The following is a 127,898-nucleotide window of genomic DNA, read 5'->3' as shown; positions in this document are numbered from 1 at the left end:
GATTAAAGCTGATGAGATGGCATGGTGTTACATTTTGGCATCTATGTTGATTGTTCTGCAACATCAGCATCAATTTATGCCTTCTGCCTATGATATAATACATAACCTCAAAGAAATGTTTAGGGATCAAAATCGTGCTGCTAAGAAGACTGCTATAAAGGAACTTATGAATACTACTATGATAGAAGGGACCTTGATAAGGGATCATGTTCTGGAGATGATTGGTCTTCTCAATAAGCTAGAGATCCTTGGAGCTGAAATCGATAGGGGAACCCAGGTCGATATCATTCTCCAGTCATTGTCTAACTCTTTTTAGCAGTTTTTCCTAAACTACAACATGAATAAGCTCTCTTACTTATTGACAGAATTACTTAAAGAGTTTTATGCAGCTGAAGGCCTCATTAGGAAGTCAACTATTGGTCGTGTGACTGAAAAGGGTTCTTTTTCTTAGCCGAAAGGCTAAAAGAAGTAGAAAATGGTTCAGAAACCATAAGAAGCTCCTCTAGTAGTACGCGGGCCACATGATGGAATGAAATAGCCTAAAGGCAAGTGTTTTCACTCCAAGTAGTCAGGACACTATAAATCACAAAGTCCAGTTTATCGCGCCAAATATAACAACAAAGGTATATCTCATTCACTAGTAATTGAATCGTGTTTAGCGGTGATATCTACTAGTACCTTGTTTGTAGATACAGGAGCCACTAATCATATCTGCAATTCTTTGTAAGGGTTCTAGAAAACCCACCAGCTAAGTGATGGAGAGATTTACGTATTTCTGGGAGATGGCACAAGAATGTTAGTAGTTGCAGTAGGAGATATTTGCAGTTCTTTTAATAGAGATAGGATTTTAATATTGAAAGACTCTCTTTATGTATTTTCCATTAAAAGGAATTTGATCTCAGTTTCCAAGTTGGTTGATCACGGATATTTCGTTTATTTTAATAACTCAGTTATTATTAAGTTAAATAAACGTTTTATCTGTTCTAGTACATTGGTGGATGGTCTTTATATTATTAATCATGTTTCTCCTAGAGTGCAACTAAATGAATTGAATATCACTAATAAACTACCATCAAAGAGAAAGAAACCTTCTAAATTGAACCAAACTTATCTTTGGCACTTAGCCTAGGCCATATTAATTTGAGATGGATTTCAAGGCTGGTTCAAAATAGACCATTAGGTTCATTAGAAGTGGAGGCACTACCAATCTGTGAATCCTGCTTAGAAGGTAAGATGACCAAGTCTCCCTTTTCGGCCAAGGTTTATAGAGCAAAAGAGGCATTAGAACTAGTTCACTCTAATTTGTGTGGCCCCATGAATATCCAGGTTAGAGGTGGCTTTGAGTATTTTGTTACTTCATTAATGATTATTCAAGGTATGAGAATATTTATTTGATGCGTCATAACTCTGAATGCTTTGAAAAATTCAAGGTATTTAAGGCAGAAACGGAGAAGCATTAGGGTAAATGTATCAAGACACTACAATCTGATCATAGTGACGAGTACCTCTTAGGAGAATTTGTGGATTACTTATCAAAGGAGGGGATTGAATCCTAGTTGTCTACACATAGTATGCCACAATGGAATGGTGTAGTAGAAAGAAGGAATACGACTCTTATGGACATGGTCAAATCTATGATGAGTTATTCATATTTTCCTGATTCTTTTTGGGGGCACGCATTAGAAACAACAGCCTATATTCTGAAGTTGGTCCCATCTAAGTCAGTACCTACTACACCCACAGAATTATGGATTGGGCGCAAACCTAGTCTACGACATTTTAGGATATGAGGTAGTCCAGCACATGTGCTAGAAAAGAAAACAGATATATTGGAATCAAGGGCGGATGTCTGTTTATTTTTTGGCTACCCTAGAGGAATGAAAGGTGATTTATTTTATTGTCCTAAGGATCAGAAGGTCATTGTTAGCACCAATGCTCGATTCTTAGAAAAAGACTATGTAATGAACCACAAACCCATAAGGAGGATTGTTATAGAAGAGTTGAGAGGAGATATACCAACTATATCAATAGTGCAATAAGAACCACCACAATACTGAGTTATTAACATCCCATTACCTCATCGTAGTGGGAGGAATGTTGTAAATCGAGCTGAGTTTAACCCATCACATGCAGCTACCATCAATACGTTAGTTGCACAACCAAGGCAGAATGATGGTGCACAAGGATCAGGATTAACACAGCAAAGCGTGCCTCATAGTAGTGGGAGGGTTGTACACCGACCTGATCGATATATATTCTTAGGAGAGTCTTATGATAGGTGTTGGCCTAAACAAGGTCTTTCAATTGGTTTTTGAAATTAGGAATAGCTTCCCAAGAGGGGGGGGGTGAATTGGCTTTTAAAAATTTCTTTCAATTTCTTTTAAGAATCCTTAACTTCTTTAAACACTTAACCAATTCTTTAACTTGTTTGTTTAATTTCATCAATCACACAAGAACTTAGTTCTTTTGTCCAATCAATAATACAATTAAACAACCAATCAATTAAACACAATCTTCAAACCAAACAATCAATTTAATTGCCAAATACAAGTTAAACATCAAACAACCAAACCAAGATATAAAATTTTTAGCACTTTGGTAATATAAAATCTTGAGATTGTTTGTTTGTTTATATAAGCCCCGTGATTATGAATTTAAAAACCTTGTGAAGAATGTAATTTAATATTCAACAATCCTTTCACAAACACAATAAAGCTTTTGTAGTAAGCCCTAGCTATAAATTTTAATCAAGCCCCGTATATATGGATTTGCTTAATATGATGTTCAATACAACATTCAATCACTCTTTCCAAATATTCAAAACTCAAATAAACTTTCAGTTAATTTATCTTTGAGTGTTTAACCAAGAAACGTACTCCCGTATGGTTTCCGCAAGATATGGTTTCACCAACGTACTCCCTTTCGGTTTTCGCAACCCAAATCAAAATTAATCTTTAAGTTTACTTGATTTCCAAATATGCGTATTATATTTGATTTTCAATTTAAATCATCCACGCAATTTTAAATATGTACTGAAAATAAAAAATAGGGAAAGAAAGAGTGAGACGGAGATTTTTACGAGATTCGGCTTATACCTAGCCTACATCCTCACCTTTGGCAAACCACCAAAGGATTCACTAAACCTGTTCCATTGACGGGTAGAACAAAACCAATTACAACATTCCTTGGTTAAGGCTAGAGCCTACCTTCTCCAAACGATATTTCCTTGTTCGGTCACTCCTTACATAGGCTAGAGTCCGCCTCTCTAAGCAATATCCCCTTGCTTAGCCAACGATCCAAACACCTTGGAACGTCAATGAACTACAAGAAACATAAGATAAAATCTGTGTACAAGTATACTCTCTCAAAGAGCAAGTTAGTACAATTTCAGCACTATATACTTAAATGTAAAATATCAATAGGAAATAGAATGAAGCTCAAGTGTAGAATTCGCCAATATCCTTCTTAGAAGAGGATTAGCAGTAGGAATTCAAAGTAAGAAGGATCAACACTTCAGAATTCTCAGCAAAAGAATTTTTCAATGAGTGAGCAAGAGAACTAAGGAAGAACAACAGTACTTTCAGCTCCTCAAAACAGATTTTTTAATTCTTGGATTTATTTTTTTTTTCAAAACCATATAAGGCTTTCAAACTTGCAAAAGTTTCCTTAAAGAGTTTCCCTATTTATTAGAATATTTAAGGTTCAAATGGCTATAATTTAAAACATTAGAATTTTAAAAATCTGCCCGTTGAACAATGTTTAAATGTCTGACAACAGTGACCCTGCTTCAGTGTTTTGGCTATAACTTTTTTTTATAACTCTAAATTAGGTGTTATTGGTGTCAAAAGAAAGCTAAGAAAAAATCCTACAACTTACATGTTTACTACTCTTTAAAATAATGAGTGTTTGATAGAGAAAAATTCACCTCAATGCGGCTATATAAAAACTAACAGCATTTGGGAAAAATTCTTTTTGGTGCTCTTTATTCCAAAAATGATTCTAACCTTTTTAAAATAATTTTTGACCTTATAAAAATATTATTCAGGTATTTTAAAAAATATCTAGGCCTAAGAAGTTAACCTAAGAGTTTCAAAATATTTCAAATGATATTTTAAACATTAAAGCATTTACATGAGACTTCTAAAATATTAACATTCTAAGTTCTTGAGTCTTCATGCTTTATCCTTGGATTGAATCCATCTTTTCTTCAAGCTTCCATATTCTTTAATATTTCTTACTTTGCCTTTCTTTGGATCTTTTGACTTTAATATGCCTTGACTTTCAACAACTTATTCATGTCCTCATGTTCTTCAACAAGTAATTCATGTCTTGGCTCATTTAAGCTTCATTTGATCCTTGTGAGCACTTTGACTTTGTTTCCATCATATTTGATCCTTGTGGGCACTTTGACCTTACTTTCACATATATGAACCCTGAAATATCATTACTCACGCAAATACATTAAATTTCACTTGTTTGTTAGCATCAAAACAAGATAACAAGATTTTAAGCCTTGTAAGGCCAACAGTTTTAGTGATAACAAACAAAGGACTATTTAATTTGAAAAGGTTGAGTTTTTGTTTCAGGAAATATGGATCAAGTATGGTTCAAGTAAAGTTCAAAGTATGGTTCAAGAGAAGATCAAGTATGAATCAAGTATGAGACAACTATTCAATGATCAAAAGAGAATCTAATATATTTGAAGTTGAAGCAAATTTTTTCAAAGAACCTTAAGAGGAAAGAATGAGAAAGAACTCAAGCATGTCTTATGAAGGCTTAGGAAACATATTTGTAAGTATTTCAAAAGCTAAAATATCATTTGAAATATGTTTTGAAGCTCTTTCAAGAGATTATAAGGACTTAAAATACCTATTGAAGTTTTATTAAATAAGTCTTGTAAAAATCATAAGAGAGCAAAACAGTTTGTAAAGAAATTTTTTTTTTTTTTAAAACAGGTTCTTGGAAGATCAGATGACTGAACTTTTTAGTACAGATATTTGAAGTGGCAACTTCAGACATCTGAAGATTAAGTGCAGACGTCTAAAGATTTTATGGAACAAAATAGAAAGAGGCAGTAGCAGTTCAGAAGTTTGAACTCGCAACTTCAGACATCTGAACCTGGCACCTCAGACGTCTGAACCCTCTCTTCAAATATCTGACCCTGTGTCCAGTTCAATTTTAAAAGGGTTTCAGGAACTTCAGACGTTTGACCTTGAAACCTCAGACATTTGAACACTGTTCAATGGGCTAATTTTTAAAAATCTTATTTTTTAAATTATAGCCATTGGAACCCCAAATTTTCTAACAACTTGGGAAACTCTTTAAGGAAACTCTTACAACAAGGAAACCTATTTTGAAAGTCTATAAATACATGTGTTTTGTGAATTGAAAAAGATACCAAGCACTGAAAATCTCTCAAGCTCTCTTGCTCTCAAAATCTCTCTTTGATCAATCTCTTGCAAGCAGAAAGTATTGTTGTTCTGATACTCTTGCTCATCAATTCCTGAAGAAAGATTACTAATTTCTCATCTGGAGAAAAGGAATTTGGTGAAATTCTTGTAAAGCTTCAAAAGTGTATTTCTTTCTTGATATTTATCTTTTGAAGTATATAATTTTAATTTGTACTAATCTACTCTTTGTGTGAGCCTCTCTTGTACACCAGCTTTTTGATATCTCTTTTTGTAGATTTTAGATGATTCCAGATTGTTGGATCATTGACCAAACAAGGATATATTGTTTGGAGAAGGCAGACTCTAGCCTTGACCAAGAAGTGGTTGTAAACATGCATTGTTCCACCCGGTAACGGAACTGCTATAGTGGAACACTTCGGTGTTTTGCCAAGGGCGAGGACATAGGTTGTGTTGAAGCCAAACTCGTAAAAATCTTGTGTCTTTCTTTCTACTTTACTTTATATTATGTACTTGCTATTGTTGTATGATTTAAAAGTGTAGGTTGCAGGTTTTAAAGTGAGAAAGAAACAATGACTCTTGATAATTAGAAAGTACGTTTTGATTAACTGTTTGTGGAAACCAAAAAAGGAGTACATTGGTTAATTTGCGGAAATCTTGATCAAGAGAAGTGCATACTAAGAGCTTATTCAAAGAAAGTGGTCAACATTTATAGGGAAATTAACAAAAGCATTAATATACTTGGTTGAATGATTGAATTGTTTTGATTTCATTAATTGGCTTGTAAATTTAAATTTCAGTATTTTCAAGTGTGATTATTAGTTATTAATTGTGTTCTCTTTGGTATCATAAGCAAAACCTTAAAAAATATTAAAATAAAAAAGAATCCAATTCACCCCCCCTCTTGGGAAGCTATTCCTAATTTCAATAAGATCCCTAATGAACTAGATATTGAACCCGGAAACTACTGTGAAGTACTTCAAGATAAAGATGCAAAACTCTAGCAGAAGACTATGAAATTAGATATGGAATCTATGTACTCTAATCAAGTTTGGGATCTTGTAGCCACCTGAAGGGATAAAACCCTTCGGATGCAAGAAGATATATAAGAAGAAGAGAGGAGCAGAAGGGAGGGTGTAAACCTTCAAGGTTAGGCTTGTTGTGAATGGGTTTACTCAGAAAGAGAAAATCAACTATGAGGAAACTTTCTTGCTGGTAGCCATGCTAACATCTATCCAGATTCTCTTATCTATTGCAGCTCATTTTGATTATGAAGTTTGGTAAATGGATGTCAAGACAACTTTCCTTAATGGAAGTCTTGAGGAATGCATCTATATGGTGCAACAAGATGATTTTGTAGCAGTAGGCCAACAGCACATGTCGTGCAAGCTTAAGAAGACCATTTATGGACTTAAGCAGGCATCTAGGTCTTGGAACATCTATTTTGATCAAGCCATTAAATCTTATGGTTTTGATCAATGTTATGATGATTCATATGTATACAAAAAGCATGAAAGAAATGTGGTGGTATTCTTGGTGCTATATGTGGATGATATCTTACTTATCGGAAATGATGTGGGGGTATTATCTTCGGTTAAGGTATGGTTATCTAGAAAGTTCGACATAAAGGACTTAGGAGAAGTCGACCACATCCTTGGGATCAAGCTTTTGCGAGATCGCAAGTAAAGGATGTTGGACTTATCACAAGCTACTTATGTCAATATGATTCTTACCCGTTTTAGCATGCAAGATTCCAAGAAAGGGTTACTCCTATTCAGACATGGAATCTCTCTATCCAAGGACTGTCCTAAAACATCGATTGAGGTAGAAAAAATGAAGGTAGTTCCTTATGCATCAGCAGTAAGAAGCCTCATGTATGCTATGCTTTACACTAGACCTAACATATGCTTTGTCATAGGCATGGTCAGTAGATATCAATATCAATCTAACCTAGGGCAGGAACACTGGAGTGCGGTACAACATATAATCAAGTACCTGAAAAGGACTAGGTATTATATGTTGGTTTATCAGGAAGATAGTCTAGTACCCATTGGGTACACAAACTTAGATTATTAGTCAAATAAGGATTCCAAAAAATCAACATTGGGAAATGTGTTTACCCTACGAGGTGGAGCCATTAATTGGAGGAGTATCAAGCAATCATGTGTTGCTAATTCCACTATGGAGGCTGAATACATGGCAGCCTCCGAGGCAGCCAAGGAGGTCATTTGGCTTAGGAACTTTCTTTTGGATCTAGGAATGGTTCCTTCGGTACAATTGCCTATTACACTTTACTGTGATAATAGTGCGGCGGTTGCTAACTCAAAGGAACCCAAGAGCCACAAGAGGGCAAAACACATCGAGCGCAAGTATCACCTGATACGAGATATCGTATAGAGAGTTGATATAATGGTGATCAAGATTGCATCGGCAAGCAACCTGGAAAACCCGTTTACAAATAGCATACTAGCTTGGACATTTGATAGTCATGTAGAGGGAATGGGAGTGAGATGTATGCAACATGGCTTTGAGTCTAAGTGGGAGATTTTTAGGGATTTATACTAAAAAACATGCTTTATGTAATTGGTTTTAGTATTTATTAACAACTTCAGTTATTCCATTTTAATAAGAATCTTTGTGAGCAATGTTTGCCTGATATTATTTATTTAATGATTATGCATATGTGTCTTTTATTCTATATAATAGGTGATCTAGTGTGTAGAGTACGACTTATACACAGAAGATTAGATCATCAGTTCTTATAGAATATCAGTTTATTATTCACAATCTTAAATGAAATTGGACACACCATTGGTAGGACTTAGGACAAGGTTTTAGTAGGTCTATCTTGACTATTAGGAATGGTATAGTTCCAACTCCTTGTGTTAGTACACTTTGTGTGTATTGAACAGAACCATTTTGGGGTAATTGTTTTTATACAGATTATATAAAACAATTAATACTTCATGATTATTATGAGTGCTTATGCTCTTAATCCTGATATGATTATTAGACACATGCATATAGTGTTTATTACTTTGATTCATAGAAGAGTGAGATTCTTTATGGGTCAAAATACTCAGTGAGTTGGGTGATGACATTATGTGCATGGTGAACATTAATTATTGATGGAATCCACGTCCTGGTGTCGGTATTGATGATACCCCCTTAAGGAAGCTTATAAGTTTTGATTGTGTCAAACCCTACAGGTGAATTTTGAATCCAGCACATCAAATAAGTTAAGTGGAAGGTCTCAGGGAATTAATATGTCAATTAATTAAATTTTCAGTAATTTAATTTAATAGAAGGGTATTTATAATCTTTACGTAGGGAGATAAATAAGCATTTAATAATAAGAGCTCAAAATTTAATTTCAAATATGACAGGGAGTGCAATTATAATTCTTTAGTGGTATGAATTATAATTAACGTAATTAAGGATGAATTTTGGTCGAATTAGGAATTCTTAATTACGTGGAAAGCCCTATTCATATTTGCCCAGAGGTCCCTGCTATAGCCATTATACACGCGCACCATTTAACAGCTAGAGGGACGAACAAACTCTCACAGAGGTAGAGGTTTTCGTGAGAGAAGAAAACCCTAGCAACCGCTTACGAACCCACTCTCTCAGGAGCAAGGCGTGTTCAAGGAATACAGTAGAAGATTCCTGGTCATCTTCAAAAGCTTGTTTTCATACTTGTAGATTTGGGATCAAACCAGACAGATCTCGCATGTATAATCCTAATCACGTAATTGGGGATTGCATTATCTAATAAATTTTTTTTTTGTCATCCATATGCACTACAACCGAATCTTAGGGTTATTCTGCAAGTCCCTTCAAAAGGAAACACTACAAAAGATTACCAAAATCGTTGTTAGAAAATAAATTTCGCGTAGCTAAAATTACTTCTACTTTTATAGTGGCTAATAAGATAGAATAAGAGAGAATGCTAAAGACATGTGTTTTCCCTTTTGAGGCCTTCATGAACTACCCACTAATAACCGTAGGAAGTCAAATTAGAATTGATGTTGATTGTGTTTAGTTCAAGCAGTAAGAAAACTATTTGAATTGGGAGACGTATCTATAAGAATATATAAATATATATATATATATATATATATATATTTAAGTAAATAGATCATATTAAATAAACATATAATTTTGTATCAAGTGTTGAAATCTTTTGTATCAAGTAGAATCAAAGTTTTAAAGTTTTCTATTCTTTCCCTACTTGTCTTCACTTATCTTGATTTCTTTCCAACAAAGTTGTATCAATGAAATTGTCTCTAGTTAGCATTTCAAATAATGGAAAGTCCATTTCAAACCTTTCTACTCACTTAAGATAGTTTTGATAATTGGACTATTCAAATGAAATCTTTGCTAGATCTCAAGATGTTTGGGAGATTACTAAACAAGATTTCCTAGAACGTCAAGAGGGTACTTTGAATCAAGCATAGAAGGATGTTTCAAAAGACCCAAGAAAGAAGGAAATAAAGGCTTTTATCCTCATATATCAAGGTTTGGATGAAGTTATGTTTAAATAAGTTGCAAGTGCTGTTTTTTCTTAACAAACATGCAACAACTTGCAAAACTCACATAAACGAGTAGATAAAGTGGTGGAAGTTCATCTCCAAACACTTAGAGGTGAGTTTTACACATAATAGATTTTGAATTAGTTTCTAATTATTTTTCAAGATTTTTGGGTATTGTAAACCAATTGAAAAAATACATTGGTGATTTAAAAGATGTTATAGTGATAAAAAAAATCCCTCCAAAAATTCAACTATGTTATTGTAGCAATTGAAGAATCCAAGGATTTGGAGTTCGTGATGATTGATCATCTTATGGGGTCTTTGCAAGCCTATGAAAAAAAAAAGGCGTATTAAGAAGAAGCAAGAATCATTGGAGTATGCTCTTTAGATCAAACTTTCTTTCATGGAAAAGAAAAATGTTATGAAAGAAGAGGTGGTTGTGGACATGGACATGGTCATAGTCGTGGCCAAGGTCAAGGAAAAGGAAGAGAAATTATCTAACTCATCCAATAATGATGAGAGAAACCAAAATTATCAATTTACTAGAGGAAAAGGAAGAGGATAAAATTCAAGAGGGCAAAGGTATGAAAAATCTCATATCAGATGTTACAATTGCAGTAAATATGGTCATTGTTCATATAAATATATAACTCCCAACAATGTTTAAGAAATGAACAATTCTATTGAAAAATATAAGGAAGAGTTGGCGCCTACTCTGTTACTAACATACAAAGGAGATGGAGGACAAGAAAAGAACACGACATCTTGACACCGAAGCCAACAACCATATATATGTGTGCAAACAAAAATTTGTTTATGGAGTTTGATGAATTGGTGAATGTTTGTAGGTTTGTGCAAGATTCTTCCAAAAGAGAAAGATAAATTCTTAATTCATCTAAAAAATGGAAGGCATCAATTCATCACTAATGTATATTATATACCAAAAGTAAGGAATTATATTTTATGTTTGGGACAACTCTTAGAGAATGAGTATGATATCCACATGAAAAATTGTAACCATTTAATAAAAGACCTTTTAAAAAATTGTTTGGTGGAAAAAGTGAAGATAAAAATAGAATGCTTAAATTGAACTTTCAACATGGTGTTGCCAAAAGTTTGTAGGGTTGCCTAAAAGATCAAGCTTTAGCATCTAAAAGATGGCCTTGTGAATTTTCATTGTTTGAAATTGATGAACAAGGAAAAGATGGTGAGAGACTTATCTTTGATTGAGAATCCCCAACAATTATGTAAAGGATGTGTATTTGGTAAAAAAAAAAATTCTAGGAAAAGTTTCCCAAAAGAAACAAGCAGAATCGTGAAGAAGCTAGTGGAGCTTATACAAACTGATGTATAGGCCAATTAATTCCCTAAGAATAAATGTTTTTTTTTATTGATGACATTAGTAGAAAAACTTGGGTCTATTTTCTTAAAAATAAAAGGTGTTTGAAACTTTCAAAAGTCTCAAGATCCTTGTTGAATTTTTTTTTTGAGTGGTTATGAAATCATAGTTATGCAGTTAAAAAGAGGTGGAGGATTCATGTCAAATGAATTCAAACAATATTGTGAAAAAAATCAAATTCATTGTCCTTTGACAGTTTCCAAAATCAACTTGACAAAATGTCATTGTAGAGTACAAAAATCACATACTCATTAATATGGAAATATGTTGAAGAGCAAGAAAATGCCTAAAGAATATGGACCAAAGCAATTGATTGAGTAGTTTATTTTTCAAACTAGTGTGTGACTAGAAGTGGGCAGCATCGAGCCACACAATAATATTGGAGTGGAAATAAGTCAAGAATCTCTCATTTTTGGGTCTTTAAGAGCATTGCATATGCATGTGTAGCAAATCAAAAGAATTCCAAGGTAGATGACAAAATCGAGAAGTGTGTTCATCAGTTATGACTTAACTATAAAATTATACAAACTTTATGATTAAACTAGAGGAAAAGTGATCATAAATCCAAATATTGAGTTTGATGAAGCAATCGTATGAGACAAGAACTCTCAAAAGGAGAAGTATAAATTCTTTCCTTCGTTTGAAGAAAATGAGTATCAAACAAGAAGATAAATCCATTGAAACTCCTATTACTCTACCATCATCATAATGTCACCTCTGAGTGAACATTCATCATCATCATCATCAAAAAGAAAGAAAGAAAACAAGAAAGAAGACCACTTTGGGTAAGAAGCCTTCAAGAAATCTATGAGGTAATAGAAAATATGGATGATCAAACCCTTTTGTCTTTTTTATGATTCTGATCCACTAGATTTTGATAAGGCATTGCAAAATGAGAAGGGGAGAATTTCAATGGGCAAATAAATTATAGAATTGAATGGTTAACCGCTTTACCAAATGGACATAAAGCAATTGGAATCAAGTGTTTTTACAAAGTGAAGAAAAATTAAAGTTTGAGGGAGTGTTGGAAATTAAATTAAATTTGACGTTCTTTGTGTTTGGTTCAAGTAGTTGGAGAGTTTTAAAGTAGGTGATATATCTTTATAAATTAATGTATCTAGGTAAATAGGCCACAATAAACACAACATTAATTCTACTTAATATTGATACATATATATATATATATATATATATATATATATATATATATATAGACACACACACACACACAAGGTTGTCTATAAAGCCTATAAGTAGCCATATATTGAAGCCATTTGCATCAAATGGAATAAAAGTTTCAAAATGCTCTATTATATATATATACGCGCACATACACACGCACGCAAGGCTATCTATAAAGCCTATAAGTAGCTATATATTGAAGCCGTTTACATCAAATGGAATCAACATGTTGTTCGCGAATGCGTGGCGGAAGCCTCACACAAACTCGAAGAATAAGCAATCACTCAATAATGAGAATCAATGAAAGTAATAATCAAAGACACAAGATTTACATGGTTCAGCAATTTGCCTACATCCACAAGGGCAGCAACTGAATTTTCACTATCAATGATGTCAAGTTTACAATTACAATTACAAAGTATGATTATATACGAACCCTATGCGTACAGGAACCTTAAATCCTATCTAAATCATCCATGTTGTTGGCTTTTTTATTCCAATCCTTGTTTTTATTCTGACAAACTACAGCATCTCATGCATCTGCTTAGTGAATGAATAGGTTAAATCTTAGATAGCACAGGTGATGATGCATTGTGGAAGCCAAGATAGAACTTAAAGATCACAGTAACTTGGGCATACAGCGAGCAAGGACCAAATATTTTACTATATTTAAGTTGTAATAGTAAAATAGGCTTACTTGTGCATGTATTTCATTTGAATTACATTAAAGCTCCACTAAGACCATAGATTAATCATAGGAATCCTAAACTAGGCTAAAATTGTGCTCACTTAAAGTTAAACACTTTCACAAAAGGGTTAAACTATTTTGGAATCAAAGATCTGACCAAAATTTCATTCTTGCTAAGCTTAGTCGACCAACGTGTCTTTAAAAGCAAAAATAACATTTTTCATATAAGGTTAGTTGACAGGCCTTTTTCCAGTTATACTTGGTCAGTCGACCGACGAGTGCTTAAGGCCAATTTAGTAAAATAACACAAAGACAGTCGACTGACCACTTTAAAATGTAAATGGCTTAGTAAATCAACACTATTCACTTGATCGACTGATGATTTTGCTCAGCTGACTAACTATCGCAAAGTTTGAAATCACCTGAAACTCAGCCGACCAACCTTTTTTGGTCAGTCGACCGAACCTCGCATAAGTTCAAATTTCTACGCATATAACGGTTGAAAGTTTTAAATTTTAATATTATTTTAATGCCCAATGGTCAGATAATGGCAATATTCTACAAAAGTCTATAAATACTTGGCTAAAACATCTTTTGAATGTTAGAAAAATATATTAAAAGTTATATTGCTCATTCTTTAATTATTTCTCATTTTCTACTCCATATCAAAAGATCAAATCTATTTCTTCCATATTATCTCCTTGAAAAATAATTTTTTTTTGGGAAGTCTTGAGGTTCTTACAAGTTGACTTTGAGCAATTATTCATTTAATATATTTTTACTTGAAAGGTCTCTTGTTCTTAAGATTTCAAAGAGCAAATCATTCCTCCAAACTTTCTTTGTTTTGAAAATACTCTCTTGGAGAAAATTTCCTTTGAGTTTCTAAAAAAAGACTTGAGCTCGTATTCAACTCCATATATTTAGCTTAAAAGTCTTTATTGCCTTTTGTGGTCAATCTCAAAGATCTAAATCTCCTATACGCTTCATCATTGAAAATTATTTGTGGAGATAATCTTTGAGAATATCAAGAGTGCTTGAGCAATATTTTAATTCATATATTCTTTGCTTGAAGAGCCTTTTGCATTTGAGTTTTACACAAGGTCAATCTTGAGAAAAAGATTTTTCCAAAACTCTAAATCTTTATTTGAAAAATATATTCAAAAGAAAAATTACATACTCTATAGAGCTTCTTTTGTAAATCATCTAAGAGTGTATATTAGTGCTTCATCTTGTACACACTAACTTATATTAAGAAGCATCTTGTTATACACAAAACTTTATTTTTATCTTTCTATTCTAGGCGTGGCTTGAAGAGGGAGACTTACCCTACAAGGAGTCCTGGTTTGCCTCAAACATGGTTAGGTGAGCTAGGATTTGCACCATCCTGTAAAGTGTGCACATTTTGTCTTAACTTGGTAATTGAGCTATGGTGTCTCTACCTTGTAAGGAGAATTGGTTGTGGCTCAGCCCCATAATTAAGCTGGGGATTGGAGTCTCCACCCCATAAGGAGAGTTTGTAAAGGGAATTTCTCCGCTCGGTTAAGTGAGCATTTAGTGGAATCCTCAAGTAGATTGGCTTGAGGTGGGGACGTAGGCAATATTGGTTGAACCTCGATAAAAACCTTGTGTCACTCTTTCCCTATTCTCTTTACATTCTTGTATTTGCATGCTTATATTTATCTATTGATATAACTTCTTGAGTACTTAATTGTGATTGATTAGAAAATATTGGAACTGTGATACTTGTATAAATTGTTTAAATATTCATATATCTGCTAGATTAATATTTGGATTAGAAAGAATCTAGGTTGGGTAATACTGATCTTGATTTTAGTTTGACATAGAAATTTTAAAATATCCAATTCACCCCCCTCCTTTGGGATTACACCTAAAATCACACCTATAGCAATCCTCAGAGGAAAATCCTTCGATCCACCCAATCTATTAATCTCCAAATTTAAAAATCATAACTTGCGCCGAACAAAACGATCGATGGTTTAGGGCAAACCATTGACGATTTGAAGCCGAGAAGAATCCTTCTGCACATTGCCTAAAACCATCAACGGTTACAGTGCAAACCGTTGACGGTTACCCCTCAACTTTGAAACCGTTGAGCACACCATCACTGGTTTTCATCCTGCAGACTTCTCTTTTGTCCCTTACTTCAGATGCTTTCCTGGTGCATGCGTTGCACACAAAATATAAGCCATAAACCCAAAAATCTCCACCTTGACAAATATTCACCACTTAGGAAATCTGAAAGCATAACCATTGCTCCACCTGGGACAATAGAGTGGGGTCGTCTCCAGTCTAACACTTAGAAACTTTGATTAAGTCCAAGCAATGCTTGAACTTGTCCATTATGACCATCTTTGTCAGCATTTTAGCCACATTGTTAGACGTATGAACTTTTTCAAGTAGAAGTTCTTGTGAAGCAATTAGTTCCTTGACCCTATGAAATCGCACGTCAATGTGCTTTGTCCTCGCATAGTACACGTGGTTCTTCACCAAGTAGATAGCACTTTGATTATCACACTGTAGCCAAACTCCACCATGCTAGATACCCACCTCCCTGACCAATCAAGTAAGCCACAATGCTTCCTTGGCAACCTTAGTCACTGCCATGCACTCCGACACAGTAGTAGATAAAGCTATGAGTGACTGCACCATATACCTCCAAAAAATAGGTCATCCCACAAGGGTAAATACATACCCTATGGTAGACCTTTTAGCATCCAATTATCCTATGTAGTCTTCATCCACGTACCCTACCACTGATGGATCACTCTGTTGTTCATTGAATATGATGTCATATCCAGCTGTACCCCTTAAGTACCTGAGAATCCACTTAACCGCATCCCAATGTTGTCAACCTAAATTTGAGAAGAACTTTCTCACCACATTGACAACATGTGCCAGGTCTAGCCTTCTATACACCATGGTGCACATCAGACACTCCACTACACAAGTTAGGGGCCCTTCGACATATCAAGAACCTCATTGTCCGTCTTTGAGCATTGGGCGGTAGACAGCCTAAAATGACTTGACAACGATGTGCTCACCAACTTAGCATTAGTCATGTTAAACCTTTCCAGCACCTTCTCTTTATAGTCGCCCTAAGATAACCATAGTCTCCCTATAGCTCTATCCTTGCGAATCTCCATGCCAAGTATCCTACTTGCTGCACCCAAATATTTAATTTTGAACTCTTTTCCCAACATAATCTTCAACTGATTCACCTCGGACATGTCTTTAGCAATATTCGGCATATCGTCAATATACAACAACAGAAATATGAGAGAGTTGTGCTCAAGACTCCTCACATAGACACATCAATCGTAGAACAGTGAGTAAGTCGGGTGTCGATCTTAAGGGACTAAAGTGCAATTATTCACCACTTACAATCTAGCTTACTATAGCCTTGTGTAAAAGAAAGTAGAAAGGAGAGATTTTTAAAAGATTTTTCTTACAATCTACTGAAAGCATGTAAATTCTATAATACCACTACCCCTATAAAGAAAATCTAAGATCATGAATCACACCTAGACTCTCATTTGATGCAAGTTATGCTCGGTCAACTATCCATCTTAGGCTAACGGCTAAGTGGACCATTCGAGGGCATAGAGTAGTGAAGGTGCACCAACCGTTCGGAGCACGGTTGGGAACCAACATATACTCTATCTCATCGATCACGAATCCACCCCGTACATGAATTGTAGCCTAATCCATATAGATGACTGAATCCCTAACTAGACTATCCTATCCCCTAGGGTATCATCAATTTCAAAGATTTAAACTTGCATGGAAATTAAACGAAAGCATGTAAAGAAAGCATTATATGAAAGCATGTAAAGGAAAGTAGTAAAGAAAAGCATGTAAAAGAGGTTTCAACTGCAAACTCAATAGTTTGTCACTAACAATCAAACATACAACTGAAAACCCTAATCTACTTGGCAACACAAGGAATGAGAAGGTTTTCATAGGCTTTCATGAAACCAAGCATTAACCAAAACAAGAATGTAAATCAAAAGCGGTAATTCTACTCTACTTTAGTTCTCAATGGCTTTCTAGGTCTATCACTGTAACGACCCAAAAATTTTACCCTTTTTTTTATAAAATATAATTTACTCTGATACCCCTATAATACCTACTATAACCTCTCAGGGCCCAGATGGTACTGAGGTATCCCTGTACACAAATCGACACTCCTATATAGCGGAAAACATAAAATCATACGTCCACAGTTACAATATCAGAATTCAGTGTTTCCAAACCATATATACATATTTTCACATCACCCCAGTTTCATCTACTCCAAAAATATATTCCCCATAACACACTTACCCTTTAAGATAGGGGAGTACAAAAGATCCCTCTATTTGCGCGCTTGATCTGCTCGCCTAGTTGGATCACCTGAAAAAAATATTAAATCACTAGGATGAAATAACGCTCAGTAAGAGGAAATATGCTAATACTAGTGTGTGGAGACTGAATTTTATAAACATTATATTGACAATATCTGAAACTGTAAAAGCTAGTAAATCGATATACAATAACATGCATTTATCATATTTTAAAATATAACTGTAATATTTGAGTTTTCTACTTTTCATACTTCTAGTATCATACTATATTGCTGATGTTCTGTAAATTTGTATACATATACATAATTAAAATGTTTACCCTGGAAAATTGTACGTCATGATTTAACCCCTCATGACAGGGTTGTGCGGCCCATAGGCGAGACTTAATCTTAGTTGGCCTACCAGGTAAGTCAACTGTACTCTATCAATCCTCAGTCCAGCCCAAAACTGCAAACTCTCCAAGGCTCAGAACTGGTAACTACCTCGTCAAACCGGTCCCCTCAACCCAGAATACTGGGGAGACTTCAAACTCTCCAAACACTGTTTGATGGAATCCACATACTATCTGAGATATGTGGTTGCACTCTGATATGAAAATAGCAATGGTACCGTGCTCTGCTGACTAAACATAACTTGATTCATTAGGGTTTGATACTATATATACTATTTCTATAAATATCCTACTGTTTTCATCATGATTCCAAAATAACCCTAACACTATAAATTTGATTTGAGAATACTATAATATCTAACTGAAATAACTGTAATATCTGACTGTATAATCTGTGATGTCTTAGTGTTATGATTTTGGAAAGCATGATATTCTGTAATTACTGTAAAATAATGGTCTATATAATATCTGTATAATATTTTTCTGATAAATATATGTCTGGTAAATATATTTGTTTATATATATACACTGTAAATCATGATATTTTGAAAACTATATAAATTTTGTACTAATCAAATATCTACTCAGGCTACACAATTAAATAATTGGATTCACATACTCTGAAATATGTATTTTCTGTTATATTAATATTTATAATATGAATAATAATAATCTGGTAAAACATATAATTTCTACTGATAATCATACTAAAATTCCTAACATAGCATATTTACCTTACTTAATTGACTGGGAGGCTCACCTCCAACTTAATCCTTGCACTCACGACATACTATCCCCAAAATCCTGAAATAATACATATGTATATATTTCTAATAAATCAACTATATTTCCCCAAACTCACATGCTCATGAATTCTCTAAATTATAATTTACCTGGCTCTTGAAAATATTTACTGGGTCTTCAGCCCATGCCTGTAGGGTCCCAAAACACCCTATTCTTGAAAATATTATACCCTATATTTACTTCACAAAACTCCAGTATATTCGCATATAATACTAAATCTGACCTCAAATGAATCGGGTAATACTAAAAATACTCAAATAATTCACTTACCCTGGTTTTGGGATGGTTCCCAAACTTCTCAAATCAACATTTTGCTCCATCTATGTTGTAGAGAATCTCCCCAGGATCACCGTGGTAATTTTTGATCGTCGAACCGGGGAGAGACAGAGCCGAAAACTTAGAGAGAAGTGGGAGAATCCCGTTTTTAGAGAGAGAAAATAAGAGAATTTTCTTTGTTGAAAACCCATTTTTGCATATTTATAGATGCCTTGACATGTGGCCTCATTGACGAGCCACGTCACCTCATCGACTAGTTTAAGAGGAGTTTCGTCGACGAACCCTTACTCCTCATTGATGAAATTCATGTTTAGGAAACCATCCCCTCGGTATCTTCTCGTCAACGAGACATATGTCCACGTCGATGATCCCAAGAAGCCTGTTCGTTGACAAATGCTGACCTTCTTAAAATTTTCCTTTACTTCCACCTTTCTTTCATTATTTAGCTACCATAATTCTATTGGTCTCTACATTCTCCCCTCCTTATAAAATTTCGTCCTCAAATTTTACTATTTATATTGAGCACCACTCTTAACATAAATAGTCTACTTATTTTATTACTAACCCTCACATATGGTGGAGGAATACCGTGATTACATTTAGGGTTCTGGAAGATTACAAATAGACTCATAAAAGAAAATTCTCCCAAGAAGCTTCTTCCACTGCGTGTTCCTCCATAGGACGTTTACTAGTGGTATTTTCTTACTACGCAATTTTTGTTCTTTTCTGTCTAAGATCTGTACTGGAGCTTCCTCATATGCTAGTGCATAACTGAATTCGAATTCTGCATAACTAATGACATGGGAAGGATCTGGGACGCATTTTCTTAACGTAGAAACATGAAATACGCCATGTATTCTGTACAAAACTGGTGGTAAAGTTAGCCGATAGGCAACTAACCCAACCTTCTTAAGTATTTCAAATGGGCTAATAAACCTAGGGCTCAACTTACCCTTCTCCCCAAATCTCATGATTCCTTTCAATGGTGTTATCTTCAGAAATATGTGATCACCCACTTCAAGTTTCAGTTCTTAGCGGCGAGTATCTGTGTAGCTTTTCTGCCGAATCTATGTTGCACTGATTCTATCTCGAATAAGTTAGACTTTATCATACGTCTGTTGCACTATTTTTGGCCCCAAAGTTTGCCTCTCACCTAGCTCATCCCAATATAGAGGAGAATGGAACCTCCTAACATAAAGCGCCTCGTAAGGTGTCATGCCTATCCTGGCCTAATAAATGTTGTTGTAGGCAAACTCAACCAGTGGCAAATACTGGGTCCAGCTACCCCCAAAATCCAATACACACGCTCGCAGCATATCTTCAAGTACCTGAATCATTCTCTCTGTCTGACCATCTATTTGAGGATGGAAAGCCGTGCTGAATGTTAACTGAGACCCCAAAGCCTCCTATTAGCTCTTCCAAAATCGTGATGTGAAGTGTGGATCACAGTCCGAGATTATAGACACTGGAACTCAATGGGGTCGAACAATCTCCTAAATGTAAATCTCTGTCAATCTATTCATAGGGTAGCTAACTTTAGTAGGTAGAAAATGAGTTGTCTTCATTAGTCGATCAACAACTACCCAGATGGAATTTTGACCATGTGGTGCTGGCGGTAGCCTAGTGACGAAGTCCATGTATATGTGGTCCCACTTCCACTTGATGATAAAAAGTGGTTGTAACTTCCCTATCGGTCTCTAGTGCTCAACCATAACCTGCTAGCACGTCAAACACTGCTGCACAAATTCAGCAATCTCCTTCTTCATGCCACTCCACTAGAAATACTCTCGCAGATCCTTATACATTTTAGTACTACCTAAATGTATGGTGTATAGTGATCTGTGAGCCTCCTCTAAGATCATCCTCCTGCTCTCGGCATTCGTAGGAACGCACAGTCTAGCACGGAGCCTCCAAGCCCCGTTATCTAAAATACTGAACTCCTCTCTCTAACCATTACCTCTACTAGTTATGCGTCACCTCCCTGAGCGGCTTTAATCTTTTCATAAAACATAGACTGCATAATTAGGCTGACAATAAATGTCTGAGGATTACTCTCTATCAACTTTACACCTAATCTCTTTAAATCCATCAGGATTGGATGCTGAACTTCCATAGCTGCCAGAGTTGGTCCCACTGATTTCCTACTCAGAGCATCTGCTACCATATTTGCTTTCCCTGGGTGGAAACTAATAGTGCAGTCATAATCTTTTAATGAGTTCTAGCCACCTTCTTTGCCTCATATTCAGCTTCTTCTAGGTAAAGAAATACTTTAAACTTTTGTTGTCCTTGAAGATTTCGCATTTCCCACCATATAAATAATGTCTTCAGATTTTTAAGGCATAAACCACTGCAACTAATTCTAAATCATGCACATGATAGTTTTTCTCATATTCTTTAAGTTGTCTAGATGCATAGGCAATAACTCTTCCATGCTGCATTAACATATATCCAAGACCCTTCAAAGATGTATCACTGTATATCACAAATCCATCCTCCCTTGATGGAAAAGTCAGTACCGGTGCTGAAACCAACCGCCGCTTTAACTCCTAGAAGCTCTACTCACAATCATCTGTCCAACTCGTAAGTCATGTTAATGGACCCGATAATCTGGAGAAACCATCTACGAAGCGTCGGTAGTAGCCTACCAAACCTAGAAAACTTCTGACCTCCTGGACATTTCCTGGCCTTACCCAACTCACCACTGCCTCTATCTTACTCGGGTTAACCAATATACCGTCATCGGAGATCACATGCCCAAGGAAAGTAACCTGACTTAACTAGAATTCACATTTCTTGAATTTTGCGTACAACTTTCTTTCCTTTAATATTTGCAACACCAGCCTCAAATGATGCTCATGCACCTTAAAACTTCTCGAGTAGACTAGTATATCATTAATGAAAACCACAACAAACTGGTCTACGTACTGATGGAACACCCGATTCATTAAATCCATAAATACTACTGCTGCATTAGTTAACCTAAACGGCATCACCAAAAATTCATAATGTTCATACTTGGTTCGGAATATTGTTTTCGAAATATCCTCAGCTCTAACTTTTACCTGATGATAACCCGACCATAGGTCAATCTTAGAGTAAACCTGGGTTCCCTGGAGCTAATCAAATAAGTCGTCAATCCTAGAAAGAGGATATTTATTCTTGACTTTCAATTTGTTTACTTCCCTATAATCTATGCACAACCTCATGGTCCCATCTTTCTTTTTCACGAACAGGACTGGGGCCCCCCACGGTGACACACTAGGCCTAATAAATCCTTTATCCAGTGACTCCTGCAATTGATCTTTCAATTCCTTCAATTCGAATGGAGCCATATGGTATAGCGCTTTAGATATTGGCGCCAACCCTAGTAGTAGATCCATGGTAAATTCAATCTCTCGGTCTGGTGGTAAGCCAGGTAATTCTTCCAAAAAAACATCTGGAAATTCTCTAACTACTGAAATATCAGCTTGTTTTAGTTCTTCTTTTGGTACTTTCTTTGTGTAGGAAAAATACCCCTGGCAGCCACCCTGTAATAGTCTCCTCACCTAAATAACTGATACTAGTTGTGGAGAGGCATGCACACGTAAACCCACAAATTTGTATTCTTGCTCACCCGAGGGTCTGAAAATAACTTCTTTTTTATGGCAATCTATGCTGGCGTGATTATCTGCCTGTCAATACACACCCAATATTACATCAAACCCTTGCATATTTTAGTATCACGAGATCAGCTAGTAGTACTTTCCCCTGAATGGTCACTGAAAAATTCCTAAGTACCTTTCTACACCTCACTGTAGATCCAGTCGGCATGGCAACAGAAACTCTACTTCTAATAGTTGAGCCTCAATCCCAGATAATTTAGTATAACCAAACAATACAAATGAATAGGTGGCACCTGTATCAAACAAAACAACAACTTTAGATGATAATGTAGTAAGTGTACCTACAACAACATCTCTAGCAGCCTCGGCGTCTCCCGGCATCAATGCATAAATCCTTGCTAGTGCCATATTCCTCTACTGGCCTCCACGGGGCCCCTGATGACCACCCTGGTTTAGTTTGGGAGCTGGTGTATAAATCGAAGATTCTTGACATGTCTAGGCCATATGGCCGGGCCTCCCACTATGATAGTAGACATTCTCCCCCAACCGAAACTCACCTGGATGTCTTCGTCCACATCTGGAGCAGGTGGTATAAGATTGCCCATTTTGAAATCCATTGTACTCTATCGTTTGCCTCTAACCCCCACTGGATCTACCTCCTCTCCAAGGGCCTCGACTAGAACCCACCTGTAAACTCGAAGGTGTGGCCCTCTTCTTCTAGCTCTGTATCTCAGTGTCTTTCGTCAAACCCTCCTCTGCTATTATGACCCTATCAACTAGCTCTGACAAATCATGTATCCTTAGTACCGCCACCTGTTTATAAATATCTTGCTTCAAATTCCTCTAGAACATCCTGGCCTTTTTAGCTTCATCTGGAACAATATAAGGACAGAAATGCAACAACTCGATGAATTTTTCCGCACACTGCTAGACTGTCCGATCCCTGGGATAAGCTTAGAAACTCCTGTACTCTAGCCTCTCTGACGGAGGCAAGATAGTATCTGTCAAAGAATATATCCCTGAATCGGGCCTAGGTCATCGACATTGGAATGGATCTCTTCTCCTCTAATAATATAGTGGTCATCCACCATCTCTCAGCCTCCCTTGTCATTTATATGTGGCATAGAGGACCCTTTGCTCATCAGTGCAGTGAAGCATCGTAAAAATTTTCTCTATCTCCTGCACCCAATTTTCCGCAACTGTAGGATTAACAACTCCTGAAAATGCTGGTGGGTTCATCTTTGTAAACTTTTTTATCGTACACCCCTAAGCCATAGATGGACCTCCTTACTCCCTAGAGCTCTGGGCAATTGTAGCCATGACCTACTGAGCCACACTGTGTAGCACAGCATTTGAATCCCCGCCTTCTGCACTAGAAGACCCTACTTCGTCGTCGCCACTAGCGTGACCGCTAGTACCTCTTGGGTCCATATTGTAATATTACCAAATTATTCTAAGAATCCGGACCTTACAATACTATACTAACTAAAATACCCATTACTTCTTATCACTAATTTAAGGTCTAACCCTACTATATGGAAATAGAAATCGTCAATAGTTTACAATGGTTTTCCTGAATCATCACCCCAGGAAAAATACAGAAACCACCCCAAAATTCTATCTCCAAATCGCAGAACAGAACCCTAAATATGTTACCATTTTTTTTATAAAATATAATTAACTCTGATACCCCTGTAATACCTACTATAACCTCTCAAGGCCTAGATGGTACTGAGGTATCCCTGTACACAAATCGACACTCCTATGTAGTGAAAAACATAAAATCATACATCCACAGTTACAATACCAGAATTTAGTATTTCCAAACCATATATACATATCTTCACATCACCCCAGTTTCATCTACTCCAAAAACATATTCCCCATAACACACTTACCCTTTAAGATAGGGTAGTACAAAAGATCCCTTTATCTGTGAGCCTAATCTACTCGCCTAGCTGGATCACCTGAAAAAAAAATGTTAAACCACTAGGATGAGACAACGCTCAGTAAAAGGAAATATGCTATTACTAGTGTGTGGCGACTGAGTTTTATAAACATTATACTAACAATATTCGAAATAGTTAAAGCTGATAAATCGATATACAGTATAACTTGCATTTATCATATTTTAAGATATAACTATAATATCTGAGTTTTCTACTTTTCATACTTCTAGTATCATACTATATCGCTGATGTTCCATAAATTTGTAAAATTTTTACCCTAGAAAACTGTACGTCATGATTTAACCCCTCATGACAGGGTTGTGCGTCCCGTAGGGAGGACTAAACCTTGGTTAGCCTACCAAGTAAGTCAACTATACTTTATCAATCCTCAGTCCGGACCAAAACTACAAACTCTCCAAGGCTCAAAACTGGTAACGATCTTGTCAAACCGGTCCCCTCAACCCAGAATACTAGGGAGGCTGCAAAATCTCCAGACATGGTTTGACAGAATCCACATACTGTCTGAGATATGTGGTTACACTCTAATCTAAAAATAGCAACGGTGCCGTGCTCTGTTGACTGAATATAACTTGATTCATTAAGGTCTGATACTGTATATACTATTTCTATAAATATCCTACTATTTTTATCATGATTCCAAAATAACTATTACACTATAAATCTGATCTGAGAATACTGTAACATCTAACTGAAATAACTGCAATATCTGACTGTATAATCTGTAATGTCTGAGTGTTATGATTATGGAAAGCATGATATTCTATAATTATTACAAAATACTAGTCTATATAATATCTGTATAATATCTATCTGATAAATATTAGTCTAGTAAATATATCTGTCTATATATATACACTGTAAATCATGATATTCTAAAAACTATGTAAATTTTGTACTAATCAAATATCTACTCAAGCCACACAATTAAATAATTGGATTCACATGCTCTGAAATATGTATTTTTCTGTTATACTAATATTTTAAAATCTAAATAATAATAATTTGGTAAAACATATAATTTCTTCTAATAATCATACTAAAATTCCTAGCATAGCATATTTCCCTTACCTAACTGACTGGGAGGCTCACCTCCAACTTAATCCTTATGCTCACGGCGTACTATCCCTAAAATCCTGAAATAATACATATGTACATATTTCCAATAAATCAACTATATTTCTCCAAACTCACATACTCATAAGTTCTCTAAATTGTAATTTACCTGGCTCCTAAAATTATTTACTAGGTCTTCAGCCCATGCCTGCAGAGTCCCAAAACACTCTATTCTTGAAAATATAATACCCTAATTTTACTTCACAAAACTCCAGTATAATCACATATAATACTAAATCTGACCTCAAATGAACTGGATAATACTAAAAATACTCAAATAATTCACTCACCCTAGTTTTGGGATGGTTCCCAAACTTCTCAAATCAACATCTCGCTCTGGCTATGTTGTAGAGAATCTCCCCAGGATCACCGTGGTAGCTTCTAATCATCGTACCAAGGAGAGATGGAGTTGAAAACTTAGAGAGAAGTAAGAGAATCCCATTTTTAGAGAGAGAAAATGAGAGAGAGAGAGAGAATTTTCTTCGCTGAAAACCCGTTTCTGCATATTTATAGATGTCTTGACATGTGGCTTCGTCCACGAGCCACGTCACCTCCTCGACGAGTCTAAGAGCAGTTTCGTCGACGAACCCTTACTCCTCGTTAACGAAATTCAAGTCCAAGAAACCATCCCCTAGGAATCTTCTCTTCAGCGTGACACGTGTCCACATAGACGATCCCAAGAAGCCTGTTCATTGACGAGACCCTGCTGACCTTCTTAAAATTTTCCTTTACTTCCACCTTTCTTTCATTATTTAATTACCATAATTCTATAAGGCTCTACAATCACTAACCCAAAAGAGGCCAAAGAGGAACCCTATGCACATATTCAGAACTATTATTTATACCACAAAGGGTTTACAAGGTTTGAATTTCAAAATAGGAAAGTTCTACCAAAATCTTTCATAGAAGATTCTTACTATCGATCAAGTCGCACCTATGCTTTCCCCTGGTCACGTCTTGGTCGAGGCTTGTGGGAAATTAGGAATTCAAAATTCAGCATCTTCGACCTAGTTGTGCCAATGAGTCTTGCTCGTCGAGCTGCTGGTCAAGACTTGCAGGATCTCAACTTCAGTTCAGCTTGAGGAACTCAACTTGGTCACCCCTGAGGGTAACTTGGTTGAACACTTGGTCGAACCTTGCAACATTTCTTCAGTCTAAACCCTAGAATTTGCATCTTGTGACCTTGTCGCCCCTTTCTATTGTTGGTCGCACTACATAGTTGAATAGGATCTTCTTCTCTTTTGATACTTTGAGGCTCTAGGGGCTTGGCTAAGCAACTAATTTGAGCTTTGTGTACTCCAATTTCTCTTTTGGCTTCTCGTAATACTTATCTCTTTGGTTTTAACCTATTTTTCTTGAAACACAAAAAAACCTTACATAACTCTGAACTATGAAAACAAAGGACATTTACAAGATAAAAGAAGACAAAAAAAAGGTAAATAAGGCCCTAAAATAGTGCATTTTAGGGACTAATCATGGCACAATCAAAGCTCATCCTTGGAAGACCCGCTGCTCCATTATCTGAATCATTGTTCCCTGAATCCCCAGAATCATCAGAAGCCACGCTATCAATGGCCATGTGATCTGTAGACTCACTATTGACAAGAACAGCGGATGACTCTACTGCTAGGTCGCTCATCATTTGCTCTACCATGCGCCTAATGGAAGGGGCAGGTGGCGCTATCGGCTATAGCAAGGGGCATCGGTGGATGCTATATGACATTGATCGGAAGGATAAGTATGGTCATCAGAGACATTGTTATAAGAGGATTAGGGAAGATACTCTCCTCCCCTGGATGCTTAGTAGCCTCAATCAGGGATGACGAAGGAGAAATCTCCGTTGTGGGCTGCGCAACATTGGGCATAGGAGGACACTCAGGTGACTCATCCCCTCTAGCAGAAGTGGCAACTAAAGAGGCAGCCGCCTCATGAAGGACGGTCGTATCTCTCGCGTTAGAGGTGGCGATATCGACTATAACAATATAGCTCCCCAGAGGGGAAGGCTGTGGAGCTGGAGATGGAAGGGCTAGAAAGGATGAAGTCCCAAGGGGTAGTGGCAATAGGGGGCTTAGTCCTCATAGGTGAGGACAGGGAATCTGCGAAACTCAGAAAGGCAAAGGACATTACTGCTTGTGGGGAACCGTAGGATGTAGTCTCTCCTCAGGCCCAGGGTAAAAGTGTGGTGCAAGTAAATCCATCCTCGGGTCACCCTAAAATGGTGCCCACTTGTTCACTCGCATTCACGTTGTGGGGACCAAATTAAGACTCAAACTCCAAGTCTTCTCATTGGTGACCTTGCCAATCAGAATGTGTACGTTGGGGCAACCTAGATTGATTCTCTTCAACTAAAAGATGGCCATGATAAGTTGGGCATAAGGGATGAGAGGCCGCTTGGGCTCCCTATATGGCTGGCCATGCATGGACTTCGGTTGTGGCTTATTTATCTTGAGATGCTGCACATTCTTCTCGTAAAAGGTGAGCATATCCTACAATATCATTCTAGGTATATTGTATGCCATATCCTAATGCATTGTATATAAAACCTGGAGATGGATGCCTCGTCTCTTCGAATGATGCCCAAATGCCCAAATGTTGTGCTGCAAAATCATATTAAGCAATAGAAAATAATCAAGCAGGCGGTTCCGGGCTATGCATGTCCCCCTCTAATAGCTGACACTGTCATAGTATATGCCATGAAACATCTTGCCGATGGTATGGTGCACATCGATGGAGTCGTTGGGCGGTCATGGAATGTCATCTATCTGGTCATGCAGCCAAGTCACATCAATAATAGCATTTGTTAGCTCAAAGCATGTAGTGATCCGAAATGAAAAATAAAAAAAATAATTAAAATTAAAATTAAAAGTAAAATTAATTAATTAGTTAATTAATAAAAGGTTATTAATTAAATAATATAATATAATAATATATTAATGTAATATAATATAATATTATAATATATTATATACATATATATATATAAACTCTCTCTCTCCCTCTCTCTCTCTCTCTCTCTCTCTCTTCAATTTCTCTCCATCTTTAAACCAAATCGAAAAACGAACATCATATCTGGGTCCCAGCTTCGCTCCTAAACATTTTAACCGGATTGGATTCGTCGTTGGGTCATTGTAGGCACCGCTCTAGGGATAAGGTATGGGGAATAGATTATGTCAGGATTTATTTTAAATATATTTCAAATTTAAATTATGTTAATTCAATTATTTCCATAAGCTTGAGTTTTTGAGTATTTTGGAATTAAATTAAATTACGGGGATTTGATCATATTTGGGTATTTAAATATATAGGGAATTAAATTTAAAAATGGGGAGTTGATCATACCTACGTTATAATTAAATTTACCAATTATATATTTTGAAAATTTAGCAAGCAATTTTATGAAATTATAATTATTGAATAAATTGTGTGGCATGAGTATGATTGTTTTCACTATATAGATAACCTTGTGGAATATTTTATATTGATACACGACAAGATATGATTTTATACAGATTTATGAAAAGATAGAATTTAGACAGATTTATGATTATGATAGAATTATACAAAATCATGATATGACAGTATTAGTCAAAACAGTATTATTCAGATTCATAATATGACAGTTTTAGACAAATCTATGATCTGATAGTATATAGACAGAATTATGATATGACAATACTCAAACGAATTTATGATATCGCAGTTTTTAGACAGGTTTTATGAAAGGAAATCATGTATCAGTTTTATTATATACATGTGCAGACAGTATTATATGGTAATAGAACCCTAATGGACTAATTATATTCAGAGCACGGTACCATAGCTAGCCAGATCAGTCAGTGCCACCACACTACTCAGATAGAGTGTTGGTGTATGGATAGTCGTTTGTGCCCAAAGAAGAATAGAGTACCCCCTTGCCAGTTTGGACCAGGCTGGGTAGGCCAATCATACTTACAAATGTGTTATGTTTGGCTTAAAGTGGTAGGTCATCCATTGCTAAGTCTCGCCCACAAGTCGCACAACCCGATCATGTGGGGTTATTACATGATACTATATGATTGTCCATCCAGAGAAAAATCCTTTATGTATATAGATATCAGATAATTTATGTACACAGAAAAACTTATTACAATAAAGTATGTTTATGTTTAAAAGTATTTATTTTCAATATATATATCTATGTGTGTGTGTGTGTGGGTGAGAGTTCAGATTTACATGATGTTAGTAGTTAAAGTTAATTATTTGAACTATATAATCATGCTACACCAAGACCCATGTTGCCACACACTGATGATAATCTATTCTGTCTTACTGAGAGGTGTCTTACTCCAATAACTTTAATATTTTAGGAAATCCAGGAAGTCGTGCTTAGCGAGCTTTGAGGTAGAGGAGACCTAGATACTGTAGTCAGGGTAAGTAATTGTGAGATATGGATATATTTTGTATACCTTTGGATGTATTATGGATATATTGGAAAAATATGTATGTATTTATGGTGATGCCAGAACTCTGGTGTTAGTTTTGGTGTATTCCCAAGAGGGGGGTGAATTGGAAATTTAAAATTTTATCTCTTAGGTTAAGTTGTCCAGCAGCAGTATATACACAACCTAGGGTCTATCTATGCAATTCTAAATGTGCAGATAAATATAATGCGTGGAAATTAAATCATGCACAGCATTCAAAAACAATTGAGAATAACAAACATGTGCAGTAAACATAAAGTGCTGAAATGTAAAGTGTACACACGATATGTTATCGGGGTTTAGCCAATACTACCTACGTCCCCGCCTCGAGCTCACGAGCAAAAGGGTTTCCACTACGGCTCACCTAACGGGTGGAGCGGCATCGTTTATAACCAAGTCAATTAATAGGGTTGACCTCAACCTACAACTACACCTTACCAGGATGGTGCACCTAACTTTCCTAACCGGGTCTAAGCCAATCTAGGACTTTTACAAGGACAAGTCTCCCTCTTCAGGGCCATGCTTGGTATACAATCAATTACAATACAAGATGTGTACAAAATATATGCTTCTTAACCAAGCAGATTGCATTTTTGTACCAGCATTAATCAACGCTCACCAATAATGTAAGAACTATAAGCTCAATGGTGTATATATGCAATCAACACTCCAGGTAATAACTATCTCAATTAAGCACAAGAGTGCATCTACAAGATAATCTTTGAAACTATGTAAAGATAAAATCTCAATCACAGTTTAGCATTTCAAAGATTTGTATCAAGAATAATCAAAATATCTAAAAATTATTTTCTCAATATCAAAACACAAAGAGATATTCAAAAATAGGCTTATAAAAATATTTTTGCACACACAAATATACAAGCCCAATGAGTCTTGCAACAATAATGCAAAGACCGACAAAGCTATAATATGTTTCCCAACCAAAGATTTATTAGATGAAATCAAGAGGAAAAATCTTTGCTCAACCCTCAAACGAAAATCAATTATGCGATACACAAGCGAAGGTTCTTAGCACAATAGAACAATGAATAAACACTCACAAAATTTTGATTTCTCAAAAGAATGGTAGTATATGAGTGTATAGGGTTTGTATAAGGAAATAGGGCTTAGGAAATTTCAGAGGTTTTTTGCTTAATCTATTTGCTAATTATCTACTAATCCAAGCAAATAATCCCCTATATATAGACTAGGTTAAAATTATAATCGTTGGGGATATGTAGGATATTATTAAATTTGTTTTAAAACAATTTAATAAAATTAACCATGTTTAACTTAAAATAACCTCAATAAAAATTAAAACAACCCGAGAGTTTCGGGCGCCTGACCCATGGTTCAGTCGCTCGAACAGACACAATAGAAAAGTTAATTTTTGAAGTTTAGTTGCCTGAATGTGGGTTCAATTTGCTGACTAAAGGCGATTTCCATTTCGTATGAGGTTCGGTCACCTAGTCCTAAGTTTGGTTTACCAAACTCATGTGTCCGGTAGCCCGAGGTAGTTTTGAATGTGAAAGTTCGGGCTGCCTAGTTGGTGGAAAAGTCAGAATATACGTTTGGTTGACCGAGGATGGTACAGTCCTTTTGGGTCGGTTACTCGAAACCAAGTCAACTTGCTAACTGGTTAATGGTTCGATCACCCGATGCCTCACCAATTTAACCCTCTAAGTCCTGTTTTACCTCTATTAATTCTCCTGATAATATATGTGATGTTGGGGACTATCTTACGTGTAAGTGCAAGGACCTAGGGTTTTTTATAAGGTTTTAGGCATTTTAGCTTAGCCTAAAAAACCTAGCATTGGTTGACTGAAGTCTTGTCTAGGGTCTCTCGATTTCCATGTGATGTGTAGGGACCTAGGGTCGTTCTAAGGCCTTTGAGCTTATTAGTTCCTACATGCATGATATGCATTCATTATTACAGACCTTTCCTATATTACTATTACAAACCCGAATAAAACTTAATATACAATTACAACAAGTGAATCTTCTGAGTCTTCTTTGCCTTTGAGTCATCATGTGCCATCATATGATTTTACAAATATGATCCTGCACAAAAACTCGGCAATCATTAAATACTTTGTATTTTTCATTATCAAAAACAAGATAGGACTCAAAAAGTCAACAATCTCCTTTTCTTAATGATGACAAATAAAAATGCAAAAATGGGTAAAGTCAAATAAAGCTCCCCTTAAGAATATGTATACCAATTTTTGCAAGTGTAGTTCTCCCCCTTTTGGCATCGGAAAAAAGGGTATATAAAAAACAAATATAATTATTTTTGAAAAATATGGCAATTAAGCATACAAACAATATAACTGGTCATTCAAATTTAAAATGACATAACAAACATGATTAGACCAGAATTATCCACAAATCATAGCAATTTAAGTCATATCATAAGACCCGTAAAAGATTTTATTTTAAAACATACGACATATGATAACAGGTAAAATGTTTGAGCATAAAACAGTCTAACTAGTTTGTATGCATTTTCATGTGTAGTTATTGAATTAGTTATGCAATTTTTTTTTAAAAAAAAACATATATGTATAATAATAATAAGGCAAAAGATAAAGAGTTTTGTTTTGAAAATAGTTCTTTCCATAAAGCATAAAAAAAATATTTCCCTTTTAAGTACTAGGGGTTGCTTGCCAAGAAAAATTTTAATTTAAAGCAAGCAAGTAATTGTCATTCAGGTTTAACATTTGTACTATAACCAGAATTGAAAGACCATATAAATCTTAAAAAGTTATCAATTACATGTAAGATCATATGGCAAATCAAATGGCTGTGGCAAAACTACATATTTCACCTTAAGATTTTCAATATAATGATTGTATTTAAGCGCAAGCCACAGTGAATTCATAATAGATCTAAGCTAAAAATATTTGTGAGCAAAGCAAAATAGGAATTTATGTTTAGATGCTCTCCCTTTCAATTTGAATTATAGCTTAGATGAAATAAACTGCTTATACCAGTTAAAGACTAATTTCATTATACTAAGTAGTATAAGCCTTCATTTTAAATCTCTTAAAATAAATATACTAGTAAAGATTAATTTACTCTTTTATGCAACCAGTATAGCTATCCCTATGGAATAGACATGCATCAAAAAAGATATATTAAGGCATGATTTTGTGTTCACAACCAAGAACAACCCATATCTAAATATATAGCTTTAAAAGTTGGATATGATGTTTAGGGTTCTTATAAAGCCTTAATATTTAACAAAAAAAAAAAAAAACAAAGCATGATGCATATAAGTTCTTTATGCTCTTTCTCTAGGGATGGAACTAAGTTCCTCTAAATACTCGATGATTATGCTAGGATGAAATTTAATATTCAATTAGTTTTCACTCATCCTTTCAAAAATGTTTTATCATTTATTTTAACATAATCATCTTTGTACAAGATTTTACTTTGGGGAAAATCTACCGAAATTTCAGCAGCATGCCGTCTCTAAATTGGACGTTTTCCCATAAAACTTGTACCTGATAGGTTCAAATAAGAAATTTATAATTCATTTTAAGGCACACAAGAACCTATATCCACTACCAGCATGCAATACACATCACTGCATCCGCTATGTAGGAGGCTTTCAATATAAGAATGCAATCCAGTAGTAATTATCAAAAAAAATATCTATCAAATAATATAAAAAGTAGAGAGCAGTGGATAAGTTTGCATTCAGTGCAATGCTGTAATTCATAAAGGCATATAGGCATAGATGTTATAAGATAATGAGAGCATTTAATTTATATAGTCATGAAAGATAAATGCTCCCCCTCAATTATGTACTCTACTTATTTTATGTCATCATATGCTTTAAATTTCTTGGCCAAGTGACTTAAGGGTATTCAATGATATAAACTTGACATTTTGATTATAGGCTTATTGGACCAAAAAGTCACAATGAATATAGATTCTGTGTGCTAAGCCTATCTTACCTCTTTTCTTATGAATCTCAATATGTGTGAGAGGCACAAGTTCAAATGGCATTAAACTTTAAGGTTCGGGCATAGGTTTTTTGAAGCTTTGCATTTTCATATATGTTGAAACCTATATCAATCATATTAGCCATTTAACTTAATTTTTGAAGATGAAGCTCTAAATGGTTTTAAATAAAGTTTAAGAGCTAGTGAAGGACATTTGAATGAATACTCTTAAAGATTAAATCTCCTTTAAGTTCAAAAAAGAATTCATGAAGAAGCAGGACATCATTTAAAATGTTTTCGTGCTAGTAAATATGTCCAACCCATCTTACCAAAGAGCATTTAGGAGTATACGAATTTCATGAACAATGCTCTTTAAATGATGGAAAGTATCCCTTAAACATGATTATAATTATGAGTAAGGATACATGCCAAGGGATGGGAGAAACCCTACCGAATATGATAGTGGTTTAGTAAGGATTTCCTATAGAGGAGAAGATGCATCAAACTTGAAACCCTTAAAGGATGCCTCTAATTTGATTCGGAAGGATTTCTTTAAATTAAGCACTAGGTAGAATAGGAATTTGTGAAGGACAGTGCTTATGTCTGAAACGATGACTAAGTTTTTTGTAGAGGCCTTTATGTTAAAGGATAAGCTTAGGAATAAAGGATATATAGTGAGACGAATCCCTAAACCTTAACTTTGTGAAATGGACAAAGTATGCTTAACTTAAGATGTTTATATTAAAACATGAGTTATGTAGTAGGAAATATATACCAGGCACAACTGTCCTGTCCATTTGGAAGTGGATATGTATACTAGGCTTCTACATTTTAAACCAAAGCCACCTCCCAAGCCTATTGGCATTACTAACCCCTAAATCTAATCCTAGGGTCAAAGGGAAAATTAACTAGTTTGCAAATTTAATTTAAATCTATTTTCTATTAGGTCCTACAGGGTTTGCTTCGCTGATAATCCATTTCATTTCTTTTTGTAAGCCGCTGGCACTTCTCGATGAGCAAGTATTAAATGCATGTGAAGAATTTTGCTTACATCTCCTATTTTCATTTGATGAGGCAATTGAATGACTATGGGCATTATGAATCAAGCCTGGACCCTTTTTAAAGTGATTTTTCTTTTTGATTCCTAAGGGTTTATTATGAATCTTCTTTTCACTTCCTTCCAAGTAGACAATTTTCAATATCTTCTCATTTTTTTCTTTTCTATAATAGCATGATATTCTTTCAATTTGTCTAATTAAGCCAAACCATTTGTTTTGATTTTTCAAAAATGTTTTATGATAAGACATTCTGACTAGAGACTTATGAATTTTAAATGAATCATTTTCTATTTGTCTATTCAATGACATGCTTTCACCATAAAACTCATTGCATGATTCAATACAAGATTTATCTCTATAACTATCATATGAATAAATGCAAGCAGTATCATCATCAGAAACAATCGATGATTCATCATAAGATATATCACAAAATTTTTGATAAGAATCATTGCATGCATTATCAATAGATTTATCATTAGATTCAATACATGTTATATAGCAACATTCACAATAAGAGTCAATCAAAGAGATAGAGTGAGAATTATAAACCTCATTGACTGCAAATGCTACATGCTCATGATATGCTACTACCTTATCGTTTGAGCTTAGAGCTTCTGTAGTGGCAGTTTCCTTTTCTTGTGTCTCTCCATATCTCTTTTCTAACTATTAGAATTCAAAGCACAATATAGTAGATCTATGGCATGGGAATTTGAATGCACCAAATTAATATCATTTTCATTAGCCGGCATACAAATTCCTTTGACAATCACCTACCAGGCTCTCCAATCCATTTATTTTATAAATATTCTCATTCTAATTTTCCAGGCAGTGTAATCAACACCACAAAACAATTGAGGGCAAGAAGGTGACTATCCTATGCCGAATGAGGATACACGAAAGTAAGCCATTGCAATTTTAGTAAAAACATTTAAGACTATGCAATGAGGCTCTGATACCAATTGTTAGCTTTGGGGTATTCCCAAGAGTGGGGTGAATTGGAAATTTAAAAAGTTATCTCTTAGATTAAACTATCCAGTAGTAGTACATACACAACCTAGAGTCCGTCTATGCAATTCCAAATACGCAGATAAATATAATGTACGAAAATAAATCATGCACAAAATTCATAGAAAATTGAGAATAACAAACATGTGCAGTAAACATAAAGTGCTTAAATGTAAAGTGCACACACGATATGTTATCGGGGTTTGGCCAATACTACCTACGTCCCCACCTCGAGCTCACAAGCAAAAGAGTTTTCACTATGGCCCACTTAACGGGTGGAGCGGCACCATTTATAATCAGGTCAATTAATGGGGCTGACCTCAACCTACAACTACACCTTACCAAGATGGTGCACCAAGCTTTCCTAACTGGGTCTAAACCAATCCAGGACTTTTACAAAGGCAAGTCTCCCTCTTTAGGCCCACGCCTAGAATATAATCAATTACAATATAGGATATGTACAAAGCATATGCTTCTTAACCAAGCAAATTTGTACCAATATTAATCAATGCACACCAATAATGTAAGAACTATAAGCTCAATGGTGTATATGTGCAATCAACACTCTAGGTAATAACTATCTCAATTAAGCATAAGAGTGTATCTACAAGCTAATCTTTGAAACTACGTAAAGATAAAAATCTCAATCATAGTTAAGGGTTTCAAAGATTTTGTTAACCTCATTGGTCACACCCAGTTTTGATTATGACAAATACTCTTGATACTGATGTTTGTATTGAGAATTGCATACAGGTTCACCTTGTGCGCGCTTAGGACTGAAAGTCATATCATGATGGCATAAGGTGTTCGTGCCGAAGAATGAAGATATATGTGTTATATTTTGTATTCATTTAATTATTTCTTCATTTTGGGATGTAATTTATTATGGACTGTGCGCGTGTATAGCTTGTAATAATTTGCATCATGCATGGTAGGTAGGTATGCTCAAAACAACCATAGTTGGACTTTAGGTGCCTACACAGACCCTAGGTCACTAAATAAATGCACAGAGGTCCCCATTATCATCTTTATATCAGGGGAATTACAACTGGCTAAAACATGAACTTAAATTGAATAGGCTAAGTGGGTTTGGGCGACCGAACCTATGTCGTGTAAAGCAGCTCGGGCGACTGAACCAAGTCAACATATTGACTTAGCTTCGGGCGACCGATCCTCTTTTGAACGTATCTTTCTCAAGCACCCGAATTCTTTTTAGAGCACTTTTCAACTACTCCGGTGACCGCCTGTTTACGTTCAAATAGAGTTTCGGGCAACCGAACGACCTGGTTCGGTTAACCGAACTTTGCTTCTGGCACCTGAATCTCGGACATTTGGCTATTGACTTTATTTTAGCTAACCAAACCTCAACTCGAGCACTTGAACCTCTTAAAATTGATTTCTTGACTATGTCTGTTCAGGCACTCGAACCTTGTGGGTTAAAATAATTTTTTACTGATTTTTAAATGGGGTAAACTGGCTTAATTTTCTTAATGGTCTTTTAGACAATTCTAATAATACCTATTGTGTCCCCAATGGTCAAAAATCCTCCTTGCCTATATATACCAGTTCATTTGTCTTAATTAAAAAAGGATTAGAAAACTTGATTAGGCCGAAAATTCTCTCAACTCTCAAAACCCTAAAAACCCTATATTAGCCATATATTTCTTGGAAACACTCACATATTCCTCATTCTCTTTCTCTAAGCATTGTGAGTATCTCTACAAGGCTATTGTGCTTAACCTACGTTGCTAGAACTCTCACTAGGATTATTTGTTCGATTATTTTCTTTGAGAATTTAGCATTAAAGTTCTTCCACCGATTTCATTTGATAAATCTAGTGTGGAAAAACTTTAAGGGTTTTGGTTCTTGCATCTTTGTTGCAAGTTACCTAAACCTAGATTTTTTGTGCAAAAATCCTTTACAAAAGCTAGTCTTTCAAACAACTTTTTTGTGCTTTATACAACGAAATATCCCATTGAGTTTGTTTGATTTATCTTGCTTAACATATTTGAAACCCTGATCTGATTTTGTGATATTCAAATAGTGTGTTTCAAATCTTGCTTAGATATACACTCAAGATCCGGACTGAAAATATATACTTCATTGAGTGTTTAGCACATATTAGAGTACTGAGCATATTTACATATCATTCATGCTTGCATTATTGACTGAGTTATATTGGTGCACACATCTGCTTGTGTTGAAGCGCATTTACGTGTACAAACAAATTTATACACATTGGTTGTATTCCAAACACGGGCCTAAAGAGGGAGACTAACCCTGAGGAATAGTCTCGGATTGGTTTAGACCTGATTAGTAAAGTTAGGTGCGCCATCCTGTTAAGGCGTTTCGGTTGAGGTCAGCCCCTTGAATTGACCTGGTTTGTATAGGTACTGCTCCACCTGTTTAAGTGAGCATTATAGTTGTAATCCTTGTGCTGGTGTGGCCAAGGCGGGGATGTAGGCATTGTAAACCGAACCTCGATAACATATCGTGCGTGTTCTTTACACTTCCGTAATTTACATTTACTGCACGTGTATGTTTGTTTGATGATTGCATAGACTGACCCTTGGCTAAATTACATTGTTGTTAAAATCTAGAGGCTTAGGTAACATTTTTAAAATACCCAATTCACCCCCCCCCCTCTTGGGGTTGCACCATAACTATCAATTGGTATCAGAGCCTCGTCACTTAGACTTAGAAGTTATTTAGTAAAAGATCATAATGGCTCATGTTAGTGCATCCCCTTCCTGTGAGGGAAGACTAGTCACACACCCATCTGTATTCTGTGGCACTGATTATGCTATATGGAAATTTAGAAGGACTGTGTATTTAAAAGCTCTAAATTGGAAATTTTGAAAAAGTCATTGATCAGGGTGATTTTGTGCCTATGAAGTCCATTGGCTGTACTAATGTTCTTGAATCTGAGTTTGAAATGAATGATCATGATAGGGACTTAGTACAGGTAAACTTTGATGCCATGAATACCTTACTGCATGCTTTAGATTCTAACGTTTTATGTGAGGTTATGGCTTGTAGTAATGCTAAGCAGATTTTGGACGAACTTGAGTGGAGACATGGTGCGTCCATGCAAAAGGGAGTCATCTCTCCATGTGATTCCGACTCCACTGATCTTAAGAAAGGTAACCAGTGTTATGTAGCTTTAACCAATGATGAGGTTATTTTAGGTCCTTCTATTTTAGTAGACAAATCTGAAAATGATTCATATGCTGATTTGAATGATATATCTGATTGTGAATCATATGATAGTAGTGATAGTGAGAACATGCCTACCTACAAGGAATTACAAATTGAATATCTTAAGACTTATAAGTTACTTGTTAAATGTAACAAGAAATATTCTGCTTTGGAAAACAAGTATGAAGCATGCATGAAAGAATGTGAATCTAAAGTTCTTGGTGAAAGAGAAAATATTTTGAAAATTGATAGCCTAGAAAGCAAGAATGAATCATTAGAAAATGAGTTAACTATTTTGAAATCTAAAATTTCTAATGATGATAATAATGATTATTTGATTGCAGATCTTGAAAGAAAAGCAAACAATATGTCCAAAGAACTTTTGAAACTTCAAAATGTTTGCAAAAATTTGGAAAACTCAAAAATTCAAGACCTAGAGAAGAAAATAGAAGACCAATCTAAGATCATCTATACGTTCACTAGAGGCAAGGAGAACTTTGATAAATTGCTAGGTGCACAAAAGATGACCTTAGACAAAGAAGGTATAGGGTATAATGGGATTGAAAATAAGAAAAGAAAGAACCTATACATGGGGTACTTTGTAAAAGAATCGTAACACTATGCTAGTACCTTCTCTAGTCCATACACTCACACCATATGCATCTTATGTTAAAAGAATGGGCACACAAAATTTGACTGCCTATTTAAAAGAAAAGGTGTGAAACCTAAGCAAGTACGGAAAGCCAAAGAATCATCAACTCCTAACCCATCAAAGAAAAAAGGAAGAAAAATGGTATGGATGATTAAGAAAGAAAAGGAAGGACCTGCTCAAACAGGAATTATATGATCACATAGCTCTTCCTTAGCAGTTAGGATTAGTCGTAGAGTGCAGCATTCTCTAAAAGGTTAGGTTGTGGCCTAAGGCGTGTTAATCTTTTCCCAATCTTACCTTGTAGCCAATTCATTGTCCTAACCCCTATAGATAATCCATGGGGTCTCTTGCTTCAAAAATCAGATCAAATAAAGACAAGTGGACCATGGTCGGGCGACCGAACCCATCAATACATTTGTACTTCGATCGACCAAACCACAAGGTTGACCTGGCCATTGACCACATCTTGGGTAGCCGAATTCTCATGTTCAAACTCACTCGAACTGCTGAATCATCTTCGGGTCCTCGAGTATATTTTAGGGCTACCGAACTGAGACCTTCGGGTGACCGATTGACTTAGTTCAAAAACCATTCGGGCCTCGAAAATACAAAATTGGCACTTGAAATTCAGTCGACCAAATCTATCTTTGGGCTACCGAATAGACTCAAAGACCTCTCGTAATTAAGGCTATTCAAGCAATCGAACCAAGGCTCAGGCACCCAAACCGTGTTGATATATATGGTTTTCCGTGAATTTCAGTTCATTTCTTCCATTTTCTTGAAAGCCTCCTCTATTTTTCTTTCTCACATCCTTCCCTAGCCCTAAGACAAATTCATTCCCATGGCTAGAGAGGAGAGATGTGTTGCCACAAGTGTTCCGTTAGATCAATGGTTTCCCACACCCGATCGGAGAACCAAGTATGAGAGGGTGTTTCGTCTGAAGGATCCCATTCTGGGAAAGATTCTTGATATCGAGTTCATGCAAACTCGCTTCAACAATGTCCTTGACATGTTTCGATATCAAGGATGGTACGAGTTCATTGCCTTCCAGCCCAGTGGGATGTACCCACTGCTCGTTCGGCTCTTTTATGCCAACCTTGCTCAGGATGGCTAGGGTTACTACACTAGGGTGCTGGAGACAGACATCCATTTTGACGATGCATACCTGGCGAAGACGTTTGATATCCAATGTGGCAACTTCATCTGCCCCGACTCTTCATCCACCTAGATAGCCGAGTAGGACTTCACTATGAGTACTTTCATTAATTTGGTAATGGCACGTCCTGTAGCTGATTTGACCCATACCCTTAGTTAAAGATCCTTGACTTTAGAGGCAAAGGTGGTACACCACCTAATCTCCTATAACATTTTGCCCAAGTTAGGATCAAAGGACCATGTGTCCTAGTTGGACTGCTTTGTCATGTGGTGCCTCTTCACTAGGAAGAAGCTAGACCTGCCTAGATTGATCCTGCGGTGGATGTTTGTCAAAACTGTGGGAAAGAGGATCATTTTTCCCTATGGTGGGATTTTATCTAGGATATTCATTAGGGAGAGACTGAATAGGTCACCACTTGCCACCATCAAGAAAGTATGACCATCTAATGTTTTCAATTCGAACACCTTAAAGTTGATGGAATACGAGCTGATTGGCAATATGTGGTTGCCTACTGCACATGAGAGAGAGCTGGGAGCTCAGGAGGTCCCACAGGAGCTACCCCATGTACCATCTATCGCCGAGATCATGGTAGCCATCACCAATCTCTCCTCCTCATTTCAGGAGTTCCAAGTCTCCATGACTAAGCAGGCATCTTCTTCTCAGGCTAGACTTGACTCCTTTTGCGACGAGTTCACTGATTTTCGGTCAGAGGTATGAGCTAACTTCCACATCCTTGGTGAGCGACTGCGTGAGATGAATGATGAGGATATCGGTGAGGACGACCAGATGGAGCTGAGTGGGGAAGAGGGAGATGATGATCATGACGACGGAGAGACCTAGGAGTGCTTCATGAGGATCTAGTCCGTCATTCTACAGCTTCATATTTGATCATCTATGTTATTTCTTTCAGATATTTTTTTTGGGTCTGTACCTATACTTAAAACAGCTTATATGTCTATTCCTATTTGACTTTCACATTCACCACACACACACAGAGATACTATGATATGGTGACTATGTTATTTCATTATGATACATATATATATATGCAGTACTTTGGTTTGCATGTGTTTGTGTTTAAATGATTACTCTGTTAAAATACATGCTTAGTATAAAATGCCTTCTGCATAGCAAATACAGTGGTTGAGAATTGCCTTCTGGTAGACTATAGGTTCGCATGCCTTGCTCTTGAAATACAGCCTGTTTAAGAACTGTTTTTGTGCAGGTTAATTTTGGGAAATGTCCTGTTTACAGCCGGCATGCTACCTAATTTTCTATAAACATTTGCCTAAAGTAATTGAGATGATGTGCTTTGCAAATGTGATCTGTATTTAAAATCTAAGTTCTTACGCTTGTCTCATTTGCATTATTTGTTTAAACTCCTTGGGGCTAGTTTTGTGTATTTATTTAGAATACTGGCAGATTCTTATGGATTGTTTACATCTTTAGACAAAATACCGCTAAATTTTTGAAACCTTTGCACTTAACTTAATATCATTTTCTTAATACTAAACTCCTTAAAACTTGAGTGCGTTTCTAAGAAAATTTGTGATTTTTGCTCAAGTTGATTTATAAAGAAAATGCATATTCTTATGGGGAGTCCTTTATTTCAAAATCATTAGGCTCTGAGAAAATAAATATATAAATATATATATATATATATATATATCTTGTATTCACTATTATATCTTTTGGAAAATATAATATCAATTGGTATCAATGTGCACATCTTAGTAAATTTATATTTGATATCATGGTCATTTCAAAACTAACAATATGTCCTTATAACTAGTGGTATTGTTTTAACAATTGGTATCTTCTCTACCACTTAGTTATAACGATTGGTATCTGACTCACACATAGGGGCATACTTGGTTGTTTTGAAAACCAAAGATGATTATGATGAAATTAACTTAAAAATATTTTTTTGAAAGGATGAGTGAAATCCAAATGAAAAATTAATCTTCATCCTTGCATAATCATCCTTTGGGGAGACTATAGATCATTAAGATTGTTGATGTGTTGCATGCTACTTATACTTCCTCGATGCATATTCTGTTTGGGTTAATTGATTGAAATACGCTATACACTATTCACTATAACTCCAAACAGGTCACTTAGGTACATAATTATGATTGGGAATGGTTTACTTTCAAACGGCATGCTGCCGAAATTTTTAATCTTCCCAATATACTTCTTGTATCTAATTGATATGCGTTGCCTTCACGCTTTATTGGTTAACCCTTTTTGGGGTTGCCAAAAGGAGGAGAAGATGCAAAAGTGGGTAAATTGTGCTTAATTATGCTTACATCTCTTATTACCTTTTACTTTAATTATCTTTATGCATAAAGTCAGGGGCAGCCTTTCTTGGCTAAACCCACTTTTGCATAAGGTATTTGTCATCATCAAAAAGGGGAAGATTGTTGACCTCATTGGTCACACCCAATTTTGATTATGACAACTACTCTTGGTACTAATGTTTGTACTGATAATTGCATGCAGGTTCACCTTGTGCGCGCTTAGGACTGAAAGTCATATCATGATGGCATAAGGTGTTCGTGCTAAAGAATGAAGATATATGTGTTGTATTTTGTATTCATTTAATTATTTTTTCATTCTGGGATGTAATTTATTATGGACTGTGCACGTGTATGGCTTGTAATAATTTGCATCATGCATGGTAAGTAGGTATGCTCAAAACGACCATAGTTGGACTTTAGGTGCCTACACAAGTCCTAGGTCACTAAACAAATGCACAATGGTCCCCATTATCATCTTCATATCAGGGGAATTACAACTGGCTAAAAGGACTTAAATTGAATAGGCTAAGTGGGTTCGGGTGACTGAACCTATGCCATGTAAAGCGACTCGAGCGACCAAACCAATTCAATATATTGACTTAGCTTCGAGCGACCGATCCTCTTTTGAACGTATCTTTCTCGGGCACCCGAATGCTTTTTAGAGCACTGACGTATGTTTACGTTCAAATAGAGTCTCGGGCAACCGAACTACCTGGTTCAATTAACCAAACTTTACTTCGGGCACCCGAATCTCGGACATTTGGCTACTGACTTTGTTTCAGCCAACCGAACCTCAACTCGGGCACCCGAACCTCTTAAAATTGATTTTTTGACTGTCTGTTCGGGCACCCGAACCTTAGACCGGGCACCCAAACCTTGCGGGTTAAAATGATTTTTTACTAATTTTTAAATGGGGTAAACTAGCTTAATTTTCTTAATGGTCTTTTAGACAATTCTAATACTACCCATTGTGTCCCCAACAGTCAAAAATCCTCCTTGCCTATATATATACCAGTTCATTTGTCTTAATTAAAAAAGGATTACAAAACTTGATTAGGCCAAAAATTCTCTCAACTCTCAAAACCCTAAAAACCCTATATTAGCCAAATATTTCTTGAAAACACTCACATATTCCTCATTCTCTCTCTCTAACCATTGTGAGTATCTCTACAAGGTTATTGTGCTTAACCTACGTTGCTAGAACTCTCACTTGGATTATTTGTTTGATTGATTTTCTTTGAGAGTTTAGCATTAAAGTTCTTCCACCAATTACATTTGATAAATCTAGTGTGGAAAAACTTTAAGGGTTTTGGTTCTTGCATCTTTGTTGCAAGTTACTTAAACCTAGATTTTATGTGCAAAAATCCTTTACAAAAGCTAGTCTTTCAAACAACTCCTTTGTGCTTTATACATTGAAATATCCCATTGAGTTTGTTTGATTTATCTCGCTTAGAATATTTGAAACCCTTATCTGATTTTGTGATATTCAAATAGTGTGTTTCAAATCTTGCTTAGATATACACTCTAGATCCGGATTGAAAATATATACTTGATTGAGTGTTTAACACATATTAGAGCACTGAGCATATTTACATATCATTCGTGCTTGCATTATTGACTAAGCTATATTGGTGCACACATCTACTTGTGTTGAAGCGCATTTACGTGTACAAAAAAATTTATACACATTGGTTGTACTCCAGGCACGGGCCTGAAGAGGGAGACTAGCCATGAGGAATAGTCTCAAATTGGCTTAGACCCGGTTAGGAAGCTTGGTGCGCCATCCTGTTAAGGCATGTCGATTGAGGTCAGCCCCTTGAATTGACCTGGTTTGTATAGGTGCGGCTCCACCCCATTAAGTGAGCATTATAGTGGTAATCCTTGTGCTAGTGTGGCCAAGGAGGGGACGTAGGCACTATTGGCTGAACCTCGATAACATATTGTGCGTGTTCTTTATATTTCCGCAATTTACATTTAATGCACGTGTATGTTTGTTTGATGATTGCATAGACTGATCCTAGGCTAAATTACATTGTTGTTAAAATATGGAGGCCTAGGTAACATTTTTTTAAATACCCAATTCATCCCCCCCCCCTCTTGGGGTTGCACCATAACTATCAAATTTGTATCAAGAATAATCAGAATATCTCAAAAATATTTTCTCAATATCAAAGCACAAAGAGATATTCAAAAATAGGCTTCAAAAAATATTTTTGTACACACAAAAATACAAGCCCAATGAGTCTTACAATAATAATGCAAAGACCCACAAAGCTATAATATTTTTCCCAACCAAATATTTTTTAGATGAAATCAAGGGGAAAAATATTTTCTTAACCCTCAAACAAAAATCAAATATGCGATACACAAACGAGGGTTCTTAGCACAATAGAGCAATGAATAAACACTCACAAAGCTTTGATTTCTCAAAAGAATGGTAGTATATGAGTGCATGGGGTTTTTATATGGAAATAGGGTTTAGGAAATTTTAGAGGATTTTTGCTTAATCTATTTGCTAATTATCTACTAATCTAAGCAAATGATCCCCCTATATATAGACTAGGTTAAAATCATAACTATTGGGGATATGTGGGGTATTATTAAATTTGTTTTAAAATACTTTAATAAAATTAACCTTGTTTAACTTAAAATAACCTTGGTAAAAATTAAAACAACCCGAGAGTTTTAGGCTCCTAACCCATGGTTTGGTCACCAAAACAGACACTATAAAAAGTTAATTTTTGAAGTTTAGGTGCCTGAATGTGGGTTTAGTTTGCTCACTGAAGGAGATTTCCAGTCTGTCCAAGGTTCGGTCGCCTGGTCTTGAGTTTGGTAGCCCGAGGCAGTTTTGAATGTCAAAGTTTGGGCTACCGAGTTGGTGGAAATGTCAGAAGATACGTTCGGTTGACCGAGGATGGTACAGTCCTTTTGGTTTGGTCACCCAAAACCAAGTCAACTTTCTGACTGGTCAATGGTTTAGTCACCCGAGGTGTTTTGAACACCATAGTTCGGTCACCCGATGCCTTACCAATTTAACCCTCTAAGTCCTATTTTACTTCAATTAATTTTCCTGATAATATATGTGATATTGGGGACTATCTTATGTGTAAGTGCAAAGACCTAGGGTCTTTTCTAAGGTTTTAGGCATTTTAGCTTACCATAAAAAACCTAGCATTGGTCTACTTGTTTTAGGTCTCTCGATTTCCATGTGATGTGTAGGGACCTTGGGTCATTCTAAGGTCTTTGAGCTTATTAGTTCTTACATGCATGATATGCATTCATTATTATAGACATTTCGTATATTACTATTACAAACCCGAATTAAACTTAATATACAATTACAACAAGTGAATATTTCGGGTCTTCTTTTGCCTTTGAGTCATCATGTGCCATCCTTTAATTTTGCAAATTTGATCCTGCACACAAACTTGGCAACCATTAAATACCTTGTATTTGTCATTATAAAAAACGAGATAGGACTCAAAAAGTCAACATCTAGTATTGTATTTTGAGTTATGTATATTAAGCTTCCGTTGTTTCGTTCATAGACTGGATTATGCATAGGTATATCCGTTATCCCACTTCGAGTTTGCGTCATTCTAGTTATGGTATCAGAGATATGTATGGAGAATAGTACTCCAGACCCCACCGGGTTCAGAGCACTACAGTATGGTATCAGAGCCTATATTGCTAGGTTCTATAGACTTCAGCGGATAGCAATACCAGAGTATAGGAACGGATCTTGATGAGGGTAGGTTGGGAATTTAGTAAGTTATTATTGGAGGTTAAAGAGGAATTTGAGGTTTTGTCTCCCAACCTAGAGGCAAGAATTCCATGGTCGTTTCTGTGATTTTCTTGAAACAACGGTTTTAGGAAAGACATGGCAAACTATCGTTGGGCTTTGTTTTTGAGCAGCAAGACTAAATCTTAAATTTGGATAATGGATGTAAGTTGGTTGGTTGTATAAGGATATTCTATGGTTTCTTAGTTAGATAAATGCACTGATCACATTATGATATTGGGATTCTAAGACTATCCTATTCTATTTTCAAGATGGACCCTTGAAGTAACAATGCAAATGCTAAAGGTAGTAACAACATGGGGCCATCCAACATGGGTGGCAATGATTTTGATACAATGTTACGTAGTATAGCCCAGCAGGTTATGGTAGAGATAGCAAGAAACTTAGGGGAACATAACCACCCACCAGCTCACCAAGGATGTACCATAGAACAATTCACTTGTATGAAACCCCTAGTTTTCTCAGAAGGAGCTGACCCATTTGTTATAGAAAATTGGGTCTAGGAGATTGAAGAAATACTAGCAGTCCTTCCTTGCACTGAAGAACAAAAAGTCTTATTTGCCACTTTTAAGATGACTACGGAGGCTAAGCGCTAGTGGAGATCAGTGAATCTATTAGAAGAACAGAGGCCAGAACCTATAGCTTTGACTTCAGCCATTTTGAAGAAATCTTCTTTGACCGATACTTTCCCGCTACCACCTAGGATGCTAAAGCGGAGGAATTTCTTAACTTGACCCAAGGGCACCTAACAGTCCAACAGTATGCATCTAAATTTGTAGAGTTGTCACATTTTGCCTTGTATATGGTGCCTGATGAAGCGAGAAAGGTGAGGAGGTTCAAGAAAGGTCTAAGGCAGGGCATTTACGAATAGGTAGTGGCTTTCCAGGTCTAGAACTTTTAGAATTAGTGGAGAAAGCGACAGTGATTAAAAAAAGTCTACAAAGAGGTGGTGGGGTGCTGAGTCTGAGGAAAAGGCCCACACCTCCTGAATTCCAAGTAGGTACAAGTCAGGGTCCATCGAGAAGACACAGTGGGGGTTAGAGACAGGAGATAGGGAGGTGAGTGTATCAGGGTAATCAAACCTACCCTACTTATACTAGATGTTGTTGACCTTATAGGTCAAATACCGTTTTGATAATGACAAATTTCTTTGTATCGTACTTGTTGGCCTTACAAGGCTTAACATCTTATTTTGATTCTAGCAAACAAGTACAACTTAACATGCATTGTTTAAGTGATGTATTTTCAGGACTCAATGATGAATGCAAGGTTAAAGAATTCATGAAAGCTTATATTTCAAATAAGGATGATTTATATCAAGCTTGAAGCATGGATTTAAAGATAAAGTTTGAAGATCATTAGAGCATGAGGATTAACAAGAACTTGATGAAAGCTTAAAGAAATATGAAGCAAGCATAAAGACCTCAAGGAATTCAAGAATTGCAAATATGAAAGAGTCTATAGGAAATTTCTTGTAAGTACTTCAAATAATTTCAATATGGATACATGAAGCTCTTAGGTTAATTTATTGGACCTAAATACCTTTTAACATACTTGGAAAATATTTTTATAAGGTCAAAAATTATTTCAAAAAGGTTAGAATCATTTTTGGAATGAAAAGCATCAAAAAAAGGATTTTCAAAATGCTGTTAATTTTTCTACATCTGCCTTGAGGTGTATTTTTTTCTATCAAAACCTCTTAATTTTAAAACATGTTCAACATGAAAGTTGTATTATTTTCTCTTATATTTAATTTGACACCAAGATCATCAAATTTGGAGTTACACAGAAAGCGTTATCACCAAACAACATAAGGGTACTCGAAGCTGACAGCAACCAGTAGACTGCCTGAAACAAGACAGGCGCTAGGGTGGTCAAGTCAGGCGACTGGTTGTGTCCTAGCAAGCGACTACCACCCTACTACTCCTGCTGCTCATTTAAAAATAACATCATAGGCAACCAGGGGATTGGGGCAGGCGACTGCCACGAACATATTTTTAAAAATAACTTAATAGAAACTTTTTTTAAATGGTTTGCTTGGGGCTCAAACTTTGTGAAAACTTGGGGGATACTCCAAGTCAATTTGGGACCAAATTACATACCTTTTAAATTCTAGAAATAAGCCTTAAAGATCATTGAATCCAGGTACCAAGAATTCAAATTCAGAAAAAATTCAAAATCTCTCTCAATTGCTCTCAAATTCTCAAGGCTCTCTCTTGCTCTCAACTTGCAAGAATTCAACTGAGATTTTGCTGATCTTCTTCCACCGGAATTGTGCTACAAATTCTAAATCTTTCAAACATTGAAAGAATTAATTGGTGATATACTTCATTGAGCTTCAAGTTAATTTCCATATTGTTATTTACTTTAAAGTATATTAGTTTCTAAATTGTTGTACTAATTAGCTCTTTTTGTGAGAAAATTTTTGTACACATCTATTTGATTTTTAGCTTCTAGACTGACGATTCCACGGATTTTTTGGATCATTGGCTAAGTAAGGGGACATTGCTTAGAGAGGCGGGCTTTAGACTATTTAAGGAGTGACCGAACGAGGGGACATCGTTTGGAGAGGCGAGCTCTAGCCTAGTGAAGGAGTGTTTGAGCGTGGGGTATCGCTTGTAAAGGTTTTGTTCCACCCGTAAATGGAACAGGTTTAGTGAAGCCTTTGGTTGTTTGCCAAAGGTGAGGACATAGGCTGGTTATAAGCCGAACCTCGTAAAAATCTCCGTCTCACTCTCTATTTCCCTATTCTTTATTTTCAATACATATTTAAATTGCGTGGATGGTTTAAATTTAAAATCATATAAACTACATAAATTTGGAAATCAAGTAAACCTTAAAGTTTGATTTTGATTTGGGTTGCAGAAACCGAAAGGGAGTACGTTGGTTGAACCATTCTTTGCGGAAACCATACGGGGGTACATTACTTGGCTAAACACCCTAAAGATAAATTAACTTAAGATTTTATTTGAATTCTAAAGTTTGGAAAGGGCAATTGGATTTTATATTGAACATCATATTGAAGAAGAAATTTCATATATACAGGGCTTTACTCAAAACTCATATTCACCACAGGGCTTAAAACATCAAAAGCTGAAAGTTACATATATTATATTGATTGTGATTGGATGGTGTAAAGATTTATTTTATATTCCAAGATTCTTAAATCTTGAATGATTTCATCAATCTAATAGTTCTGCAGTGAACTTATATTTGGTAAATAAATTGTGGTTGTGTTGGTTCGGAAATTGTGATTAATTGTTTGATTGTTTTTACTTTCAAAGTGTGGTTGAAGATTGAATGTTTAATTGTGTTTAATTGTGTTGTTGATTGATTGTTCAAAAGAAACCAAGTTCTTGTTTGATTGAAAAAATAAATAAACAAGTCAAAGAATTGATTAAATCCCAAAAGAAGTTAAGAACATTAAAAGAACTAAAGAGAAAGTTTTAAAAATCCAATTCACCCCCCCCCCTCCCTCTTGGGAAGCTATTCCTAATTTCAATTGGTATTAGAGTGGGGTTATAGAAAATCTTAATTAGTAGCTATAAAAAATCTTAATGGCTCATTTAGGCATAGCTCCCTTTGGAGAGGGACAATCTTCAACTAGACTTCCTATTTTTTGTGGAAACAACTATACTTTCTGGAAAAAGAGAATGTAAATATTTCTCCAAACCATGGATTGGAAAGTTTGGGAGGTTCTCACAAATGGTGATATAATTCCTACCAAATTAGTAGATGGAAAACAGATCCCTAAGGAAAAGAAGGATATGAAAGACTTAGACCATAAGATGCTACAAGTTAATGCTAGTGCTATGAATGCATTATATTGTGCTTTAGATGCTAATGAATTTAATTGAGTAATGGCTTGCAAATCAGCTAAGGAGATATGGGATAAGCTAGAAGTAACCTATGAAGGAACAACCGATATTAGTGATAATAGGGTTGATATGCTCACAGGCGAATAAGAAGCAGGCGAATAAGAAGCGTTTAAAATGAACCCGAAATGAATCCATATCTAGCATATATACTAGGTTCACTCATACAATAAATTTCCTAAATGCCTTAGGAAAAACTTACACTACTTATGAGATGATAAGAAAAATTCTTGGAGGCCTTCCCTCCATGTGGGAACCAAAGGCTACTGCTATCACGAAAGGTAGAAATCTGAAAAACACATCCTTAGATGAGCTTATAGGTTCTCTCATCACATACGAAATGAAAATGAATGAAAAGAGCGGGAAAACCAAAGCCCAAGAAACAATAGCCATCAAAGTCTCAAAAGAAAACTATAGTAGTAAAGAGATGGATGAAGATGAAGCAACCTTTATATCTAAAAAGCTAGCAAAAATCCTTAGAAGGAGAAACAAATTCAAAAGAAGAAACCAACACACCAAATCAGATGAAAAAGATATTGGTACCAAGAAATCTAAAGATAAAACCCCTACTTGCTATAATTGCAATAAAATTGGACATATAAAACCAGAATGCCCACTATTAAAGAAAGAATCTAAAAAGAAAAACAAGATGGCCATGAAAGCCACTACTTGGGATAGTACAAGTAGTTCGAAGAATGAAATAAGTGACCAAGAGGTTGCCTACATGTGCTTTATGGCATGGGATAATGAAGAAAGCTTCTCAACTAAATCTTCAAATAATTCTTGTAGTGATGAATCAAGTAATGAGGGTATGCCATCTTATAATGAATTTCAAAATGATTTATTCAAAGTACATAAGATGCTTATTAAAGCAAATAAACAAAATACTTCATTAAAGAATAAAAATGAAAGTATAATGAAAGAATTAGAATCCCTTAGAAATGCTGAAAGAGAAAATGAAAGAGAAAAGGATTCAAGGATCAAGAAAATAGAACATAAGTATGAATCGGCAATGAAAGAAATAGAATCCAAAAATCTTGCTGAAAAAGAAAACAACTTTAAAATCAAGAAACTAGAAAACAAGAATGAACAAATGATAGAAGATCCTCGATCCCTATCCTCTATGGTATATGAGAAAGATATGTATATTTCTGGATTAGAGGATAGAATAAGAAAATTATCTCTAGAGCTAAAGAAATCATTAAAGAAGGTTGATAACAAGAAAGAAAGACTTAAATGATCTCAAGAATCTAATCAAAGATAAGGATAAAATTATTTACAACTTTACAAAAGGAAAGGAAAACCTTGATAAGATGATTGGCTCACAAAGAATGTCATTAAACAAAGAAGGCATTGGTTTCAATGGAGTTGAAAATAAAAAGAAAAAAGAGTCTTTACATGGGTTATTTCTCAAAAGCCTCCAAAGATAATGCAAGCACATCCCTTAATGCTTACACTAACACCATGTGCTATCAATGTAAGAAAAAGGGGCATATAAAGTTTGAATGTCCATTTAAGAGAAAAGGTGTAAAAACTAAACAAATATGTAGAGTGAAAGAAACATCCTTTATGAAACCAACCGGACCCAAGAAGGTATGGGTACCGAGATGATAGACTAGTTCATAAATGAAAAACTCCATGGATTAAGTCATTCCCTTTAAAAATTGAGAAAGTAACTTAATTCATGATCAACAAACAAACTAGTTAAAATAGAAAAACTTAAAGAAAAGTTTAAGATAAGTTTGGGAATGAATGACTATATGAGATGCTATATGCTTACATGCCTATATGATATGCTACATTATATGCTTGACTTATATTGAAAATTTATGGCTCACTATGTTGAAAATTTGAGCATGAGATTATTGAGTATAAGCATGAATTTTGATATGAGATTAATTCTTGATCATGCATGCTATTGATGAATTACATGGATAGACTTACTGTTTTTTTTTATATTCATATCCATGAGCTATGAGAGATATAATGGTTATATTGGTATCCATAAGCTATGCATAATGTGAATATGAATTTAATATCTATAAATTACTTTGGTATCCATGAATATTTTTGGTATCACATTTTAAAAATTTTAATTGGTGTCAAAATTTAAAAGCTCACTTGGTATCACAATCTAAAAGTTCAATTTGTCTTTTGAGCATGACAAAGATAATTATATCTATGAGCATGGTATGACATTGATGATATGAGCATAATATTGATATTTGATACATAATGTGAATCAATGTTTTGAAATATAGGATGATGAAAGCAAAATTGATAACAAAACTGAATGAATTCAGGGGGAGTGTGATGTCATATTGCTTATATTATGATTGTTTTTGTAACGACCAGCTAAATAAATTGATTTTTTTTTTTATCATATCATTCAACATACTCTAATACCATACTGGATAAACATAACCATAAACCTAAGCAGTAAGAAGCAGAACTGAATAAACATATCCATATTAAATATATACAATACCACACCACACAATACCAGAGTACTACATGTTTTCCAAAAATATATATATATCATTTTTCCCCAAAATACCCTCTACTAGTTAGGGTATATAAAATCATTCCCAAAAATGTACTCACTCTCTGATAGGGCACTACAGAAACCCCTCTATCTGCGAGCCTGGTCTGCTCGCCTTCCTGGATCACCTGAAAAATAATTCAACACTGGGATGAGCCAACGCTCAGTAAGAAGAAATATGCTATTACTAGTGTGTGGCAAATGAGCTACTATATGTCATGAAATTTGTTTTCATATAAACATGAATAACTAAATACAAAAGTACAGTACAAATAATAAAATACACCACCCTTTCCATGTTGCTTAACATAGCAGTATTATAGGATATAATTCAAAGTACTTCTAGTGTACATAAGTATAATCCCTGTTTCCGTAAATCCGTACGTATGTAATAGTAACTGAAACTGTTCCCTGTGGTTATCTGTGTGTCATGACTTGCCCACTCATGACAGGGTTGTGCGGCCCGTAGGCTGGATTTACCCTAGCTAGCCAACCAGGTATAAATCACTGTACTCCGTTAGTCGATCTTCCCACCTCAACCCATATCTAGATGGGGAGTCTAACCTCTTCAAGGGTCTAGGTGATCAACCTTATCACATATTATCTAAATAGGTGGTTGCACTCATAAAGTAACATAAGGTCTGTAGCAAAGGTACTGTGCTCTGTAGCTACAAGTTCAACAGGGTCTGATATCATATAATACATTTATATACATATCTATCTGATTTACCATGATTCTGAAGTACTGAAATAACCATGATGCCGCATAAATTGTAACTATAGTTCATACGTAATACTGAGAATTGTATAATCATAACACTGTCATCTGCATAATCATAATACTGAAACTGCATAATCATAATACTGATATTCGTATAATCATGGTATCGAGATTCATAAAATCATGGTACTGAAATATCGTAAAATTAGAATATTGAAATATCGTAAAATATACATTCGTACTATATTCATAATCAAAAGCCACACGATACTGTAATACATAATTTTCATCAATTAATAAACTACATAATATTTTAAAAATGTCTAGCATAGCATATTTCCCTTACCTGACTACTGGAAAGCCCTTAGGGAATACTAACCTAACACCCGCAGGGCCTCCTACAAAACACCCTGAAAACAATATATGTCAGAACATAATATCAGTATTTCTCCGTCTGCATCATTTTCTATAACTATCATAAGGCCAAAAATAGGCTAAAAGGTCTTATCCTGAATTTGCAATGAAATCCAACTTGATCCCACCGATGATCTGTCCTAGCAAACTTGAAAAGAACTCCGCTAGGAATGTCGTGGTGGCTTCGGATCATCAATCGGGCATCTGGCGGGGCCGGAAACGAAGAGAGAAGGGAGAGGGTTCGTAGAGAGAGAGAGAGAGAGAGAGAGAGAAGTGTGAAAAAATGGGTTAAAATTTTGGTTTTTTAGCTACTTATGGGGCTAGATTCATCGACGAGACACGTCACCTCATCGACGAGTCCTTCATTAAATTCGTCGATGAGACCCTGTATTCTTCGATAAAATTCAGAGCCGCCAAAAATCGTCTCTCGGTATTTTCTCGTCAACGAAGCTCTGTATTCATCGACAAATTTTCTTCTGCACTCGTCGACAAACCCCTGTATTTGTCAACGAGTCCTAGTAGTTTCCTAAAATTAAAATTATCCCCAAAATGCAATGTCGTTGATGAAGTCTACGACCTCCTTCTGTTTCTATTTCTATTTCTCTCCCTCATTATTATTAAAATGCTATTATTCTTCAGGTCACTACAGTTTCCCTATTAATCAATTCAGAAAATTTTCAAATGGCATCAATTCTCAATTGGTATCATGAATTTTAAATAGATATCATGAATTCAATTTTAAATTGGTATTATAAAATCAACAATTGAAATCTTGAATATTGTCTAAAGGAAAAAGCTGTTAGTAATGAAGTTACAACTCATATACTTAAATGTTATAACACACTACACATGCTATATTGAAAAATAATAAATTGAGTGTGTTCATATGTTTGATATGAATGTTTGATGATATGCTCAACATGTGATTTTACTTGAACTTAATCATTTTTTTCTTTCTGATGGATGTCAAAAGGGGGAGAAGTTTTAAAGCAAAAACTGAGCATCGTATTGAAAATTGCAAAAAACTGAGCATGAACATAATATATATCAAAAGGCGAAGTATTTGATAGTGATGAGCATGATTGTAAAAGAGGTTCTAAAATTGATATTGATCTTGCAAATATTGTTATGATGATGCTTATTGAAAGGGGGAGTCTTTTTAAGGCTCACTCCAATTTTTGCTTCTTGTTTGTCATCATCAAAAAGGGAGAGATTGTTGGCCATACAAGGCTTAACATCTTATTTTGATGCTAACAAACAAGTAGAACGTAGCATGCTTTGTTTAAGTGATGTATTTTCAAGACTCAATGATGAGTGCAAAGTTAAAGAATTCATGAAAGCTTATATTTCAAAGAAGGATGATTTATATCAAGCTTGAAGTATGGATTCAAAAATGGATTTAAAGATAAATCTTGAAGATCATTAGAGCATGAAGATTAAATAGAACTCTATGAAAGCTTAAAGAAAGATGAAGCAAGCATAAAGACCTCAGAAATTCAAGAATTGAAAATTTGAAAGAGTCTATCAGAAATTTCATGTAAGTACTTCAAATAATTTCAATATGGATACATGAAACTCTTAGGTTATTTTATTGGACCTAAATACCTTTTAACATACTAGGAAAATATTTTTATAGGGTCAAAAATTATTTCAAAAAGGTTAGAATCATTTTTGGAATGAAAAGCATCAAAAAGAGGATTTTCAAAATGTTGTTAATTTTTCTACATCTACGTTGAGGTGTATTTTTCTCTATCACAACCTCTTTATATTAAATATTGTTCAACATGAAAGTTGTATTATTTTCTCTTATCTTTCATTTTACACAAATATCATCAAATTTGGATTTACACAAAAAAAAGTTATGCCTACAAAACATAAGGGTACTCGAAGTTGACAGTAACCAGTAAACTGCCTGAAACAGGACAGGCGCCTGGGTGGTCAAGCCAAGCGACTAGCTGTGTCTTGGCACGTGACTGCCACCCTAATGCCCCTACTACTCCTTTAAAAATAACATGGCAAGCAACTGGGGGATTGGGGTAGGCGACTGCCACGAACAGATTTTTAAAAATAACTCAACGGAAACATTTTTTAAATGGTTTGCTTGGGGCTCAAACTTTGTGAAAACTTGGGGGATACTACAAGTCACTTGGGGACCAAGTTACATACCTTTTAAAGTCTATAAATAAGCCTCAAAGATCATTGAATCAAGGTACCAAAAATTCAAATTCAACAAAAATTCAAAATCTCTCTCAATTGCTCTCAAATTCTCAAGGCTCTCTCTTACTCTCAACTTGCATGAATTCAACTAAGATTTTGCTGATCTTCTTCCACTGAAATTGTTCTACAAATTCTAAATCTTTCAAACATTTAAAGAATTAATCGGTGATATACTTCATTGAGCTTCAAGTTAATTTTCATATTGTTATTTACTTTGAAGTATATTAGTTTCTAAATTGTTGTACTAATAAGCTCTTTATGTGAGAAAGTTTTTTATACACATCTATTTTATTTTTATCTTGTATATTGAAGATTACAAGGATTTTTCTTAGAGAGGCAGACTCTAGCCTATTTAAGGAGTGACCAAACGAAGGGACATTGTTTGGAGAGGAGGGCTCTAGCCTAGTGAAGGAGTGTTTGAGCATGGGGTATCGCTTGTAAAGGTTTTGTTCCACCCGTCAATGGAATAGGTTTAGTGAATCCTTTGGTGGTTTGCCAAAGACGAGGATGTAAGCTGGGTATAAGCCAAACCTCGTAAAAATCTCCGTCTCACTCTCTCTTTCCCTATTCTTTATTTTCAGTACATATTTAAATTGCGTGGATGGTTTAAATTTAAAATCATATAAACTACGTAAATTTGAAAATCAAGTAAACCTTAAAGTTTGATTTTGATTTGGGTTGCGGAAACCAAAAGGGAGTACGTTGGTTGAACCATTCTTTGCGGAAACCATACGAGAGTACGTTACTTAGCTAAACACCCCAAAGATAAATTAACTTTAGAGTTTATTTGAATTCTGAAGTTTGGAAAGAGTAATTGGATTTTATATTGACCATTATATTGAAGAAGAAATTTCATATATACAGGGCATTATTCAAAACTCATATTCACCACAAGGCTGAAAACATCAAAAGCTGAAAGTTACATATATTATATTGATTGTGATTGGATGGTATAAAATTTTGTTTTATATTCCAAGAGTCTTAAATCTTGAATGATTTCATCAATCTAATAGTGTTGCAGTGAACTTATATTTGGTAAATAAATTGTGGTTGTGTTGGTTTGGAAATTGTGATTAATTGTTTGATTGTTTTACTTTCAAAGTATGGTTAAAGATTGAATGTTTAATTGTGTTGTTGATTGATTGTTCAAAAGAAACCAAGTTCTTGGTTGATTGAAAAAATAAATAAACAAGTCAAAGAATTGGTTAAATCACAAAAGAAGTTAAGGACTTTAAAAGAACTAAAGAGAAAGTTTTAAAAAGCCAATTCACCCCCCCCCCCTCTTGGGAAGCTATTCCTAATTTCATTACTTATGCCCTGAGTTTGTGTGCAGGACTATTCTTAGCACGAAATGGAAAAGATTCAGACAAGGCCATAAAGTACTCAATGCTCATGTCATATAGTGGCATTTGGGAAAGCAAAGGAAATGAAGACCAAATATTTTCATTTGTATTTGTTGTTTAATTCATTTGGGTTTGTAATATGGTCTTTAATAACTAATGCATCTCATGCATGATAGGGTTAATAAGCTCAAAGATCATAGATTGACTTTGCGTACCCAAAAACACTTCATGAAATATCCCCTATAATTTAAAAGGTATACCATCAATAACAGGGGTGACTTCTAATAAAAATCAGGACCTAAAATAATTTTTTAAAGGGCCCCAGTCGACCGAGCCCACCTAGTTATACTCAGCTGGGTCGACCAAACCTTTGTTGGCTGAAAAGTCTTAGTCACGGTCGACTGAACCTATGGCAGTATAAAGGCCACGGTCGATCGAACTGTTCGAATGTTAACATTTTGACTTCACGCGGTTGACCGTTCTAAAATGAACGTATCGTCCTCGGTCGACCAAATTGACACGTGTCTGACCCCCAACTGTTCAGCCGACCAAATTTGTAGTTCATTTTGGCCATAGTTGACCGATCCACATGAACGGTCAACCGAATCTTATCTTCAGTCGACTGAACCCACAAAGAGGTTCAAAATCGCCCTGAGACGGCCGACGGAATCCCTAATTCAAAATTACCACAATCGGCCGAACTTAGTAATATGGTCAACTGAACCCTGAATATGGTCAACCGAACCTTTTGGGTTGGCGAGATTTTTACCGAGGGTAAACTGAGTTATTTTTTATTAAACCTAATTTAACATTTTCAAAAATACCCATTGAGTCTCAAACAGTTATAATTTTTGGAGTGTCTATATATACTCCTTCATTTGTTTTGATTAGCATCAGATTAGCAACATAATTAACAAATATCCTCTAAATTTCCAAATACTTATTTTTCCTCCTGCAAGCTAAAATTCTATTTTTACTCATCCTTCTTGCTAAAATCTTTTGGTAAGAGTGTTTTAGAGATTACCCACATAAGCTCACACTCTCATATTATTTGATTGAGATTGATTTTTTATGAGAGTAAGCTTGAGTTTTTCCTTGTGATTTAATTCATGTCTTCTTTGAGAAAACTCTTTAAGGCTTGTGAGTCTTGCATTCTTGTTGCAAGATTCAAGGGCTTGTATTGTGCTATTGTGAAAAATATTTTTAACAAGATAAATCTGAATATCTCTCATACTTATTTAAAAATTTATTTTTGAGATATTTTCTTGTGCTCTTGAGATATTTAGGTTTGCAACTTGTGATTGGTAGATACATACATGTCTTGACTCAAAGGTTCATTCATAACACACTCTCACATATTACTATATATATTGACATTATCTTGAGAGTAGTAATATTAAACATCATTGAGCTTATAAATCCTATCATATTGAAGTGCATTGATTATATTGGTACATACTTGCTTATTGGAGAAGCACTGAAATTGTACACAAAATTTGTATTACTTATCTGTTCTATTCCAGGCGAGGCCTGAGGAGGTGTTGATCCAGCCCATAAGGATTGTTTTTAAAGGTTGGGGTTAGCCCTATTAATCTGATTTGGGGTTTCCATTGCCCAGTAAGGAAAAGGTGTTGTATTGAATGTCGCTCCACCCGCAAGTGAGCTTTAGTGGAATCCTCAAGCTTGCGAGCTAAAGGTGGGGATGTAGGCACATTTTCCAAACCTTGATAACACATCTGGTGTTATTTTCACTTTTCCTACTTTGCTATATTGTGCTTGCTTGTTTAATTTATCTAAAGTAATTTAATTGTAGTTGTATCTATTTGTCTTGCACTAGACTGACTCTAGGTTTGTGAAATATTGTTGTTGGATAGTTGACCTAGGTAAAAAATTTTAAATATCTAATTCACCCCCCTCATGGGTTTACACTAAAGTCAACATACGTAATAAGAAGCACGAGGAGGAGTGTTGGGCTTGAATGAATGTTTGTTATCAGTGTGGTAGACCTGGTCACATGGCACGAGATTGTCGTATGCAGCTGAGCAATGTGCCTGCTTCTAGACCATACCAAGGAAACAACCACGCACCCCCAAGGCGACCAGCAAAGGAACACAACCCAGGCACAAGTTTATACACTTACACTAGGAGATGCAAACACTGCAGGAGATGAGGTGACATGTATTATTGTTATGTTTTTAGTTAGAACTATTGTTTTGCTTGATTCAAGAGCAACACATTCTTTCGTATCTTTGGGGCTTATCAAACTGTGTGGGACAGAAACTCAGTTGTTAGGTGCTAAATTATCTGTAGCTACCCCGATAGGAATAGTAGTGGAATGTAGAAAGGTGCTTAAAGGCTATCCAGTGAATATTTAGAGAAGAATGTTACCATCCGATTTAGTAGTGTTTGGTATGCACGGGTTTGATGTGATTTTGGGATTGGACTGGCTAGCCACCAACTATGTTAGTATTGATTGTTACAAGAAAGAAGTAGTATTCATACCTCTTGGGGAGTAGGAGTACAGGTTTGTTGGGTTAAGTGTGCACTCCTCACCATAGATTTTGTTAGCCATTTAGGTGAGAAGGTTACTCCTGGAGGAATGTTAGGGGTACTTAGCTTGTGTAAAGGGAGCACCAAGGGGGGAATTAAAGATTGAAGATATGCAAGTGGTGAGGAAGTTCTTAGATGTATTCCCAGAGGATTTACCCGGGTTGCCTCCCGACTGTGAAATCAAATTTGCTATTGACATACTTTAAAGGATGACACCAATTTCTAAGGCTCCTTACATAATGGCTCTAGTAGAATTGAAAGAATTAAAGGTACACTTATAGGAATTATTAGATAAGGAGTTCATCAAACCCAGTGTGTCACTATGGGGAAGAGCAGTTTTTTTTGTTAAAAAGATGGATGGGTCGATGAGGATGTGCATTAACTATCAGGAAATAAATAAAGTAACGATTAAGAACAAATACCCGCTACCCCGAATTGATGATATATTTGACCAACTCTAGGGAACACAGGTCTATTATAAGATCGATCTTCGATTCGAGTATCATCAGGTGAATAGGGTCTTCTATGAATATTTGGATCGGTTTGTGGTGGTATTCATAAATGATATTCTAGTTTATTCGTGGAATCCCGAGGAGCACAAAAATCATTTGAGGTTGGTACTGCAGTTGCTAAAGGAAAAGAAACTTTATGCTAAATTTAGGAAATGTGAATTCTAATTGGAGAAAGTTGCATTCCTTAGACATATGATATCCAAGGATGGTGTATTTTTGGACCCAACTAAGGTAGAGGCGGTAGTGAATTGGGCGAGACCGAAAAATGTTCAAGAGGTCAGGAGTCTCTTGGGTTTGGCAAGGTACTATCAGCGATTCGTGGAGGAATTTTCTAAACTATCGGGTCCTCTAACACAGTAGACGAGGAAAAATGTGAAGTATGAATGGACTGATGATTGTGAACGAAGCTTTCAGGAATTGAAACAATGACTCATCACTGCTCCGGTTTTGACTATTCCATCAGGAGATGGTGATTTTGTGATCTATAGTGATGTGTCTCAGTAAGGACTGGGGTGTGCTTTGATGTAATAGTGAAAAGTGGTGGCTTATGCTTCTTGGAAACTCAAGGAGTACGAGAAGAACTACCCCACGTATGATTTCGAATTGGCGGTAGTAGTATACGTATTAAAAATATGAAGGCATTACCTATATGGTGGAAGGTGTGAAATTTTCACAAATCATAAAAGTTTGAAGTACTTTTTTACATAGAAGGAACTGAATATGAGGCAGAGGATATGGTTGGAATTGATAAAGGACTACAGTTGTACCATCAGTTACCACCTAGGGAAAGCTAATGTGGTAGTCGATGCCTTGATCTGGAAGTCAGAGAGTGCATCAGTATTAGCAATGGTAACCCAACATCAGATGAAGATGGATCTAGAAAGGCTTGGTATGGAACTAGTAGAGGGAAGTCATCAAGCATTCATTACGAGTCTGGTAATTCAGCCCACTTTACTGGAGAGGATTAAGACTACTCAGATGAAAGATGTAGGATTGGTAAAAATTATGGGTATGGTACATAGTGGACTGAGGACAGATTTTAATGTCTCAGATGATGAAATTTTGAGGTTCCATACTAGATTATGTGTACTTGATGATGCTAAGATTAAAAGAATTATTTTGGAAGAGGCACATTGATCCTTTTACACAATACACCCTGGAAGCACTAAAATATATAGAGATCTGCAAGAATCCTTCTGATAGAGGAATATGAAAAGAGAAATTGTCTGATACGTAGAGCAGTGCTTGACATGTCAGCAGGTCAGGGCTGAGCATCAGAGACTGACAAGACTATTGCAACCACTTCACATTCCCGAATGGAAGTGGGAGCACATTTTCATAGACTTCGTCATGGGGCTGCCACCAGCACTGCATAGGCAAAATGTCATTTGGGTAGTAGTAGATCGATTGACAAAGACTATCCATTTTCTTCCAATTAAGGCTAACTACTCCATGAATAGGTTGGCAAAATTGTATATTTAGGAGATAGTTAGATTTCATGGAGTGCTAGTATCCATCGTATCAGATCAGGACCCACAGTTTTCAACCCAATTCTGGAAGAGCTTAGAGAGGGCCTTGGGATCCCAACTTACATTTAGAATAGCATTTCATCCCCAGACTAATGCGCAGTCAAAAAGGACAATTTAGATACTAAAGGATATGTTGCAAGCTTGTGTGCAGGATTTTGGGGGAAGTTTGATTCAGTATTTGTTATTGATGGAGTTTGCTTATAATAATAGCTATCAGGCTAGTATTGGGATGGTACCGTATGAAGCATTATACGATCAGAGGTGCCAAACTCCACTATATTAGGATGAAGTTGGTGAAAGGCAAATTCTGGGGCCAGAAATTGTACAATAGACTTCTAAGAAAATCAAACTTATTCAAGAAAGAATTAAAATAGCACAAAGTCGACAGAAAAGTTATGCAGATACCCGCCGACAGAAGCTGGAGTTTGGCGTAGAAGATAATATATTCTTAAGAATTGAACCAATGAAGGGAGTTAAGAGATTTGGGAAGAAGGGTAAGCTAATCCCTAGGTATATTTGGTCATTCGAAATACTAGAAATAATTGGTCCAATTGCCTACAGGTTGGCATTACCCTTAGCACTGTCTAGGATTCATGACGTGTTTCATGTATCCATGTTGAAGAATACATTCAACATCTGTTGCATGTTTAAAGTATGAGTTGCTAGAACTTGAAGATACCTTATCATATGAAGAGGTGTCGGTTCAGATCCTAGACCAAAAAAAGCAAGAACTACGCACCAAGAAAATCCCATTAGTGAAAGTACTCTGGCGTAATCATGCAGTTGAAGAAGTTTCATGAGAACTAGAGGAGAAAATACACTAGAGGTACCCACACCTTTTCAGCGAGACCCTGCATTAATCAAATAATGGTGACTGTTCAAGTGGATATTTAGTTAGTGTTGGTTGTATAGTTAATTTGTTTAGTTCTAAACTTTCTATTTTTGGTTTAAATTTTGGATCATTTTGGGAGACTTTTGATTTAGCTATTTGTAATATCTCAGAGTTTTTAATGTAACCACGATATTCTTCCACTATAAGTGAGGGTAATTAATAAATTTGGGACGGGGCCGCTATGTGGGTGGCCGTCGGCTCTTTCAAAAGTCAGGTAAGTATTTCAGTGAATTCTAGAGTTAGGTTGAATGTTTGTTAGTAAATTGCGAGGACGAAATTTTATAAGGAGTGGAGGATGTAGTGATCCAAAAATAAAAAATAAAAAATAGTTAAAATTAAAATTAAAATTAAAATTAATTAATTAATTAATTAATTATTAATAAAAAATTATTAATTAAATAATATAATATAATATAATAATATATTAATATAATATAATATTATAATATATATAAACTTTACTTCCTGAAGCTTCAGGAATTGAAACTCCCAAGATTCATAACCCCCAGTCATGAATTCTCTCTCCCCCCCCCCACAAACTCTCTCTCTCTCTCTCTCTCTCTCTCTCTCTCTCTCTCTCTCTCTCTCTCTCTCTCTTCAATTTCTCTCCATCTATAAGTCAAATCAAAAAATGAACACCATATTCGGGTCCTAGCTTCGCTCCTGAACATTTTAACCGAAGTGGATTCATCATTGGATCGTCGTAAGCACCACTCTAGGGATAAGGTAAGGGGAATAAATTATGTCAGGATTTATTTTGAATATATTTTTAATTTAAATTAATTATGTTAATTCAATTATTTTCATATGCCTGCATTGTTGAGTATTGTGGAATTAAATTAAACTTCGGGGATTTGATCATATTTGGGTATTCAAATATATTAGGAATTAAATAGAAAAATGGGGAGTTGATCTGTGATGACCCAAAAACATATATACGATTAAAGCACAATAATAATAAAATAATAAAAATGGTCATTAAGTTAATATCAATACAGAAGTGTTTTTCTGTAGGATCCTTGATTCCATGTTTGATGCTTAAGAAAGACCTTGTCTTAGCGAGTGCTCAAAGACAATTGCGGTTCAGTCGCTCCCTAGAGGTTGGCCTTGTCAAAATGGAATTTCATAGGATAAACAGGGTAGACACTGCTTATATACGTAAATAAGTACATAAAATAATATTTTGGCTGACATAATTTGTATAAATATATGATAAAATAATAATAATAATAATAATATAAGTATCCTGTGCGAAGCCCACAAGACTGTGTGGAACCCACATGAGTCCCGAAGTCGTGTGGAGGTTTACACAAGTCTCGAAACTGTGCAGGACTCATAAAATCATATGAGGATGATTAGAGTTACGTAGGATTCATTTAGGTCTCGAAATTGTGTGGGGCTAACAAGATCATGTGGAGCCCACATGAATTTTCAAAATTCAAATTTAGTTCTTATTCAAAAATAAATAATAAAATAAATAAATACTAAAAATATTTTAAAAGTAATAACAATGATAATAATAATGATAATAATGATTAAGAAAAATAATAAAATAATAAAATAATTAATTAACTAATTGATTAATTAATTAGGTAAGTAATTAATTAAAAATTTATGGTGGCAAGAACTCCCACATGGCCTCCATCCCCATCCCATACTCAACCCATACCTTACCCATCCCTTGCCAATTCTTTAATTTTTAAAAAAAATTATAATTTCACCCATCTCCCCACACTTTTATAAATTCCATTTCTTCCCCAAAATTTTCCTATAAATAAGAAGCTCTCAACCTTCATTTTTCACAACAATTTTTCCAATGAAGAGAAGGATTAGTGAGTGAAAGAATTTGTGGTGGAGAGAATTTTTGAGTAAGTTCTCACTCACCCACCCTTTCCGATCTCATTTCTTAGAGATAGTTACTATGTTCGTAGCACAAGTTAAAAGAAGAAGGTAAGTAAATTTGATTATGTTAGTTCTTTTTTTTATTTAAAAATTCATACCTGAGTTTATTTTGTAAGTAAATTTCAATTATGTTACTCAGTTCCATAAAATTTTCATGAGTTTATTTTTACATATATTTAATTATACCAATTCTATCTTTGATATACTTGCATTTATTTTTGGGTTAAGAAATGTTATAATCCCCTCAGGTAAAATTTTCAGCATTTCTTTCTATTAAAAAAATTATATATATTTTTAACACAAAAATTGTGTGGCATGAGTTTATTTCTACGTTGCATTATTCATGAAAATATGAGTAAAGATGAGATTTTCATGAGATTATTTTAAATTGCAAAGATTATAATAAGATGGTTTTAAAACCCCTTATGGCAAAGCAAGTTCATAGTTACAGATGTTTGGTACCGCAGCTTAAAGTTTAAACGGATCAGAGTGCACCCACACTGTTTACAAAGTGGTTATTTATGTTAGTGGATTTCTCCTGAGTACACACCTAGTTCCGGACCAGGACTTAATAAGGAAAATCTCACTTAATGTTTACGTATGTTTATTTAGTTTGGTAGGCCAGCCAGCTAAGTCCAATCTTCGGACCGCACAACCCAGTCATTGGAGTAAACATGACTCACAGCAAATGGGCCTAAGGGTGGTTTTTATAATATATATTTATACATATTTAATTACGTGTACAAAGCTATTGATGATTTGAAGGAAAAGTGTAAGTTTACATGAAAATGATCATTCTTGTGCTTAAATGACGATTTAAAGAAAACATATAAGGAAAAATATATGTATGTTTATCATTAAATATTTTTACAGTTTTAAAGTTAAAAGTTTAATTTAACAGTTATAGTATATGATTATAAAATTTTACTATTATAGTTGACGGTAAAAGTTTTATGTAGAAATTTTTAAATTTATATTTATTCTAGAAACAGTTTTGAAGTTATAGTATTAAATATTGTTTTACGAAATTTTTAAAAGCTCATTTTGGCCACACACACTAATAATAATCTTATTTACTTACTGAACGTCGTCTCACTCCAATCATATTTTTATTTCAGATAACTCTGAAGGGCATGTCGGAAATCAGGCTTAGCAAGCATGCGGGTGGGGATAGAAAAATAAAGATTGATTAGAAATATTAGTATGATGCCGGATATTTATGCTTGTGTAATTTTTCTTCTTTTAAAATAAATGATTATAATATGGATAATTAGCGCTCTACTTTAATAATAATTGAGTTTATTTGCTTCCGTTGTAAATCAATAGTGAAAAGTAAATATCCCAGACCCCTCGGGGTTGAGGTGTTACATGATCATACCTGTGTAATAATTAAATTTACCAATTATATATTTTGAAAATTCAGTAGGCAATTTTGTGAAATTATAATTATTGAATAAATTGTGTGGCATGATTATGACTATTTTCACTACATAGAAGCATGTGGAATATTTTATGTTGATACATGACAAAGTATGATTTTATACAAATTTATGAAAAGATACAATTCAGACTGATTTATGATTATGACATAATTATACAAAATCATGATACGATAGTATTATTTAGATTCATGATATGATAGTTTCAAATAGATCTATGATCTGACAGTATATAAACAGAATTATGATATGATAGTATTCAGAAAAATTTATGATATGACATTTTTTAGATAGGTTTTATGAAATGAAATCAAGTATTAGTTATATATATATGTGTGTGTGTGTGTGTGTGTGTGTGTGTGTGTGTGTGTCTGTGTGTGTGTGTGTGTGTAGACAGTATTATATGGTTTTAAAACCCTCATGGACCAATTATATTTAGAGCATGGTATCGTAGCTAGCCAGATCAATTAGTGCCACCACACTACTCAGATAGAGTGTTGGTATATGGATAGTCAATTGTGCCCATAGAAGAGTAAAGTACCCCCCCTGGTAGTCCAGACCAGGCTGGGTAGGCCAATCGTACTTACAGATGCGTTATATTTGGCTTAGCGTGGTAGGCCAGCCATTGCTAAGTCTCGCCCATGGGCCACACAACCTGATCATATGGGGTTATTACATGATATTATATGATTGTCCATCTAGGGAAAAATCCTTTATGTATATAGATATCAAATGATTTACGTACATAGAGAAACTTATTACAACAAAGTATGCTTATGTTGAAAAGTATGTATTTTCAATATATATATATATATATATATATATATATATAGGTGTGAGTAAAGATTTACATGATGTTATCAGTTAAAGCTAATTATTTGAAGTATATAATCATGGTACACCAGAACTCATGTTGCCACACACTAATGATAATTTATTCCGTCTTACTGACATGTGTCTCACTTCAATAACTGTAATATTTCAGGAAATCCAAGAAGTCATGCTTAGCAAGCTTCGAGGTAGAGGAGACTTAGATACTATAGTCAGGGTAAGAAATTGTGAGATAGGGATATATTTTGTATATCTTTGGATGTATGGATATTTAGGGAAAATATGTATGTATTTATGGTGATGTTAGAGCTCTAGTATTGTATTTGGGGTTATATATATTACGTCTCCGTTGTTTGGTTCGTAGAATGGATTTTGGACAGGTATACCTGTTATCCCACTTCGGGCTCGGGTTATTATAGTTATGGTATTAGAGATATGTATGAAGAATAGCACTTCGAGCCCCACCGGGTTCGGGGCACTACAAAGTAGATCCCTTGCACCTCAGTGGTCCAAACGCCTGTAGAGGAATTGTGCTGCATGTTATTGTAGAAATCCCAAACCAATTGTGGATGGCAGGAATTAGTTGATGGGGTCTTGTAATGATCATACTTTCTCTTCTCCAGGATATCAATACAACATTTCTTTCGCGGATGGGCCCGGGTCTCCTCAAGCTTTAACGTGTACATTTTCTTGAAGTCGTAATAAACAAAGGTCATCTGCTGAACACTCTTCCCTTTGCCTTTCTTCTCCTTCTCTCTCTACGCTGCTCATCTCCTTTTCTTGGATTGTATTGGTGGATTTTGATCAAAATAAGAGGCAAACTCGTCCACGAGCTATTCCTCAACCCGTTTTTTCTTGGCTACGGCACTAGAAGACAGGGGCTGCTTAGAAGCAGTCCAGGCATCGGTGCAGCGTGTCATGGTTGCAAAACCCCTCAGAAGAAGAGACAAGGTTATAATGATGGAGGAAGAGGAAAGGACAAAGCTTCACTGAAAGAGCCATCATTGTGCAGAGGATACTTGGTAGGCTCGCCAAGGCTTGGGATCCAACTACCAAAAATAATATTTGTAACCTAACTAATCCCAAGTTTAGTACAATAGGGAGTGAGTATGGTGTCGATTTTAGGGACTCTAGTGCAGCGATGCTCCAATTTTAATAGAGTTGACTATGGTTGGAACAAAATGAAAAAGATTGAATTTTGGTTTATTGACTAAACTATGAAAACAAGTAAATTGAATGAAATTAACTATGAAAGCAAGTCTCTAGTTATGAATCTAGCTTAAGCTATTGTTTTGGATAACTATGTCTGCTCAATCATCCGTACTAGGTTTAATGGTCAAGCAATCTGCTTAAGTGGCATAGGGCAGCGAGGGTGCACCAATCATTCGAAGAACGATTGGGAACCAATCTAATCTATATATCCAATCAGAGCTCTAGGGTTGTCATGGGCTCTGAAAGAACCAATTCAGAACCAATCTAATCTACATGGCAGCAATCAAAACCTAAAGGTTGTCACATGCCTTTGAAGAATCTGAATACAAACAAGACACGAAATTGAATAAAGAAGTAAACCTAATCTAACTGGCTCTAATTAGCACTCAAGATCTATCACTAACCAAGGAGAAGCCAAAAGGGAACCCTAATCACCTATTCAAAATTTAAGTATATACCCAAAAAGTTTACAAGCGATTGATTTCAAATCAGGAAAGTTTCACTAAAAATCTCGCACAGCAGTTGCTTAACTCAATCACAGTTAACCTAGTCGCACCCTAGACTTCCCCTAGTTGCGCCCTGGTCTAGATTCTCTAGAAAATCTAGGGTTTAGCTTAAGGGTTCTTTGACCTAGTCGCACACCCAAAACCTCTTAGTCGCGCCCTTGGTTGAAGCTCTCAATATATCTGCTTCAGTCAGCACTTTGGAGTCTTCATTTCATGACCTGGTCGCCCCTTGTGATGGCCTGGTCGCATCACATGGTCAATCAGGGTCATGTTGCTTTGGATGGACTGAGGCCTTGGAGACCTGGTCAAGCACTTGGTTGAGCCTTGTGCTTCCCAGTTGCTGCCTTGGCTTCTTGCATTGCTTAACTCCTTAATTTAAGCTCCAATTTCCTGAAACATGAAACAAACCATGTATAACTCTGAACTAGGATAAAAAGGGATAATTACAATGAAAATGAGAACAAAGCATAGGTTAATGTGGGCCTAAAATAGCACATTTTAGGAACACATCACAACCCCCAACTTACACTTTGCTAGTCCTAGAGCAAAGATAACTAAGAAAAACCAACAAAAGATAAACAAACTCCTAACTACCTCCTCTTTCATGGGAAGCACGATTTCATTTACCATATGCAACAAGGCTTTAAGCCCCTAGGTGGCCCTAGTGGACGAGTTATAGTCTCGTGAGGGTTTCTAGGGCAATACCCACAAACACCTATCCCAGTGAACATCAATTAGAATCAACAACACAATTATGTCATTTCACATACAAATATATAATATTATTACAATCATGCTTCTCTATAAATAAATTTATTATAGAGACAACTTCGAAGCAAATCACTTATATATGTCTCAACAGGATATAGCCATAAAAAACATCATAACCCTTAGAGAATCAATCAGTAATTCCAATTCATAGTTAATATCATCATATAAATCTGAGTATAAACAAGCATAGTCACAAGACATGTGTAAAGTGAATGATTTATCTCACTTGGGTCATCCTTGGACACTTACAGAACGATTGTCCTGACTCAGGCTTACTGGTATACTCTCAAAACACTCATGAAGATGGGGTCACTCTTGTATGTGAGGAAACACATCATAGTCAAACATCTCACATACATCAAAGAACCAACGATGAAGATGGAGTGGAGTAGTCTCGTAAGAATGGAATCCAGCTTATTAATGAGGTGTCGGGTCCTTCATCCTAACTATAAGAACCCGAACCGTGATAGGTGGGTTTGATTAATTACGAGAGGGGCAAATTGAGAATTTAGTAGGCTTCGTTGACGAAGCTAGAGTTCATTGACGAAGTCTATGTGCTTCTCATCGATGAAATTCAGAGCCTTGTCAACGAGGAGAAGCCGAGAGGTTTCGGGAAATCAGAAATCTCAAGCTCGTCGACAAGGTTACCGCTTCGTCGACAAGGTGTCTACATAGGCTCATCGATGAGGACATCATTCGTTGACAAGGACAGCTAAGTCAAAGGTACTATAAATAGATATTTTCATTACTTCTCAGTTAAGAAATCTCATTTTCTCTCTCTATCTCTCTAGAAACTCAACCTACTCTCCATCTCTCTAGATTTCTTCGTTGTTCGTTGCGGGAATCGTTGATCCAAAGTTACCATGAGGATCGTGGAAAGATTTTCTACAATATCTACGATCGGATCTTCATTTCAAGAGTTTCGAGTTTTAGCCCAAAATCGAGGTAAGGCTCGGTTTTTAGTTCTGATTCAGTAGTTGTGTAGAGAACAAGGTTGTGAGTATATTCTGTATTGTGGTATATATGTTTTGGAACTTGGTTCGCTATTTAGGGGCCTTGGTGTTCGGATTTACCATTTGGGGAAAGGTAAGGGGATTCAGTTTACGTCGATTATTTTTTAAATCAGACTCAGTGGAACTGTGGTCCACGGTCCTGTGTGCATTTTGGTTACTCGTTTGAGGGGATCTAACAGGTAAAACTATAGGTTTTTCATGATTACAGTTTTCGAAAAAATGGGGTATTGGGTTGCATCTCTGGTTTTGTTGGAAAAACTATATGTATATGATGATTTATACTGTGTAGAAGGGATGGTTGTGCCTTGAATTTATTTAAACTATATATGTTTGGAAAACCATGATTTTAGATTATCAAATGGGTGTAGTATGTTTGGTTATATGAGCATGCATAGTTGTGTTTTGTGGAATGCGATTGGAACTGGACTCTGAGTTGTTCCAAGTACTAAGAGTGTCTGGCTCTATATTTGTGGGCGTATGGCCATGTTTGGCAAAAGTATACGGCTCTATATCTACGGGCGTGAGCCTTGCCGGCTGATCACTGAAAGTTGTGGATCTACTAGTTTGCACCGGTACGATGCCATAGGAGCCTAGAGCTATGTCATGTGCCAATGGTGCCGTGTATCATGGGTCGGCTATGGGCTAACACCGGGTATCGCGGGCCGGCTTTGGGCCGAAGTATGTGACGACACCGGATTGCTTGATCGTGTGTGTGTGTGTGTGCTTGTATGCATTGCTATGGAATTAGTACTGGAACTGCATTTAACTGTGTATGTGTTGTGTATCATGATAACACTCGAATGCCATACACCGATATAACCTGTATCTTCCTTATTGAGATGTGTCTCACCCCTACTGTATGTACATATTTTCACAGGTCCTTCGAGTAACCGGAACTAACATCCTGGTGTTGGGAGTGCAGTGGCCGGTGTACTGCGGGTAGCACTTTAGTAAGTGCTAGGAATTTTGTTTTGCAGGTTGCTGTTTTAGGGTATGTTTGGCACCTGGATGTACGTTTTGTATGTATGGAACCCAGACTCTGTTTTTGTATAAACTCTGGTATTGTACTGTATATGTATAGAAAGACCTTTTTTTCGATGTGTACCTGGTTGTATATGGATGCGAATAAGGTGCCTGGGAACCCCACGAGGTCAGACCCTCATTCATTGTGTTGTATCGTTGATATTTGTACGATACAGGGACATGTTAGATTACTATTTCACCCCTTGGTCCCATTTTCGGGTTCGGGGCGTGATAGTTTGGTATCAGCCAACTAGGTTGTTAGGTCTTGTAGACTTGGTTAGGCTTAGCTGTGAGTACATACCAAAGTACAGGATGTTGGATATGGGTAGAGTTGGTTGAGGGTTGTTCCATTGCTAGAGCGGGACTTGTCGGTGGTATTTCGTGTTTTTCCTGGAATGACGATTTCAGTAAAAGCAGGGTCATGTCAGTGTGATAGAACAGACCTAAACCTAGACCTGGCAGGGAGTAGTTAACACGATTAGTTGTAGATATTTTTGTTAACTGTATGTGTTGTAGGAGTATTAATAAATTCCTATTGTGTTTTTGGAATGGAGCTCAATGATAATGAACTCGGAAGTGGCTCCGAGGAGACTGCGAGTGATGAGTCTCTGTCTGTGCCTTAAGGTTTGATGAGGCAGGTTTTGTGAGAGATCGGGCAGAGTGTTAAGAGACGCGAACACTCTCCTACTACTACAGAGTGCACCATTGAGAGGTTCACATGCATGCATCCTCTGACGTTCTCTTGGGGATATAAACCAACGATAGAATAGGACTAGGTGGAGAAGACTGAGAGGATCTTCGAGGTCCTGCACTGCACTGATAGGCAGCGAGTCCTTTATGCTACCTTCTAGCTATCTGGGGAGGCGGGTCGATGGTGGACTGTGGTGAGTCTACCGGGGAAGTAGAGAGTCGGTCCTGTGGAGATGTCTTGGAGTCATTTCAAGGAGGTGTTATTCGATAGATACTTCCCTACTTCTGTACGTGATGCTAAGGCGGATGAGTTTTCTGCTCTAACTCAGGGAAATATGACGGTGCAAAGGTATGCTGCTCGGTATATAGAGTTATCCCGATTTGCGTCATGTTTGATCTTGAAAGAGTATGAGAAGACTCAGAGGTTCGAGAAGGGCCTAAGGAAGGATATCTACAGATTAGTGGGTATGCTTCAGATCTGTGAGTTCTCGATTTTGGTGGATAAAGCCATTGTGATTAAGACTGGTATCCGAGAGGATGAGGTGGATCAAGAGTCAAAGAAGAGGTCAGTACCTTTAGGTTCTCATTCTGGATCTCATCAAGGATCGTGGAAGAAAAGGAATAGGGGCTCGGGTTACCGTCAGAATACTGAGTATCACGGTTCTCAGACGAGCCAATCGAGCGCTAATTGTACTAGGTGCCGCAGATGGCATAGTGTTAAGTGTCGGACGTTTGGGGGTAATTGTTACAACTGTGACTAGTCAGGTCACATGGATCGGGATTGTCACGCGCCAAAGAGGGGTACGCCTTCTTTGAGTCAGAATCGTGGAAGTAATCAGGTATCCCAAAGAACATATCAGGAGAATACAGCTCCGGCACGAGTGTATTCGCTTACCCCTGCGCATGCTGAGCATGCGAAGAATGTGGTGACAGGTACTATGATGTTGCTTTTAAATAGAGTTTTGGTTTTATTTGATTTGGGTGCGACCCAATACTTTATCTCTGTTAATTTTGTGAAACTGTGCGGGGTGGAGACCCAAGTCATAGATGAAGTATTGTCTGTAGCCACACCATTTTGGAGTGTATCATTCTGTAAGAGGATGTTGGAAGATTGCCTAGTGGTAATTCAGGGGAAGTTACTACCAGCGAACCTTATAGTATACAACATGTCGGGGTTTGATGTCATACTGGGGATGGATTGGCTATTCTCCAGTTATGTTGTGATCAACTGTCGTAGGAAGGTGGTAGTGTTCAGACCTCCTAGAGAGCAGGAGTATGAGTTTATAAAATCGTGTGTGTGTTCGACGCCACAGATTCTATCAGCATTGCAAGCAAGAAGATTACTCTTGGACGGATGTTAGGGGTACTTGGCTTATGTGAGGGAACCGCCGCGGGATAAGTTGAGACTCAAGGATATTCGGGTAGCCAACGAATTCCCAGACGTGTTTCCAGATGATTTACCCAGTTTACCTCTGGATCGGGAGGTGAAGTTTGTGATAGAATTATTGCCTGGCAAGGCACCAGTCTCTAAAGCTCCATACTGGATGGTTCTAGTAGAACATCAAGAGTTGAAGGATCAATTACAAGAATTACTAGACAGGGGCTTCATTCGACCTAGTGTTTCGCCTTGGGGAGCTCCAGTATTGTCTGTGAATAAGAAGGACGGGTCGATGTGCATGTGCATTGATTACCATAAGATTAATAAGGTCTTTTCAAAGATTGACCTACGGTTAAGGTATCATCAGGTGAGGGTTCGAATTGAAGATGTTGCAAAGACTTCTTTCTAAACCAAATACAGCCACTATGAGTTTAGTCATGCCTTTTGGGTTGACGAATGCTCTGACAGTATCCATGGATCTTATGAACAAGGTTTTCCATGAGTACTTAGACCAGTTTGTAGTGGTATTCATTGACGATATTCTAGTATACTCGAGGAGTACAGAAGAGCATGAGAACCATCTGAGGTTAGTATTATAGGTTCTGCGGGAAAAGAAGTCGTATGCTAAACTGAAGAAGTGTGAATTCTAGTTGAATCAAGTGGCATTCTTAGGCCATGTGGTGACTGGTGATGGTATATCAGTTGATCCTAGCAAGATCGAAACTATGGTTGACTGGATAAGGCCAAAAAGTGTGCAAAAGTTTTGGAGTTTTCTACAACTAGTGGGTTATTATCGTCAATTTGTGAAGGGTTTTTCTAAATTGTCTGGGCCTCTGACTCAATTGACTAGGAAGGGAGTGAAGTTCGAGTGGACCAGTGATTGCGATCAGTGTTTTCAGGAGTTGAAACACAGGTTGGTTACTGCTCCAGTTTGAACCATTCCTTCTGGGGGTGGCAGTTTTGTGATTTATAGCAATATGTCTTTGAAAGGTTTGAGTTGCGTGCTTATGCAGCATGGTAAGGTGATAGCGTATGCTTCTCGGCAACTAAAGGATTATAAGAAGAATTACCCTACGCACGATCTAGAGTTGGCTGCTGTTGTATATGCACTAAAGATCTGGCGACACTATTTGTATGGTGTGCAATGCCAGATTTTCACTAATCACAAAAGTCTTAGGTACTTTTTCATGCAGAAGGAGCTGAATATAAGGCAGAGACGGTGGCTTGAGTTAATTAAGGACTACGATTGCACCATTAGTTATCACCTAGGGAAAGCTAATGTGGTAGCCGATGCGTTGAGTCGGAAGTCGAATCATGTGGCAGTACTGCAATTGTAGCTCAGTGTCACATTAGACAGGATTTGGAGAGCTCAGGTATAGAGTTAGTGCATGGTGATCATCAGGCTTTCCTTGCAAGTTTGGTGGTCCAGCTGACATTGTTTGAGCGTATAAAATCCGCACAGACTAGTGATGCGGTGTTGACAGAGGTTGTAGAGAAAGTGCAGCAGGGATTGGCTATAGAGTTCAACATCTCTGAGGGAGGTATGTTGAGGTTTAGGACCAACTTATGTGTTTCGAACGACGATGGGATCAGAAGGACGATCTGGAGGAAGCGCATCGTTCTTTGTATGCAGTATATTCAAGTAGTACAAAGATGTATCGGGACTTGCGTGAGACCATCTGGTGGAGTGGTATGAAAAGGCAGATTGCTCAGTTTGTGGAACAGTGTCTGACGTGTCAGCAGGTGAAAGCTGAACATCAGAGGCCGAAAGGGTCTTTACAGCCCTTAGTTATTCTGGTGTGGAAATAGGAGCATATTTCCATGGATTTTGTGACCAGATTGCGACCAGCACTTCACGGGCAGAATGATATATAGGTGATCATGGACAGGTTGACGAAATTTGCTCACTTCATACCGATGAAAGTTAGCTACCCTTTGAACAAGCTAGCAGATATATACATGTGTGAGATAGTTAGGATGCACGGAGTACCAGTGTCCATTGTATCAGATCGAGACCCAAGATTTACTTCTCGATTACGAGCTTGCAGGAAACACTAGGGATGAAACTTACATTTAGTACAGCATTCCACCCCAGACCGATGGACAGTCAGAGAGGACAATATAGATCTTGGAGGATATGTTGTGAGCTTGTGTGTTAGATTTCGGTGGTAGCTGGATAAAGTTTATGCCACTGGTGGAGTTCGCCAACAACAATAGCTTCTAAGCTAGCATTAGGATGGCACCATTCAAGGCTTTGTATGGTCAAAGGTGTCAATCTCCTTTATATTGGGATGAGGTTGGTGAACATCAGGTGTTAGGACCTGAACTTGTGCAGCAGGCTTCTGAGAAGGTGGGTTTGATCCGAGAAAGGATTAAATCAGCTTAGAGTCAGAAAAAGAGTTACACAGATGTTCGCCACCGAGAATTAGAGTTTGAGGTGAGGGGTAAGGTATTTCTAAGGATCACTCCAATGAAAGGGGTGATGAGATTTGGAAAGAAAGGCAAGCTGAGCCCGAGGTATATCGGACCATTCGAGGTTCTTGAGCGAGTGGGTCCGGTAGCCTATAGGATTGCACTACCCCCAGCACTCTCGAGGATCCACGATGTGTTCCACGTATCCATGTTGAGAAGGTACATGTTGGATCCTTCACATGTTATTAGCTAAGAAGATATAGAGATTAGGGATACTTTAGCGTATGAGGAGATACCTGTTTAGATTCTAGACCATAAAGTGCAGAAGCTACATACCAAAGACATACTATTAGTGAAGGTATTGTGGCGGAATCATGAGATTGAGGAAGCTTCTTGGGAGCTGGAAACTGAAATACGCAAGACGTATCCACAATTATTTTGAGTTATGTATGTTACCCTACTTGTATTGGAATAGTTGGTTAGTCTTGGGGAGTGTGTGTATTGTGAACTCCTGAGACGATTCTGTATGTAACAACGGTATTCCTTCGCCATAAGTGAGGGTATGTATATATTGTGATGAGGCTGCATTGTAGTAGTCACCATTTTCTTTCTAGAGTTGCATGTATGTGTTTGGTTGTATGTATGAGTTTATGAATGAGAGATGTCAAATTTTGAGGACGAAATTTTTGTGAGGGGAGTTTGTAAGAACCCAAACCGTGATAGGTGGGTTTAGTTAATTAAGAGAGGAGCAAATTGGGAATTTAGTAGGCTTCATCGACAAAGCCAGAGTTCATCGATGAAGTCCATGTGCTTCTCGTAGACAAAATTCAGAGGCTCGTCGACGAGGAGAAGCCAAGAGGTTTTGGGAAACCAGGAATCTCAGGCTCGTCGATGAGTCACCGCTTCGTTGACAAGGTGTCTACATAGGCTCGTTGACAAGGATGCCATTCGTCGACGAGGATGGCTGAGTCAAAGGTACTATAAATAGATATTTTCATTACTTCTCAATTAACAAATCTCATTTTCTCTCTCTATCTCTCTAGAAACTCAACCTACTCTCCATCTCTTTAGATTTCTTCGTTGTTCATCGCAGGAATCGTTGATCCTAATTTACCATGAGGATCGTGGAAAAATTGTCTACAATATCGATGGATCGGATCTTCGTTTTGGGTGTTTCCAGGTTTTAGCCCAAAATCGAGGTAAGGCTCAGTTTTCAGTTTTGATTCAGTAGTTGTGTAGAGAATAAGGTTTTAAGTATATTCTATATTGTGGTATGTAGGTTTTGGAAGTCGGTTCGTAGTTTAGGGGCCTTGGTGTTCGGGATTTATCATTTGGGGAAGGGTAAAGGGATTCAGTTTATGTCGCTTATTTTTGAAATCAGACTCGGCGGAACTGTGGTCCACGGTCCTGTGTGCGTTTTGGTTACTCATTTAAGGGGTCCTAATGGGTAAAACTATGGATTTTTCATAATTACAGTTTTGGAAAAAGTGGGGTATTGGGTTGCATCCCTGGTTTTGTTGGAAAAACCATATGTATATGATGATTTATACTATGTAGAATGGATGGTTGTGCCTTGACTTTATTTAAACTGTATATGTTTGGAAAACCATGATTTTAGATTACCAAATGGGTGTGGTGTGTTTGGTTATATGAGCATGCATAGTTGTGTTTTGTGGAATGCGATTGGAACTGGATTCTGAGTTGTTCCAAGTACTGAGAGTGTCCAACTCTATATCCGTAGGTGTATAAAATCACTAGGCCATGCTTGGCAAGAGTTTCCTTCTCTATATCTGAGGGCGTGAGCCTTACCAGCTGATCACCGAAGGGTGTGGATCCACCAGTTTGCATCGGTACGATGCCATGGGAGCCTGGGGCTACGCTATGTGCCAGTGGCGCCATGTATCGTGGATCAGCTACAAGCTGACATCGGGTATTACAGGTCAGCTTCGGGCTGAATGGTGTGACAACACCGGATTGCTTGATCATGTGTGTGTGTGCTTGTATGCACTGGTGTGGAATTAGTACTGGAACTGCATTTAACTGTGTATGTATTATGTATCATGATAACACTCGAATGCCACACACTGATATAACCTGTATTTGCCTTACTAAGATGTGTCTCACCCCTGCTGTACGTATATATTTTTACAGGTCCTTCAAGTAACTAGAACTAGCGTCTAAGTGTTGGGAGGGCAATTGCTAGTGTACTGCGGGTAGCGCTTCAGTAAGTGCTAGGACTTTAGTTTCGTGAGTTGCCGTTTTGGGGTATGTGCACGTGGATGTAAGTTTTGTACGTATGGAGCCTAGACTCCATTTTTGTATAGACTCTGGTATGGTACTGTATATGTATAGAAAGACCCTTTTTTTGCCGTGTACCTAGTTATATATGGATGCGAATAGGGTGCCTGGGAACCCCACGGGGTCAGACCCTCACTCATTGTGTTGTATTGTTGATATTTGTATGATACAGGGACATGTTAGATTACTATTTCACCCCTAGGTCCCATTTTCGGGTTTGGGGTGTGACAGTAGGCCTTGTCATCTACTTGCCACATCTTACCAAGACCACCCTAGAATGATAATTCATAAACCAATATGTGAATCCATACATACACATCGAAACAATCGAAGAAGCTTTATACATGCAGGGATGTGGTGTATTGAGTCCCTAGCTTGGCCATTTTGTATTTGGAGCAGGCATCTATGTATTTTTCTCATTTTCTATTTTTTTTTTTTTCTTTTCCGCTCATTTTTTTCTTTATATATTTTTTCTTTCATGGCCAGCTTGGACAATCATCACAACTTATGTCATCTTCGTGCTATCGATTGGGAACTAAGCTAAAAAAGGAAGTTTATGAATTATGCTCTATTCATGTCTTGAGTAGACTACAAGACCTAGATTTTTATCTCTCCACTAGACATCACCTCTAGGCTAGCAAATGCAAATAAGGAGACTAGCATGCAAAGAATATCTAGAGAAGAAAAATTGAGTTTCATAAACTCAGACTTCATGTAAATGACTCTCACAAAAAAAATGAAAGGCTCAAAAAAACCTCACAAGGTGTCATAGTCACCACAATTGTTCTCCCAGTGCTCACAAGGGAACCTAAGTGAAACAAAACATGTGAAAGTGCATCCTAGCCTTGTAATATACCATGTGAATTCAAAAACTTATACAACAACATTAAAACGAATGAACTCCTAATTGACTCTCATCAAGTTGTAAGTATGGAAAACTGGCTATACCTCATGAAACTATGCACAAACAACTCACTTCATCATTAGTGAGCATAATAAAGTCATTTACAAGATACGACATGAAATTGTAACACAAATGCTATATAAAAGTATGAAAAGGGCATAAAGGGTGTTAACATGGCATACGACATACAATGTGCACTGAAAAATTAAAAATCATGTCATTTTTTGTGCCCCTAAGTGCAACGTGTAGTGCTCTCCTAGCCCCACAACCCCCAACTTAAGACTTTAGTGTCCTCACTGAAGTAAAGATAGAAAACACCTAGAAGCAGGGGAGAGCAAGCATGCCACAGGGACAAAAGATCAAAAAAGGGTACTTGCACAAGAGCACATCTAGTAGAGAACCAGAATACTAGAAATAAAAATATCATTACACTAGGCACAAATGACTAGAAAGAAAGTCACCATTCATTCTATAATACTTCTGGCAATACATACAGATATGAAACATAGGTGAAAAACAATAGTATAACCAAAATGATATGAAAAGTGAGTTAAAACAAATAGGAGATACAAATCACAACTGAAATAGGAAACAATGAAAATACAATGAAAAATAAAACAAAAAAAAACTGGACTGCACTCAAAAGTCCTCATCGGTAGAGCCACCAACGCCATCATTGGAGTTGCGAGCCCCCAGATTAGTAGAATCATCGAATGAGGTGCTCACTTCAAATTTTCTAGCCACATCAGAAGGCATGCTTGAAGCAATTGCATCATCCTCAAAAAAATTGCTAGATATAGCCTAAAAACTAAGGTGTAGTCCCAAGAGGGGGGGTGAATTGGGTTTTAAAATTTCTTTTAATTCCTTCAAGAATCCTTAAACTCTTGTAAGTATTTTTAATGAATTCTTGTTTTCTTGTTGTTTTATCAAAAACACAATAGATATTTAAAAAAAAAATTCAATCCACAACCACAACCCAAGTACTTAAACAATTAAGTAACCAATCAACCTTTCAATCAACCACACTATCTAAACCAATCATTCAATCAAGATATACGTTGCAACTTAATGGAAATTCTTGGCTTTTTCAACTTGTGTGTGGTCCTATTGTTAATGCAATCTCTTTGATAATGAATTAGCTTTCTCAAAATATTTTTCAACCAAAAACATTCACTCTTTCCAAGACTCGGAATTCAAATTAACTCTTAGTTAATTTATCTTTGGGATGTTAACCAAGTAATGTACTCTTGTATGGTTTCCACAAATTATGGTTTAACCAGTGTACTCCCTTTCAATTTCCACAACCCAAATCAAAATTAGACTTTAAGTTTTCTTGATTTCCAAATATACGTAGTATATATGATTTCCAATTAAACCATCCACGCAATTTAAATATACTGACAATAAAGAGTAGGGGAAAAAGAGGGTGAGATCGGGATTTTTACGAGGTTTGGCTTACACCCAGCCTATGTCCTCGCCTTTGGAAAACCACCAAAGGATTCACTAAAATCAATTCCTTTACTAGGCGGAACAACACTGATTACACACTCCTTCAAAAGGTTAGAGCCCGCCTCTCTAAACGATGTACCCTCGTTCGGTCACTCCTTCAATTAGGCTAGAGCCCACCTCTCGAAGCGATATCCCATTGCATAGCCAACAATCCAACCAACCTTGAACTGTCAATATCTACAAGATACAAATCAAATAGACATACAAAGAATGCTCTCGAATAGAGCTGATTAGTACAACAATTCAGCACTATAATATACTTCAAAGTAAATAACAATATGGAATATAACTTGAAGCTCAAGAGAGTATATCACCAATTAATTCTTTCAATGATTGAAAGATTTAGAATTTGTAGCACAATATTGGTGAGTAAGAATCACAAGAACTCAGTAAGCTTTGTGCAAGTTAAGAGCAAGAGAGAGCCTTGAAAATTTGAGAGCAATTGAGAGAGATTTTTTTATTGCTGAATTGGATTCTTGGTAATTAACTCAATGATCTTGAGACTTATTTATAGACTTTAAAAGGTATGTAACTTGATATGCAAGTGACTTGGAGTATTCCCCAAGTTTTCACAAAGTTTGAGCCCCAAGCAACCTCATTTAAAAAATTTATCCATTATAAAAATTTAAAAACCGCTGTTTGACAGTTGACTGTCCCTGTTTAGGCAATCGCCTGTCTAAATAATTTAAAGGGACAGTAAGGTGTCAGTTTCCTGATTGAACACGGACATATGCCTCAAATTTTACTAGCAATTGCTTGTAAGAACTGACAGGCGACTGTCAAGCTGTCAGCTTCAAACACCCTTCAGTCTTTTGGTCATAACGTTTTCTATGTAACTCCAAATTTTATGAGCTTGATGTCAAACGAAAGCTAAGAGAAAATACCACAACTTTCATGTTGAATAAATATTAAAATAAGGAGTTTTTGATAGATACAAATGCACCTCAATGCGCATGTAGAAAAAATAACAGCAATTGGAAAATCCTCTTTTTGGTGTTTTTCATTCCAAAAATGATTCTAACCTTTTTGAAACAATTTTGACCTTATAAAAATATTTTCCAAGTATATTAAAAGTTATCTAGGTCCAAGAAATTAACCTAAGAGTTTCATGTATCCATATTGAAATTATTTTTCAATTCTTGAATTCCTTGAGGTCTTTATACTTGCTTCATCTCTCTTTGAGCTTTCATCAAATTCTCTTTAATCCTTATGCTCTTATGATCTTCAAGATTTATCTTTGAATCTATTTTTGAATTCATGTTTTAAGCTTCATATTGATCATCCTTCTTTGAAATATAAGCTTTCATGAATTCTTTAACCTTGCCTTCATCATAGAGTCCTAAAAAGACATCACTAAACAAAGCATGTTAAGTTTTACTTGTTTGTTAGCATCAAAATAGTATGTTAAGCCTTGTAAGGCTAACAATCTCCCCCTTTTTTATGATGACAAACAAGAAGCAAAAATTGGAATGAGCCTTAAAAAGAGTCCCCCTTTCAATAAGCATCATCTTAATAATATTCGCAGGATCAATATTAATTTCAAAACTCTTTTACAATTATGCTCATCACTTCATTTAAGTTCATGTTTACCAATAAATATCAAGTACTTCTCCTCCTTATGTTCACGCTCAATTTTTGTAATACCATGCTCAATTTTGCTTAAAACTTCTCCCCCTTTTGACATCAATCAAAAAGAGAAAAAAAAAATGATTAAGTTCAAATAAAATCATATTCTGAGCATATCATCAAACTTGCATATCAAACATATGTACACACTCAATTTATTTATTTTTCAATATAGCATGTGTAGTGTGTTTTAATAGTCATGTATATGAGTTGTAACATCTTTACTAATAGCTTTTTTTTCCCTTTTGACAATATTCAAGATACCAATTCTTGATTTTATGATACCAATTTAAAATTTAATTCATGATATCAATTTAAAATTTTATTAATTCATGATACCAATTGATTAATAAGGAAATGATCATACTATAAGTAATAAGTCATAATACTCCCCCTGAATTCAATACATTCAGTTTTGTTACCAATTATGCTTTTATCATCCCATGTTTCAAAACATTAATTCACATCATGTATCAAATATCAATATCATGCCAATATCAGCAATGTCATACCATGCTCATAGATATAATCATACTTGTCATGCTCAAAAACCAATTGAACTTTTAGATTGTGATACCAAGTAGGCTTTTAAATTTTGATATCAATTAAAATATTCATAGATACCAAAGTACTTTATAGATACCAAAGTCATTATCACATCATGCATAGCTCATGGATACCAATATGACTATTATATTTTTCATAACTCATAGATATCAATATAAAGAGCAATAAGTTTATCCATGTGATTCATCAATAGCATGCATGGTCAAGAATTAATCTCATATCAAAATTCATGCTTATGCTCAATAATTTCATGCTCAAATTTTCAACATAGTGAGCCATAAATTTTCAATAAAAGTCAAGTTAAGTCAAGTCATACACAGGTAGCATATAGCATATTGAAAACTAAGGTACTTATGTAATAAGCTCAATTTTATATTTTCTTAATATTTTCTTAAGTTAAGCCTTGTAAAAATCATCCTATGATGTTTGCCAACAATGCCATTTTGAATTTGTTATAATAAGCTCTTAAACTCATCTTTTTTCTATTTCAACTAGTTCTTTTGTTGATCATGAATTAAGTTACTTTCTCGATTTTTAAAGGGGAATGACTTAATCCATGGATTTTTTTCGTTTATGAACTAGTCTTTCATCTTGGTACCCATACTTTCTTGGGTCCGGTTGGTTTAATAAAGGATGTTTCCTTAATTTTCCATACTTGTTTAGTCTTCGCACACTTTCTTTTAAATGGACATTCAAACTTTATGTCCCTTTTTCTTACATTGATAGCATATAGTGTTAGTGTAAGATTTAGAAGATGTGCTAGCATAATCTTTGGATGCTTTTGAAAAATAAACCATGTAAAGATTCTTTTTCTTTTTATTTTCAACCCCATTAAATCCAATGTCTTCTTTGTTTAAGGTCATCCTTTGTGAGCCTATCATTTTGTCAAAGTTTTCCCTTCCTTTTGTGAAGTTATAAATGATCTTTTCTTTATCTTCAATTTGATTTTTGAGATCATTTATCTCCCTATCTTTCTTGTCATGAACCTTCTTTTGTGATTTCTCTAATTCTTGAGATAATTTTCTAATTTTATCTTCTAATTCAGAAATATCCTCTATGAAATATGAGAAATATATATATATATATATATATAAGGGATCAAAGGTGTTCTATCATCTTTTCATTTTTGCTTTCAAGTTTCTTGATTTTTAAATCTTTTTCATTTTCAGTAAGATTTTTAGCTTCTAATTCTTTTATTACAGCATCATACTTATTTTCTATTTTCATGAGTTTTGAGTCTTTATCATTTTCAGCAATCTTACTTGATTCTAGTTCTTTCATTATTCCATCGATCTTGTTTTTCAATGATGTGTTTTGTTTAGTTACTTTGATTAGCATCTTATGTACTTTGAATAAATTATTTTGAAGTTCCTCATAAGATAGCATGCTTTCATCATTTGATTCATCACTACTATAACCATTTGCCGATTTGGATGAGGAGCTTCCCTCATCGTCCCATGCCATAAAGCAAGTATAAGCAACCTCTTGGTCACTTTATTCACATTCCAAACTACTTGTGCTATCCCAAGTAGTAGCTTTCATGGTCTTTTTGTTTTTCTTCTTAGACTCTTTCTTTAGTAGTGGACATTTCGATTTTATATGTCCATCTTTGTTGCAATTATAACATGTGGGGGTTTTATTTTTAGATTTCCTTTTGCTGATTTCTTCTTCTTCTAATTCGGAGTCTTGGTTTCTTCTTTTGAATTTGTTTTTCCTCTTTAGTATCTTTGCAAGTTTCTTATATATGAAGGCTAGTTCATCTTCATCCATTTCTTCTTCACTACTAGAGTTTTCTTTTGAGGCTTTAAGGCTATTGATTTTTGGGTTTTGGTTTTTCCACTCCTTTCACATTGTCATTTCGTATGTGAGGAGAGAACCTATAAGTTCATCTAAAGAAGTGGTTTTTAGGTTCCCAACCTCCGTTATTACAGTGGCCTTTGGTTCTCATATAGCTGGCAGCCCTCTAAGAATTTTTCTTATCATCTCATAGGTAGTGTATTTTTTTCCTAAGGCATTTAGGGAATTTATTATGTGAGTGAACCTAGTATACATGCTAGTTATAGATTCATCTGGGTTCATCTTAAAAGTTTCATATTCGCTTGTAAGCATATCAATCCTATTATCCCTAACATCTATAGTGCCTTTGTAAGTGACTTCTAGCTTGTCCCATATTTCCTTAGCCGTTTTGTAAGCCATTACTTTATTAAATTTATTAACATCTAAAGCACAATATAAAGCATTCACAACACTAGAATTGACTTGCATCTTATGATCTAAGTCTGTCATATCATTTTTATCCTTGGGAACTTGTTTTCCATTTACTAGTTTAAGGGGAATTAGATCACCATCTATGACAACCTCCCAAGCTTTTCAATTCACAGTTTGGAGATAGATTTTCATTTGCTTTTTCCAAAAGGTGTAGTTATGCCCACAAAAGATAGGAGGCCTAGTTGAAGATTGTCCCTCTCCAAAGGGAGCTACGCCTAAGTGAGCCATTAAGATCATTTTATAGCTACTAATTAAGATTTTCTATAACCCTGCTCTGATACCAATTGAAAACTAAGGTGTAGTCCCAAGAGGGGGGTGAATTGGGTTTTAAAATTTCTTTTAATTCCATTCAAGAATCCTTAAACTCTTTTAAGTCTTTTTAAATAATTATTGTTTTCTTGTTGTTTTATCAAAAACACAATAGATATTCAAAACAAAATTCAATCCACAACCACAACACAAGTACTTAAACAATTAAGTAACCAATCAACCTTTCAATCAACCACACTATCCAAACCAATCATTCAATCAAGATATGCGTTGCAACTTAATGGAAATTCTCAGCTTTTTCAACTTGTGTGCAGCCCTGTTGTTAATGCTATCCCTTTGATAATGAATTAGCTTTCTCAAAATATTTTTCAACCAAAAACATTCACACTCTTTCCAAGATTCAAAATTCAAATAAACTCTTAGTTGATTTATCTTTGGGATGTTAATCAAGTAACGTACTCTCGTATGGTTTCTGGAAATTATGGTTTAACCAACGTACTCCCTTTTAGCTTCCACAACCCAAATCAAAATTAGACTCTAAGTTTTTTTGATTTCCAAATATACGTAGTATATATGATTTCCAATTAAACCATCCACGCAATTTAAATATGCTGAAAATCAAGAGTAGGGGAAAGAGAGAGTGAGACTGGGATTTTTACAAGGTTCGGCTTACACCCAGCCTACATCCTCACCTTTGGCAAACCACCAAAGGATTCACTAAAATTAGTTCCTTTACCGGGCGGAACAACACCGATTACACACTCCTTCAAAAGGCTAGAGCCCGCCTCTCCAAACAATGTACCCTCGTTCGGTCACTCCTTTAATTAGGCTAGAGCCCACCTCTCTAAGCGATATCGCCTCACTTAGACAACGATCCAAACAACCTTGAACTGTCAATATCTACAAGATACAAATCAAATAGATGTACAAAGAATGCTCTCGAATAGAGCTGATTAGTACAACAATTCAGCACTATAATATACTTCAAAGTAAATAAAAATATGGAATATAACTTGAAGCTCAAGGGAAGATATCACCGATTAATTCCTTCAATGATTGAAAGATTTAGAATTTGTAGCACTAGATTGGTGAGTAAGAATCAGCAAGAACTCAGTAAGCTTTGTGCAAGTTAAGAGTAAGAGAAAGCCTTGAGAATTTGAGAGCAATTGAGAGAAATTTTTATTAGTGAATTGAATTCTTGATAATTAATTCAATAATCTTAAGACTTATTTATATACTTTAAAATTTATGTAACTTGATCCCCAAGTGACTTGGAGTATTCCTCAAGTTTTCACAAAGTTTGAGCCCCAAGCAACCTCATTTAAAAAATTTATCCGTTGTAAAATTTTAAAAATTGCCGCGTGACAATTGACTATCTCTTTTTGGGCAGTTGCCTGTCTAGTTAATTTAAAGGAGTATTAGGGTGTTAGTCGCCTAACTGAACTCAGACAGATGCCTCAAATTTCACTAGCAGTCGCCTGTAAGAACTGACAGGCGACTGTCAAGCTGTCATCTTCGAACACCCTTTAGTATTTTGGTTATTACCTTTTTTGTGTAACTCTAAATTTGACGCTCTTGGTTTCAAACGAAAGCTAAGAGAAAATACCAAAACTTTCATGTTTAACAAAATTTAAAATAATGGGTTTTGGATAGAGACAAATGCACCTCAATGCGGATGTAGAAAAATTAACAGCATTTGGAAAATCCCATTTTTGGTGTTTTTCATTCCAAAAATGATTCTAACCTTTCTGAAACAATTTTGGACCTTATAAAAATATTTTCCAAGTATGTTAAAAGGTATCTAGGTCCAATAAATTAACCTAAAAGTTTCATGCATCTATATTGAAATTATTTAAAGTACTTACAAGAAATTTCCTATAGACTCTTTCAAAATTCAATTCTTGAATTCCTTGACGTCTTTATACTTGCTTCGTCTCTCTTTGAGCTTTCATCAATTTCTCTTTAATCCTTATTCTCTCATGATCATCAAGCTTTATCTTTGAATCTATTTTTGAATCCATGCTTTAAGGTTCATATTGATCATCCTTCTTTGAAATATAAGTTTTCATGAATTCTTTAACCTTGCATTCATCATTGAGTCCTGAAAAGACATCACTAAACAAAGCATGTTAAGTTCTACTCATTTGTTAGCATCAAAACAGGATGTTAAGCCTTGTAAGGCCAACATAGCCGATGACTCAGGGGCTGCAAAAGTAGCAAGAGACGCAGGAGCGGCTGGGGTAGTAGGTGGTGCACGAGAGGCTGGAGCAGTGGAGGATGTACCAGTGATGGGAGCAGATGATGCGGGTGCCATGCTTGTGGCCATGTCTCTATACAGATGCACCATTGCGTATCTCAAGCTAGGGTTAGGAGGTGTAACAATGTAGAAGGAGTGCTTAGTGACATCAATGGGCAAAATGAGCACCATCATCATGGAAGATTTTGGCCAGACATGCTTCACCACCGGAGGCTCTATGGCTACAATCGGAGATAAAGCAATATCAGCTAGCTTTGTGGGTGGCTCTATAGTGGGTGGCATATCCATGGGAGTAGGAGTACTCATGGAGGATTGGGCCTCGCCTGCTAAAGTAATGGCTGGTGTAGGAGCCTTTTCAATAGGAATGTCTGTCCCACTCGTGCTCGAAGACTCGATATTAATCATCATAATCGGGCTAGTAGATGGGGAAGGGCATGAATACTGAGGCACAGGAGACTGAGGGGCTGGCGATGGAGATGGTTGAGGCGTAGCAGCCTATGGCGCTGGCAATGGAGATGGCTATGGTTGAGGAGCCGGTGATGGAGGTGTAGGTAAAATAGCAACCCTCAGAGCGATGACAATTGGAGATGGCGAAGCTGGAGATGTTGTAGGCCTGGGGGTGGGGACTGAAGATGCCTCAGCTGGTGCAAGTAGGGGTGAAGGAGCTACGAATCTCTCAAAACTGAAGGACTCTAACAAATGCAGGAAACAGACTAGAAGTGCCTAAAAAATCACCCTCAATCCATGCCTAATCTCAGTCCTGGTCTTTGCCAACTCGTGCTACACCTCTGACCTCAAATCTTTAAAATGTTGGCATAGATGGCTCAAGTTATCCCCTACCTAAGGCACAGTGGTGGAAGTATGCGGAGAAGGTGCCGCCTTTGGTGGTGCAGCAGCCAAGGTACATGGCTCAATAGTCGCCCTCTTCTTCTTCTTGGGAGCTCTGCATCGTAGAGGCACATGAGAATGTGCTGGCTCCTCAAAATCGAGGTGGGAAGGTGGGACTATATATTTGGTCCCCTCCTCACCCTCAATGGGCACCCACCTATTCACCTTCAATCTCAACAAGGCCACAAACTTCAGGCTCCGGCTCTATGTTTTCTCATTGGTGACCTCGCAGATAATAATGTGTGTGTCAAGATCACCCAAGTTGATCTTCTTCCTCAACAAGATCATCATGACAAGCTGGGCATAAGGAATGAGGGGCCCGTTGGGCTCCCTAGATGGCTGACTGCGCTCTGAACTCGCATAGGCTTCGTCAGCCTAGAATGCTTCACATTCCTATCGTAGAACGTGGTCATATCATCCATGATGAGTCATGTGATATCCACTCTCATATTTCGATGGACTGCGTAGAGTACCTGCAGGTGGATGTCGCACTGCTCAGAGTGGTACCCGAACGCACAATTATTGCGCTACAAGATGAGGTCCAAGAGGAGTCAGTAATCGGGTAGGCAGTTCCTCACTGCGCACGCCCCCCTCTGTATGTTGCCACCATTATAGTACGGGCCATAAAACATATGGTGTATGATCTGGTGGACATCCGTTGATTCAATCGCCTCCCAGGGAACATCATCAGCCTCTTTATGGGACCATGCCCTCTCAATTAAAGTTGATGACAGCTCGAATGCAATGCCCTGAACCTCAGTGAGCCAAATGCTTGTTGTGGGATTGTGTTGCATGTTCTGGTAGAACTCCCGCACCAATGCTGGATAATAAGTGGTGGTGGGCGAGGTCATGTAATGGTCCATCTTCCTCCTCTTGAGGAACTCGATGTAGTATTTTCTATATAGGTGGGCTCAAGTCTCCTTGAGCTAGAACATGTACATCGGCTGAAAATCATAGTCTGCAAGGGTCATCCTCTGAGCCCTCTTCCCCCTGCTTTTCTATGCCTTCTTGCTTTGAGCCACCCAACCCCTCTTCTTCAGCTGAGAAGGGGGGATTTGATTGGACCCGGAAGAAGATGTATCATCGGGCTGGTCCTTGACTCTCTTCCGTTTGGCAGTGGCACGGGATGATTGGGGCTTCTTAGAAGTAGCCCGAGAGTCATAGCGGTGCATCATGATTAACAGAGGCCAGAAGTAGGTGCAAAACATGCGATAAAAGAGGACGATGAAGGGACAATACCTCCGAATGAATCTTATGTGTAGATGGAGAACCTTTCATGAGGAATGGAGGAAGGAAATCGGCTAAGTAGGGTCGTCGAAGGTGAAAAGGACACTAAAGATGGTCTTTGGAAGTCGAGGAGGCCGGGGCGACTAGGTCAAGGGTGTGTGCAGTGAGAGGACGTGCAAGAAGATAAGAGAAAATCGAGTTAGGGCTTCACAGAAAAAGTGTCTTAAAATGAGTTTTTACAAGTTTGACCAAGTCGCACCACTAGTTGGCCTGGTCACGCCCTAGTTGCACCCCTAACTGAATCAGGGAAATAAACCCTCGACCAAGTCACGCCTCACTGCAATGTTGGTCAAGCCTTAGTCAAGCCCCTCTGGAATTCAGAAGGTCAACAGTCACCAAGGCTCGCCAGGTCGCACCTGTAGTAGTGTTGGTCACACCCTAGTCGAACCATTCTGTGAAAAGGGGTATATTTTCCTAACTCAAGACCATAAGGGGTGGACTTGGTCACACCCAAGGAAGCCCTAGTCACACCCTAGACAGAGACACTATCCTAAGACCTACTCTAAGGACTCTAAACTCCAACAAACCCTACAATGTACAACCTAAAGACTTAAAGGAAAAAAAACAAAAAAACAAAAAAAAAAAACAAGTGGGTTGCCTTAGGGGTGAGCAAACGATCGGTTCGGCCAAATTCAGTTAATTAACCGAATTAACTGAAATTTTTGGTTAAAGAATGCTCTTAACCGAACCAACCAAACTGCTGGGCCTCACTGAACCGAACCCGACTGAATTATCTTTTCGGGTAATTCGGTTAACCGAATTTAACCGAATTAATAAATTAATTGAAGTTTGAAATAGCAAATAAGTTATATTTTGTCATGTAATTGGAATAGAAAAGAATTCTTAAAATTCATTGTCATATGAATCATTGTAAGGAAATAGTTCAAGGCAAGAATGCAAAGATGGCATGGCCCTATCCACTGTCAGAGTTTGATAACAAATTTTGCTCCAAGTGAAACGTCAACAAGAAAAATACTACAGCAGCAGAGCTTGAAGTGGGCAAATGAAGTATCAGCAAAAGAGTTTTAGGTTGGAAGAGTAATTTTGAACAATTTCAAGTCAATGTATCGCTATTATGCAAAAAAGAAAAGAGCTAACAACAAGAAATAGAAGGAAACCAATAGCACAAAAATAAGTGCATGAAGATTACGAATTAGGAGGTGGTGGGTCAATGGGTACTTAACAAATTCTGGTTTACCAATAATCTTGGCGATAGCTTTGGAGGCATCTTTGAGAATGTTGAAGGCAACTACAGTGTCTACTGGGATGTTGATGTAAACATTCAAAAGTGGGCATCATCTTCTTTCCCTTATTTTCAACCACTCCCCTTCGGTACGCCATTAATGCCATCTGCGGTTTTGAATTTCAATTCGATCCTCTCATGGCCACCCACATCCCTTACTCTTTGTTACCCAGTTCAGTTTCAGACTCCAAGTTTGTTTCTCTGTGGCACTTCACCAGCAAGCACAGATCCAAGGAGGAAGGAGCTGCCGCCTACCGCCTTTAACAAATTAATAGATGCTAATTTATATTTAAATTTTAATTAATTATTAAATCGATTAATTGGTTAACCGAATTAACATTTCCTATTCACCAGACTGAAACCCGATTTACCGAACTTTAATGAAACATAACCGAACCGACCGAACCGATTTTTTTAACCGAACCAAACCGATCAATTTTGGTCGGTTAATTCGGTTAATTCAAGTTTCCTCGAATTATGCTCACCCCTAGGTTGCCTCCCAGAAGTGCCAAGTTTACCATCTTCAGCCAGACACCATGAAAGCTCAAGCCAAACTCACCCGGATTTGATAATAGGAAGGTCTTCCACTAGTCCCTTACGACATGCTCAAATCCTACTCTCTAGGTTGGAGGTTGCATCATAGATAGCAAATATATGCTCATATGGATCCTTTAAACCTAAGAAGGAGAGGTAATCAAGTTTTAGCATAGCCTTAAGGAGATCCTTGAAAAGAATCGATGGGGCAACCTCCTCAACACATTCCTCAATCGTGTTCACATCCACAGATTGGGTGTCATATGATGGGTTTTGGGAGGCATGAAACACATTCATCCAGACCTTCATGTTGCCGATGGATACATCCATGATCTTGGTCTAACAGTAAATACAAGCATTAGTCGTACTTAGGAATGGTTGACCTAGAAGGACATAGATCGGATCTTTGGTCAGGTTGGTTGGTTCCATGTCTAAGACAATGAAATCAATGGGGTAAAAGAACCTATCAACCTTTACTAAGACATCCTCAATAACACCCTAGGGCCTTTTAATAGATCGGTTGACAAAACTCAAAGTGACCGTGGGCTTTAGTTTTCCTAAACCGAACTATTTGTAGACTAAGTAGGGAAGTAGGTTTACACTCACTCCAAAATCTAAAAGGGCCCTATCGATAGTGTAATCGCCAATTACACATAAGATGGTGGCAGCGCTGGGGTCCTTAAGTTTTGGGGGAATATAACCTAAAATAATTGAGCTCACATGCTCAGTCAATCTAACTCTTTTGTCCACATGCACCTTAAATTCATGCTTTTGGGTGCACAGATCCTTAAGGAACTTAGCATAAGCAGGCACTTGCTTGATGTCATCTAAAAAAGGAAGATTGATCTTTATTTGCCTAAAAGTGTCCATCATAGACTCTTCAATTTCTTATTTCTTAGGCTTAGAATGTGCCTAAAAAGCTGTAGGGAATAACATTGCAGGGAGATAATGGGGCAATGCTCATTCAGCAAAAAAGGTGGTAATTTCAGGATTGCTCACCAAATTGGAGAAGGAGGGGATGCATGATTCAACACTAGGCTCTACCCTCATCTTCTCCTTATCCTTACCTTAGTCTACCTTCTTCCCAATCCTATTATCTATCTCCCTTCCACTCCTAAGGGTGGTCACAGCCTGGGCTTGCTCATGATATGTTGTATGACTAGTAGCCAACTCACATTCTACCCCATACTGGTCTTTAGGGTTCATGAGAGGCTAACTTGACAAATTACCCTCATCTCTCCTTCTCAAATATGTTGCTAGCTAATCCATAGTAGCTTTTAGCTTGGTGATATAATGAGAGTGAGAGTGAGAGTGGAGTAATTGCCAATCAACTTGACGATCAGCCTGATACCCTTAAGGGCTTTCAACACTGTCCCAAGCAACAGCGCCAAAATTTGGTCAGCTCGCCAAGGCTTGGGTCCTTAACTACCAAAAATAATATTTATAAACTAACTATGCCCAAGTTTAGTAGAATAAGGAGTAAGTTGGGTGTCAAACTTGAGGGACTTAGTGTAGTTGTTTACCAGTTCTAGTCTAATTTACTACGCTTTACATAAAAGGAGAAAGATGAGATTTTTGAGTTGTTTTCTATTCTACACAAGCAATGAAAGTAAAGTGTAATTAAAACTAATTATAGAAAGCAAGCCTCTAATCATAAATCAACCTTAGGTTGTCGTTCGCGATAGCTATGTCCAATCAACTATCCATACTAGGTTAGACAGTCAAATGAGCCATTCGAGTCGCATAGGGTAGCAAAGGTTCACCAATCATTCGGAGCATGATCGGGAACTAGGGTATACCCTATCTAGTAAGCACGAGAACACCCTATAGGAACCATAACTTATTATGTATAAGTGATTGAATGCCTAGCTTTGCTATCCTATCTCTTAGGATTTCATCACAATCAGAGAAGTAAATATGCATGGAAATTAAAGACATGGTATTTAAATTGCAGAATTAAAATCAAAGGAGAGTAAAGAAATTGTTATTTAAAATGACATCAATTGCAGCTAGAAGGCCTGTCACTAGTAATCGGGATTACAATCGAAAGCCAACTATGCTACACAGCAGCACTCAGAACTCGAAGGATGTCACAGGCCTTCGAAGAATCCGAACATGAACTAGACATGGAATTGAAAAGAAAGTTGTAAATATAATCTAAGTGACAACTAATGACTCTTTAGGTCTGTCACTAACCAAATAGGGGCCAAAAGGGAACCCTAATCACATAATTGAAGCTTAGTTTATACCCAAAAGCGTTTGCAAGAGTTTGAATTCAAATCAAAAACCTTTTCATAGAAATCTCATGAAGAAGATTGTTGGACTTGAACGTTGTCGACCAGGTTGCACCCTAGTCTTCCCTTGGTCACACCCTGGTCGAGACTCTCGAGAATTCTAGGGTTTAGTCTTCAGGCTTCCTCAACCTGGTCATGCATAGAGGATATCCTTGTCGCGCCTATGGTCGAAACTCTCAAGATATATACTTCAGTCAGTCTCTGTTTAGCCGACCTAGTTGCCCCTCAAGGTCACTTGGTCGTGCCAATGGTTGAACCTCTCAGCATCTCCACTTCAGTCTGAACTCTGAAGTCTTCATTTTGTCACCTAGTCGCCCCTTGTGCTTATGGTCACACCACATGGTCGAGCGAGGTCTTGTTTGCTTTGATGAATTGAGGCTTTGGGGGCTTGGTTGAGCACCTGGTTGAGCCTTGTACTTCCTAATTACTCCCTTGGCTTCTTGCATTACTTAACTCCTTGATTTTAACTTCATTTTCTTAAAACATGAACAAATCATGCATAACTTAGAACTATGATAAGAAAGGGTAAATACATGATAAATGAGAACAAAACATAAGTAAATGGAGGCCTAAAATAGTGCATTTTAAGGACACATCACTTGACGATCAACCTCGATACCCTTAAGGACTTTCAACACCATCTCCTAAAAAGGTCTATCATATTGGGTCTAAGGAGGAGATGGTTGTTGATAAGTTGATTGTCGAGGGGAAGATATGGAAGGATTTTGAGGATTTGAATTCTAAAATGGTTGAGGAGGTGGAGCAATGGGTGATTGCTGAAATCTTTGAGATAGAAAACCTGGAACTTGTTGCCTCTAGAAGAAGTTAGGATGTTAACTCCACCTAGGATTGTACTTGTCAGAGTATGGATCATTGGTCGGCACGTTGTACCAATTATGGGTGGCCTTAACTTCCTCTAGCACAAACTCAAGTGTGGGAGGTGCATGGGGGCAATTATAGTAGGTGATAGAGATCAGAGCAAATGACACACACCTCTACACAAGCCACTGGTTGAGGTTGTTGTTCAAGCCTCATTCTTGTGCTTTGTGAGGAAAGTTCCTCTACAAAATGCATCTACCATGACTCTATCATGCTCAACTAACCCCTCATAGAAGGTTTGAACTAATTGCCATCTAAGGACTTGGTGATGTGGGCATTTGCACAAAACATCCCTAAAGCGCTCCCATGTCTCGAAAAATTTTTCACCATCTATTTGTGAGAAACTCGTGATTGCCTTCCTAAGCTAGTTAGTCTTCCCAATGGGGAAGTACTTTTTTAGGAATTCTTGTTGCATGGTGGCCTAGGTGGTCACTAAGTTCGACTCTAAGGAATTCAGCCAATATTTGGCTTTGTCCTTTAAGGAGAATGAAAATAGCCTTAGACGAAGGGCATCATCACTAAAGTTAGGTATACGAATGGTTATAAAAAATTTTAAGAAACTCATCTAGATACTTGTATGGATTTTTAGTTGAATTCCCAAAGAAGTTAGGAAGCATTGAGATGGTGGAGGTCTTGATTTTGAATTGCTCTACCTCGACATCCGGGTACCGAATGCAATTCGGTGACGTGCATGCATTGGATGTGAAATAGTCCCTCAGGGGCCGAAGGGGTTGCTCCTCCACCGTAGGTCAACAGGGAACCAAAGGTTCTTGGTTTTGATAAGCGGGAGTCGGTCGATGTTCGGCCATGATGTTTGGTTCGGAGGACTCGGCACTTAAGACTAGAAGTAGACTTCCTAATTGACCTATGAGATCTTTCAATCTAAGGGTCTATAGGCACTAAATTGGGATCCAAAGATCGCAAACCAAGAATATACAAATTCAGAACACAATCAAGACTTCAAGTATAAAAACGAAAAACAAAAAAAAATAATAAAAGAAGACAAAGAAAAATAAAAATACGTAGTAACTACACTAGGAATTGGCTCACTACCATAACTCAGTCCCCGACAACGGTGCCAAAATTTGGTAGGCTCGCCAAGGCTTGGGTCCTTAACTACCAAAAATAATATTTATAACCTAACTAATCCCAAGTTTAGTAGAACAAGGAGTGAGTTAGGTGTCAATCTTAGGGACTTTAGTGCAGCGATGCTCCAATGTTAATATAGTTAACTACGGTTTGAAAAAGAAAAAGGAAAAAGATTGAATTTTGGTTTGTTGACTAAACTATGAAAGTAGGCAAATTGAATGAAATTAACTATGAAAGCAATTCTTTAGTTATGAATCTAGCTTAGGCTGTCGTTTTCGATAACTATGTCTGGTCAATTATCTATACTAGGTTCAACGGTCAAGCAATCTGCTCAAGTGGCATAGGGTAGCGAGGGTGCACCAATTGTCGAAGCACGATCAAGAACCAAGGTATACCCTATCCAGCGAACATGGACTCCTCTTTAGAAATCAAGCCCTATTACACACAATTGACTGAATCCCTAGCTATACTTTCCTTTTCCCTAGGGTTTCATCACAACCACATAACTAAATGTGCAGGAAATTGAAAGCATGGTATTGAATCTGTAAAAATTAAATTAAAGCAATGTAAATGACAAATAATTGAAAACGTTATCAATTGAAGCTCGAAGGCATGTCACTAGCTGTTTGGGAATACAATTGAGAACCAATCTAATATACGAATCCAATTGGAGCTCCAGGGTTGTCACAGGCTTTCAAAGAACCAATTCGGAACCAATATAATCTATGTGGCTGCAATTGGAACCTGACGATTTTCACATGCATTAGAAGAATTCGAATACAAATTAGACATGAAATTGAATAAAGCAGTAAACCTAATCTAACTGGCTCCAATCGGCACTCAAGGTATGTCACTAACTAATGAGGAGCCAAAAGGGAACCCTAACCACCTATTCAAAGTTTAATTTTATACCCAAAAGGGTTTACAAGTGATTAATTTCAAAGTAGGAAAGTTTCACCAAAAATCTCATGCAACAGTTTCTGAACTTGATCACAGTCGACCTGGTCACACCCTAGACTTCCCCTAGTCACGCCCTGGTCAAGATTCTTTAAAAAATTTAGGGTTCAACTGAAGGGTTCCTCAACCTAGTCACACACCCAAGATATCTTAGTCACACCCTTGGTCGAAGCTCTCTATATTTCTACTTCAGTCAACACTTTGGAGTCCTTAATCATAGGTTTAATAGGTACTAACTCAGGTTCTAAAGATCTCAAACCCTGCATTCAACAAGTTAGCACAAGATATCAAGACTTCAAATTAAAAAAATATGAAAGAACAAAGAAAAAAACTAAAGGTCACACAGTAAACTACACTAATTTCGGCTCATTATCGTAATGACGCCAAAATTTGATAGCTTCACCAAGGCTTGGGTCCTTAACTATCAAAGATAAAATTTATAACCTAACCACTCCCAAGTTCAGTAGAACAGAGAGTAAGTCGGGTGTCGATCCTCAAGGACTCAATGCAGCAGTGTACCAAATTAATCTAATTTACTATGCTAGAACAAGGAGAAAATATTGAATGATGGGTTTTTTTATTGAAAACTAAGAAAGAAAATTAATTAGATGGGCACAAAATCTTTATGTAAAGTTCTTATGGGAAAGTAATTCCCCAATTATGAATCCACCCTAAGCCGTTCATTTGCAATAACTAAGGTTTGGTCAATTGTCCATAATGGGGTTTCAATGGTTCATCCTAATACAAACGCATAGAATGAACCCTAAACAAAGACAAGTAATCCGCTTGAGTAGTATAGTATAGTCGGGTTTGCACCAATCATTCGGACCACGATTAGGAGAATCAGGTATACCCTATCTAGCGAACACAGAATCCTTTCTATTAATCCCATTGCATGAACATAGATTAGGCTTGGTCCACTCTAATCTAAGCACTTTTATTATGAAAATTGATTTAAAAAAGTCTAAATAACATCATGCAACCAAACCCGATTATGAATAAATCAACTAAACCGTAGCCTTGCAAATCTAGCTTAGGGTTTCATCACAACTTGAGAATATAAGGGATTAGCTACTCATCATGCATGCAATCAAACATAAAGACAAGAAGATAAACACGAATGTAAACATGGCTTTTCTTAAAATTCAAAATCATAACAAAGCAAGAACGAAAAACACAAAACTCTATAATTCGAAAGGCCTAAAAAAATGATACAAGGCTTGATGGCCTAATAACTATTCTCTATTATCTTCTACAAGTTTAATTAATACCGCTTAGGGTTTACACGTGCTCAAATTTAATTTAGGAAACAATCAGCAACAATCTCGTAAAAAATATTTTTGAAGTCAACTAAAGTCGACGTGGTCGCATTACCAAAGTATCCTAGTCGCGCCCTGGTCGACACATTCTAGAAAATCTTCAATTAATTCTATGTTTAGTCAATGGCATCATCTACCAAGTCGGACGTCCAAGGTGTCCTAGTCGCTCCCTAGTCGAGGGTCCCTGTGAACTTGCTGTTAAGTAGCACCTTGGAGTCTTCTAGCTCGACCTAGTCGCCCTTTGTGACTTCTTGGTCACACCACATGGTCGATCAAGGAAATTCTCTGTAGTTGAGTCAAGGCCATGGAGATCTAGTTGAGCACTTGGTCGAGCCTTGTCCTTCCACATTGCTGCATTGACTCCTTGCATTGCTTAACTCTTTGATTTAAGCTCTGATTTCCTAAAACATCAAATATACCACGTGTAACTCCAAACAATAATAAGAATTGGTAATTATGGAGTAAATAGAAACATTGCATAGGAAAATAGGGGACTAAATAAGTATATTTAGGAACATTAAAACCTAAGGTGTAGTCCCAAGAGGGTGGGTGAATTGGGTTATTTAAAATTTTTCTTTTAAGTCCCTTTTCGAAATCTTAACCTTTTACGACTCCTTTCTAAAGACTTCTTATTTTCTTCTTGATTAGGCAATCCACACGAAAAACTTACGTATTCTATTTAATCCACATCACATCATAAACAACCAAATAATCAACTATTCAAACCAACCAAACACAATACAAGTAATCAATTAATGTATGTTTTGCAGTATTCAGCTTAATTATTAGCAACCTTGTATATGAATGTGCAAGTCCTATAGTTGGCCTTTGAACTGAAAATTAAAATAACATCCAATCACTCTTTTCAATAACTCAGATTTTAAATAAACCCTTAATTAAAAGAATATAGGAGTTGATTAACCAACGTACTCCTTTTGGTTTCTGCAATCAATGTTGATCAACTGAATCAATTTTAATCTTAGGTTTATTTAATATCCAAGACTATTTGTAAGATTAACACATCCACGCAGTTTATATTGTTACTAGAATTTAAAGAAAATAAGAGAAGAGAGTGACACTGTTTTTACGAGGTTCGGCTTACCCCAGCCTACATCCTCGCCTTAGATGAACCACCTAAAGACTCCATTATACCTTGTTCCTTCTGGGTGGAACAAAAAACCTTTACAATAACCAATTTCTTTTTCAGTAAGAGAAATCTCTCCAAGCAACAACCTATGCTTGGTGCAACAATCTAACTATACCTTGAGCTGTCAAAGATCTAGTAGAAAGGAACGGATATCTGCGTACAAAAACACTCTCAAACACAGAGCAAGTTGTACAAGTTAAATCACTAATCATACTTCAAAACCAAAACTAAATAGAAAATATGAAGCTCAAGGTTTAGAAGTTTCAAATGATTCTTTCTTATTGATATCAAAATTTTATTTTCAAATCAAAACCAAAGCTTTTTAATCAACCAGCATTTTCATAGAGTTTTCCCCCAACAAAAGTGTGAGCAACTATGAGCTTTAGAAGAGTTTTAGCGTAGAAATCGTGTATTGCTTGAGCGTATTTTTTCATTGAGCAAGAGAGGTATTTATAAACTTCTTAAAGAAAAGTTTCCTCATTTAACATGGAGTATTTAGTTAACTTTTCAAAAGATATTAAATCATAGAATTAATTTTGAAAAACTTCTCGTATAGTTCGAAATTCAAAATCTTCGTAGAGTCAATCGGTTGACTCACTCAACTGGGTCAATATTTGTATTGGTCAGTCCGCTGTATAGATGACTAAGGACATTCTGTCTGCTAAAAATTTATTTCAAGAGAATGTCAGTCGGCTGACTAAACCATGTTCAAAATGGTCAATCGGCTAGGCAGGTTTTCAAAAGATAACTTGGGTCAGTCGGCTGATTGATTTTAGTTCAGAAAGGTCTATCAGCTCGATAGGTTTTCAAAAGATAACTTGGGTTAGTAGGTTGACTGAACCACGTTCAAATGGTCAATTGGTTGGGCAGTCCTCCCTTTTCAAATATTTTTGTTTCTAATTTTTAAAATCCAGTTTACTTGAAAAACTCAAATACAACTATTCAAAAACATTTTCAAGGGTTTTTTCAAGTGCTGGTCTTTAAGTCTTTGTATCTTAAGGAGCTTCACATATCAAAATAGTAATGAATTGAAGTACTTACAAATATCCTTCTAAGCATGATCTCATTAACCACTAGGTCTTCCAGTTTCTTGAGATTCAGTCTTTTACTTCAAGTCCTGCTTAGCCTTTAAGCTCTTCATTTATTGTTCATTTCTTCAATATACTGAGAAGCTTTTACTTGATTGACTTTGATTTCCAGCTTACTTCCATGATTAACCATGAGTGTCCTTTTACTTAGACCTAAAATAAAGCCACTCAACAACACATGTTAAAACATCCTTCATTTGTTATCATCAAAACAAAATTGAAAAACCCAGTTAGGCCAACAAACACATCATGGTGTTCAGAATAGAGGGAGTTCTAGCTTGGATGACCAGCAGTTGCATGGCAGCATAATTGTAGATAGACCCAGACGCATCGTCAGGCCATCCCCAGGTACAGTTTTAATGATCCAGTGTCTTCTACACTTATCACTAGCAACAAAGATCCTACAACCTTTTAGGAGGCCATGGAAAGCTAGGAGAAAGTTAGTTGGATAGGCGCTATGATGGAGGAGATGGAATCATTGCATAAGAACCAGATGTGAGACTTTATAGAACTTTTAGTTGGGAAGCGGGAAACTGGATGCAAGTGGGTATACAAGAAGAAGGAAGAAGTTTTAGAAAGGGAAAGAGAGAAGTACAAGGCTCACTTGGTAGCATAGGGGTACTCGCAGAGGAAGGGAGTAGATTATGAAGAAATATTCTCCCTTATGGTCAGGCACACTTTCATCAGGGTAGTGTTGAGACTAATGGCACAATACGACATACATTTGGAGCATATGGACATAAACATAGCATTCCTTCATGGTGATTTGGTGGAGCTAATTTACATGACACAGCCAAAAGGGTTTTGCCAACCTGAACAGGAGCACGTAGTTTGTAAACTGAAGAAGTCATTTTATGGGTTAAAGCAATCTCTAAGGCAGTGGTCCAAAAGGTTTGATGCCTATATGATTCGTATAGGCTATAGTGGCTGTGAATGAGCTTGGGAGTAATTAGGTTTATAAATTTTATTTTTGGTAGTTGAGGACCCAAGCCTTGGCTAGACAAAACCCTACCAAATTTTGGCATCGTTGCTGGGGACTTGGTTACAATTATAAGCTAATTTCTAGTTTAGAGTCTTATTGCTTTTTTTTTCTTTGTTTTTTTTTATACATTAAAGTCTTGACTGTGTGCTATATTTGTGTATGTTGGGGTTGTGTTCTTTAAATCCTGAGCTAGTGCCTATAAACCCTGAGATTAAGAGATCTCATAGGTCCATTAGGAAACCGACCTCAAATCCCCAGTTTGATGAGTCGTCCTAACCCAAAGTTATGACCAAACGTAATCTTATTCCCACCGTTCAAAATACAGAACCCCAAGCTCCCCACCAACCTATGGTGGCAAAGCAACCACTTCGGCCTTTTAGGGAGTACTTTGTGCCCAACACCTACACATCGCTGTATTGTATCTGATTCCTAGATGTTGAGGTGGTCCAATTTGAGATCAAGACTTCCATCATCTTGATGCTTCCCAATTTCTATGGGAATTCAAATGAAAATCCTTATAATCATCTAGATGAATTCCTTGAAATATGTTCTACCATCTGCATCCATAATTTCGGTGATGATGCCCTTTACCTAAGTCTTTTCTTGTTCTCTTTGAAGGATAAGGCCAAATATTGGCTAAAGTCCTTAGAGCCAAACTTGGTGACCAACTAAGCCACCATGTAGCATGAGTTCTTGAAAAAGTACTTTCCAATCACGAAGACTAACCAGCTTAAAAGAGCCATTACCAGTTTCTTATGATGGGGATTTTTCAAGACATGAGAGTGCTTTAGAGACATCTTATGTAAATGCCCACCCCTTTAGGTCCCTAGGTGCAATTAGTTCAAACCTTCTATGAAGGATTAGCTGAGCGAGATAGGTCGATGGTAGATGTATCTTATGGAGGTACTTTCCTTACTAAACACGAGAATGAGGCCTAGGCTCTCTTCAAGAACCTCGCCAAAAATTATCAGCAACATATTGTTGCTGCTTGTAGACCATTCCAGCCATCCTCTTCCAATTCTAAAGGAGTCTATGAGTTAGCTACTGGCTATGACCTAGCACTCAAATTACACACCACAGTTAAAAAGCTAAATCAGTTATTGTCCATAGGACAACAACCTCGACCTGTAACATGTGCAGATGTGTGTCATTTGTTCTGACCCTTCACACACGTACTACAATTGCCCCTTGCGCCTTCCCAGCCTGATTTTGTGTAAGAGGAAGTTAAGGCTACCCATAATTGGTACGATAGGCCAACTAATGACCCGTATTCAAACACATACAATTTTGGATGGAAACAACATCCTAACTACTCCTAGAGGCCACAAGCTCCGAGTTTCTAATCTCAATGACCTTAGATATCATCCACTGCTCCACCTCCTCGCCCATACCAAAATTCCCAAAATCCTCCCACTTCTGTCCCCCAATCTTCATCTTATCAGCAACCATCTCCTCCTCAACCCAAATATAATTCTTTTTAGGAGATGGTGCTAAAAGCTCTCAAGGGAATTGAGGCCGATCACCAAGTTGATCGACAACTACTTCACTCTCACTCTCAATCGATTGCCAAGCTAGAAGCCACTATAGGGCAACTAGCTACTTCTTTTTTAGTAGGAGAGATGAAGGTAAATTGTCGAGTCAGTCTCAAGTGAACCCTAAGGGTTAGTATGGGGTAGATTGTGAATCGGCGTGTCACGCCCCGAGCCTGCTAAGTGGGGTCAGGGGTGTGATGTGATCTAATCACCTGTGTCTGATACCATAACCTCAATCACATAGCGAAAAAATAAATAAACATCCTTAATAATATACCAGAGTACTATATAAACATCCCAAAACAGTATTTCCCAACATCCAGTATTCATATATACATCTCAGAAAACTAAAAACACAAACCAAAAATACAACTAAAATTTGTACCCTCTCACAAAAATACTTTGCCAATAAACCCAGCCCCGAGCTCAATAAGCTCGATCACGCGGAGGTCCTGAAAAAGATGAAATTTATATCTGGTGAGACACATCTCAGTAAGTTGGAATAGATTAACACCAATGTGTGGCTATCATGAGGTTTGTGTACAAATATATAATCATCATTTACAAAATTATCACAGTTATGAAACCATTCTCTGTCCCTACTCATACATATGCGTAATATTTTACCAACGAGAGTTCCCAATGATTGGGATGATTACCCACCCATATAAGTAGCATCCCTCTGCTTTGATACCTTATGCAACCTATGGCTACAACTGAAGCATATCAGGGCACTTACCTTACTCAGTAAGCTCTCAAGTGGATAGTTTATCTCGTACTCACACACATATTCAAACGAAAGTTTACTGGTAGAAATTCCCCATAATAGGGAAGATTACCCGTCTATACAAGTAGCTTCCCTCTACCCTAATACGTTATGCAGCCCAATATGGCTACATCAGATACTAATCAGGGCACTCGCCTTTCTCAATAAGCCCTTGTGCGGAGTGTATACATCGCCTCAAATAAATATAATATTACAATATATATATATATATATAATACATATTTAATTTACTCTGTATCTGTTATCTTTGTACTATTCATCTTTTCATGTTCTCAACATTTCGCATCACATAATTCACTTTCATAGTTCACATCACTTGAATCTCATTTCCATATTTCACATCTTTCACATTTCACATTTCACATTTCACATAATCTCACTTCCACATTTCACCTTCACATTTCACATTACTCTAATTTCATGCTACTCTATATTCACACCTGCATTCATGTATTCTATTCTCATATAATTCACTGGTTAAATTAAACAATTATGCATTTAGAACTCACTACCAGATCGATAATCACCGTCATGTTTCCCCCTATGACGGGTTGTGTGGCTCGAGGCTGGACTTAAGTCTGTAGGTCAGATTGGCTTTCCCACACTAGTCTAGACTCCGAGGGAAACTCTACCCTACACAGCATAATCGACTATCCCGTATCCACACTTTCCACGAGATGTGTGGGTGCACTAACCTCTTCCAAAATCACACGCAACAGTACTATACCTCACTATGGTCCACCGGAGTTCTCAAATCATAAATTTCAATTTAACACTCACATCCAGCTCTGATTAACAATACATATGCAATAATCCCAATACATTTCAGCATTTCCAACATGTCATACATATACATATATATATATATATATATATATCTCAAAGCTCAATTCAGTATTTTTCATTTTACTCACACCACACATTTCAAATAATACGCATAATTATATTTCATTAAAATAGTAAGCCAACTCATGCTCATTATCTGATTTATTGAAAATACACATTTACATACTTCCACAATTTCTAAAAAACTCATTACTTTAATCATTCCATTTTCACAAATAATAACTATAACCCTAGGCTCAAAAACCACAGTTCAAACGGTTGGCTTTTCTTTTAAAACTCACATGTTAATCATATATATTTATAAACACATAAAATTTCCATTTTAACCGATGAATTCACAAAAACTACTAGGTTAATCTATTCCCCTTACCTAGTTTCCAGAAACTACGCCAGTAGGGACCCCAAAACGATGCCTGCAATGTTCACCGGAACCCTGAGTCAATAACCCTAATTTAATCAAATCAGCCCTAAATAAATATTATTTTAATATTTCCTAAGCTCATAAACTTCAAATAAATAATTAATTACCAAAAATCAAAATTTTGTTTAATTTCCTAAATCTTACCCGAGCCTTGGAGTGGTGCTTGGAAAACCTAATTTAAAAATCTGCTCCACTAGACTTGAAGAGAAATGATCCTAGAACCACATGGTAATTTCATATCGTAAGTTAGGCTAAAGATTTAAAAGAAATTGAGGAGAAAGAGTGGGTTTACCTTACCCCAAGAGAGGTTCCTACAACGCTCCTACGAAAAATCCATTGCAATAGGAATGTCGGTGGCGGAGAATGGAACCTAGTGATATTTTCCATTTTTCGATCGGTCGAGTATTTACCAACAAAATGAGGAGAGAGAGAGAGAGAGAGAGAGAGAGAGAGAGAGAGAGAGAGAAAGAGAGAGAACGGTTGGAGAGAGATGAGACGCAGTGAGAAGCAAAGAGAAAGATGAGCGTAGGCTTCTGTAGAATCCAATTTGAAATTGGATTCAAGTAGCTTCCTAAAGAAGCTTTAACATATATTGTTAATTTAGGTGCAATCTCAAGAGGGGGTGAATTGGGTATCTTTAAAATCTTTAAGTTTATTTTACCACTTAATTCCTATTTCAATATTTAACAAATTAATTGCAGGAGCTTGAAATAAATTCTATTTTACCTAATTAATTATCAAGTGCGTATAATATAAATCAACATACAAACATGCAAAAGTTGATAATGAAATGCAAGCCGAAATTATAAAGATAAGGGAAGAGAGAAGGCAAACACAATTTTACGAGGTTCAGCCAACCCGGCCTACATCCTCGCCTTGAGCAACACTAAATTCCTGCTCCTTTAACTAGGACGGAGCTTCCTTTACAATCCGCTGCTTACAAGAGGCAAAACTTCCTCCTCACCCGGTTCACAACTTGAACCATGATTACAATATAATTGTTCTGCAAAAAACTCAATAATGCTTCTACACAAGCTGGTAAGTACAATAGAAATTCCTAACACATATTCATATGATAAAAACTTGAAGTTCAATGAGTGTATGTAATGTGGTCAATAAAATCTCTAAATAATCTTTGGTTTGAAAGAATATGACTATTCCGTTTCTAATATTGAATCCAACCAAATGATCTCAATACAAATATGTAATTCAGTTTTGCTCTAAAAATCTAGATCGATTAGTTTTTTTCCAAATATCTGAAACACAATATGATCTTTGTATATGAATATGTATATATATAATATGTGTTCCAAAGATTAAAAACCTAATCTAATATTTTTCAGAAAATATCACTCAATAATATATATATATATATATATATAACTCTTAGGATATTTAATCAAGTGGTTTGGTAATATCGAAAATATCGAGTCTTTAAATGAATAAACACTTGAATCAAAAATATTCAACCATTGGCAAAACTTTTCTCAAGTAGTGATCTTTTTAGAAAAATCTATATATATATAAGTACACTCAAGATCAATCTCTCAAATAATATTCAATGATAAATTTTTGAGATGAAAAAACTCTTTGAGAATAAGTAGTAACAAATAGATTGATTTACCAAACCTCAAAACCAAGTTGAATGCACAACAATCGCTAGAATGCCTTTTGAAAATCAACGTAACCTTAGCTCAGATTCGACGTATATGCTTTGAAATCCCAAGCAGGAGTTCAGCAGTGCATTCAATGCTCTCCCAAGTTGTGTTAAACATTCAAGACCCTTAATCTCATGCCAAAGGTGAGGCACTAGGGTTTAGAGGTTGATTATATAGGTAATCTCGGCCTTAGGATAAGTCCTAACTGTTGGATCAATTTAATCAAGTGTATAACCTACGTGTTCTCTTGCTAAAGATCAGATTTTTAAACTTCTCGGAGGTTTAGGCGTCTGATGTTCCTTAAAGCACTAAAAATTATAATCTGGATACAGGGTCAGATGACTGAACAGAGAGTTCAGTCTTCTGAAGTCCCTAGTTCTGACAATTGAACTGAAGGTTCAGACATCCGAAGGTGTTCTGCCTATTCTGTGTTTCAAAATTAATTCTTCAGATGATTGAGCTAATTCTTCAGACGTCTAAAACTTCAGTCATCTAAAGTTGAATCTTCAGACTTCTAAGGGTAATCATCAGTCGTTTGGGCAGTCCAACTTCAGTTTTTTTTTTTTTTTTTTTCAAAAACCATTTTTACTTTCTTGCTTTGCTTCTTCATAAAACATTTTTCGGGATTTTTAATAGAGTCTCTAAATTAATGAATAACCCCTAAAAGATTTTCATGAGATGCATGAGTCCTAAGGTTAGTCTAGGGTATATTTTAAGTTTTGAATTAAATCATATGAAATATGTAAATACATTCAGTTCTAAATACCCATTCCCATGACGATCTTGAACTTGACACTTGCATCTTCATTCTTCTACTCTTATAGTTCCATGGATTGTGTCAAGTTGAATGTACTTTAATCCTCATGGTTTCTATGAATTTCTAACCTTTCGTGCATGCTAAATATTGTTCTTGTTCACAATCTCGATGCACAGATCAAATACCAAGTGATTTGTCATTATCAAAACAGGATTGGACTCATAGAGTCAACAATCTCCCATTTTTTGATGATAACAAATACACGAGTAAAAATATAAAATGGGTTACGCCTAACAAAGCTGCCCCTCAAATAATACACAATCAAATATTCAGCAATATGAAATATGCTCATACACAATTGAAAATAGGTAATAGTTTTGCACGTCTAAACCATGTACTTATGTACTTTTACAAACTATTTTTGCTATAACCTTATATTCTTCTCCCCCTTTTGACATCAACAAAAAGTATATAACAAAAATGTTCAAACATAATTAGATCTCAATTTTTAAAAAAAATATGCAACCTTCATATTTCAATAATTGTACTATGAAATATGTCTCCCTATGTTAATTCAATTTACTTCTCCCCTTTGTTAATGCAAAAAGTTGTGTTGTTGAATTAAATTGTAATGTGAACATACACAGTGTGTCAAATTTCATAGACATGGATAAGAAAAAACAGTCACTAAAGTTTAAAGGTTATGTGAGGATTAACATGTGTCAGTTAACATGCACTTATCATGATATGAGTTTAATACCAAACGTGAACATAATTTGAAATTTTTAACCAATTGTGGATATTAAGTAATGTTGCTACCCTCAAATTATGTCATCTAATATAATTTTAGGCAACTTATCGACTATGCATCAGGCCTAATTCACGTCTAATTCGGATAAACCTATCCTGTGCAAGTGGTTTCATGAATATGTCTGCCCATTGTTCATCTGTGCATACAAACTCAAGTGTCACATTTCTTTTTTGCACATGATCATGAAGAAAATGATGTCTAATTTCTATATGTTTCATTCGTGAATGTAATATAGAATTCTTTGAGATGTTTATTACACTCGTATTGTCACATCTTATAGGAATTGTGTCATAGCCTAATCCAAAATCCATCAGTTGTTGCTTCATGTATAGATTTTGAGCACAACAACTTCTTGGCACTATGTGTTTTGCCTCAGCTGTGGAAAGAACAACTGAATTCTGCTTCTTGGAAAACCAAGAGACTAAAGAATGTCCTAAAAAATGACATGTGTCACTCGTGCTCTTCCTATCCACTTTACTACCAACAAAATCAGCATCTGAATAGCTGATAATCTCAAAGGATGTATACTTAGAATACCATAACCCCAGTTCAATAGTTCCTATCAGGTATCTAAGTATTCGTTTGACAGCTAACAAATGTGACTCTTTTGGTGTAGCCTGAAATCTTGCACACAAGCATACGCTAAACATTATGTTAGGTCTGCTAGTAGTCAGATATAGTAAGCTACCGATCATTCCACGATAGAGCTTGACATCTACTAGTATACATTGTTCATCATTGTCTAATTTCAAGGAAGAGCTCATAGGTGTTCCTAGTATTTTTCCATCTTGCATATTAAAGTTTTTGTGCAGATCCCTAATGTACTTCGATTGATTTATAAAAATTCCATGTTTCACTTGTTTGATCTAAAGTCCTAGGAAGAAATTTAGTTCACCCATCATGCTCATCTCAAATTCATTTTGCATAGTGCTTGCAAACTCATTGCACAAGTCATTATTTGTTGCTCCAAATATGATATCATCTACGTATACTTGAACTAGGAGCATATCATCTTTCTTAGACTTTATGAAAAATGTTGTGTCTATCCTCCCTCTGATAAATCCATTGTCCAGTAGAAAGCCGCTTAGTCTTTCATACCAAGCTCTAGGAGCTTGCTTTAAACCATACATGGCTTTTTTTAGTCTATAAACGTGATCTAGATTCTTATGATTTTCAAAACATGGGGGTTGTTCAACATCCTCTTCACTTATGTAGCCATTTAAAAATGTGCTTTTGACATCCATTTGATACAACTTGAAATCCTTAAAAGTAGCATAGGCTAAAAGCATTCGAATGGCTTCCATTCTAGCTACAGGTGCAAAGGTTTCTTCAAAATCTATTCCTTCTTCCTGGTTATATCCCTGAGCTACTAGTCTTGCCTTATTTCTAACAACTATCCCATGTTCATCTTTCTTGTTCTTATATATCCATTTTGTTCCAATAATTGTATTATCCTTAGGTCTAGGAACTAATGTCCATACTTTATTTCTCTCAAACTGGTTTAACTCTTCTTGCATAGACATCACCCAAGATTCATCCTCAATTGCTTCACTCACATTCTTAGGTTATTCTTGAGACAGAAAGGCAAAATGACTAATCATATTCCTAAGTGAGGATCGTGTGGCTACTTCCCGTAATGGTTCACCTATTATTTGATCAATGGGATGACTCTTTATGTACTTCCATTCTCTAGGTAGTTCATTAACCTCATTTTCAATTTGATTAGTTTCAGCAGATGGTTCCTTAATTTCATTTCTCTTTTCTGAATCATTTTCAATAGACAATTTTTCAAATTCCTTATTTATCTCAATTCCATCTTCATCAGTCCTTTTAAAGAAGGGATTTGACTCATCGAATACTACATGAATGGATTCTATAATGGTTAATGTTCGTTTATTATATACTCTGTAGGCTTTACTATCTAAGGCATACCCTAGAAAGATACCTTCATCTGATTTTACATCAAACTTTCCTAAATGTTCTTTGTCTCTAAGCACAAAACATTTATAGCCAAAGACATGAAAATATGATATGTTTGGTCTATGGCCATTCCATAATTTGTAAGGAGTCTTATTTAGAGATAGTCTAATCAAAACTCTATTTAGAACATAGCAGGCGGTATTTACTGCCTCAGCCCAGAAGTACTTAGGTAGTTTATGTTCGTTAAGCATAGTTCTGGCCATTTCTTGTATGGACCTATTCCTTCTTTCAATTACACCATTCTTGTAGAGACACGAACCTGTAAATAAGGAAAATAAATAAGAAAAGGGAAAAAGGGGTATTCCAACAGGGTTCGTCAACGAAGGCAGAAGGTTCATCGACAAAGTCCCTTCAGTACCTCGTCGACGAAATTCAGAGCGTCATAGACGAGGGAATGCTGAGAGAGCCAAAGAAATATCTAGGCGGAGCTCATCGACGAAGGTATGGCTTCATCGATGAGCTGCGTGGCTGGCTCGTCGACGAAGGCGCCACCTCGTCAACAAGTTTGACTCGATCAAGGGCCCTATAAACATCCTATTTGGTTGCTTAAGGGCTAATATACTCCCAAAAGCTTTCTCTCTCTCTCTCTCTCTCTCTCTCTCTCTCTCTCTCTCTCTCTCTCTCTCTCTCTCTCTATAATCCTTTGCCGTTCGATGTCTGTTTCGACAATCGAAGGTTCTTGCGTAGATCAGAGGAGGAAACTCTACAAATATAGCGGATCAGATCATCGTTTTGAAGATTTTTGGGTTTTCCCAAAAATTGAGGTAAGGATCCGATTTTGATTTTGATTAGGTAGTTGTATAGTAGTCAAGATTATAGAGAAGTAATGTTCTGTGGTTTTTAGGTTTTAGGGATCCAAGGTCGTTGTTTTGGACCGTTCCCTTCGTGTTTCTAGTTTCAGGTTTAAGGTAAGGGGAATTTGTGTACATCAGTTGTTTTGTAAAACTAAATCGCTAAAAAGATAGTTTATGTTTATACGTAGATTTAAGTGCTAATTTTCTAAATTTCATTGGGTGAAAATGTCGGTTTTGCGATTTTACGATTTTGGTAAAAATAAGGGTTTTGGCCTATAATCTCCAAACTTTTCAAAACTTCTTTATTTGCTTAAATATTAACATAGGAGATGCCTCAATCCCTTATTTTCCATTTAAATGATGTTTACAAAATTATTTACTATACAGCGAGCTATTGATTAAACGAGTGTGACGTATGTTATGAAATGGAATGCGAAAATCTCTATATTACTTGTATGATTTATGGGAACTGGAGTTCCATTTTTGCTATACAAAAAATTTGGAAATAGGTGTCGGTTATATACCATGCTATATACATGAAAAGGGTAAACCGAAAGGGTGCATGCCGGTTTGTTCCCAATATGAATGTATAATTTTGCAAAAATACTGGAATTGCACAGGTTTTTATGTTTTATTGTAAATTGTATATATGATAAATGGAACCACAGTTTGCTACCAAAGGAGTTGAAAGATACTTCAGTCTGACGGAGTTGAAACATACTTCTGTCCATAGTGGTTGAAAGATACTCCGGTTACTAAAGGCTTGGTTCTGTAGCTAGTAAGTACAGTGCAACCACATATGTGAATCAATGTGGGTACCAAGATAGTCAACTTCTAGAAGTATTGAGACCACTGGTGAAATAATGGACAGGTGGAGGTAGTCAAACTATAAAATAGATGCTTGACAATGCCTATACAAATAGGGCATGTTAAAGTTATCAGTGCACAACCCGTGCCACGGAGTAAATAGGCATAATTATGTCATACCAAGCTAGTCGTAGTTCTAATATTCATATGCATGATTGAAAAGCTAAATGAGCAAAATTACTAGATTTATGTCCATAGATCTCTTACATTACCATATTGCAAATATGCCATTTATGTAGCAAATTTTAATTGAAATATACACATGTGGTCACACACTGTTGTAAATATGTTTCACCTTACTGAGAAGTGTCTCGCCCCATTTTACAACCTTTGTTTTTAGGGCCTTCGGGACATTGGTCCTAGTTGCTAGTGGTATTGGGAAGGTGGTTTTTAGGTTAGCATATGTAAGTGTTTTACTTGTGTAATAATGTAGTTCGAGTTTTTGGAGATTGTAAGTATTGGTTATGTTTTGGGTATGAATGTCTGTAAATAAAGAATACAATGGGTAAACTTAGGTATGTCTAATAGAAATCTCGATGAATGTTTATGTTTTTCTGCAACATTTACATTATAGTTACATATGAGTTACACCCGTATGTCCCTGTTTGGGGTGGATTGTTATGTATGTTAACAAGTATACTGTATAAGTGGTAACATCTGGGTCCGTATAAAGGGTTGGGTCATTACAGTTGGTATCAGAGCCCTTAACTAGTTGAAAGTGTGATTTGATTCATGCTACCTGATTAGGGATATGTGCGGAACTTAGGTTTGCTAGTTCCTGTAGTCTAGAATATACCAGAGTATAGGACGTGGATAAGACCTTGGGTTTTGCTTTGTATACCTGGAGACTGAAATCCATTTATAGACTTTTGTGTTTTTCTGGGTCAATGGCAAGGTTTAGAAAATCACGACAATCCATTGACGGTTTTGTTTCCAAGTGGAAGGGCGGAATTTAAGTTAGAATCATGATGTCAAATTAATGGAGTACTTCAATATTGAGGATATGAAAGTAGGGGATGGAGTCTGCAGTATGATAGTATTAGCCGGTTCTTAGGCTATTACCCTTCTAATGGATTTCTCAATTGCTTTTCAAGATGGAATCTAAGGATATTACTGCCAACGTGGGAGGAAGTAGTAGTGAGGGTGTTGGCCTTTAGGCTAGCAGTGACTCTATGAGTGTATTATAGGATTTTGCACAGCAGCTTATGGCTGAACTAGTGCGAATGAACAGAGGGCAGGACCGTTCCACAACTGAGATGGGTTGCTCCATTGATCAGTTCACTAGGTTGTAGCCTTCAATTTTTGTAGGAAGTGTACATCCAGTTCATGCTGAGAATTGGATCTAGGAGATCGAGAAGATCCTAGATGTTTTTAACTGCACAGAGAAGCAAAAGGTAACCTTTGCAACATTTAATTTTCAGAGAAGGCAGAGAGATGGTGGGTGTCAGTTAAGAAGATGGAGAAGCACCGACTGATACCAATAGCAATGTCATGGGCTCATTTCAAAGAGCTATTCTTTGAATGGTATTTTTCGACCACGGTCAGAAATGTGAAGATGGAGGAATTCATGAATCTGATGCAGGAATAGCTGATGGTGTAGCAGTACACTGCCAAATTCCAAAATCTATCTCGGTTCGCTCCATTCATGATACCAGATGAAGCGAGGAAGGCCTAAAAGTTTCAAAGGGGTCTGAGAAAGGAGGTTCGAAGGCAGACGAAAATCTTGTAGTTGTAAGACTTTTCTACACTGATTGACAAAGCCACTATGGCAGAGGAGAGTTTGCTTAAGGATGCAAAGGTTCAGGTCCCGAAGAAGAGGCCAACACCTCCCAGTTTTTCGTCTGGGGCAAAGCAAGGTAACTGGAAGAAGAACAGTGGTGGTACGTCTCAGGGTACCGCATCTTATTATGCTTGCTCTTTATGTGGCAAGAAACATGTTTGGTAGTGTTGGATGACTACGGGCGCTTGCATGCGGTGTGGTAAGTAGGGACATAAGGCAAGAGATTGTCGCATGTAAGGAAACAGTGGAGCCCCACAATAGCCGTACAGAGGAAATGCTTAGGCACAGCGTGGTGGTTAGCAAAGGGGTACCACCGAAGCTAGGATGTACTCTCTGACTCTAGGCGATTCATAGAACGCCGGTGATGTAGTCACAAGTATCATTTATATGCTTTCTCATAAAGCTATTGTATTATTTGATTCAGGGGCAACACATTCTTTTGTTTCGCGTGAATTTGTTAAACTGTGTGGATTGCAAGTCCAACTGTTAGATTATGAACTAGTGGTGGCTACACTGTCTGGGTCTGTGGTTCGATGTAGCAAGGTAGTCTGTGACTTCTTGGTTGAAATTCAGGGGAGGGTGCTACCAGTTGACCTTGTGGTGTATGACATATATGGCTTTGATATCATCCTAGGGATGGACTGGTTATCAACCAGTTATGCCAGTATTGATTGCCACAGGAGGGAGGTGATGTTTAGACCGCCAAGAGAGCAAGAGTTCAAGTTCTAAGGGTTGTGTGTGCATTCTGCACCATGAATCCTTTCAACTATGCAAACCAGGAGGCTACTCCTTAAAGGGTGCCAAGGGTATCTGGAGTTTGTGAAAGACACACCAAAAAAAGAACATAAACTGGAGATGATTACTGTAATGCTCGAGTTCCCTGATGTATTTCCAGAGGACTTGCCAGGATTACCTCTAGATTGTGAGGTGGAATTCGCTATAGAGTTAGCTCCAGGTATGGCACCGATATTGAAAGCTCCGTATCATATGACTCCATCTGAATTTAGAGAGTTGAAAGAACAGCTCCAGGAGCCGCTAGACAAAGGGTATATTCGACCAAGTGTTTCTCCTTGGGGAGCACCAGTATTATTTGTGAAGAAGAAGGTCGGTCCGATAAGGATGTGAATCGACTACAAAGAGCTTAACAAGGTAACGGTGAAGAACAAATACCCGCTACCCATGATTAATGATTTGTTTGACCAGTTATAGGGCATGCAGATCTTTTCCAAAATCGATCTATGATTTGGGTATCACCAGATGAAGGTGAAAGCGGAGGATGTTCCAAAGACAGCATTTCAAACCTGGTATGGCCATTATGAATTTATGGTTATGCCTTTTGGTTTGACCAATGCACCTGCAATATTTATGGATCTGATGAATAGGGTCTTTCACGAATATTTAGACCAGTTCATCATGATATTTATCGATGATATCCTAGTGTATTCTAGGAGTGCTGTAGAGCATGAAATTCATTTGAGGCTGGTATTGCAAATGCTTAAGGATAAGAGGTTATATGCTAAATTAAAGAAGTGTGAGTTCTAGCTGGAACATATTGCATTTCTAGGGCAAGTGGTGTCTAAAGAAGGTGTATCGGTGGACCCGAGTAAGATAGAAGCAGTAGTGGACTGGGCGAGACCGAAGAATGTTTAGGAGGTTAGAAGTTTTTTGGATCTTGCAGGTTACTACCGTCGTTTTGTAGAAGGGTTCTCCAGTTTAGTAAGTCCTTTGACGCAATTCACGAGAAAGAACGTGAGGTACGATTGGACTGATGAATATGAGCTGAGTTTCCAGGAGCTGAAACAGTGACTAGTTACTGCTCTAATCCTGACCATTCCATCCAAAGATGGCGGATTTGTTATCTACAGTGACGCCTCTAAAAAGGGTCTTGGTATAATGTAGCAGGGTTTGTGTACCAAATGATGTCGTGATTAAACGGGTCATTCTAGAAGAGGCACACCCTTCACTCTACACCGTACATCCTGGTAGTACAAAGATGTATCAAAATTTAAGAGAATCTTTTTGGTGGTCCAACATGAAAAGAGAGATCGCCCATTTTGTAGAGTAGTGTCTGACATGTCAGCGGGTCAAGGCAAAGCATCAAAGGCCATCAAGACCACTTCAACCACTTAACATCCCTGAGTGGAAATGGGAGCACGTCTCTATGGATTTTGTGATGGGATTACCTGCGGCAGTGCATGGGTAGAATGCTATATGGGTTATAGTGGATCGGCTGACAAAGACTGCACATTTCATTCCAATCAGAGTCAGTTACTCTCTGAATAGGCTGGCAGAGTTTTATATGTAGGAGATTGTACGACTCCACGGTGTTCCTACTTTTGTTGTTTCGGATCGAGACCCACGTTTTACATCTCATTTCTGAAAAAGTTTATAAGATGCTTTGGGATCACAACTGTCATTCAGTACGTCTTTTCACCCACGAACGGATGGATAGTCGGAGAAGACTATTCATATGTTAGAGGATATGTTACGGGCTTGTGTACTAGACTTTGGGGATAGTTGGATATGATATCTACCCCTTGTTGAGTTTGCGTATAACAACAATTACTAGGCTAGCATAGAGATGGCACCTTATGAGGCACTGTATGGTCGTCAGTGTCGATCTCCGTTAGACTAGGATCAGGTAGGTGAGCGGCAGATATTGGGTCCGGAACTAGTTCAGTAGGCCTCTGCAAAGGTTGAGTTGATCAAGGAGAGAATCAAGGCCGCCCAGAGTCAACAGAAGAGTTATGCTGATACTCGTCAACAAAAGTTGGAATTTAAGGTAGAGGATATGGTGTTCCTAAGGATCGCTATGATAAAAGGGGTGATGAGGTTCGGAAAGAATGGGAAGCTAATTCCTCGGTATATTGGGCCTTTCAAGATCCTAGAAAGGATAGGTTCAACTGCTTATCGAGTGGCTTTACCCCCAGCATTATCTAGAGTCCGTGACATGTTTCACGTGTCAGTGTTGAGGAAGTATGTGTCAGATCTATTACACGTACTGAGTTACGAACCTCTAGAGATTAGTGATGCTTTATCATATGAGGAGGAACCAATGCAGGTAATAGATTGGAAGGTCTAACAATTATGGACTAAGGAGATATCGTTAGTAAAGGTATTATGGCATAACCATGCAGTGGAAGAAGCTTCATGGGAATTAGAAACTGAGATACGTCAAAAGTATCCTCAGTTGTTTAGAGATGGTTAAGTTAGTCAGGTAAGAGAATATATATATATTATATATATATATATATTATATATATATATATATATATATATATATGTTGGTGTGTGTTGTATGTATATTGTATGTTCTCAAAGCGTTATGTTGTAACTACGGTATTCCTCCACCATAGGTGAGGGTATGCAATAAACCTGGGCCAGAGCCGCTTTATGAGTTGCTGCTGACTCTTCAGTAAAGCGGAGTTATAAGATAAAATGGTGCTTAGTAACAGTTAATAAATTTCTAGGACAAAATTTTTATAACGAGGGGAGATTGTAAAGACCCAAACCCGTAAATAAGGAAAATAAATAAGAAAATGGAAAAAGGGGTATTCCAGCAAGGTTCATCGACAAAGGCAGAAGGTTTGTCCACAAAGTCCCTTCTGTACCTCGTTGACAAAATTCAAAGCATCGTCGACGAGGGAGTACCGAGCAAGCCAAAGAAATATCTGAGCGGAGCTCAGTGACGAAGGTATGGCTTTGTCAATGAACTACGTGGCTAGCTCGTCGATGAAGGCGCCACCTTGTCGACGAGTTTGACTCGGTCAAGGGCCCTATAAATATCCTATTTGGTTGCTAAAGGGCTAAGATACTCCCAAAAGCTCTCTCTCTCTCTCTCTCTCTCTCTTTAGAACCAGCGAGTTCTCTCTCTCTTTCTACGATCCTTTGTCGTTCGTTGTTTGTTTCGACAATCGAAGGTTCCTGCATAGATCAGAGGAGGAAACTCTACAAATATAGCAGATCGGATCGTCATTTTGAAGATTTTTGGGTTTTCTCAAAAAGCGAGGTAAGGATCTAATTTCAATTTCAATTAGGCAGTTGTATAGTAGTCGAGATTATAGAGAAGTAATGTTATGTGGTTTTTAGGTTTCGAGGATCCAGGGTCATTGTTTTGGACCATTTCGTTCGTGTTTCTAGTTTCGAAAAGGTAAGGGGAATTTGTTTACATCAGTTATTTTGTAAAATTAAATTGCTAAAAAGATAATTTATGTTTATACGTATGATTTGACTACTTATTTGCTAAATTTCACTGGGTGAAAATGTCGGTTTTGCGATTTTACAATTTTGGTAAAAATACGGTTTTTGGCATATAATCTCCAAATTCTTCAAAACTTCTTTATTTGCTTAAATATTAACGTAGGAGATGCATAAATCCCTTATTTTCCATTTAAATGATGTTTACTAAATTATTTACTATATAGCGGGCTTTTGATGAAACAAGTGTGACGTATGTTATGAAATGGAATGCAAAAATCTCTATATTATTTGTATGATTTATAGGAACTAGAGTTCCATTTTTGCTCTACAAAAAATGTGGAAACAGGTGCCGGTTATATACCGTGCTATATACATAAAAAGGGTAAACCAAGAGGGTGTGTGCCGGTTTGTTCCCAGTATGAATGTATGATTTTGCAAAAATACTGGAATTGCACAGGTTTTTATGTTTTATTGTAAATTGTATATATGATAAATGGAACCACAGTTTGCTACCAAAGGAGTTGAAAGATACTTCAGTTTGATGGAGTTGAAACATACTTTTGTCCATAGGGGTTGAAAGATACTCCGGTTACTAAAGGCTTGGTTCCATAGCTAGTAAGTATAGTGCAACCACACATGTGAATCAATGTGGGTACTAAGATAGTCGGCTTGCAAAACTATTGAGACCACTGGTGAAATAATGGACCAGGTGGGGGCAGTCGAACTATAAAATAGATACTTGACAATGCCTACACAAACATGGCATGTTAGAGTTATCAGTGCACAACCCATGCCACGGAGTAAATAGGCATAATTTTGTCATACCAAGCTGGTCGTTGTTCTAATATTCATATGCATGATTTAAAAACTAAATGAGCAAAATTACTGGATCTATGTCCGTAGATCTCTTACAATACCATATTGCAAATATGCCATTTATGTAGCAGACTTTAATTGAAATATACACATGTGGTCACACACTGTTGTAAATATGTTTCACCTTACTGAGAAGTGTCTCGCCCCATTTTACAACCTTTGTTTTCAGGGCCTTCGAGACGTCGGTCCTAGTTGCTAGTGGTACTGGGAAAGTGGTTTTTAGGTTAGCATACGTAAATGTTTTACTTGTGTAACAAACGTAGTTGGAGTTTTTGGAGATTGTAAGTATTGGTTATGTTTTGGGTATGAATGTCTGTAAATAAAGAATACAATGAGTAAACTCCGGTATATGTCTAATAGAAATCTCGATGAATGTTTATGTTTTTTCGCAACATTTACATTACAGTTGCGTATGAGTTACACACGTATGTCCCTGTTTAGGACGGGTTGTTATGTATGTTAACAGGTATACTGTATAAATGGTAACATCTAGGTCCGTATAAAGGGTCAGGTCGTTACAATTCTGCTATGGTGTTCTAGGAGCCAAAAAATTATGAGATATTCCTAATGAATTGTAGTAATCTTCCATGCCTTGATTTTTAAATTCTCTACCCCTATCACTTTGGATTTTAGTGATAGTATAACCCTTTTCATTTTGAATTTTCTTACACATATTTATGAATTGTTCACATGTTTCATCTTTGTGACTTAAAAATAGTACCCATGTATATCTTGAATAATCATCAACTATGACGAATGCGTATGATTTTCCTCCTAAACTCTGAGTTGGGTTTTGACCAAATAAATCTAAGTGTAGCATTTGAAGTGGCCTAGTAGTAGAGATTACTTTCTTCTTCTTAAAGCTAGTTCTTGCTTGTTTTCCTAGTTGGCATGCATCAAAGATTTTATCTTTCATGAATTTGGTCTTAGGCAATCCCTTAACTAATTCTCCCTTAACAAGTTTAGATATTAAGTTAATGTTTGCATGTCCTAGTCTCCTATGCCAAATCCAACTAATCTCATTTATATTAAAAAAACAAGTAAAATGTTGAGAAGTAAGATTGTCAAGGCTAGTGGTGTAGACATTTTCATGATGATCAATAGTAAATGATATTTTGTTTTCAGATTTGTTCTCTACAATGCATTTGTCATGTTCAAATGATACTTTATAACTTTTATCACGTAGTTGACTTATACTCAATAAGTTATATTTCAATCCGTCAACTAATAACACGTTATCAATAACAAGTGAAGGTTCCTTACCAATCTTACCAACTCCAATAATTTTGCCTTTAGAGTTATCCCCAAATGTAACGAATCCTTCATCTTTGGATATGATATATGCGAATTTAGCTTTATCTCCTGCCATATGTTGCAAGCATCCGCTATCCATATACCACTTGTCCTTCAAGGAGGACAATCTCAAGCACATCTCACGGTCATCGTGAGCCATCAGACATAAATTTGCAATCTCGTCATCACTGGATTTAGATTCTAAACTACTGGTACTGTGAGTGTCCCAGCCCACCTTTAGAGCCTTCTTCCTCTTTTCTTAGTCACTTTCTTCAGGTGAGGACAATCTGGCTTGATATATCCAAATTCTCTACAATTATAACACATGGGAGGATCATCCTTTTGCTTCCTTCTACTTGACTCTCCCTTTTCTGTTTTTGAGCCCTTGAATTTTCTAGTGTATTTCTTGTTCTTTCTCATGAAGTCTCCAAATTTCTTAGTAATAAGTGTCATGTTTCCATCCAAATCTAAATCACTTCCCTCACTGAAGCAATGAGATGGCCTTAAGTGTTGTGGCTTTCTTTGCTTTAATTTGCTCATTCTTCCTCTCATTTATTGCAAGCTCATAGGTGATGAGCGATCCAATTAGTTCATCACAGACATCTCCTTCAGATTTCTCCCTTCTGCTATTGTAGTAGCTTTAACTTCCCAAACTGGATGTAGTCCCCTGAGTATTTTCTTGGTCAACTCATAAGTAGGGTAAGATTTACCAAGAGCATTTAAAGAATTCATGATGTGTGTGAATCTAGTGTACATGGTTTGAATAGATTCATCAACAGTCATTTTAAATGCCTCATATTCACTAGTAAGCATATTTATCCTATTATATTTTTTTCCCTTAGTACCTTCATATGTGACTTCTAATTTTTCCCAAATCTCTTTAGTAGTGTTACAGGCCATCACCCTATTAAACTCATTTACATCTAGTGCATAGAATAGCAAGTTCATTGCAGTAGCATTTATTTGCACAGATTTCCAATCTTCTTCAGTATACTCATCTTCAGTTTTGGGTACATTTACCTTATCAACTACTTTCATAGGGACATGGTTTCCCTTGAAAACAATTTTCCACACTTTCCAATCCACATTTAAAAGATATATACTCATTCTTCTTTTTCAGTAGGTGTAATTTACACCACATAAAATAAGTGGTCTAGTGGACGAGTGTCCCTCACCGAATGGGGTTACATCGATGTGTGCCATGTGATCTTTTTAAAAAAAAATGACGGTTAAGTCTATGTAAACCCTCTCTGATACCAACTATTAATTCAGGTGTAATCCCAAGAGGGGGTGAATTGGGTATGTTAAAAATCTTTAAGTTTATTTTACCACTTAATCCCTATTTCAGTATTTAACAAATTAATTGCAAGGGCTTGAAATTAATTCAAATTATTATCTAAATAAATTCTATTTTACCCAATTAATTATCAAGTGCGCATAATATAAATCAACATACAAACATGCAAAAGCTAATAGTGAAATGCAAGCGGATATTAAAAAGATAAGGGAAGAAAGAAGGCAGACACGATTTTATGAGGTTCGGCCAACCCAGCCTACGTCCTTACCTTGAGCAACCCACTCAAGGATTCCACTAAATCCCTGCTCCTTTAACCGAGACAGAGCTTCCCTTACAATCCGCTGCTTACAAGAGGCACAGCTTCCTCCTCACCCGGTTCACAACTTGAACCATGATTACAATATAACTATTCTACAAAAAATTCAATAATGCTTCTACACAAGCTGGTGAGTACAATAGAAATTCCTAATACATATTCAAATGATAAAAACTTGAAGCTCAATGAGTGTATGTAATGTGGTCAATAAAATCTCTGAATAATCTTTGATTTAAAAGAATATGACTATTCCGCTTCTAATATTAAATCCAACCAAATGATCTCAATACAAATATGTAATTCAGTTTTGCTCCAAAAATCTAGATCGATCAGTTTTATTCCAAATATCTAAAACACAATATGATCTTTGTATATGAATATGTATATATATAATATGTGTTCCAAAGATCAAAAACCTAATATAATATTTTTCAGAAAATATATCCCTCAATAATATATATATATATATATATTTATGAGATCTTAGGATATTTATTCAAGTGGTTTTGTAATATCGAAAATATCAAGTCTTTAAATGAATAAACACTTAAATAAAAAATATTCAACCATTGGCAAAACTTTTCTCAAGTAGTGATCTTTTCAAAACAATATATATAAGTACACTCAAGATCAATCTCTTAAATAATATTCAATGATAAATTTTTGAGATAAAAAAACTTTTTGAGAATAAGTAGTTATATCGATTTACCAAACCTCAATACCAAGTTGAATGCACAACAATCACTAGAATGCCTTTTGAAAATCAATGTAGCCTTAGCTCAAATTTGACGTATATACTTTGAAATCCCAAGCAAGAGTTCAGCAATGTGTTCAATGCTCTCCCAAGTTGTGCTAAATGTTCAAGACCCTCAATCTCATGCCAAAGTTGAGGTACTAGGGTTTAGAGGTTGATTATATAGGTAATCTCGGCCTTAGGATAAGTCCTGACCATTGGATCAATTTGATCAAGTGTATAACCCGCGTGTTCTATTGCTAAAGATCATATTTTTAAACTTCCCGTAGGTTCAGACGATTGAAGATTCGAGTTTAGACGTCTAATGTTCCTTAAAGCACTGAAAATTATAATCTGGACACAGGGTCATACAACTAAACTGAGGATTCAGTCTTTTGAAGTCCCTAATTCAGACGACTGAACTGAAGGTTTAAACGTTTGAAGGTGTTATGTCTGTTCTGTGTTTCAAAATTAATTCTTCAGATAACTGAACTAATTCTTTAGTCTTCTAAGGAAATTCCTCAAACGTTTGAAGTAAAACTTCAATCGTCTGAAGTTGAATCTTTAGACTTTTGAGGGTAATCCTCATTCATCTAGGCAGTCCAACTTCAGTATTTTTTATTTTGTTTTCAAAAATCATTTTTGCTTTCTTTCTTTGCTTCTTCATAAAACATATTCCGAGGTTTTAAATTGAGTCCCTAAGTCAATGAATAACCCCTAAAAGATTTTCATAAGATACATGAGTCCTAAGGTTAGTCTAGGGTATATTTTGAGCTTCAAATTAAATCATATGAAATATGTAAATACATTCAGTTCTAAATACCCATTCCCATGACAATCTTGAACTTGACGCTTGCATCTTCTTTCTTCTACTCTTTTAGTTCCATGGGTTGTGTCAAGTTGTATATACTTTTATCATCATGGCTTCCATGACTTTCTAACCTTCTATGCATGCTAAATATTGTTCATGTTGACAATCTTAATGCACAGATCAAATACCAAGTGATTTGTCATTATCAAAACAGGATTGGACTTAAATAGTTAACATATATATATATATATATATATATTCCAATTAGTTTTTTTTTTTCATACTATTCCTTTTATTTATTTATTTATTTATTTATTTAGTTAATTTAATAATTTTTAATTAATTGATTGATTAATAATAATTTTTTTTTCTAGGTTACCATACGGCGGCTGGTCCTTCATCATATAATAAGCAAGCCCAGGTTATGACCATTCTTTGGAGTGGTAAAGAGATAAAGAATAGGGTTGGGGAGAAATTAAACCAAGGAAATGGTAGGGAGAAGATGAGGGAAGAACCTAAAAATGAACCATATAATCCTCCTTCTCCTAGTCCGGTAGCTGATACTGAGACACCTACCCCTTCAAAGGATGGAGCACTTCCCCGTTATGTCCCTGTAGCTCCTTACACTACAGCTCTTCATGCACTCTTTAAGTCTAAGAAGGAGACCACCACCAAGTCCATCATGGATACATTCTAACAAGTTAAGGTTAACATTCCTCTCTTAGATGCCATCAAGCAAGTGTCAGTGTATGCCAAGTTTCTCAAGGACATGTGCATGCAGAAGCAAAAATTGAGGGTGCATATGAACAAACAAGTGCAGCTAGCCGAGCATGTGAGCTCAATTCTGTTAGGTCACCTTCCTCATAAACTAAAAGAACCCAGCGTTCCAACCATCTCATGTGTAATTAGCAATTACACAATAGATAGGGCTCTTTTAGATTTAGGGGCGAGTGTGAACCTTCTTATGTACTCGTTCTTTAAGCAATTCAACTTAGGAGAGCTGAAACCCACCCCAGTCACCTTGATTTTTGCCAACTGATCAGTAAAAAGGATCAGTAAAAAGGCCATGGGGTATAATGGAGGATGCCTTGGTCAAGGCCAAGGAGTTGTATTATCCTGTCAACTTCATTGTCTTGGATATGGAACCTTCTGACCCAACCAAGGACCGGATCCCAATCCTATTAGGATGAACTTCCTAGCCACGGCTAACACCTGCATTCAATGTAGGACTAGAATTATGGACGTATCTTTTGGCAACATGCATCTCTAGCAGAATGTATTCCACGCTTCCCAACATCCACCCGACTACGTCTAAGTTGTGGACATTGACATGATTGGTGAATGTGTTGAGGAAGCAGCTCCCTTAATTCTATGGAGGGGCCCTTTCAAGGATATACTTCAGCCCGAGAACCCCTCTACATCTGGCTTGGAGGATCCATATGAGCAGATTCTTGCCATTCATTATTCGGCCTCCAGTTTAGAGAGACAACTGTAGGTAAATGAGACCTGGTTTAATAAGGAAATTGTTAAAGAAACCCTTAGTTTCGAATCAGGATGAGTTCAACATGAGCTTTCGTCACATCTAGTTGAAAACGGTACACTTAGCGCTTCTAGGAGGCAACCTGAGTATTTTTCTTTTTCTTTTTCATCCATAGGGTGTACATAGCAGTGTAAATAGGGTTTAGAGTCATTGGAATAGGTTTTAGGTTAGTTGGGGGTGCAACTAGGGTGCGACCTAGTCGACACCCTAAAAGTCCTCTGAGCTTCCAAAGTACTAAGAAGTTTGACCAAGGGCGCAACCATCTCTTCGTTGATGCGATCTGGTTGAGTCTTTGAACTTTTATGGACTAGAAAATTACTGAGAGATTCGACCATGTGTGCAACAAGATCTGTGTTGGGTGCAACATGGTCGAAAGTTACTGTCCTGTCTAAATAAGTGGGTTCAACCAAGCACGACCATCACCGCATTAGCGTGACTTGGTTGAAACTGTCAAAATCGTGTTTTTAAACCCTTCCTCCCACAAAGTCCCAACCACTCTCACCACTATTCTCTTAATCTCCCCTTGTTACCCCTCCCTTCAACTTAGTCGCCCAAGCCCCAAGCACCATCCCAAAGCCTCCGGTGACCCTCCAACCACCGGATTTGGCTTCAGCGACCTCCCTTTTTTGCTGAACCCAATTTGGCAATCTAGGGTTTTGATCATTTGCCTTCCTGGCATTTATACCTCTTTATCTTCTCCATTTTTTCTTTCTTTCCACTCCTAGTGAAGATGCGCCTACACTCAAGATCACAGACTAACGGGAAGAAAGCCCAGTCCCCACGATCTAGATAGACGAGGATCCACGATCCATCAAGGGGTGAGTCATCCTCACGGGGACATGTAGCCTCAAGTACGTAGGTCCGGCAGTTGAGGGAGGCAGGAACCTTAGGGGTATCCTATGAGAAGCCTCAATTGCATCAGGTGTGTTTTACTACACCAACCCCAACGACGCCAATCCTTGCTGTTTCCCCTAGGCGTCTGGAAGTTATGTGCCCTCCGCAGTCATCTAGTCCAGTTCGGCCAACCACGCCACTTCCCTATATGACCCCTATAATCTGAAGCTCGATGGTGGCAATGGTTTATATGATAGCCACTGCGGTGGCAACCTCTTCTAGCCCCAAAAATTCTCCTAACAATACTTACCCTATTTCTGATACTAATTTAGAGTTGAATGAGGACTAGGTGTTTAAGACAATCCATCGGTTTGCTCTTTGCATATGTATTGTGCTTAGGCACACTTTTAGTGTTTTTTTTTCTTTTCTTTTCTTTTTCTTGTATTTTCTGTTTGTATGTAACACCATGTTTTTGGAAGATCTGTACATGTGCTTTGACATTCTATATACATTGTACTGTCGTTGATATCAATGAATATTACATGGTGCTTTTGCTTTTACATGTTGTTTGTACTTCAGTGTATCAATGCATGTTATTTCTTGATATTATGGTTGCTATTGATGCAGGTACACTGGTTGATTTCATAGAATCATATAGTGTTTCCTTCCCTTTCTTTCCAAGTTCTTTCTTTCCACACTTTAGTAGGGACACTGAAGTTTTAAGTTGAGGGTAGGGGCTAGGCCAACACTACATGACACATTTCATGCACACAAATGACACATTTTTCAAAATTTTCAACCACATTTTCTATTTTAAGTCACGTTAACACTATTCATACCCTTTACATACTTCTATAGTACCTACATGTACATGTATAGGCTTATAATTTTTATAACCTTGTTATGCTCACTAACAAAGTACTGAGTTGCTTATGCATAGTTTTGCATATTATAGCCAACATATTACTTTCCCATTCTATGATGATTGACTAATGATTCATTCATTTTAATATGGTTGTGTAAGTTCTTGTATTCACATGATACTTCACAAGGCAAGGACACACTTACACATGATTCGTAGCACTTAGGGTTCCTTGAGAGCACTGAGAGAACAACCGTGGCGACTATGACACCTTATGAGGTACTGTTGAGCCTTTCGTTTTTCTTGAGTTTTTGACGTCAAACTCTGAGTTCACGGAACTCAACTTTCCTTTTCTGGATTTTCTTTGCCCACTAGTCTCGATTCTTGCATTTGCTAGCTTAGAGGTGATGTT

General features: G+C 36.7%; 1 protein-coding gene and 1 non-coding gene across 2 annotated transcripts; one reads left to right on the top strand and one right to left on the bottom strand.

Moving 5' to 3' along the window:
- Positions 1-27,441: 27,441 nt before the first annotated feature.
- On the bottom strand, positions 27,442-89,192 carry LOC131158626 (uncharacterized). The gene is made up of 3 exons (XM_058113491.1): positions 88,714-89,192; positions 74,766-74,845; positions 27,442-27,755 (listed from the first exon to the last, which is right to left on the bottom strand). Exons 1-3 carry the CDS (start codon positions 89,190-89,192, stop codon positions 27,442-27,444), a joined length of 873 nt encoding a protein of 290 aa, XP_057969474.1.
- A 6,977-nt stretch (positions 89,193-96,169) lies between these two features.
- LOC131158947 (small nucleolar RNA R71) lies at positions 96,170-96,275 on the top strand. Its single transcript, XR_009137565.1, has one exon. It is a non-coding gene; the product is annotated as a small nucleolar RNA R71 (small nucleolar RNA).
- Positions 96,276-127,898: the final 31,623 nt, after the last annotated feature.

The sequence above is a fragment of the Malania oleifera genome, chromosome 6 (assembly GCF_029873635.1).
Source record: "Malania oleifera isolate guangnan ecotype guangnan chromosome 6, ASM2987363v1, whole genome shotgun sequence".
Classification (NCBI taxonomy): domain Eukaryota; kingdom Viridiplantae; phylum Streptophyta; class Magnoliopsida; order Santalales; family Ximeniaceae; genus Malania; species Malania oleifera.
This window is presented reverse-complemented; position numbering and strand designations above follow the sequence as displayed.

Coding starts and splice junctions, on each gene's coding strand:
- LOC131158626 (XM_058113491.1), bottom strand. CDS start 89,192: ATGATGATTAATATCGAGTCTTCGAGCACGAGTGGGACAGACATTCCT. Junction 74,846..88,713: donor GCCCCTGAGTCATCGGCTAT/GTTGGCCTTACA, acceptor ATGTTCTACTAG/AACCATCCAGTATGGAGCTT. Junction 27,756..74,765: donor CTTCACCTCCCGATCCAGAG/GTAAACTGGGTA, acceptor CATCCTTTCTAG/CCCTTCCATCTCCAGCTCCA.